This window comes from Grampus griseus, assembly GCF_964374135.1.
Source record: "Grampus griseus genome assembly, chromosome: 4".
Classification (NCBI taxonomy): domain Eukaryota; kingdom Metazoa; phylum Chordata; class Mammalia; order Artiodactyla; family Delphinidae; genus Grampus; species Grampus griseus.
The window spans coordinates 15,604,768-15,748,946 of NC_138997.1; positions in this window are offsets into that span (position 1 = coordinate 15,604,768).

The window sequence follows — 144,179 nt, forward strand, 5'->3', positions numbered from 1 at the left end:
TTGAGAGTAAACAGCTTTAGGCACAGGATCTGGGACAGTAACCCTTCCTTTGCTTGAAAATTTGCTCTGCGACCCCTTAGCAAACAGCATACAATGTATTATTATTTTTACATAAAATTCTGATTAATGCTATATTCAATTGCCCTGTTTCACTATTGTTTAAAAAAGAACAAAAATCTAGGCAAGTAAGAACCACTCTCTAAGAAGATGGGTTTAAGTATCATGTTCCATATAATCCTATAGATTACATAGATCTCTATTCACCCTCGAAGCAGTTTACAAGATTAAATTCAAAATGAGATAATTTGTATTTTTGGAATAATGTCTGTTTTTACAAATCATCTTACAAGATTTAAGACATATTTAGCCATGGGAAGAGAAGATAATCTTCAGTAAAGAATTTATGCCTCCCCTATGATATCATCTGCTAAGAATAGTGTTAAATCCAACTTCAGATCTTTGATTGTAAAGAAAATTATATGCATAGGCACCAAGATAAACTGAAGACAATTCATCAATAAGATCTACCTCCTATAAAGATAAAATCATAATGCACAGATATATATCATTCTGGATATCTGAATTACCTTGATAGCTGAGCTATAACATTTTAAATACTAGCAATTAAAAATTTTAATTATTTTTAATGGCCACATTTCTTCAACCTACTCTGCACTTCACTGTCATGTTAAGTAGAAGATGTGTAATGAAACTTTCTTGACACCTTAGCCATTATTTAATATTTGTTACTTAATATAGCAAAATATGATTTTAGACACAGATGTATAATGAGATTTAGTCCGGAGGGGGCCCTGACCAAGACATGGGCCCTGAATTTTCTTTCTTGATGTCAGTTTGCTTTTTAATTATCTGTTGCATCTTTATGAGAAACTGCCTTGTGAAAAATTAATTGGTACCTCATGATTTGATGTTACCTTCTTTTATGTGGATTTCTTATTGTTCAGAAAATTATATTCTTCATTATGTTAATCCCCATCACTCAAAAGTTTTATCTCCAACTGAATATCATTGGCTCAAAAACCGTCCCCAAAATCTTTGTATCCTTTCTTCTATAGTAAGTATCTTACTTTCAAAAGAGCATAAAGAAAACATACGCCATATCTTTTTAAGAATTAGGTGAAAAATTTAGAGAGGTAGTTTACTGTAAATTCAATAAATACATATAAGAGATAATTCTGTAGACAAGACTCTGATTTTCTTAGTGCTTGACAGTTATTAGAATTCTAGGTATAAGTAATATTAAGAATACCAGTTAACCTACATAAATAAATATATAGTATTTATGAGCACAAGATTACAAATCAAAGAACCTTTTTTATCTTGTGTTTTATAGCTAAAACTCAGCTTAAAAAAAAAAAAATATATATATATATAGTGCTTTGAACGATGCAGGGGTTAGGGCCCTCAATGCATGTGCACTGGAAAATCTGCATATAACTTTTCCGTAGGCCTTCCAAACCTGTGGTTCTGCATCTGTTGATTTAACCAACTGCAGATCTCCTTTAGTACCATAGTAATTATTGGGAATAATCGTTGGGGAGGTCTGATTTAAAATAATGGAAAACTTAAGGCACATAAAATACATTTTCAGCAACCTTGGTGGTAAAGAGGTAGATAATTTTCCAGAACTGCTAAAACTGAGGCACAACCCTAGTTTTTAAATAGCTACTGATTGGGAGAAATAAGCTATATTACTTAAAATGCCAGAGAGCAAGAAAACAAATGTCTTTAAAATTGGATGTAGAATTAGAAGTCACAAGGGAAGATCATTCAAGTCATAGCATAATTTAGCTGCTTCCCACATGGGGAACTTTAGGCAACATACCCTGCTGTGAGTAAGAGCAGGAATTTATGTTACCAAGGCTAAGGACAACCCTGGGCAACATAGGAAAAAAGTGACAGTGCAAGAGTAACAGTACAAATTTTGAGAGCACCCACATGATCGATTGTCCTGCTTGTGAAATCCCTTTTGTAATAGCATTTAATATCTCAAACATTAACATATTAAGCAAAGGTTAAATTGCTCAGTAACACTAAAGGACAGAAGATGATTAAAAAATATTCCTAAAAAAAACTGCCTCCTCGAAATGAGCTCTATAATCATCAAATAAGAATAAGTTTCCTCAAGAAAACCTAATGTTTTAAGTGATAGTGATAGTTCAGTTGAAAGGGATGAAAACTAAAAGCAAATAAGAGACTTGCTGGAAAGGATTAATTGGTGGGTAGGGAGGAAGCTTTTCCAACCTATGTTTTTCCAACTAATTCTGGTCTAGAAAATTTTTAAACAATTCAAGATTACAGATGTAAGAACTGTGTTGTCTTAAGAGCTGTGACTGGCAACTGTCTCCTGCATTCTAAATTTTCATTTTTCTTTCATGAACAGATCTTCATATCATGTAATATATTATAGAAGAATAGAATTAAGACAAAGACAATAAAAATTATTCTATAAAGTTTTATCATAAAAGACTACATGCAAGCGTGTTGCAACATATGTAATACAATTCAAATGTTCCTGGTCATCTAAATTTTCTGTGACCAGAATTATATTTTACATGGTCACATGACATAAAAAAGTAACTGCTGAAAAAAATACCATATGGCTAGTAGAAACCTTGGGGACTATGTAGCTACAGTTTAACTTCATCACATTAACACCTAGAGGATAATACAGGTTCCAGGGCTCCATGCAAGGATACAGACCACAGTAGTTGGGAAGTTGTTAGATGAGGAAGTTGTATTGTATTATCAACTCATTTAGTAATTGTGAAGCAGTGTCTGTGTTTGAAAGCTACTGACCTATCACACCAACTGTTTATTTTACAGCCATAGAACAAAGAACAAGGTGATTACGTAATTCACTTAGCGTTTCCTAGCCAGGACATGAGCTCAAGGTTTCTATCAAGGGCTTCCCTGGTGGCGCAGTGGTTGAGAGTCCGCCTGCCGATGCAGGGGACACGGGTTCGTGCCCCGGTCTGGGAAGATCCCACATGCCGCGGAGCGGCTGGGCCCGTGAGCCGCGGCCGCTGAGCCTGCGCGTCCGGAGCCTGTGCTCCGCAACGGGAGAGGCCACAACAGTGAGAGGCCCGCGTACCGCAAAAAAAAAAAAAAAAAGGTTTCTATCAACCATCAGTTCTGTGCTGTTTTTCCAATTCAATTCAATTTAATTCATGAATCTAATGGAAGAGCAAGTATTCATTGACCATTTATTCTGGGTTTTATTGTTCCAATCTTAGATGAGTAATTCTAGGTACACTAGTGGAGATATTTTATTTTTATTTATTTATTTATTTTTGCGGTACGCGGGCCTCTCACTGTAGTGGCCTCTCCCGTTGCGGAGCACAGGCTCTGGACGCGCAGGCTCAGCGGCCATGGCTCACGGGCCCAGCCGCTCCGTGGCATGTGGGATCTTCCCGGACTGGGACACGAACCCGTGTCCCCTGCATCAGCAGGCGGACTCTCAACCACTGTGCCACTAGCGAAGCCCTAGTGGAGATATTTTAGATAAAGTTTTCTTAAACCAGAATACATTGAAAGAGTTCAGAACTTGAATCCTTTGAAATTATGCTAAATTTTAGGTTCTAAAATTTATGCCATTCTAAAAATAGCATAAGTCCATTTTTATTAATTAAATTTCCATAAGTTTTATCAAAATTTCAAAGGGGAAATAATTATGTTCCCCCCGAAAATTAAGACCCATTGATCCAAATCCTTATCCCTAACTGATTTCCTTTTCAAGACCATGTTAGAAGTAGAACATTAACCCCAAGTCTTGCAATTTCATATTTATCTATCTTCCCCAAATATATTGGCTACTGGAATTAAATTGTGTTACCACAATTCAATCACTTTTTCCTTGCTCTCTTATTTGCACATAAAACTCACAAAAAGTAAAACATACTGAACATTCCTTTTATGATTTTTATTCTCCACTTTTATAATTTCAGAGAAATAAAGAGTAAGAAAATAAGTCAAGTGGATAACACATACACATAATAACATCATTTGCTTTGTTTCAGCATGCCTGGTATTTGGAAAGTAATTGCATTCTCTGGTCACAGAATGAGAGTCTAAAGTGAAAAAGACTTTTCATCAGATGTCTTTATTCAGCATTATATTTTGTATGAAAGCACTAGTAATATACATTGAGAAAGAATGCAACAAATACACATACTGTTTTTGTAATAGGAAAATTTTTGAGGAAAAAATAATTAAATGTCTTGCAAGAGCAGATTTTTCTCTCTTGAGGTTAGAAGAGCAATTATGTTTCTTTGAGCAGCTGATGGAGGACATCATCAAAATGGAATTACTTCTTTGTGAGAGAACTGTCAGCTTACCTTTATATTAATAGATAATAACTTTGGAATATATCTGTGGGGAAAGAAAGCCTGTTTCAGTAAGTGGTGACTTTATTGTACTACTCAACCTAAGCCAAAATATTCTCTCAGATTGCTCCTCTAGTTACATTACCTCAAATTTAAAAATATACAAAAATTTCACAAAATACCTTTTTGCCCCTAACCAAATTGACTAAGTATCACTGATATCAAGTAGTTCATATTATGCCCAAATCCTAGCTTTTGGATTGTCCTAATGACTCTTCTAGAGATTCAGGGTACTTGAAAGTATATATTAAAATACATATTATAACTGCAATTGTTTGGATGTTACATCATAATAATAGTGAATTTAATAAGATGAAGTATCAACTGACAGAAGTCACAACTAAATAAATGATAAAACTTTCAAAATATAATCTGATATACTGATTTATTCATTGATGACTATTTGGGGAATGAAGATACGTTATAATATAATTGGTTTTAAAATGTACTTGTAGCACATAAAAGGCTGTACTAGGTTTCATCTTAGGAGAAATCAATTTTTTCACGAAGTTTCATGTATGTGAGACTATACATGCCAAAAATATTTTATGTTTATTTCCATTATGACCAGAAACAGTTGAGCAAAATGTGGTTATTTGATCCAGGCTAAACCTGTGAAGTCCAGAGAATTTGTTTTGGTGACATTATCCTTGCTGTTTGACATTAAATTGGTAATTCTTTCCCAATTTTCAATCATCCAACACTCCTCTGTTATTTAGCTTGTTCCCCCTTCACCCAAACATGCGTGGAGCTGATAGCAGCCACTTGAACATGTTAACTCACTCATTTTTCTTTAGAGTTAATGTAGTAGCTCAGCCAAACATTAAACTCCTCCCTAATTGTGAAATAAAATTGTTTTTCCTGAAAGTTAATTAAAGGAGGGAGCCTCTAAATGACACTATATTTACTGAAATGCAGAATAATTCTGAATCCAAATCTGATGTCCTTTACTTGAGGTTCTCTAGTGGTAATGATAGGAGAGTATATAAACAGAAAAGATGGAATCAGTCTTCTTGTTCATCTGTAATGGAAATGTTGAACAAGGAGCGAGTCTGCTTTGTCTTCTGAAGGTTTATTGCACAGAGGGTTTGGGATGTGGGTGGGAACATCTGGGACATGAAAACATTTTTGAAGGACTTATTTTGTGGCACCATGTAAAAATAAATAATTAAACATAATCTTAACATGTTCTTTTAGTTTATAATGTGACAATAATAATCCTCAGAGAAATAAATATGCAAGTAAGTTAATAAATATACTTTCTTAAAAATACTGTATACTTTTAGTTGGGTGATGAGCATATAGTTACATGTCTAGGAAATATTACATTTAGTTATAAATGTTCATCAAAGACGCATGATTTCAAGAATTGAGTGGTAAAAGGCAAAGAGCTTGGCAAACTATAGTAAAGGAAGAATTTCAGATATGGCAGAGTAACTTGTTGCAGACCAAGTCTCTGAGAGAAATTAGGGAATTTATTTTTGTTTATATCTAGTCAAGAGAATGGAGAGCTACACAGACAACCGTGTCTTGTAAGGGCCAGGAACCTGGTGGGAAGGATGGGGAGGGCACAACTTTGAGTGTAACATTGCCTTGGAGGACTGTTGTAGTTCCTAAGGCTAAGAAGACAGCCACGAAGTAGATAGGAATCTAAGCTGAGGTGCTGGCCTTCTTAGGGTCTATAGAAACAAACCTTAGAGTTCAGGTCCAAGATAGCAGGACTTGAGGAGACAAAAGTTCCAAAGAAAAGAGAACACTGATGAAAGTCTAGCATTGTGTCGGGTTTTTTTGCCCCTCAAGCCATTGGTAAATTTTATTTGATGTTGGGTCAAGAGTCTAAGAAGTAGAATCAGAAGTGGAAGGTAAGGTCTGGGCATCTGCACAGAGTGTTTGGCAGTTTCACAGGATGGAGGAAAAAATGTTAGGGGAGGAACTCTAGTGATTGCCACTGACTTCCTGTTAGGATCATAGAAATATACCTTAGGAACATGGATGATGAGAATTAGATCAATTCTCACAAAAATGGGAAGCTCAGCCCTAAACAAGCAAAATCCCACAGTGCAAAAAATTGGTTTGCTCCATATTTAAGGTGCCTGAGAGAAAACAGAAGAATATTCTCTCTGGAGGAAGATAGTATGAGACAAAACATCAAATTATCTCTATAATTTTTCATAAGCTAAAACCAACATTTAATCAAATTTATTAGGCATGCCAGGAGATAGAATTAAAAGACAGAAACTAAGAAAATAAACAGTATGAGCAGATCCAAAGGTGAATCAGAGTTGGAGTTATGTATTATAGCCTTTAAAATAATGAAGAGTAAGATGCTTAACAAAATTGTTGATGAGATGGAGAATGTCACCATGTAACTGGAATTTATAAACAATAATCAAATGGAAATTATAGAATTAAAAATATAATTGACATTAAGAATGCAACAGATGTGTTTAACTGCAGATTAGACTATTGAAGAGAGGATTAGTGATCTAGAAGAGAGATTGTTTGCAAATATACAGACTGAAGTACAGAGAGAAAAGAGTCTGTAATATAGAAAAGAAATCCAGGATATATGACATACAATAAAAAGATTTAATATCTGTAATTATATTTTCAAAGTAAGAAGAGAGAGAATGTTATAAAATGTTATAAAAGCAATATTTTAATAGATAGTGTGTGAAAATTTTCCACAATTGATAAAAGGACATCAATCCACACAATCCAGAACTTCAGCAAATACCAAGGAGGACTGTGGTGGAGAGAAAGAAAACCTAGGCATATTAGAGTAAAATTAACTTTTTAAAATGCATAAAGAACATTTGAAAAAGCAGCCAGATAAGACATTATATTCAAAGAAAAAATATTTCATAAAAGAAACATGCAGAAGGTAATGAAGTGACATCTTTAAAATGCTGAAAGAAAATATGTGTGAACCAGGAATTCTTTATCCAGGAAAAATATTCCTCAAAAATGAAAATGAAATAAAAATGTTTCCGAACAAAAACTGAGAGGACTCCTCAACAGCAAATCTACATGAACCTACACATTAAAAGGAGTTCATTAGATAGAAGAATAATGATCCCAAATAGAAGCATAGAAATGAAAGACAGAATGAAGAGCAGTGGAACAGATAAACACATGGGTGAATCTAAACGAATATAACTCAAGAAATGATAATAACCCCTTTGGGGTCAAAAATAGATATAGAATTGAAAATTATGACAATTATACCATAAATGGTAAGGCAGTGGTTTTAAATTAAATGAAATAGCTTTTAAATATTTGTATTTTAAAGGAAATACTGCATATTAATAATGATTATGAGTAAAGTTAATGGGCTATTGCTCCCTGTCATAACAAAACATATAACAGAAGCAAAATTATAATGTGTGGGGCTTCCCTGGTGGCTCAGTGGTTGAGACTCCACCTGCTGATGCTGCCGATGCAGGGGACGCGGGTTCGTGCCCTGGTCTGGGAAGATCCCACATGCCGTGGAGTGGCTGGGCCCATGAGCCATGGCCGCTGAGCCTGCGTGTCCGGAGCCTGTGCTCCGCGACGGGAGAGGCCACAACAGTGAGAGGCCCACGTACTGCGAAAAAAAAAAGGATAGTGTGTGAAATGGAATTGAAAATGAGACATTATTGTAGACCTTCTTTTTTTTTTTTTTTTTTTTTTTTTTGTCCTGATACGCGGGCCTCTCACTGTTGTGGCCTCTCCCGTTGCGGAGCACAGGCTCCGGACGCGCAGGCTCAGCGGCCATGGCTCACGGGATCCTCCCGGACCGGGGCACGAACCCGCGTCCCCTGCATCGGCAGGCGGACTCTCAACCACTGCGCCACCAGGGAAGCCCCTGTAGACCTTCTTTTTCAGCATAATTTACTGATGAATTCACTGTTCCTAAACATGGATGTTCTAGATCCTCACTGTTCAATAGAAATATAATATGAGCCTATGACCATATTAAACAAGTAAAAATAAACAGATGAAAATAAGCATAATGGTATATTTTAACACAATATATCTTAAATATCATCATTTCAACATATAATATAAAATATTATTAATTAGATATTTTATACTCTTTTTGTCAAATTAAGTTTTCAAAATCCGGTGTGCATTTCAGATTTACAGCTCATTTCAAACTGAAATAGCCACATTTCAGGTGCTCAATAGTCACATGTGGTTAGTGGCTACCATAATGGACAGCAGAGGTCTAGACTGTAAGCAGGAATAAACTCAGATGACATCTATATGAATTTGATCTACTGACCAGTAAGTAGTCTAATGATATATCAGATATTAAAGTTTATATTTTATTGTAATACTTTAATAAATAATTTTCTGTTTAGAGTCTAGTTCCCTAGCAATTAATATAATCTCAGTTAGTTCCTGAAATATAATGCCACTTGGTGGTATGGATACCGAAGTGAAAAGGAATTTTTGTCTGGAATACAATAACATCAAATTGTTTAAATCCAGCCCCCTCCCCGCCCCCCAAATCAAAGTCGAAACCACTGTCACAGTCATTATTATATAGTCAGTGTTTAACCCATAATTCAATAGCAGCTATTTATCTATCTTAGTGCAATCTTGCTTGCTTGTACAATTTGGTCAAAAAAGCCTAAATATCGATGAAATGTAATCTCACAATAACTGACTTAAGCATTGCCTTAATTTTCAATTACTTTGTATTGAAAAACATGTTAATTAAAAGAAAGTCTGTCACCTTTACCTCATTAAGGTAACTCTTCTATCTTGGCAACAAAGGTAAATGAAAAGCAGGCTTTATAAAAATGAAAATGTAATAGCTCTTCTTGACCAGATTAGTACTCATTTCTAGAAGCATGCAGATTGTCCTCTACTATAATCCCTTAATTACTCCTTGGGGCCATAAATATAACCAATCTTTAGAAGAGGGATGCAAATATACTGCTTTGAAAACAGAAAAAGTTTATGTCACCCAGAGATTCTGTATGACAGTTAAATTATGGACTGTAAAAATGTAGCAGCCATGTGATTCAGTGAGGACAAGCAAGCACACTTACCAGGTGTTTTTGTTTGTTCTTTTGTTCTATAATTGAAGCATTTTCTCTTTTAGTTGGGAAAAGATTTGATAGAGTGACATTAAATGTTCTTCTCAGAACAGAATGTCTTAAAAATGGACCGAGCTATGGATATTCAAACAAAAGTATAACATCTTAATTATATCATTCATAAACTTTGAAAAATTATTTTATATAAATCAGTAATGGATTCATTAATGTAAATAACTTCTGTAACATACTAATACTATTCATTAATATCTTACACACTTAGATTCTTAGGGTTAATATATATAAATTTACTTTAAACTGTAAAAAAGTTACTAGTCATGAGGTTAACTAAAGTATGTTTAATAGTTTTCCCAAATATATTTGAGAGACACCAAAATCTTTGGTGAAACCTTAACCATTTTTCAAAAAGAAACATATAGTTTTTTGCATATATTAATATCAAATAATTTTATCCTCAAAACAAATTTTGCTTCTAATGAAAGTAGATATTTGTTTCCCAGATGTGTCTTCTCTCACCATTTATCCTTTCAACAAATATTGATTAAATGCTTATCATCTGTCCAAAACTATCTTTAGTACTGTGAACATGCAGTAACAAAAGTTCATTTGCATTCCACATTCACATACCAATGAAAATATTGAGAAAGACAAAATTTGAAACTACTCTGAAAACTAGAAAACAAACAAAAACAAACAAACAAAACCCCAGTGCCTAATTTTCAACTGCTGTGAGGAATGTCCACTGAATCTCTTTCTAAAAGGAGATGACTGATGGACAAAATTATGGAATTTCATTCAATCAATATGGATTGAGTGCCTCCTACATGACTGGTATCAGTCCTAACATAGCCCTATCAACACATATCCTGTTTTTTCATGCCCCCATCAAGAACACTGTGTAACAGGATATACAAAGAAGTTGGGTATTGAGATGCATAGCCAATAAGTACATATTTTTGAGAATACTGCATTCATAGATGTATATTGTTTCATTGTCTACATGTGATAGGATGAGAATTACAGATTTAGAACCAGTTTCATGAAAAAGGATACTTAATCTCAGTGAAATTTTAGACTTGTACACTTATAATATCTGTGATGTTTGGAAGGTTATCTCCCCTTTATGAACCTCAGTTCCCTAATTTTTCAAATAGAGACAATGTTATCCACCTTATACAAACTTTCTTGGTATATTAATTGAATTAAATATAGAAAGTAGTCTTTGTTCTTGAGAAGCAATATAGCTTAGTGATTAAAAGCATGGACTTTCTATGACCACACCCTTGCTATGTGCTTTCTTTGTGTCCTTAAACAACTTACTTACTCTCTGTGCTTTGTTTTTCACATTTGGAAAATGAGGATGATAAAATGATACCTATTTTGTAGTATTGTATTGAGGACCAAATAAATTAATATGTTTAAAGCATATCAAGCCTGGCATATCAACACCATTATTTAAGTATCAAGTATTGTCATTATTATTACTTGTATAATATCCTCCCAAAAAGTAAATATTTGCATCAAGTTCCTTAAAAATAAATTTCTGATGCAAAGAGACAGAAAGATATCCTGTGTAAGTGGCTTGGAAGAATTACTATTGTTAAAATATCCATACAACCTAAAGCAATCTACATATTTAATGCAATCTCTATCAAAATACCCATGACATTTTTCACAGAACTAGAAAAAATAATCCAAAAATTGATATAGAACCACAAAAGACACTGAATAGCCAAAGCAATTTTGAGAAAAAAGAACAAAGCTGGAGTTATCATACTCCCTGACTTCAGACTATACTACAAAGCTATAGTAATCAAAACAGTATGGTACTGGCACAAAAAGAGACACATAGATCAATGGAACAGAATAGAGAGCCCAAAAAATAAACCCATGCACTGTGGTCTATCTATGACAAAGGAGGAAGGAATAGACAATGGGGAAAAGTCAGTCTCTTCAATAAGTGGTGCTGGGAAAACAGGACAGCTACATATAAAAGAATGAAATTAGAACACTCTCTAACACCATGTACAAAAATAAACTCAAAATGGATTAAAGGCCTAAATGTAAAATGGGATAGTATAAAACTACTAGAAGTAAACATAGGCAGAACACTGTGACATATATCATAGCAATATTTTTTTGGCTCTGTCTCTTAAGGCAAAGGAAACAAAAGAAAAAAGGAACAAATGGGACCTTAATGAACCTTAAAAGAAATGGGAAAATATGAAACTTAAAAGCTTTTGCACAACAAAGGAAACCATCAACAAAATGAAAAGACAACCTATGGAATGGGAGAAAATATTTGCAAATGATGTGACCAACAAGGGGTTAATATCCCAAATATAAAAACAGCTCACACAACTCAATATCAAAAAAAAACAAAAAAATCAAAAAATGGACAGAAGACCTGAGCAAACATTCCTCCAAAGAAGATACACGTATGGCTAACAGAAACATGAAAATGTGCTCAATATTGCTAATTATTAGAGAAATGCAAATCAAAACAACAATGAGATATCACCTCATGCTTGTCAGAATGGTTATCAAAAAGTCTACAAATAACAAATGTTGGCCAGGATGTGGAGAAAGGGGAACCCTAGAAAATAGGTGGGAATGTAAATTGGAGCAGCCACTAAGGAAAACAGTATGAAGTTTCCTCAAAAAACTAAAATTAGAACTACTGTATGATCCAGCAATTCCACTCCTGGGTATATATCCAAAGAAAATTAAAACACTAATTTGAAAAGATGCATGCACCCCAGTGTTCATAGTAACATTATTTACAATATCCAAGATATGGAAGCAGCCTAAGTGTCCATCAACAGATGAACGGATAAAGAAGATGTGGTATATATATACAATGTAATACTACTCAGCCATAAAAAAAGAATGAAATAATGCCACTTGCAGCAACATGGATGGACCTAGAGATTATAATACTAAGTGGAATAAGTCAGACAAAGACAAATATATGATATCACTTATATGTGGAATCTTAAAAAAAGATACAAATGAACTTATTTACAAAACAGAACAATGAACCAATGTTCATAGAATTACTCCCAAAAATATAGTTGTAATCCAAAATTTTCATGGTTTAAAAAAGGAAAACTGGGTAAATTCCATTTATTCTGCCTTCCTCTCATTTATCCCACAAGTGATATCAAGTGCTTACAACATACCAGGCACTGTACTAGGGTCTAATGATAAAATTGTCAAGAAATAAGATAAAATTTCAGGCCTTGTGAAATCCACTACCAATAATCAGATAATCATGAAATAAACGTAAAATCAAACAGTTATAAGAACTCTTAAGAAGAGGTACAAATTGGAAGATTTGACCAAGGAAGGGCAATCATTGGCTTCATTAAGGAAGTGATGTTTGAACTGAAGTCTGAAGGAAGGATAGAGCTTAGCTAGGCAATGGTGATGGGGGGATTGAGGGAGGTACTCCAGCCTCAGAGATCAATATAAGCAAAGACTCTGTAGCGTGTTCTAGTAACTGAAAGAAGACCAGTGGGCCTGGAGTGGAATAAAGAAACAGAGGCATCACGAGGGATGATGCTTTGGAGGTAAATAAGCCAAGTTAAGGAGTCTTTATGATGAACGTGATTAGAGACCATTGAGGTTTATTAAAAACAGGGTGAGAGATGATTTTCTGATTTACTTTTTAGAAAGATCATTCATTACTATATTTTGCATTAATGTTTTTATTATGAAAACACTGAATAGCATGTATTATCTAATTACTGAAATAATTGTGTATCACCAATTTCAATGGGAATTATTTATTTTTGTTTATTTTGTTCAATGAGAATTACTCAGCAAGAGGTTTTTCAGGTTACAGTTATCTTCTAGAAGCAGGGAAGACTATAGTCTGAAGCTCAGAGGAGGAGAATGGGTTAAAGATGAAAATTTGCAGGTTGTCTGCAAATAGACTATGGAGAGATCACAGTACAAGAGAAGGACCCAGGGTCAAATTTATGAAACCAAATTCATGGCCATATATGGGAAAGGAGGCTATAAAAGACAAAAACGGAGCAGGTAGAGAGGCAGGAGGAATAGCAGAGAGTAGTATGTCAGCGAAGCCAAGAGAAGAGAGTGTACCAAGATTTCAACACTGCTGAGAAGTCTAATAATAAGTGGACTGAAAAACATTCTTCATTTTGAAACAAAAGGAGTACACTAATTAACTTAGTTGAGGTAAGCTAAAGTGAATATAAGCCAGACTGGAGGAAATTGAGAAGAGGAGAAGGAAAAGTACAGCATTACTGAGAAACTTTTTTCAAGAACTTAACTTCAAAGATAGAAAAGAGAAAGAAATAACCAGAGGTAAACGAAGCATCTGTAAATACTGGTTTATAATTTTATTTTATTTTATTTTATTTTTAACAGAGGAGATTTAAAACTATTTAAAGATGAGAAAGTACCCTGTTGATGAGAATAAGAGGGCATAACTGATAGTAAAATGTCCCAGAAAATATAGAAAGAGGATAAAATCCATAGCATAAGATATTTGGAGTTACTAGTATTAGAAAAAATGAGTGAGTTTCTATTGTAGCAGTTGGAAGGATTATGAGATAAAGCCGGATGTATATAAATTTATGAATTAAATAAAATGTAAATGAGCGACTTTCCATGTGATGTCTTTTTGTTGGTTTGTTTTTCTCTATAGCTGGCATCAAGTGTTCCTCCTACTCAAATTCCCACAGATATGGCCAAGGAAACATATGATTAGGGAAAACTCTGTTAATGAAAAACAGGGATGGAACATCTATCTGCTGAAATTTTCAAACAATTACAGGTAGATATAATAGTGATGGGAATGGACTGAAGATTTAGAGGGCTGATTCAGGCTTTCTATCCCCCATCCTCAACCTACTTCCAAGTAGAAATATTCACTTCAGGAAGCTGAAATTTTGTCATTCTCAATCTAGAGATAATTAAGTAGTGTAATATCATTGAGATTAAAATACTGGAGTCTACTGACTCCAGTATTCAAATTCAAATTTTTTTGAATTTTTTTATTTTTATTGAAATATAGTTGATTTACAATGTGTTTCAGATGTACAGCAAAGTGATTCATATATATATATTTTATATATTCTCTTCCATTATAGGTTATTATAAGATATTAAATATAGTTAACTATTAAATATAGCTCCCTGTGCTATACAGTAGGTCCTTGTTGGTTATCTATATTATATAGAGTAGTGTGTTTATTTTAATTCCAAACTCCTAATTTATCCCTCCCCCCTCCCCTTTGGTAACCATAAGTTTGTTTTTCACATCTGTGAGTCTATTTCTGTTTTGTAAATAAGTTCATCTGTATCACTTTTTTTAGATTCCACATGTAAGTGATATCATATGGTATTTGTCTTTCTCTGTCTGGCTTACTTAGCTTAGTATGATAATCTCTAGGTCTATCCATGTTGCTGTAAATGGCACTATTTCATTCTTTTATAAGGCTAATATTCCATTTTATATATAATAGTCATATATATGTGTGTGTATATATACACACACACATACCACATCTTTATCCATTCATATGTTAATGGACATTTAGGTTGCTTCCATGTCTCGGCTATTGTAAATAGTGCTGCAATGAACATTGGGTGCATGTATCTTTTCGAATTATGGTTTTTTCTAGATATATGCCCAGGAGTGGGATTGTAGGATCATATGGAAGCTCTATTTTTGGTTTTTTAAGGAACCTTCATATTGTTCTTTATAGTGGCTGTACCAATGTACATTCCCACCAACAGTTCCTTTTTCTCCACACCCTCTCCAGCATTTATTATTTGTAGATTTTTTGATGTTGGTCCTTCTGATCCCTGTGAGGTGATAACTCATTGTAATTTTTTTTTTTTTTTTTTTTGCGGTACGCGGGCCTCTCACTGCTGCGGCCTCTCCCGTTGCGGAGCACAGGCTCCGGACGCGCAGGCCCAGCGGCCATGGCTCACGGGCCCAGCCTCTCCGCGGCACGTGGGATCCTCCCGGACCGGGGCACAAACCCGCGTCCCCTGCATCGGCAGGCGGACTCCCAACCACTGCGCCACCAGGGAAGCCCACTCATTGTAATTTTGATTTGCATTTCTCTAATAAATAACAATGTTGAGCATCTTTTCATGTGCCTGTTGCCCATCTATATGTCTTCTTTGGAGAAATGACTTTTTAGATCTTCTGCCAGTTTTTGATTAGGTTGTTTGCTTTTTTAATATTGAGCTATATGAGCTATGTATATATTTTGGAGATTAATTCCTGGTCAGTTGCATCATTTGCAAATATTTTCTTCCATGATATAGGTTGTCTTTTTTTCTGTTTATGGTTTCCTCTGCTGTGCAAAAGCTCTTAAGTTTAATTAGGTCCCATTTGTTTATTTTTGTTTTTATTTTCATTACTCTAGGAGGTAGATCCAAAAAGATATTGCTGCAATTAATGTCAAGGAGTGTTCAGCCTGTGTTTTCCTCTAGGAGTTTTACAGTATCTGGTCTTATATTTAGGTCTTTAATCCATTTTCAGTTTATTTTTGTGTATGGTATTAGAGAATGTTCTAATTCCATTCTTTTACATGTATCTGCCCAGTTGGCCCAGCAACATTTATGGAAGAGACTATCTTTTCTCCATTGTATATTTTTGCCTCCTTTGTTGCAGATTAATTGACCATATGTGCATGGGTTTAATTCTGGGCTTTCTATCCTGTTCCATGGATTAATATTTTTGTTTTTGTGCCAGCACCAAACTGTTTTGATTACTGTAGTTTTGTAGTATAGTCTGCAGCCAGGCAGCCTGATTCCTCCATCTTTATTTTTCTTAAGTTTGCTATTGCCTATTCAGAGTCTTTTGTGTTTCCATACAAATTTAAAAATTGTTTGTTCTAGATCTGTGAACAATGCCATTGGTAATTTGATAGGAATTGCACTGAATCTGTAGATTATCATGGGTAGTATGGTCATTTTTAACAGTATTGAGTCTTCCAATCCAAGAACGTGGTACATCTTTCCATTTATTTGTGTCATCTTCAATTTCTTTCATCAGCATCTTACAGTTTTTGAAGTACAGGTCTTTTGCCTCCTTAAGTAGGTATATTCCTAGGTATTTTTTTATTTTCATGCAATGGTAAATGTGATTGTTTCCTTAATTTCTCTTTCTGATCTTCCATTGTTACTGTATGGAAGTAACAATGGAATTTTACAACAGATTCTGTGTATTAATTTTGTATCCTGCAACTTTACTGAATTCATTGATGAGCTCTAGTAGTTTTCTGGTAGCATCTTTGGGATTTTCTGTATATAATATCATGCCATCTACAAACAGTGACAGTTTTACTTCTTCTTTTCCAATTTGGATTCCTTTACTTTCTTTTTCTTCTCTGATTGCTGTGGTTAAGACTTGAAAAACTATGTTGAATAAAACTGGAGAGAGCATATATCCTTGTCTTCTTCTCGATCTCAGAGGAAATGCCTTCAGCTTTTCATTGTTTATGATGTTAGCTGTGTGTCTGTCAAAAATGGCCTTTATTATGTTGAGGTAAGTTCCCTCTATGCCCACTTTCTGGAGTTTTTATCATAAATGGATGTTGAATTTTATCCAAAGCTTTTTATGCATCCATTGAGATGGTTTTTATTATTCAGTTTGTTAATGTGGTGTATCATAATGATTGATTTGCAGATATTGAAAAATATTTGCATCCCTAGGATACATCTCACTTGATCATGGTGTATAATCCTTTGAATGTATTGTTGGATTTGGTTTGCTACTATTTCGTTGAAGATTTTTTTCATCTATGTTCATCAGTGATATTGGCCTGTAATTTCCTTTTTTGTGGTATCTTTGTTTGGTTTTTGTATCACAGTGATGGTGGCCTCATAGAATGAGTTTGGAAGTATTCTTTCCCTTGCAATGTTTTGGAATAGTTTCAGAAGTATAGATATTAGCTCTTCTCTAAATGTTTGATAGAATGATAGAATTCACCTGTGAAACCATCTGGTCCTGGACTTTTGTTTGCTGGAAGTTTTTTAATCACGGTTTCAATTTCAGTACTTGTGATTGGCCTGTTCATATTTTCTATTTCTTCTTGGTTCCATCTTGGAGATTATATCTAAGAAATGGACAAATTCTTCTAGTTTGTCCATTTTATTTGTCATATAGTTGCTTGTAGTAGTCTTATATGATCCTTTGTATTTCTGTGGTGTCTCTTGTAACTTCTTTTTCATTTCTAATTGTATTGATTTGGACCCTCTCCCCTTTTTTCTTGATTAGTCTAGCTAAAGATTTATCAATTTTGTTTATCTTTTCAAAGAACTAGGTTTTAGTTTCATTGATTTTTTTCTATTGTTTTTTTGGTCTCTATTTCATTTATTTCTGCTCTGATCTTTATGATTCCTTTCCTTCTAACTTTGGGTTTTGTTTGTTCCTCTTTCTCTAGTTGCTTTAGGTGTAATGTTAAGTTGTTTATATGAGATGTTCCTTGTTTCTGAAGGTAAGTTTATATTGCTATAAACTTCCCTCTTAGGACTGCTTTTGTTCCATCCCATAGGTTTTGGATCATCGTGTCTTCATTTTCATTGGTCTCTGAGTATTTTTGATTTCCTCTTTGATTTCTTCAGTGATCCATTGGTTGCTTAGCAGCATATTATTTAGCCTCCACGTGTTTGTGCTTTTTGCAGTTTTTTTCTTGTAGTTGATTTCTAATCTCATTGTGATCAGAAAAGATGCTCTATATGATTTCAATTTTCTTAGATTTACTGAGGCTTGCTTTGTGGGCCAGCATGTGATCTATCTTGGGGAATGTTCCATGGGAACCTGAAAAGAATGTGTATTCTGCTGCTTTCAGATGGAATGCTCTTTAAACATCAATTAAATAGCAATTAAGTCTATCTGGTCTAATGTGTCATCTAAGGCCTGTGTTTCCTTCTTGATTTTCTGTCTGGATGATCTGTCCATTGGTGAAAGTGGGGTGTTAATGTCCCCCACTATTATTGTGTTACTGTCAACTTCTCCTTTTATGTCTCTTAACATTTACCTTGTATATCAAGGTGCTCCTATGTTGGGTGCATAGATATTTATGATTGTTATATATTCTTGGGTTGATCCCTTGGTTATTATGTAGTGTCCTTCTTTATCTCTTATAACAGTCTTTATTTTAAAGTCTATTTTGTCTGATTTTTCCATCCCCTCACTTTTTGTCTGTATGTGTCTCTAGATCTGAAGTGGGTCTCTTGTAGAGAGCATATATATGTGTCTTGTTTTTGTATCCATTAAGCCAGTCTATGTCTTTGGTTGGAGCATTTAATCTGTTTATATTTAAGGTAATTATCAGTATGTATGTTCTTACATCCATTTTGTTAATTGTTTTGGATTTGTTTTTGTAGGTCTTTTCCCCTACTTTCCCTTTTGTTCTCTTCTCTCATGATTTAATGACTTTCTTTAGTGTTGTGTTTGGATTTCATTTTTTATTTGTGTGTATATATACTGTAGATTTCTGTTTTGTGGTTACCATGAGGTTTTGTTATAGCAGTCTATCTATCTATCTATCTATATATATACATGATTGTTTTAAGTTGCTGATTGCTTTATTTCAAATGCATTTCAAATATCCTTCATTTGTACTCTTCTCCTCTCACAATTATTGGTTTAGATATCATATTTGCATGTGGATGATTTCCTACCTTTACTGTATGTTTGCCTTTACTGACTGGTGAGCTTTCCCATTCATAATTTTCTTGTGTCTAATTGTGCCCTTTCCTTTTCTGCATAGAGAAGTTCCTTTAGCATTTGTTGTAAAGCTGATTTGCTGGTTCTAAATTCTCTGAGCTTTTGCTTATCTGTAAAGCTTTTGATTTCTCCATCAAATCTGAATGAGAGCTTGCTGGGTAGAGTATTCTTTGTTGTACATTTTTCCCTTTCATCACTTTAAATATATCCTGCAACTACTTTCTTACTGCAGATCTTCTGCTGAAAAATCAGCTGATAACCTTATGGGGGTTCCTTTGTGTATTATTTGTTGCTCAATGCTTTTAATATTTTCTCTTTATCTGTAATTTTTGTCAATCTGATTACTGTGTCTTGGTGTGTTCCTTCTTGGGTTTATCCTGTATGCTAATCTCTCTGCTTCCTGGACTTGGGTGACTGCTTCCTTTCCCATGTTAGGGAGGTTTTCAGCTATTATGTCTTCAAACATTTCCTCAGGCTCTTTCTCTCTCTCGTCCTTCTGAGACCCCTATAATGTGAATGTTGGTGCATTTGACATTGTCTGAGAGGTCTCTTAAACTGTCCTTGTTTCTTTTCATTCTTTTTTCTTTACTCTGTTCCATAGTGATTTCCACCACTCTGTCTTGCAGCTCACTTATTTGTTCTTCTGCCTCACTTATTCTGCTACTTATTCCTTCTAGTACATTTTTCATTTCAATTATTATGTTCTTCAACTGTTTGGTTGTTCTTTATTTTTTCTAATTCTTTGTTAAAAACTTCTTGTAACTTCTCACTCTGTGCATCCATTATTTTCCTGAGTTGTTGGATCACCTTTACAATCATTACTCTGAACTCTTTCTTGGGTAGATAGCCTATCTCCATGCCACTTAGTTATTCTTCTGGGGTTTTATCCTGTCTCTTCATCTGGAACATGTTCCTCTGCCATCTCATTTTGTCTAAACTTCTATTTGTATTTTTATGTATGTGGAAGGTTTACTTATGTTTCTTTACCTTGGAGAAGCTGCCCTCTATAGGGGATGTCCTATGTGTCACAGCAGTACACTCCCCTCTTGTCATCCAGTGGCCAGGGACCAGCTGGTCCAAGGGTAGGTTCTGACCTATGTTTGTGGACTCAGTTCCACAGGATGTGGGACTTTATACTTCTTGCCTCTGGTCCCTGCCACTGATGGGTGGAGTTGAGTCTTGGCCCTAAGGTGGGCAGGGCCATGTGAAGGGGCATGTCTAGAGGTTGCTGTGGCCTCCAAAAGTCTTTAGGCAGCCTCTCTGTCTGGGTGGGACTGTTTTCCTGCCCTGCTGGTTGTTTGGCCTGAGGCAACCCAGCACTGGAACCTAAGGCTGTTTGTTGGGCCAGGCCTTGGTGTTAATGTCCCAAGGAAGATGTCAGCCTTCAGATGATACTCCCCAATATATTTACCACCATCTTTTATATCCCAAGAGAGGGTCACAGCTGCCCCCCACCTCCCCATGAGACCCTCCAAGACCAGCAGGTAGGTCTGGCCCAGCCTCCTATGAAGTCACTGCTTTTGCCCTGGGTCCCAGTGCCAGTGCACATGGAGATCTTGTGTGTGTCCTCCAAGAGTGGTGTCTCTTTTTTCCCCCATCCTGGAGCTGCTGTGATCAAGACCCACTGGCCTTCAAAGCCAAATGCTCTTGGGGCTATCCTCCAGATGCCAGACGCCCAGGCTGGAGAGCCTGACGTGGAGCTCAGAATCCTCACTCATATGGGAGAACTTCTGCAATATAATTATTCTCCAGTTTGTGGGTTGCCCACCCAGTGATTATGGGATTTGATTATATCATGAGTATACCCCTCCTACCATCTTGTTCTGATTTCTTCTTTGTCTTTGGATGTAGAATATCATTTTTGGTAGTTTCCAGTCATTTTTATTGTTATTCAGCAGTTAGTTGTAATTTTGGTGTTCTCATGGGAGGAGGTGAGCTCAAGGTCTTCTACTCTGCCATCTGGTCTTCTCTCCTCTGGAGTCAGTATAGTTTTGTGAGGACCCTAGTTTCAATCATGGCACAGCACATGAAATGAACTTAGACATTATCATGGTCAACTTTGTTTCTGACAATAGGAGCCAGACAAAGCTGAGACAGTAGCATGTCTGAATTTGGGCAGTGGAGATATGTAAGTGGAGTGGAGGTTATGTCAGGCTTTATCTAGAGCAGAGGAAAGAAATGAAACTATTGGCTATTCATTGCACCAGTTCACCAGTTCATTGCACCAGTTCTCTCTCTATACCTTTCCCCAAAGGCTTCTGGAACTGAAAGGGTCTGAAATTGAAGGTCCATCTGAGAAAGATTTGAAGAGGCATGGGAGATAGTACCAGACATTATAAAATAATATAAATCTATAATACTTAAAACAGTATGGCTCAAGCCCCAAGACAGGTGGTAAATTCAGTGGAAAAGTAACCTGCTAGGCTTAAAATAAACACATTCATGTAGCATATGGTAAAATTGGCATTTCAAGTCAACAGGAAAAGGATGTACTCAAAGGTCATAGGTACTGGAATAATGAGATTTGTAAATGACTATAAATAGTATCTTCACATTGTGGGCTCATGTAAATATAAATGTTTAAATTTTTTTTAAAATGGAACATTAGAATAAATAGAAGAAAACACAAATGCATATCAGGTCTAGGATTTTATTTTAGGAAATCATCCTGATTCTTCACAAACTGGTATATGAGACGATATTTATTGTATTGTTTTATATAATAAGTATGCTGATAGTCTTTTACATTTTCTAGAAAGAACTTCTGATAATGTTTTATAAATTAGTCCCAATATAGCAAAAATAGAATGGTCATTTTATAAAATTAGTTATATGAGTCTAAAATGGCTACTGTTCTTTATTTTAAAAATATCCAACTTCAAGACTTACTATACCTTACATTTGACACAGTAATCAAGATATTGTGGTACTGGTGAAAGAACAGACAAAAATAAATGGAACAGAATAAAAAGCCCAGAAAAAGATCCACACAAGTATAGTCAACTTATCTTTGACAGAGGAACAAAGCCAATACAACAGAGCAAAGACTGTCTTTTCAACAAACAGTGCTGGAACAACTTGACGTCCATAAGCATACAAAAAGGATCTAAACACAGACCTTACATCCTTCACAAAAATTATCCAAATTGACCTAAATGTAAAATGCAAAACTATAAAGCTCCTAGAGGATAACATAGTAGAAAAATGAGATGTACTTGTGTTTGGCGATGACTTTTTAGGTACACCATCAAAGGCATAACCCATAAAAGAAATAACTGATTAATTGGCCTTCATTAAAATTGAAAACTTCTGTTCTGCCAACAATACTGTCAAGAAAATGAAAAGGCAAACCACAGACTGGGAGAAAATATTTGCAAAAGACATATCTGATAAAGAACCATTATCTAAAACATACAAAGAACTCTTAAAACTGAAAAATCTGATTTTAAAATGGGCAAAAGATCTAAACAGACATCTCAGCAAAGAAGATATACACATAGCAAATAAGCATATGAAAAGATGCTCAGCATCATATGTTACTAGAGAATTACAAATTAAACCCACAAGATACCACTACACATCTATTAGAATGGCCAAAATCCCAAACACTGACAACACCAAATACTGGTGAGGATGTAGAACAAGAACTCATTCATTGCAGATCAGAATGTAATATGGTACACCTACTTTGGAATAGTTTGGTGGCTTCTTACGAAACTAAACTTATTCTTACTATACAGTCCACGTGAATTGTATTTACCCAAATGAGTTAAAAACTTTTGTCTACAAAACACCTCCACACAGATGTTTATAGCAGTTTTATTCATAATTGCCAAAACGTGGAAGCAACAAAGATAAGCTTCAGTAGATGAATGGATAAATACACTGTGGTACACCCAGACAACGAGATTTGATTCAGGTCTAAAAAAAAATGGGTTATCAAGCCATAAAACCTATCGAGGAAACTTAAACTCATACTACTAAGTGAAAGAAGACAAAAGACTTCATACTGTATGGTTCCAACTATGACATTCTGAAAAGGCAAAACTATGGAAACAGTCAAAAGATGAGAGGTTACCCAGGGTTAGTGGTGTGGGAAGGATGAATAGTTGGAACACAAAGGATTTTTAGAATAGGAAAACTATTCTGTATGATACTAGAATGCTGGATACATGTTTTTTTTTTTTAATTGAAGTAGAGTTGATATACAGTGTTTTGTTAATTTCTGCTGTATAGCAACGTGATTCACATATATATATATATATATATACTTTTCCATTATGGTTTATCACAGGATGTTGAATATACTTTGCTGTGCTATGCAGTAGGACCTTGCTGTTTATCCATTCTATATATAATAGTTTGCATCTGCTAACCCCAAACTCTGACTCCATCCCTCCCCTACCCCCACCTTGCAAACCACAAGTCTGTTCTCTATGTCTGTGAGTCTGTTTCTGTTTCATTTGTATCATACTTTAGATTCCACATATAAGTGATATCATATGGTATTTGTCTTTCTCTCTCTGGCTTACTTCACTTAGTGTGATGAGTTCTATCCATGTTGCTGCAAATGGCATTGTTTCATTCTTTTTTATGGCTGAATAATATTCCATGTATATATGTACCACAGCTTCTTTATCCATTCGTCTGTTGATGGACATTTATGTTGCTTCCACATCTTGGCCATTGTGAATAGTGCTGCTATGAACATAGGGGTGCATGTATCTTTTTGAGTTATAGTTTTGTTGGGATATATGCTCAGGAGTGGGATTGCTGGACCATATGGCAGCTGTGTTTTTAGTTTTGTGTGGAACCTCCATACTGTTTTCCATAGTGGCTGCACCAACTTATATCCCCACCAGCAGTGTAGCAGGGTTCCCTTTTCTCCACACCCTTTCTAGCATTTGTTATTTTTAGACTTTTTAATAATGGCCATTCTGACCAGTTTGAGGTGGTAGCTCATTGTAGTTTGGATTTGCATTTCTCCAATAATTAGTGATGTTGAGCATCTTTTCATGTGCCTGTTGGCCATCTGTATGTCTTCTTTGGAGAAATGTCTATTTAGGTATTCTGCCCATTTTTTGAATGGGCTTTTTATTTTTTTGACGTTGAGTTGTATGAGCTGTTTATATATTTTGAAAATTAAGCCCTTGTCAGTCACATCATTTGCAAATATTTTCTCCCATTCCATAGGCTGTCTTTTCACTTTGTTTATGGTTTCTTTTGCTGTACAAAAGCTTGTAAGTTTGATTAGGTTCCATTTGTTTATTTTTACTTTTATTTCTATTGCCTTGGGAGACTAAGAAAACACTGGTATGATTTATGTCAGATTTATGTTCTGCCTATGTTCTCTTCTAGGAGTTTTATGGTATCATGTCTAATGTTTAAGTCTTTAAGCCATTTTGAGTTTATTTTTGTGTATAGTATGAGGCTGTTTTCTAACTCCATTGATTTACATGTGGCTATCCAACTTTCCCAACACCCCTTGGTGAAGTGACTGTCTCTTTCCCATTGTATATTCTTGCCTCCTTTGTCGAAGAGTAATTGATTGTAGGGGTATGGATTTATTTCTGGGCCCTCTATTCTGTTCCATTGTGCCAATACCATGCCATTTTGATGACTGTAGCTTTGTTGTATTGTCTGAAGTCTGGGAGGGTTATGTCTCCTGCTTTGTTCTTTTTCTCCAGGAGTGCTTTGACACTTCTGGGTCTTTTTATAGTTCCATATAAATTTTAAGATTATTTGTTCTAGTTCTGTGAAAATTGCCCTTGGTGATTTGACAGGGATTGCATTAAATCTGTAGATTGCTTTGGGTAGTATAGCCACTATAACAATATTAATTCTTCCCATCCAAGAGCATGAGATATCTGTCCATTTCTTTGAATCATCGTCATTTTCCTTTATTAATGGTTTATAGTTTATAGTTCTCTCCATATAAGTGTTTCACCTCTTTGGTCAGGCTTATTCCTAAGTATTTTATTTTTTTGGCACAATTTTAAAAGGTATTATTTTTTTAACATTCTCTTTCTGATATTTCATTTTTAGTGTAAAGAAATACAACCAATTTCTGTATGTTAATCTTGTATCCTACTATCCTGCTGAATTCAGTTATCAGTCCTAGCAGTTTTTATGTGGAGTCTTTAGGAGGGTTTTCTAAATATAGTATCATGTAATCTGCATATAATGACAATTTTACCTCTCCCCTTCCAAACTGGATAACTTTTATTTCTTTTTCTTGCTGTGGCTAGGACTTCCAATACTACATTGAATTGAAGTGGTGAGAATGGGCATCCTTATCTTGTTCCATATTTTAGTGGGAAGGCTTTCAGCTTTTCACCATTATTATATAGGCTGTGGGTTTGTCATAAATAGCCTTTATTATGTTGAGATATGTTCTATACCCACTTTGTTAAGATTTCTTTTATCATGAATGAATGTTGAAATTTGTCATATACTTCCTCTGCATCTATTGAGATGGTCATGTGGTTTTTCGCCTTTTTTTTGTTGATGTGTTGTACCACATTGATTTATGTATGTTGAACCATCCTTGTGAATTGTGGATGAATTCAACTTGGTTGTGGTGTTTGACCTTTTTTATGTGCTGTTGGATTCAGTTTACTAATATTTTACTGAGAATTTTTGCATCTATAACCATCAAAGATATTAGCCTGTAATTTTCTTTTTCGTTGTATCTTTGTCTGGTTTTGGTATCAAACAATGTCTTTGTGAGTGTTCCCTCCTCTTCAGTATTTTGGAAGAGTCTGAGAAGGATCAGTATGAGTTCTTCTGTTTAGTAGAATTCACCTGTGAAGCCCTCTGGTCCTAGACTTTTGTTTGTAGGGTTTTAGGGAAGTTTTTGTGTTTTTTCTTTATATATATATATATATATATATATATATATATATGTATATAAAACAGATTCTATTTCACTTCTAGTGATTGGCCTTTTCAAATTATCTATTTCTTCTTGATTCAGTTTTGGTGGGCTGTATATTTCTAGAAACTTGTTCATTTCTTCTAGATTGTTGAATTTGTTGGCATAAAATTGTTCATAATATTCTTTTTTTTTTTTGTATTTCTGCATTATTGGTTATTATTTCTCCTTTTTCCTTTCTTATTTTACTTGAGTTCTCTCTCTTTTCTTCTCAGTGAGCCTGGCCAGAGGCTTGTCAGTTTTGCTTACCCTTTAAAAAAACCAGCTCTTGGTATAATTAATTTTTTCTATTGCTTTTTAAATCCCTATTTTATTTGTTTCCTCTCTGATCTTTATTATTTCCTTCTGCTGATTTAGTTTGTTCTTCTTTTTCTAATCCTTTTAGGTTGTAGGTTAGGTTGTTTATTTGAGACTTTTCTTGGTTTTTTCTGAGGAAGGCCTGTATTGCCATGAACTTCCCTCTAAGAACTACTTTTTGCTATATATAACTCATAGATTTTGCATGGTTGTGTTTTCGTTGTCATTTGTCTCAAGGCATTTTAAAATTTCTTCTTGGATTTCATCATTGACCCATTGGTTTTTTAGTAGCATATTGTTTAGTCTCCATGTAATCATTTTTTTCATTTCTTTTTCTGTGTCAATTTCTAGTTTCATGTCACTGTGGTCAGAAAAGATGCTTGAAATAATTTCTATACTCATAAATTTGTTGAGGCTTGTTTTGTGCTCTAGTGTATGGTCAGTCCTAGAGAATGTTCCATGTGCACTTGAAAAGAATGTGTATTCAGTTTTTTGGGATGTAATGTCCTGAAAATATTAAGTCTAACTGTTCTATTGTATTATTTGGGATGTCTGTTTCCTTACTGATTTTCTATCTAGAAGATCTGTCCATTGATGTGAGTGGGGTGTTAAAGTCTCCTACTATTACTGTATTCCTGTCAATTTCTCCCTTTATGTTTGTTAGTATTTTTTAATTTTTTATTTATTTATTTATTTATTTATTTTTGGCTGTGTTGGGTCTTCATTTCTGTGCGAGGGCTTTCTCTAGGTGTGGCAAGCGGGGGGCCACTCTTCATCGCGGTGCGCGGGCCTCTCACTATCGCGGCCTCTCTTGTTGCGGAGCACAGGCTCCAGACACACAGGCTCAGTAGTTGTGGCTCACGGGCCCAGCCGCTCCGCGGCATGTGGGATCTTCCCAGACCAGGGCTCGAACTCGTGTCCCCTGCATTAGCAGGCAGATTCTCAACCACTGCGCCACCAGGGAAGCCCTTTAAATGTATTTGGGTGCTCCTATATTAGGTGCATGTATGTTGATGAGAGTAATATCCTCTTCTTGTATTGATAGTTTTATCATTATATTGTGTCCTTCTTTATCTTTCTTTATGGACTTTGTTTTAAAGTTGATTTTGTCCAGTATGAGTACTGCAACCCCCCTCTTTCTTGTCATTTCCATTTGCATGAAATATCTTTTTCCATCCCCTTACTTTCTATCTATGTGTGTCCTTTGCCATAAGTGGTCTCTTAAAGGCAGCATACTGTAGGCTCTTGCTTTGTTTTTACCCAACTTGCCACTCTATATCTTTTGATTGGAGCATTTAGTCCATTGATATTTAATGTAATTATTGATAGGTAAGTATGTATTGCCATTTTAAACCTTGTTTTGTAATTGCTTCTTTGTTTCTTCTTTGTACCTTTGTTTTTCTTTTTGTGGTTTGATGATTTTTTATTTTATGCTTGTGTTCTCTTTTTGGTTTCTGTGAATCTATTGTATGTTTTTCACTTGTGGTTACTCTGTTTTTCAAGTATGTAACCCCCTCCTATATCTACTTGCTTTAGACTGATAGTCATATAGGCTCACACACATTCTAAAAAAAAGAATCTTCTCATTTTCTTACTCTCCTACCCCTACGTTTTATGATTTTGATGTCCTTTTTTACATCTTCATGGTTATCCTTTTGCTCTTCATTCTGGTTATCATCACTTTCACAAAATTTTTTTAATTAAAAAATATTTAATCTGTATACCGGTTTATTTAAGTGATTTACTTTCCAATTGTGATTTTCTCTTTCCTATAAGATTCTCACTTCTTTCCTATTTAGAGAAGACCTTTCAATGTTTTAGGATAGGTTTAGTATTGCTGTATTCTTTTAGTTTTTGCTTGTCTGAGAAATTCTTTCTCTTTCCTATTCTAAATGATAATTTTGCTGGGTAGAGTATTCTAGGTTACAGATTTTTCTCTTTCATGATTTTGAATATATTTTGTCACTCCCTTCTGGTCTTCAGCATTTCTTTAGAGAAATCAGCTGATAGTCTTAGGGGGGTTCCATTGTAATTAACTCTTTGTTTTTCTCTTGCTGCCTTTAAGATCCTCTCTTTATCTTTAACATTTTCCATTTTAATTATGATATGTCTTGATGTAGGTATTTGGGTTCATTTTGTTTGGAACCCTCTGTGCTTCCTGTACCTGGACATCTGTTTCCTTCTTTAGGCTTGGGGAGTTTTTATCCATAATTTCTTCAAATACATTTTTGATCTTCTTTTCTCTTTATTCTCCTTCTGGAACCCCTGTTATGCATAGATTGGCATGCTTTGTGTTATCCCATAGGCCTCTTATAGTGCTTTTTTTTAAAATGGGGCTTTCTGTCTGCTGTTCTAATTGGGTGATTTCCATTATTCTATCTTCCAAGTCACTTGTTCATTCTTCTGCATTATTCATTCTGCTATTCATTGCCTTTAGCTCAGCTTTCATCTCAGCAAATGAATTTTCTAATTTTTCTTGGCTCTTCCTTATAGTTTCTAGTTCCTTCTTACAGAAATATGCATTTCTGTTGATAGCCTTTCTTAATTCTTTCAGTATTTTCATTTTCTCCTTTTTGAACTTAATATCTGTTAGACTGAAGAGGTCTGTTTCATTCTTCTGTCAGGGGAATTATCTTGGTCTTTTAACTAGGAGTGTTTCCTCTGCTTCTTCATTTTACTTATATTTCTCTTACTCTGTGAGTTTAAGAGAAACAATTATCTATTGTGGTCTGGGAGGGCTATTTTTATGTGAGAGTGTCCCTGTATAGCTTGTGTGGGTTTAACATTTTTGGTGTAAGAGTTGTTTTTAGTATGGATGCATGCTGCCTCTTTCCTCAGCATGTGCTGGCTGTTATCCTCTAAATAGGGGGTGTGCAGATGCAGCGGCTGGTGCCCACATCTATGGCAGTCCCAGGCTCCCTCCACATATACCCTTGGTTGCACCTGCAACACACTCCAGCCCTTTCAAACTGTCTCTGCGTAGCCAACCCCAGACCCTTCCCTGGGCCTGATCTCCGAAGCCTGAGCTTTAGCATCCAGCCCCTGCCTGTACCAGTGGACACGTGTCTCAGTCTGGGGAATGCAGGATGGTGGCAGGGATTGTCTGTGCATGTCTCTCTCCATTCTGCAAACTGGCTGCCACACTACCCTCTGCGGCTTCGAAGCTCCCCCTCCATCCTAGCTGATCTCTCTGCTGGTTGCGGGGCTCCGCAGGGCACAAAGCTCCTCTCCTCTTTCACATTTTCCTTGAAGGGGCACAGGTCCCATCCTGATTCTCTCTCTCTTTTAATTTTTCTTTTATCCTACCCATTTACGTGGGGATTCTTCTTGCCCTTTCAGAAGTCCAAGGTCTTCTTCCAGTGTTCAGTAGGTATTCCGTGAGAACTGTTCCACAGATATATTTTTAGGTATAGATATATTTTTGATGTATTTGTGGGAGGAGGTGAGCGCTGCATCCTGCTACTCCACTATCTTGATCATTCCCCTCTGGATACATGTTATTACACATCTGCCCAAACAAACAGAATGTATAACACCAAGAATGAACACTAATGTAAACCATGGATTTCAAGTGACAATGATGTGTTGCTGTTGTTTCACCAATTGTAATAAATGTACCATTGTGGTGTGGGATGTTGATAGTGAGGGAGGCTGGGTGGGGAAAGGAGTATATGGGAACTTTCTGTATTTGTCACTCAATTTTACCATGAACATAAAACTGCCCTAAAAATAGTCTGTTAAAAACGTGGAGTAATTCTGACATTCATCTGAAAGAATAGACAAGAAAGAATAGATTGGTAATTTTTTATAAAGAATACTAAGGAGAAAAAACTTGCCCTGTTATAAATTTTAGTATATGTGCTGCCAAAGTGAGCATGCCCTGTTATAAATTAAATGATTTAAATAGCCATAATGATTAAAATAGAAATGTACTGGTTTGCTATTGACACATTTTTGTGTGGAAACAACTTTTATCAAACTCAAATGTTACCATGTCCTACATTTTTCATCCTAACCTCTTACTTGCCAGACAACATTAATTCATCCTCTTGGACTATTTTTAATGTAATTTCATATCTTATTCTTTAATATAAGTTAAATAAGACATAGTAAATTGTTCAAGAATACATCTATTTATTATCATTGAAAATACAAATTTAGAAGCTGAGGATGACATGCAACATAAAATAAAGGGTTGAAAGTCATTAATACTGCAAATAAATTGCAGAACAACAATAAACAAGTGTATGAAGAGACAGCTTAGGTTTGGAAAAGACTAAATTACATGATGAGAGGTGACAATATCCAAAGAACTAAACTTTAACACTTATTATACTGTTAGGCAAAAAAATGAAGTTATATGTATGATAGCACATAATTATGAGTTTTTAACTATGCAAAAACATCATCTACTTAACAATTTGCTTTTTCTTCAAGCATAGGAAAAGTAAAAAGACTGCTATCCTTGCTATATGGAGATAAAAACATTTATTTTGTATTCCAAGCATTTTCCACCTGGAGTTAGAATGAATATGAGATGGCTTTTAAGTATATTTGATCTTCATTGAAACCATGTTCAGATTGTAGCTTTCGGAATACAAAAATATCTGAAACTATCTGTCTGCAGCAAAGAGTTGCCTAATGTCCATTTAGACTTTTTATATTCTGTGCTCTATGGTTTGCAAAACTGATTTAAGATTAATCTGAACTAAAGAACAATTTATGTATGCCATTCCATTGAAATTATGATAAGTGCTTTGAAATTTGAATTACAATTGAAGTAAAATCAATACAATATTCAAAGCTATATGTTTTCTTTCTCAAACTCATAATGAAATAAAAGCTAAAATGACTATATTCTAATTTGCCATGTTTATAGTTTTCACTGAAATTATAAATGATATGGTATCTATTTGTTATGTGAAATAAAGCACATTGCCTAAGATATTTTAGTCACAATGAATCATTAGGGTATTTTTGTTTGGTAGGATAACAACGATTATATTTTTCCTGGCATGATGAATGTCTTTTCATGTCACTGTGGGATATTAAAAAAAAAAAAAGCATTACATTGTTCCCTATCAGAGAAGGATGAAAGGACAATTACCTGATAACTTTTGTACTACTGATTAGAAGTATGCATTTAGAAGAGACAATAAACAAATATTGAAACTAATTTTACTAAACAGCATCAAAAAGGTCAATGTCCTGAAAGATAAGAAAGACTAAGGAACAGTTATAGATTAAAAGAAAGTAAAGGAGCATGATGATTAAAGGCATTAGGTGATCCTGGATATATAGAATATTGTTAGATCAATTAGAAAAATTAGAATAAGGACTGTAACAATGTAAAATTTCCAGAATTTCATCATCGTTCTGTTGTCATGTAAGAGAACATCTTCATTGTCAGAAGACACAGGCTGAACTATTTAAAGGTGAAAGACTGTGATATTTGGTATATTCAAATGGTTATACAATATATAGTTTCACAGTAATAATAATAAAGTGAAATATATGTGTATACATGTGTGAGAGTGTGTAAGAGAGACAGACGGAAAGATAAAAAGACAGATCAGAGCAAGTGCAAATGATACAAAATGCTAACAACTGGTGTATTGAAGTTTGAATTTTTCAAAATAAATGTTGAAACAAAATTTAAACTCAAAACATGCTGTCTTCAGGACTTCAACTATTCAATTGCTCTTTAGCTAATATTCTGGTTCCAATTCCTCTTTCCCTGGAATCAGAAATCCTCTGCCTGCTACTCAGTCTCATACCATGCAGTTCAGAGGATGCCTCTTTTAAACAATATCAGTTTTGATGTTAGACAGTCTCAGAGTTTTCTGCTAGAAATTTGTAAAATCTGTATTATTGAGCTGGTTGGGTCCTCCTAATCATCAAGTCTATTTGCATGAACACCATCCAACACCCTTACAAGTACTGAAGAGAAGTGTGTTTTTCCTATTGTCTTTCTGTCATTCTTCTTAAATAGTATGATCCTTTGACCTTTTCCTCTTTCAGGTAGTTAGAGAATGATACTGAAAGCAACATTATGCTTCATTTACTAAGTGTATGGGGTAGAAGTGGCACAGAGAGGGAGAGGGAGATGCAAATGATACAGTAGGTTAACGATTGACATATAAAATCATTCCACAGGGTCATTAGATAACACTTTGGAATATCCCTCACAATCAGGTAATAGGTAACTGAATTATGATTTCACTACAGAGAATTAACTACAGTATTTGTAGAAGGATATCTTACTTCACCCTCTTCTATCAACCCCCACAACCACATCTACCCACCTGCCTATATTTGTGTACTTTATATCTCTCTACATTCAGTAAGGCTCTCCCTAGAAGCTCCACTTAGGATTTCCACATTGCTTCCCAAACCCAATATTTCATAGACTCTTTCTCTGCTTTATGTTTTCTACTTACTACTAAGTTACATATTATAGATTTTATTTTGCATCGTGCTTTATTTCTTATCTAGCTTACTAGAATTAGTTTTTGTCTTTTGTTCTGTTAACAGAGACCTGAGAGGTTTTATGTGTGTTTGTTTGTTTTAAAATTCTGAGGACTTCAGGTCTTCATTCATTTCTGGAAAATTCTCAACTAAGAGTATGTGTGTATCTCTTCTCCATTTCCTTTATTTCCTCTTTCTGGAACTGCTATTAGACATTGTTTAATCTTCTTAAACATTCTCCATGTATTTATTTAAGTAAGTGTTTACTAAAGCATAACATACATAGAGAAAAATGTAGAAATAAATATAATGAATCTTCAAAAAGTGAACATGTTGTGTAAAAAGACTCAGGTCAAGAAATAAAATATTACCAGTCCTCCAGAAGGTTCCTGTGTGCCCCCAGGCAGTCACAACTCCCCAGATCCACTTCAGAGCCTGCAAAAGTCACAAGTATCCTGACTTCTAAGAACGTTATTAGATCAGTTTTGCCTGAATTCGAATTTTACATAAATGGAATCACACAGGGAATCTACTTTTGTATCTGGCTTCATTCATTCGACAATATGCTTGTGGTATGGATTCAAGTAGTTGTGTATAACATTCTCCATTCTTTTGCATTCTATTATATAAACAATGTATTTAATCCATTCTACTTCAAAAGACCATTTATAGATTGTTTCCAGATTTTGGCTACTATAAATAGTGCTGCTATCCATCATTATGCATGTCTTTTGGTGCACATATGTACACACTTCTGTTGGTTACATACCTAAAAGAGTAACTGTTGGGTCATAAAGTATCTGTACTTCCAGTTTTAGTAGTCATGTCTTTGTGTGACTTCATAGCTCATTCCTTTTTTCACTAAATTTTATTTCACTGTATAGATGTATCACAGTTTGTTTTTCCATTCACCTATTGAACGACATCTTGGTTTCTCTTAGTCTTTGGAATTATGTATAAAGCTTCTATAAACATTTATGTCCAGGTTTTTGTGTGGCATTAGTTTCAAATCAGTTGGGTAAACACCTAGAAACATGACTGCTGTTTCGTATGGTAAGACTGTATAGCTTTGTAAGGAACTGTCAAATTATCTTCCAAAGTAGCAGTACTATTTTGCATTCCCACCAAGAATGAATTTTGTTCCTGTCCCTATAGTTAAACATCCTCACCAGCAATTTGTATTGTCCGTTGTTTGGATTTTAGCATTTTAATAGGTTTGTGGTAGGATCTTATGGCTCTTTTAGCTTGCGTTTCCTAATGATAAATAATGTTGAGCATATTTTTTATATGCTTATTTGCCCTGTCACTGTGCCTGGTATGTGTCACTATATAATAGTAATGATAAATAGTGGGTGAACTGAATTATTTCACAGAATATTTGCAAGGAATGTAAATGCATTATCATGTAGGCATATATCAGTGGCCAAAAAGGTCACATTTATGTCCACTCCAATAATTATAGCCCTCTTAAAATATGCACTCTTTAAAAAAAGAAGTCACCTATTTTTTCTGTGCCTCCGTTTTCTTCAGCTGGTATAAACTTTCAGAATTACATCAGGAAAAATCCTTCCCCCTGGAGAGTAGACCTTTTATTTTGGAGAAGGCTCTGGGCTTGTTTCACAGTGGTTATGCTCCTTGCTGGGTTTATAAGGGGACCTTTCTAGTCCTCACCAGAAGAACCTAGTGGTGAAGTAATTGGATAGGGGACCCCCTTAAGCTTGCAGCCCCCATGATTTTCTCATTTTTAGACTGGTCCACACTCAGCCTCTAGCAGTTTGTTGAATTTTTCTTGTGTATCCCTACCAGTTTATGGCTCAAGCAGCTTCTGCTCCAGATCAGTAGATCTGTCTCTATCTCTCAGGATGTGCCTGTCTCTTCCGATCTCAGAGCAGTAGTTGTCCCAGCAACTTCAGTTTTCAGACGGGTCTAAGAAAAGTCATTGATTTTCACTTTTTCCAGCTTTTTCTTGTTGTGAAGACAAGAGTGATGATTTCCATACTCTACATATGTTAGAGCTGAAATCAGAAGTCTATGAGTATTTTAGAAATCTTTAAAATCTTTGTGTTTCTGTTTCCCAGATTTTTCATTCTGGTTTCTATTAAATCTTTTGTTTAATCATATGTATTTTATAGTCTCATCATATGTATTTTTAAAGTCTCATCACATTGTTTTATTATATATTGTTTTTGAGTGTGCTAATTCTTTTATTTACATGTGCTTATTCTTCCTGATAGTGGTTTGTAATGTTTCATTGTTAGCTCATTTTTAGGAGTTAGGAAAGAAAAATCTGTTCAGTACTGAAAATAATCCTACAAAGAAGTGTCATATTTGCTTTTACAAGATGCTGGAGTTTTAAAATAATTCTTTATATCTATTTATTATCATACCAAAAGGTAATAAAAAGTAGACCCACACCTATGATTAATGGGAGGCCTATGGCTTAGATTTCTCCTACTCAATACCCAGCCACACCCAACATCCAGCACCAAGGTCGGAGAGCCTGTAAACTTTCAGGAGTTTATACAACCATTCTGAAACGTAATTGACAGAAGTTGGGATTCATCTTCTACATCAGGTTAGTTTTAAAATATCTAGATGTTTCCTAATCATTGTTCTACGTATTCCTTTATGGGATTCATTACTGTTTCCCCTTGCTACTTGCTTGTTTTTGTGTTAAGTAGCAGTGGTTACACTATTTATACAATATCAGGATTTCCCCTAGGCTCTTCAAACTTTTCGAAAACATATTTTAGGGCTGCATAATATGCCACTGTGTTGTTATGTCCTATTTTACTTCTACACTTACTTAATATATATAATTTGTACTGTTCTCAGTTTTTCACTTTTAAGATAAATGATTAGACATAGAATTACTTAGCCAGAGGAAGTCATATTTTGAATTTTTTAAGAGGCCTGATTCATACTGTCGTCTTTTTCATCAGATTGTTATTGTCATTGTGTATCTTTTTTGAAGAAAAAGTTTTTGATAACTTGATTGATATGTAATGTCATCTTGTTCTTTTAATCATTTTTCTTTGGTTACTAGTACAGGGGAGTCTAAATTCTACCTTTACCTTTAAGAACTAGAGTTCTTTTAAACTGGGCCTTAGAATTAAGTGGGCTTAAGACAGATCAACAGGAAAGAATCATACAAATTTATTTAATACAAGTTTTACATGACACGGGAGCCTTCATAAGGAGTGAAGAAAGAAAATGGCAAAATCTACAGGCTTTTACATTAGGTTGAAAAAAGAGAGGCAATTGTGGAAAAGTAACTAACCTATGTGGAGAGGCTAAAGGGGGAGATAAGAATTATTTTAACAAGGTCTACTTGTACAGAATTCTCTTAGTCCCAGCTTCTCATCCTTAATGATAAGAACGTTACTTTTCTTCTGATATAGGGAGGACATCTTTCACATGGAAATTTCACCTCCTGCTTGGAAAGTTGGAGTGTTATTTATTTATTTATTTTGTAATTGCCATTTTTCAAGTGCCTTTAACTCAGAATAGTCAGTACACCAGAGTGGCTTTTTTTTTCTTTTTTTTGCGGTACGTGGGCCTCTTACTGCTGTGGCCTCTCCCGTTGCGGAGCACAGGCTCTGGACGCGCAGGCTCAGTGGCCATGGCTCACGGGCCTAGCCGCTCCGCGGCATGTGGTATCCTCCTGGACCGGGGCATGAACCCGCATCCCCTGCATCGGCAGGTGGACTCTCAACCACTGCGCCACCAGGGAAGCCCCTGGAGTGGCTTATTTTAGGGTGGCATGTTCTGAATTCCTTCACTCATAATGGAAATAATTTTATATTTTTTGTAACTCTTAGTGGAGAGGTTAAGGGCATGTTCTCTCAAGCTATACTTTTCTAGATTTAGAACCAACCACTGCCTCTTAGTTTTGTGAGTGGGAATAGGTGATTGGTTTCATTTTCCAATGAGAGGAATGAGTCGTTCTTAGAAGAGAAGTGGGCACATAGTAAATGATCCACATCTGTTAGCTATCTGTAGTATTTGATAATAATAATATTTTTTATTTCTTTCTGAAGATTTTAAATGTGTTTATTTTTCATACAAAAGTTTTTACTTTTTGATGGATAAGTCTATCATATTTGTCTTTTGTGGGGTTCTTCCATTTTATGGTTACATTATTAACACCCTCCTAGAGTTTAACAAAATCATCCAAAAAGTATATGAACAACATAGTAAAAATGTTAAGAGTAAAAAATGAGTTACTTTAAACAAATAAAAACTAATAAAAAAGGAAACTGGAGATGTTTTTCCATGTCCTTTCAGAAGACTAGATCATAGATTATTCAATGCCATAAATCATTCATTGAAGTGTGAAACAGAATTATCTATAAGTTGAGAAATACAGAGTTTGTTAAAGATATTTGCAATAGACGTTTTCACACCCATGTTCGTATAGTCAAAATCCACAAATGTGTGAAGAAAAAAAAATAGTTAACATTTTAGTGACATTTTTTAAAAGTTCACAATATTCAAAAGAAATATTATAGCTGAGAAATGGAAAATGACTAAGTTATCTTCAGTATCTGAAAAAGGTCATGAGAATTGCATAGCCACTGAATTTAACCCCATCTTATGGGGGAGTTTTAACCAGACAGTGCTTTGACATTATTACAGATGGAAGTTAGAAGCCAGATTCCTTGAATATATTCAAAAACTTCCAATATACCCGTTTTTGGTTTTCATGGCACCTCTAAAAAGAATTTTTTTAATTAAAATGTTAAAAAGTATAGGATTAAAAGAACACTAAATATTTTAAATTGGATAAAAGCAAATTCTTAATTGTATATTACTGTAATTAATCTACTTCTTTTATTTATAAAGAAAGATTCCAAAAGTATCATTGTTAATTTACTAATGACAAAAGTAGAACAGAATCACCAGATAATGATTCACCAAAAGAAATTTTCAACTTTAAAATAAATTATATGTATAACACGTTCAAGAATTCATTTTACAGTCATACAGTATTTAGGCAATATGAGTCACAAAGCATATTAATAATAATTTTTAAAACCTGAAAGGAGACTAGTCTGTTAACAAATTATATTAAAAATGGAGAGAAAAAAAGTGAAAGCTGGTAAATAGGTTAAAAAATTTAGACCATTTTGGTGACTGGGTTCAGGAGATAAATGCAAACTCAGAGAAGACAAATGCAAAATAATTAGATTGTGATCAAGGAACACTGCCAGGAACTGGACACTAAATAAAAGTCATCCTATGATTTAAATAAGAATGTGGCTGATGGAGTTATTAAAACTACTTTGCCATTTATTTTTAAAGACAGAACTCTGTATACTACAGTAAGAATGGATTCTTTACTTGGTAAGGCATCTATCTGGAAAACTGTAGACTGTAGAGTATAAGCATTATATTACCTCTAAAAGAAGAAAGTAAGGTGATAGGAAAAAGACACACTAGCATATTTAAATGATTTTACTATATATCCTCTTAAAGCTAAATCCTGTGATTAAGTTATACTTTAACAGCTTATCATCAACGTCTTGTATAAACAATGAAAGCTAAAAGAAATAAATGCTTATGATTCTAATAAATTAATGCATAAAATATTTCTGTTGAACTTTTTTCCTCATTTAATGATTTCTTTAAAAATCTGTGATAGTGACAAACTTGTGTATGCAGTTGGATTAAAATTTGAAAGCAATAATAAAAAGTGATTTCTTTGGATTTTAAAATTCATATTCATGTCCAACTAAGTTTGTTTTGTTTTGTTTTAATTAATGAAGGGTTAGCACTATCTTTTCTTTTCTGATGGACCATCAGGAAAAAAGAAAACCTCCAGTGACCTCTGTGCTCTCTGGAAATGAGAACTTAATTGGATAGGTTGCTATCATTGATGTCATCTAGAATCGGAGTCCCTCATCAGTCTTCTCTCCTTCCATGCTTTACACCATTTTCTTTCTCAAATTCCTAAATATATAATGTGCACTTATACATAAAGTTCTGTCTGGAGGCTTTGAGCTTTTTAGAAAAAGAGATACTTAAAAGTGGTAATAAATTAAGAAAAATAGTTCAAAGTTTCTCTGGAGGTGGTCATTATAAACCTGATCTCTAAACTACTAAATTTCTTCCTCTGCCCTATAAACACTGTAGAGTAGCAAATCAACTCCCTCATGGTTCACTTGAATCCCATTTCCTTCCCCTTAGGCAGAGAAAGTTCTTTCATGTGTTAAATAGCCTTGTGGTAGTTTGGCCTATGCAGTGGAACTGGAAAATGAAGAAAAAGATATTTGAGAAATGTATTTTATTTAGTCAAGCTGCTTTCAGATTTCTCACATAACTAAAAAATTGTAAACTCCCTTCTCTATACCATCTAACTTCTCTTTCCACTCAAAAACAAAATCTACAGCAGAACTCAAAACAAAAAACACATACAACCAATTTAGTACATTCAAAACTTTGTGGTATTTTAGTCAGACCATTAAACGAGCTGCCACTTTTCTAGAAAACATGGGTCAGAAAAACAAAGATTGGAAATACTCCCACATGGCAAGAAGCATTTTTTAAAAATCAGGCAAAAATACATAATCATGATATTCAGGTAGTACTATTAAAAATCCACCTGTTTATTGGCTTCACAGAGTGCTCAGTTTTCTATAATAACCCAATAATGTTTATAATTTTTTAAATGCATGTTAATATGTTATAGTAAAAACTGAGTTCATTCTGAATTTGGATTTGGAATTACTGTGGTCATTTTTGTCTTCTTTTTGAATAAAAATGAAATAAAACCTGAAATGATATATTATTGAATCAAGCTGTTCTATAATAACATCTAGAAGACAAAGTTGGGGATTCATTGGAAACAGCGGATAGGTTGTCCAATTAGATACAGCAGTGATATAGAGGAAAGAGTCAAAAATAACTGGTAGGATGTTTCTATAACTCACCATTAAAGACGGTACAGTGGGAGAGCAGAATCAGGCAGAAAGATATTAGGTTTAGTTCTGGACATCTGGAGTCTGATATGTCTGAGGGAGAGCTGAGACAATGAAGGTAGTAGGCAGCTGCACATTTGAGTCTAGCACTCACAGTATGGGAGGGATAAAATTAGTTGTTTCTGACCCATGACTACAAAGACAAAAAAAGAAAAGAGAAAGACACAGGCAAAACCAAATAGAAAGACCAAGTTTAAAGAGTCAAAAAGGAAGACTGAAAAAATGCCACATAAAGACACAGATACAGAAGTACACAAGCTAAAATACTGAGACAGAAATCTCTTTGTCAGGAAGGCAAGAAGGAGTGCAAGTGCCCAGAAAAGGTTTTGTTATTCCTTGCTTACTTTTTATGTGCTGGTCGGGGCATTGTGAGGGAATGACCAGACAGAATTTAAAGGACCAGTAACCAAACCAACAGACAATTAATGAGGCATGCTCAAAATATTCTCCTTTCTAGGAGCTATGAGTATATAAAGAAACAGAAATTAACATGTAGTCAAACCTACCCTACTATAATACTGGATTCTATTAGAACCACTATATTTAATAAGCTATGATTATGGCAGCTTTCAGCTTATAAAATATATGTTTTCATTTTATAAAATAAAATGAAAGTAATTGAGACAATTATTTTGTGATTTGGATTCAAGTCTTCTCCCTCAGAAATAGACAATTAACAATAAAATAAAATATGGAGGCAATGAGATTAGGGAAATATTGTGGATGAACTCTCTTAATGGGAGCTACGTGATTCTAAAACAGCTGATTGAGATCTGAGGCACATTTGCTTTGCTGATATGTGCTGCTAGTTTTTCACTAAATATTCTGTGATTTATAATGTGGAAAAATTTCATTATTTTGCAAAGGAGAATTTGATATGTTATATATATATATGAGATAGTATTTTTCAGTGTATATTATGAAATGTAATTCTTAAAATACATGATTTATGATACAAAGTGCATCTTTATAGAATTTTATACACTATTGTATCATGTAGAATATATTGATTATCACATAGTTTAAACTTTAGTCTCCTTTATCTGAGTGTTTCCTGACCACAAGTGTCTCCTGACCACAGTCTCCAGTTGGAACAATAAAAGAAAACAGTAATATTCATATTATTAAAATAATATGCTATTCCTATTATTTCAATGTTTCTCAAATATTCTTCAGAATTATAGAAGTAATTGAAGTGATTCCTTCATATGGCATATATTTCATCCATAGTAAAATACTAAAATACTGCCCAGGAGACCCATAGAGATTTTGAGAAAGTGCCTCAGGAACTCTCTTGGATGTGGGCTTTAGGGAGAAAAGGAGTAGCAGGTCAGGGTAGCCACCCAACCATTCCCCATAACAACTGCAATTGTATCTGTTTATCCTATTTGGCTTCTTATTTAAAAAGCCATTTTAAGACAGTGTTTCACTGTTGGGGAAAAAATGAAAACTAGTATTCCAAGAAGAGGTTCATAACTGTTAAGGTTTAATATTGTAAAGAGAATACCACTCAAATTTGAAGAAAACATTTTCTGAGTGTTTATTGATTTATCTAAGCACTATTAGTTCTTCAGTTTCACATATAATGCAAAACCAACATTTATAAGGAAAGCATATCTAAATGGTAAATAAAAAGATTTCTTTCTTCCTTTGAATTCTTAAATTAGATATGCATAAAATATACATCATACAAAATTTCAAAATGGCATATTTGAGAATACTTATGTTTATATTGAGTGCATATAGTACTTTATAAAACTCAAGCTATTTGGAATACATATGAAGTCAAGTTACTAATTTGATAAATAGCACAACACAGGATAATGCACATTTAAGAACATTTAGAAAACCATGTAACTGAATTTTGAAATGGTTGAATTTGTTTATGTTTAGTCTAAAAAGATCAGAAGGAAGAAATATCTGCTTATGGAATGATACACCCCAAGAGGTTGACATTGGTTGTCCTTTTGAGATAGAATTGGAGATTCTATTAACACTCTTGAGGATATTTCCTTTTTTGTGAATATATATTTCTATTGTGATGAAAGTAGATTTAACTAAAGAAAAATGTTCATAATAGTTACTAAATGCCACCCCCAGAATATGTATATACACACAAAAATACATATATATATACACACACACACACACACATACACAAAAACCATTCAATATGTACATTCAAAACCACAGACACACACAGGCACACACACACACACACACACATTCTTTGTTAATAGCAAAGGATTAAGTAGAGAAAAGTTTTCTAAAATTGAGATACGATAGAAGCTACAGATTAGTAAATTAGTTACCCAGACTAACATTTCTTTTTCTATTGAGATATAACTGCCATGTAACATTATATTAGTTTAGTTTCTTAACTAAAGGTGGAACATGGAAAAGTGGTTGCGGGTGATGGGGGTGATAGTGGACCCTCTGGCAGTGAGAGGCAATATCACTGATATTGTTTAGAATTGCCAGCTCATAATGATAATAAAAATCTAACTGACTTTTAGTGGGTTTGCTTACTGTTTTAAAATTTTCTTCAATATAGTTTCATATTGATTGCATATAGGACAAACTTTTCCTACTACCTCACCCTTTGGTACACCAGAAAGTTTGGTACACTTTCAAAGAAAAGCCTCAATTAATATCATTATGTTCCTTTTTATTTTACTGAATTCTTTGAATAAGTTGTATTTTTTAAAGGTAATAAACAACTAACCCTCAACCAACAGATAACAACCTTTTCATATGGATCCATCCATACTTTTCTCTTTGCTGAAACAAATTATGCATACATAGATTTAGCTCATATAAATATATGGCATTATATAACAATTCTTTAATTGCTTATTTACTTAATGTATTATGGATATCTCTACAAGTCAATTAATACAGCATTAATTCACTCTCAATCTATTCATTTTCTCTTTTAGCATATTCTTAGTGTAGATACACTACTATCATTTATTCAAATATTGCTGTAGATAGGCATGAGGATTGTTTTGAGTGTGCTGCCTACAAAAGTATTGAATAACCATCTTTAGAAATAAATCCTTATATATAATATTTTTTTAGGATATTTTCTAAATCTTGATTTTGGTGGGGCAAATAAATACTGTTTTTCCAAAAATGTTGTAACACTAAATGTTTTTATTGTTTCTTACTTATGCCAAATATTTTGTGAAAATACTAGCCCATTGTTTTGATTCATATTTCTCTGTTAAAGAATTTGAATATCTTATTATGTTTATTGGTCATTTGCCCTTCCTCCACAGTAAATCTCATACTTATATATTTTTTCCTTTTATATTATGGTTTTTTATTGAAGTATTGTTGATTTATAATGTGTTAGTTTCACGTATACAGCAAAGTGATTCAGATATTTAAATATATTCTTTTTCAGATTCTTTTCCATTATAGGTTATAACAAGATATTGAATATAGTTCCCTGTGCCATACAGGAGGCCCTTGTTTACCTGTTTTATATATAGCAGTGTGTATCTGTTAATCCCAAACTTCTAATTTACCCCTCTTCTCCCTTCCCCCATTGGACCATAAGTTGATTTTCTATATTAGTGAGTCTATTTCTCTTTTTTAAATAAGTTATTTTGTATCATTTATTTTTTTAGATTGCACATAGAAGTGATATCATATGGTTTTGTCTTCCTCTGTCTCACTTCACTTAGTATAATAATGTCTAGGTCCATCCATGTAGGTGCAAATGGAATTATTTCATTCCTTTTTTATGGCTGAGTAATATTCCATTGTATATGTACCACTTATTCTTTATCCATTCATCTGTCAGTGGACACTTAGCTTGCTTCCATGTCTTGGCTATTGTAAATAGTGCTGCTGTGAATACTGGGGTGCATGTATCTTTTCGAATTAGAGTTTTCATCTTTTCTGGATACATGCCCAGGAGTGGGATTGCTGGATCATATGGTAACTCTATTTTTAGTTTTTAAAGTAACTTCCATACTGTTCTACATAATGGCTTCACCAATTTCTATTCCCACCAACACTGTAGAAGATTTCCCTTTTCTCTACATCCTCTGCAGCATTTACTATTTGTAGACTTTTTGATGATGGCCATTCGACAGGTATGAGGTGCTACCTCATTGCAGTTTTTATTTACCATTCTCTAATAATTAGCAATGTGGAGCATCTTTTCATAGGCCTTTTGGTCATCTGTATGTCTTCTTTGGAGAAATGTCTATTTAGGTTTTCTGCCCATTTTTTGATTGGGTTGTTTGGTTTTTTGGTATTGAGCTATATGAGATGTTTGCATATTTTGGAAATTAAGCCCTTGTCAGTTGCATTGTTTGCAAATGTTTTCTACCATTCTGTACATTGTCTTTTCATTTTGTTGATCGTTTCCTTTGCTGTGCAAAAGCTTTTCACTTTAATTAGGCCCCATTTGTTTATTTTTGCTTTTATTTCCATTACTTTAGGAGATAGATTCCCGCAAAATATTGCTGTGATTTATATTAGACTGCAGAGTGTTCTGCCTACGTTTTCATTTAGGAGTTTTATAGTATCTGGTCTTACATTTAGGTCTTTAATCCATTTTGAATTTATTTTTGTATATGCTGTTAGAGAATGTTCTAATTTCATTCTTTTACATGTGGCTGTCCAGTTCTCCGAGCACCATGTATTAAAGAAACTGTCTTTTCCCCATTGTATATTCTTGCCTCCTTTGACATAGATTAATTGACCATAAGTGTGTGAGTTTATTGCTGGGCTTTCTATCCTGTTCCATTGATCTGTGTGTCTGTTTTTATGCCAGTGCCATACTATTTGTATCAGTGTAGCTTTGTAGTGTAGTATAGAGTCAGGGAGCCTGATTCCTTCAGCTCTGTTCTTTCACAAAATTGCTTTGGCTATTCAGAGTCTTTTATGTTTTCACACAAATTAAATTTTTTTTTGTTCTAGTTCTGTGAACAATGCCATTGGTAAGTTCATAGGAATTGTATTGAATCTATAGATTTCCTTGGGTAGTATGGTAATTTTGACAATATTGATTCTTCCAATCCAAGAACACAGTATATCTTTCCATCTGTTTGTGTCATGTTCACTTTCTTTCATCAGCATCTTACAGTTTTCAGAGTGAAGGACTTCTGCTTCCTTCGGTAGGTTTATTCCTAGGTATTTTATTCTTTTTGATTCAATGGTAAATGGGATTGTTTCCTTAATTTCTCTTTCTCATCTTTTGTAGTTAGTGTATAGAAATGCAAGAGATTTCTGTATATTAATTTAGTATCCTGCAACTTTACCAATTCATTGATGAGCTTTAGTAGTTTTCTGGTAGTGTCTTTAGTATTTTCTATGTATAATACCATGTCATCTGAAAAATTGACAGTTTTACTACTTCTTTTCTGATTTGGATTCCTTTTATTTCTCTTTCCTCTCTTATTGCTGTGACTTGGACTTCCAAAAATATGTTGAAAGAAGTGGCAAGAGTAGGCAACCTTGTCTTGGTTCTTGATTTTAGAGGGAATGCTTTCAGCTTTTCACTGTTGAGTGTGATGTTAGCTGTGGGTTTGTCATATATGGCCTTTATTTTATGTTGCGGTATGGTCCTTCTATGCCCACTTTCTGGAGAGTTTTTATCTGGAATGGATGTTGAATTTTATCAAAAGATTTTTCTGAATCTATTGAGATGAACATATATTTTTTATTCTTCAATTTGTTAATGTGGTGTATCACACTGATTTATTTGCAGATATTAAAAATCCTAGCATCCCTGAGATACATCCCACTTGATCATGATGTATGATACTTTTAATGTATTGTTGGATTCGGTTTGCTAGTATTTTGTTGAGAATTTTTATATCTATGTTCATCAGTGATACTGACCTGTAATATTCTTTGGTTTTGGTATCTTTGTCTGCTTTTGGTATCAGGGTGATGGTGGCCTCATAGAATGACTTGGGAAGTGCTCCTTCCTATGCAAATTTTTGGAATATTTTCAGGAGTATAGATGTTAACTCTTCACTAAATGTTTGATAGTATTCACCTGTGAAGCCATCTGGTCCTGGACTTTTGTTTGTTGGGAGTTTTTTTAAATCACAGATTCAATTTCAGTACTTGTAATTGTTTTTTTCGTATTTTCTATATTTTCCTGGTTCAGTCTTGGGAGATTTTACCTTTCTAAGAATTTGTCCATTTCTTCCAGATTGTCCATTTTATTGGCATATAGTTGCTTGTAGTAGCGTCTTATGATCCTTTGTATTTCTGTGGTGTCAGTTGTAAGTTCTTTTTCATTTCTGATTTTATTTGGACCCTCTCCTTTTTTTCTTGATCAGTCTGGCTAAAGGTTTATCAATTTTATGGTTTCAAAGAACCAGCTTTTAGTTTCATTGATCATCTCTATTTTTTTAGTTTCTGTTTCATTTATTTCTGCTCTGATCTTTCTAATTTCTTCTACTAACTGTGGGTTTTGTTTGTTCTTTCTATCAATGTGTTAGGTGAAAGGTTAGGTTGTTTATTTGAGATTTTTCTTGTTTCCCGAGGTAAGCTTGTATTGCTATAAACTTCCCTCTTAGAACTGTTTTTTTTCTGTGTCCCATAGGTTTTGGATCATCATGTTTTCATTTTCATTTGTCTCTAGATATTTTTTGAGTTCCTATTTGATTTCTTCAGTGGTCCATTGTTCATTTAATAGCATATTACTTAGCCTACATGTGTTTGTGTTTTTTCAGTTTTTTTTTCCTTGTAGTTAACTTCTAGTCTCATAGCATCATGGTCAGAAAAGGTGCTTGATATGATTTCAGTCTTCTAAAGCATGCTGAGGCTTGTTTTGTGGCCTAGCATGTAATCTATCCTGGAGAATGCTCCATGTGCACTTGAAAAGAATGTGTATTCTGTGTCTTTCAGATGGAATGCTTTATATATATCAATTAAGTCCATTTGGTCTAATGTGTTATTTAAGGCCTGTGTTTCCTTATTGATTTTCTGTCTGGATGATCTGTCCATTGATGTAAGTGGGGTGTTAAAGTCCCCTACTATTACTGTGTTACTGTTGATTTCTCCTCTTATGTCTGCTAATATTTGCCTTATATATTGAGGTACTCCTTTGTTGGTTGCATATATATTTACAATTGTTGTATCTTCTTCTTGGATTGATCACTTGACTATTATGTTGTGTCCTTCTTTGTTCCTTGCAACAGTTTTCATTTTAAAGTCTATTTTATCTGATACAAGTTTTGCTACTCTGGCTTTCTTTTGATTTTCATTTGCATGGAATACCTTGTTTTCTGTTCCCTCACTTTATGTCTGTATATGTGTCTAGATCTGAAGTGAGTTGCTTGTAGGCAGCATATATATGGGTCTTGTTTTTGTATCCATTCAGCCTCTGTTTCTTTTGTTTGGAGCATTTAGTCCATATACATACACTTAAGGTAATTATTGATATGTAGGTTCTTATTGCCATTTTGTTTATTGTTTTGGATAGTTTTGTAGGTCTTTTTTCCCCCTTTGTTCTACTCTCTTGTGATTTGATGACTGTTTTTAGTGTTGTTTGGATTTCTTTTCCTTTTTTGTGTGTATATCTATTATAGATTTTTCGTTTGTGGATACTATGACATTTTTGTATAGCATTCTCTATGTATATGTGATTGTTCTAAGTTGCTGATCTCTTAATTTCAAATGTGTTTTAACTACCCTGCATTTGTGCTCTCCTCTCCTCAGGATTACTGTTTTTGATGTCATATTTTACATCTAACTGTTTTGTATATCCCTTAACTCCTTGTGGATACAGATGATTTTTAATAATTTTGTCTTTTAACCTCCCTACTAGCTTTCTGTGTAGATGATTCCCTACCTTTACTATATGTTTGCCTTGACTGGTGAGCTTTTTCATTTCATAATTTTCTTATTTCTTATTGTGGCCTTTTCTTTTTCACCTAGAGAAGTTCCTTTAACATTTGTTGTAAAGCTGGTTTGGTGGTGCTGAATTCTTTTAGCTTTTGCTTGTCTGTAAAGCTTTTGATTTCTCCGTCTAATCTGAATGAGAGCCTTGTTGGGTAGAGTATTCTTGGTTGTAGGTTTTTCCCTTTCATCAGTATAAATATATTGTGTCACTCTATTCTTGCCTGCAGAGTTTCTGCTGACAAATACCAGAGGATAGCCTTATGGAAGTTCCCTCATATGTTATTTGTTGCTTTTCCCTTGCTGCTTTTAATATTCTCTCTTTATCTTTAATTTTTGTTATTTTGATCATGATGTATCTTGGTGTATTCCTATTTGGGTTAATCCTATTGGGATTCTCTGCACTTCCTGGACTTGGGTGACTGTTTCCTTTACCAAGTTAGGGAGTTTTTCAGCTATTATCTCTTCAAATATTTTCTGAGGCCCTTTCTTTCTCTCTTCTCTTTCTGGGACCTCTATAAGCAAATATTAGTGTGCTTGTGGTTGTCCCAGAAGTCTCTTAAACTGTCCTCATTTCTTTTTTTTTCTTTTCAGGAACAGTGGTTTCCACTTCTCTGTCTTCCAGCTCACTGATAGGTTCTAAAGTATCACTTACTCTAATGTTGATTCCTTCAATATTGATTTTTCACTTTAGTTATTGTATTCTTCATCTGTTAACTTGTTCTTTATGTTTTCTAACTCTTTGTTAAAAAAAAATTCTAACTTTTTCCTCTGTGCAACCATTCTCTTCCCAAGTTCTTTGATCATCTTTATGATCACCACTCTGAATTCTTTATCAGATAGATTGCCTACCTCCACTTAATTTAGTTCTTCTTAAGGGGTTTTATGTTGTTCCTTCATCTGGAACATATTCCTCTGCCACCTCATTTTGTCTAAGTTGCTATTGGTATTTTTATGTATGTGGTAGGTTATTTACATTTCTCAACCTTGGAGAAGTGGCCTTCTGTAGGAGATGTCCTATCCATCCCAGCAGTACACTCCCCTCTCATCACCCAAGCTATATGCTCTAGGGGTTCCCTCTAAGAAGGCTGTATGGGTTCTTCTGTTGTGGTGGGCTGACTACAAAGGGTGGTCTGGTAGGCTTATTTGGCCCCTAGTCTGGTTGGTTGGCAGGGACCTGCTTTGTGTGTATGTTGCTGACTACTGTTTAGCCTGGTCACCAGGTGGCTGGTTGCAGAACCCTAGGGAGCCCCATGACTAGAGCTGGCTCACTGATGGGTACAGTCAGGGTTTCAGAGGCTCTGGAGCTGTTGCCCACCCACTGGCAGATGAAACCAGATCCTGGGGTTAGTGCCAGACCACTGGCAGGCAGAGCCGTTTCCTCGAGTGTGGCTGCAGGGCCCAGGGATCCCAGAGCTAGTTTCAGATCCTTGGGAGGGGGCAGTTCCTGACAGTTGGGTATGGGGTCTGGGGTGTTCCAAAGGTTCTGTTGACCTGCTAGTGGGCATGGCCAGGGCCCAACTACTCCCTGAATAGGGTCTGGCCAGCTGTTGGCAGACTCTGTCTGCAGGCCATGGGATTGTAGTTTTCTTACTTCTGGTGTCTACCCCATCATAGGTGAGGCTGGTCTAGAGGCTAGTGCAGGCTTCCTGGCAGAAAGGACCAGTGCCTGCCGCCTGACTGGTAAAGCTGGATCTTCACCCTCTGGTGGGCAGGGCTGTGTCTAGAGACATGTCTAGAGGTCACTGTGGGCTCAGGAAGTCTTTAGGCAGCCTGTCTGCTGATGGGTTGGGTGTGTCCCTGCCCAGTTAGTCTTTTGGCCTGAGGCATTCCAGCACTGCTGTCTAGAGTCTGTAGGGCGGGGCCAGGTCTTGGCACTAATGGGCCAAGATGGCAGCCTCCAGCAGCAGAGTTCACATGGTTAAATGTTTGCAAATATGTCTGACACTATTGTCTGTGTCCCCAGGGTGAGCCACAGCCACCCCTCCCACCTCCCTAGGAGATACTCCAAGACCTGCAGGTAGGTCTGGCCCAGGTTGCTATTACATTACTGCTTTTGCCCTGGGTCCCAGTGTGCATGAGATTCTGTGTGCTCCCTTTAAGAGTGAAGTCTCTATTTCCTACAGTCCTGTGAGTCCCCTGCAGTCAAGCCCTGCTGGCCTTCAAAGCCAAATGCTCTGGATGTTTTTCTTCCTGGTGCCTGACTGCTGGGCTGGGGAGCCTGATGAGGGGCTCAGAACTTTCACTCATGTAATTATATTACATGCAATATACTTATTCTCCAGTTTGTGGCTCACCCACCTGGGGTATATGGGATTTGATTATATTGGGAGTATATCCCTCCTACCCATGTTGTGGTTCATTCTTTATGTGTTTAGTTGTAGAAAATCTTTTCTGGTAGGTTCCAGTCTTTTTCATCAATGGTTGTTCTGCAGATAGTTGTGATTTTGGTCTGCTCATGAGAGGAGGTGAGCACAGGGTCTTTCTATTCCACCATCTTTGCTGCTCTGGTACATTGTTTTTTAAGAACTTTTTTTTTTGCCTACTAAGAGTATTCACCTTTTAAATACAATGTATTAAAAAATATATTGAAATGCTTAAATATAATACAATGCAGATATAATATACATGGGTATGTGTGTATGGGTCCTACAGTATTCTTTTCTGTTTTTAACTACACATCCAAATTCATCTTCTACCACATTCCCCTTCTGCTCCAGACACTGTTAATTATTTTGCTCTTCCCAAACATACCAAAATCACTCTGGCCTCAGGGCTTTTGCACTTGTTGATGCCTCTAAGTAGAAGATGTTTCTCTCATATTGTTCCTGTAATGACCCCTCACTGTTCAGATGTCTCTCCTGAAATGTCCCCTTCACAGAAACTGTCCCTGACCACCTATCTTTTAAAGACCAATGCCACCACCACCATCAGGCTCATGCCTATGCCCTTACTTTATTTTTGTTTGTACCATTTATAATTACCTTAAAAAATGTTTATTTGTTTATATGTCTATTTGTACCCTTTGAATGTAAGCTGTAGGAGGCTGAATCATAGCCATCTTGCTCATCCCTGTATTCCTAGTGTCAGGGACATAGTGGGTATTAAATTCAATAAACATTTGTTGAATCAATGAATATATAAATAAATATATTGCATTAACTATATAATCTTTTAAATGTTTTCATGATGTTCAGTTTTCCTATACAGGTCTGTAGCATGTTTTCTCATATATGTGCAGTTTTGGTTTGTATCATGCAGCAAAATTTTACAGTTTTATTCCTTGATATGCTGCTTTTTATTTCAGATATTATAGTGTCTTTGTGTGTGTGTATAATAAAAATTTCTTAATTTGTTATTTTAACTTTAAAGAATTTTTTTCAATATACACTTGTTCTAGTCACTTTGCAATAGTCTCCAAATATTTTTAATACTGTTTGTTGTTTTCATTTTACCATACATTCATGTCATCTGCATCTCTTTTTAATATTTGATTTTATTTCTTTTTTTTATATTGCATTATTTAGAGCTTCTGGAACAAAGTTGAATGATGGTTGGTATCACTGTCTTCATCCCAGTTTTAATGGGAATAAGACTAATATTTTAACATATAATATTCTTACTATCAGGATTTTCTACATAGTTTTAAAATTAATGTACCAAATCCTATTTTAATTCAGCTTTTTTATTGGAAAAGCTTCCTGAATTTTGAAAAAAAAATTGCAGCATATTTTAAAATAGTTACATTGCTTTTATTCTTTAATTTGTTGATGCATTTAATTACATTAAAATATTTTCTAATGTTGAGCCACTGTTTCATTCCAGGAGTAAACTCTACTTGGTTGTAAGTATCATTCTTTTAATTTCTTGATTTGGTAAATATTTATTGGTCACCTCGTAGTCACCTGGCACTATTTCAAGTGACATCTCCAAATGAAGATATCAAATAGGCAGTTGGGTAAATATTGTGGAGTTTTGGGAAGAGAACTAGAGCCAGGTTAGAGATATAATTTGGGAAATATCAGCAGATAGGTGGTATAGATTTGTAGTGTAGTTTAGTGAGAAAAGGGAAAAGATCCAGCAAATGTATCACTGGCACTCCAATATATGAAATCACGTTGATGAGAGGAATTAGTATAGGAGATCTAAAAGAAGCAGCCAGTAAGATAGGAATAAACCAAAGAAAGTATCATACCCCAGTAGTCATGATCTAGTCTGTTAAATTTGACTAGAAAGTTAGGTAAAATGAAGGCTCAATACCACTATGACAGTTAACCAGTTTATTTTGTTTTATTTTCAGTATATGTCATAGTGATGTCTATGACTGATTGCTTTCTTAAAGCAGCACGTAAGCCTATATCATAAGGAAACAATTTATAATATCCCTGTTCCTGGGCTATGAACAGTAACTAGAGTCTTCCATAGTTGTTCACTGGCTGTATCTCTGAATGTGACTGTAAGTCTGCATGTGTGTGTTTGCCCTCAATAATTATTAACCATTGTTGTTTTGTCTTTGTTATTATTTTTTATATAAATTGTCTATTTTCCATTTACTTATATGAGTCATATTTGTTCTCTGACACATGGGTCATTTATACTGACAACTTATTTTGTACAACAGTTTCCCACATACAACTCTGAATTAATAATTGCTTGGGTAGATACCATCAGTTCTAGGGACTTACCTACCATTATCTTCCTAGAAAAATCTGTAACAAAATTTTTGTAGTATTTTAATCTATCCTGAAACATCAAATGCTCTTTATGGTTCTGTTTGTCTTCTCTTTTTTAGTGTTCACACCTCCTCCTCCTTGTGATTATTTATTATTCTTTCTCTGTATCCTTTTAACAAATCTGTAGTTTACATTAATCCAACAGAATGTAAATCATGTACTATATGATAAGAACAGACACTTTGAGTAAATAAAGGTGAACCAGACACACAATATATTCTTATAAGAATAGACAGTCTATTAAAAGAGATGGAGCTATCACATAACTAATAATAATGAGATAGAAATTAATTTTTTTATGTTATAGGGGGTAAAGATAAACACATATTCAAAGGAAGAGGTCACTGTGCTTTGGAGTGACAGGTAAGTCAACATTTAATCTGGACATTGAAACATAAATTGATTCTATAGATGTAGAGATGAATAAGTTACACTCAAAGAAGAGTAAACATAATAAATAAACACAGTAGGATATTGGATCAAGTAGTATGGTGAATGTAGCAAGAGGTTTCCTTAAGGTAAAATTTATGAATATGAAATGAGCTAATAGGAAATAATATTTGAAAAAAAGTATATTAGGATCATGAAATGGAACTTTGGAGTAGGTGAAAAATTTACTTTTTACAGTGATCTACTTTAGTTTTGCTACAGGTAGATTAAAAAGGCATGAACATGAAACATGAATTGGAAAATGTATACTAGAAGACTACTATAATTTTCTCATGATAATCTCACTGACTGTCAATTAGCAACAGAGGATTTGTTTCTATCTTGCATCCCACTTTGGCCTGAGTCCTACTAAAGTATTTTAACATAGCCTCCAAATTAACAAACTAATGTTTGTAAAAAATGTCAGTTTTCATTATTTTTGTACTTATTTTGTACAGTTTTAGTAAAATTTAATAACTTTAGGTTTACTCTTCTAATAAGATATTCAATTTAAGTATGTTATTATTACCTAATAACTCACAGATATGATAACAACAAAGATAACTGCAACAAAATGAGTAAGGTATAATTTACCATACTAGATCTCTATACTAATTAAATTCACTAATTTATTGGATTGAATGACAAGGATACTAATGGTAAGCACAAAATGGAGCCCAGAAACCAAGTCAGAAATGTATGGAAACTTGGTATATGAAAGACAAGACACTATAAACAATTGGAGGATGAATAATAAAAAATTATTCATCACATTAAAAGTATTTAAATTCCTACAACATAAAAATATACTCACCAAATATTAGATTTCTTAAATAACTAAATATAAAAGCAAATACTTTGAAACTGTTAATACGATATATATAGTACAATGTGTTCTGTGTGGGTTAGAAAATGATTATTTAAACAAGAATCAAAAAGAAGGGGGAGCTTAAAGATGGCAGAAGAGTAAGACGCGGAGAGCACCTTCCTCCCCACAAACACATCAGAAATATATCTACATGTGGAACAACTCCTACAGAACACCTACTGAATGCTGGCAGAAGACCTCAGACCTCCCAAAAGGCAAGAAACTCCCCACATACCTGGGTAGGGTAAAAGAAAAAAGAAAAAACAGCGACGAAAGAATAGGGACAGGACCTGCACCTCTGGGAGGGAGCTGTGAAGGAGGAAAGGTTTCCACACACTACAAAGCCCCTTCACGGGCAGAGACTGCTGGTGGTGGTGGGGGAAGCTTTGAAGCCATGGAGGAGAGCACAGCAACAGGGTTGTGGAGGGCAAAGCGGAGAGATTCCCGCACAGAGGATCGGTGCCGACCAGCATTCACCAGCCCAAGAGGCTTCTCTGCTCACCTGCTGGGGCAGGCGGGGGCTGGGAGCTGAGGCTCGGGCTTCCCAGGTCAGATCCCAGGAAGAGGACTGGGGTGGGCTGCGTGAACACAGCCTGACGGGGGCTAGTGCGCCACAGCTAGCAGGGAGGGAGTCCAGGAAAAGGTCTGGACATGCCTAAGAGGCAAGAGACTTTTTCTTGCCTCTTTATTTCCTGGTGCGTGAGGAGAGGGCATTAAGAGTGCCGCTTAAAGGAGCTCCAGAGATGGGCATGAGCCGCAGCTATCAGCACAGAACCCACAGAGACGGGCATGAGACACTAAGGCTTCTGCTGTGCCACCAAGAAGCCTGTGTACAAGCACAGGCCACTATCCACACCTGCCTCCTGGGAGCCTGTGCAGCCCGCCACTGCCAAGGTCCCGTGATTCAGGGACAACTTCCCAGGGAGAACGCACGGCACACCTCAGGCTGGTGCAACATCATGTCAGCTTCTGCGGCCGCAGGCTTGCCCTGCATCTGTACCCCTCCCTCTCCCCGGCCTGAGTGAGCCAGAGACCCCTACTCAGCTGCTATTTTATACCCGTCCTGTCTGAGCGAAGAACAGATGCCCTCAGGCAACCTACCTGCAGAGGCAGCTCCAAATTCAAAACTGAACCCCCAGGAGCTGTGCAAAAAAAGAAGACAAAGGGAAATTTCTCCCAGCAGCCTCAGGAGCAGCAGATTAAATCTCCACAATCAACTTGATGTACCCTGCAACTGTGGAACACCTGAATGGACAACGAATCATCCCAAATTGAGGAGGTGGACTTTGAGAACAATGATATATGTTTTTTTCCCCTTTTTCTCTTTTTGTTAGTGTGTGTGTGTATGCTTCTCTGTGTGATTTTGTCTGTATACCTTGGCTTTTACCATTTGTCCTAGGGTTCTGTCTGTCTGGGTTTTTTTTGTTTGTTTTTAATTAATTACTTAAAAATTTTTTTTTGTTAATATTTTTTATTTTAATAACTTTATTTGATTTTATTTTATCTTCTTCTTTCTTTCTTTCATTTTTCTCACCCTTTTATTCTGAGCCATGTGGAGGACAGGCTCTTTGTGCTCCAGCCAGGTGTCAGGGCTGTGCCACTGAGGTGGGAGAGCCAAGTTCAAGACACTGGTCCACAAGAGATCTCCCAGCTCCACTTAATGTCAAACGGTGAAAATCTCCCACAGATCTCCATCTCAACACCAAGACCCAGCTCCACTCAAAGAGCAGCAAGCTCCAGTGCTGGACACCCTATGCCAAACAACTAGCAAGACAGGAACACAACCCCATGCGTTAGCACAGAGGCTGCCTAAAATCATAAGGTCACAGACACCCCAAAACACACCACCAGACATGGACCTGCCCACCAGAAAGACAAGATCCAGCCTCATCCACCAGAACACAGGCACTAATCCCCTCCATCAGGAAGCCTACACAACCCACTGAACCAACCTTAGCCACGGGGGACAGACACCAAAAACAATGGGAACTACGAACCTGCAGGCTGCTAAAAAGAGACCCCAAACACAGTAAGTTAAGCAAAATGAGAAGACAGAAAAATACAGAGCAGATGAAGGAGCAAGGCAAAACCCCACCAGACCTAACAAATGAAGAGGAAATAGGCAGTCTACCTTAAGAAGAATTCAGAATAATTATAGTAAAGATGATCCAAAATCTTGGAAATAGAATGGAGAATATATAAGAAACGTTTAAAAAGGACCTAGAAGAACTAAAGAGCAAACAGAGATGAACAATACAATAAATGAAATTAAAAATTCTCTAGAAGGGATCAATAGCAGAATAACTGAGGCAGAAGAACGGATAAGTGACCTGGAAGATAAAAGAGTGGAAATAACTACTGCAGAGCAGAATAAAGAAAAAAGAATGAAAATAATTAAGAACAGTCTCAGAGACCTCTGGAACAACATTAAATGCACCAACATTTGAATTTTAGGGGTCCCAGAAGAAGAAGAGAAAAAGAAAGGGACTGAGAAAATATTTGAAGAGATTATAGTTGAAAACTTCCCTCATATGGGAAAGGAAATAGTTAAGTCCAGGAAGAACAGAAAGTCCATACAGGATAAATCCAAGGAGAAACACACCAAGACACATATTAATCAACTATCAAAAATTAAATACAGAGAAAAAATATTAAAAGCAGCAAGGGAAAAACAACAAATAACACACAAGGGAATCCCCATAAGATTAGCAGCTGATCTTTCATCAGAAACTCTGCAAGCCAGAAGGGAGTTGCAGGACATATTTAATAAGATGATGGAGAAAAACATACAACCAAGATAACTCTACCCAGCAAGGATCTCATTCAGATTTGATGGAGAAATTAAAAACTTTACAGACAAGCAAAAGCTAAGAGACTTCAGCCCCACCAAACCAGCTTTACAACAAATGCTAAAGGAACTTCTCTAGGCAGGAAACACAAGAGAAGAAAAAGACCTACAATAACAAACCCAAAACAATTATAAAAGGGTAATAGGAAGATACATATTGATAGTTACCTTAAATGTAAATGGATTAAATGCTCCCACCAAAAGACACAGACTGGCTGAATGGATACAAAAACAAGACCCGTACATATGCTATCTACAAGTGACCCACTTCAGAACTAGGGACACATACAGACTGAAAGTGAGGGGATGGAAAAAGATATTCCATTCAAATGGAAATCAAAAGAGAACTGGAGTAGCAATTCTCATATCAGAAAAAATAGACTTTAAAACAAAGACTAGACTATAACAAGACACAAAGAAGGACACTACATAATGATAAACAGACCAATCCAAGAAGAAGATATAACAATTGTAAATATCTATGCATCCAACATAGGAGCACCTCAATACATAAGGCAAACACTAAGAGCCATAAAAGGGGAAATCGGCAGTAACACATTCATAGTAGGGGACTTTAACACCCCACTTTCACCAATGGACAGATCATCCAAAATGAAAATAAATAAGGAAACACAAGCTTTAAATGATACATGAAAAAGATGGACTTAATGGATATTTATAGGACATTCCATACAAAAACAACAGAGTATACATTCTTCTCAAGTGCTCATAGAACATTCGCTAGGATAGATCATATCTTGGGTCACAAATCAAGCCTTGGTAAATTTCAGAAAATGGAAATCGTATAAAGTATCTTTTCGACCATAACACTATGAGACTAGATATCAGTTACAGGAAAAAATCTGTAAGCAATATAAACACATGGAGGCTCAACAACACACTACTTAATAACCAAGAGATCACTGAAGAAATGAAACAGGAAATCAATAAATACCTAGAGGGCTTCCCTGGTGGTGCAGTGGTTGAGAGTCCGCCTGCCGATGCAGGGGACACGGGTTTGTGCCCCAGTCCGGGAAGATCCCACATGCCACGGAGCGGCTGGGCCCGTGAGCCATGGCTGCTGAGCCTGTGCGTCCAGAGCCTGTGCTCCACAACGGGAGAGGCCACAACAGTGAGAGGCCCGTGTACCGCAAAAAAAAGAAAAGTAAATACCTAGAGACAATGACATTGAAAACACAACGACCCAAAACCTACGGGATGCAGCAAAAGCAGTTCAAAGAGGGAAGTTTATAGCTATACAAGCCTACCTTAAGAAACAAGAAACATCTCAAATAAACAAACTAACCTTACACCTAAAACAATTTGAGAAAGAACAAAAAGACTCCAAAGTTAGCAGAGGGAAAGAAATCATAAAGATCAGATCAGAAATAAGTGAAAAAGAAATGAAGGAAACGATAGCTAAGATCAATAAACCTAAAAGCTGGTTCTTTGAGAAGATAAACAAAATGAATAATCCATTAGCCAGACTTATCAAGAAAAAAAGGCAGAAGACTCAAATCAATAGAATTAGAAATGAAAAAGGAGAAGTAGCAACTGACACTGCAGAAATACAAAGGATCATGAGACATTACTACAAGCAACTCTATGCCAATAAAATGGACAACCTGGAAGAAATGGACAAATTCTTAGAAAGGCACAACCTTCCGAGACTGAACCAAGAAGAAATAGAAAATATGAACAGACCAATCACAAGCACTGAAATTGAAACTGTGATGAAAAATCTTCCAACAAACAAAAGTCCAGGACCAGATGGCTTCACAGGCGAATTTTATCAAATATTTAGAGAAGAGCTAACACCTATCCTTCTCAAACTCTTCCAAAATATAGCAGAGGGAGGAACATTCCCAAACTCATTCTACGAGGCCACCATCACTCTCATACCAAAACCAGACAAAGACGTAACAAAGAAAGCAAACTACAAGCCAATATCACTGATGAACATAGATGCAAAAATCCTCAACAAAATACTAGCAAACAGAATCCAACAGCACATTAAAAGGATCATACATTATGATAAAGTGGGGTTTATCCCAGGAATGCAAGGATTCTTCAGTATACACAAATCAATCAATGTGATACACCATATTAACAAATTGGAGGAGAAAAACCACATGATCATCTCAATAGATGAAGAGAAAGCTTTCAACAAAATTAAACACCCATTTATGATAAAAACCCTCCAGAAAGTAGGCATAGAGGGAACTTTCCTCAACATAATAAAGGCCATACATGACAAATCCTCAGCCAACATCGTCCTCAATGGTGAAAAACTGAAACCATTTCCAGTAAGATCAGAAACAATACAAGGTTGCCCACTCTCACCACTATTATTCAACATAGTTTTGGAAGTTTTAGCCCCAGCAATCAAAGAAAAAGAAATAAAAGGAATCCAAATTGGAAAAGAAGAAGTAAAACTGTCACTGTTTGCAGATGACATGATACTATACAAAGAGAATCCTAAAGATGCTACCAGAAAACTACTAGAGCTAATCAATGAATTTGGTAAAGTAGCAGTATACAAAATTAATGCACAGAAATCTCTTGCATTCCTAGACACTAATGATGAAAAGTCTGAAAGTGAAATTAAGAAAGCACTCCCATTTACAATTGCAACAAAAAGAATAAAATATGTTGGAATAAACCTACCTAAGGAGACAAAACACCTGTATGCAGAAAATTATGACACTGCTGAAAGAAATTAAACATGATACAAATAGATGGAGAGATATACCATGTTCTTGGATTGGAAAATCAACATTGTGAAAATGACTCTACTACCCAAAGCAATCTACAGATTCAATGCAATCCCTATCAAACTACCACTGGCATTTTTCACAGAACTAGAAGAAAAAATTTCACAATTTGTATGGAAACACAAAAGACTATGAATAGCCAAAGCAATCTTGAGAAAGAAAAATGGAGCTGGAGGAATCAGGCTCCCTGACTTCAGACTATACTACAAAGCTATAGTAATTGGGCTTCCCTGGTGGCGCAGTGGTTGAGAGTCCACCTGCTGATGCAGGGGATGTGGGTTCGTGCCCAGGTTCAGGAGGATCCCGCATGCTGCGGAGCTGCTGGGCCTGTGAGCCATGGCCGCTGAGCCTGCGCATCCGGAGCCTGTGCTCCACAATGGGAGAGGCCACAACAGTGAGAGGCCCATGTGCCGCAAAGAAGAAAAAAAAAAAGCTACAGTAATCAAGACAATATGGTACTGGCACAAAAACAGAAATATAGGTCAATGCAACAGGATAGAAAACCCAGAGATAAACCCACGCACATATGGTCACCTCGTCTTTGACAAAGGAGGCAAGTATATACAGTGGAGAAAAGACAGCCTCTTCAATAAGTGGTGCTGGGAAAACTGGACAGCTACATGTAAAAGAGTGAGAATAGAACACTCCTAACACCATACACAAAAATAAACTCAAAATGGATTAAAGATCTAACTGTGTGGCCAGACACCATCAAACTCTTAGAGGAAAACATAGGCAGAACACTCTGTCACATAAATCACAGCAAGATCCTTTTTGACCCACCTCCTAGAGAAATGGAAATAAAAAGAAAAATAAATGGGACCTAATGAAACTTCAAAGCTTTTACACAGTAAAGGAAACCATAAGCAAGATGAAAAGACAACCCTCAGAATGGGAGAAAATATTTGCAAATGAAGTAACTGATAAAGGATTAATCTCCAAAACATACAAGCAACTCATGCAGCTCAATATCAAAAAAACAACCGAATCCAAAAATGGGCAGAAGACCTAAATAGACATTTCTCTAAATAAGATATCCAGATTGCCAGCAAAGACATGAAAGAATGCTCAACATCATTAATCATTAGAGAAATGCAAATCAAAACTATGAGATATCATCTCACACTGATCAGAATGGCCATCATCAAAAAATCTACAAATAGTAAATGATGGAGAGGGTGTGGAGAAAAGGGAACTCTCTTGCACTGTTGGCGGGAATGTAAATTGGACACAGCCACTATGGAGAACAGTATGGAGGTTCCTTAAAAAACTAAAAATAGAATTACCATATGACCCAGCAATCCCACTACTGGACATATACCCTGAGAAAACCATAATTCAAAAAGAGCCATGTACCAAAATGTTCATTGCAGCTCTATTTACAATAGCCAGGATAGGGAAGCAACCTAAGTGTCCATTGACAGATGAATGGATAAAAAAGATGTGGCACATATATACAATGGAATATTACTCAGCCATAAAAAGTAAGGAACTGATTTATTTGTAGTGAGGTTGATGGACCTAGAGACTGTCATACAGAGTGAAGTAAGTCAGAAAGAGAAAAACAAATACTGTATGCTAACACATATATATGGAATCTAAAAAAAAAAAGTAAATGGTCAGAAGAACTTAGGGGCAAGACAGGAGTAAAGATGTAGACCTAGTAGAGAATGGACTTGAGGATATGGGGTGGGGGAAGGTAAGCTGGGACAAAGTGAGAGTGGCATGGACATATATACACTACCAAACATAAAATAGATAGCTAGTGGGAAGTAGCTGCATAGCACAGAGCGATCAGCTTGTTGCTTTGTGACCACCTAGAGTGGTGGGATAGGGAGGGTGCGAGGGAGGAAGATGCAAGAGGGAAGAGATATGAGGACATACGTATATGTATAAATGATTCACTCTGTTATAAAGCAGAAACCAACACACCATTGTAAAGCAATTACACTCCAGTGAAGGTGTTTTTTTAAAAAAAGAATCAAAAAGGAAAATGAATAAAAATAATGCTAATATGCTAAAGTCCTGATGGTATGCATTGTAGGTTCAGAGATATTATCAACCATATGATTATGAGACAAAACTATTATTCTGAATATACATCAGAGTACACTTAGCATGACCCCCTTACCATCATCAAAATACAGCAGACTATAAATGGTACAAATTGCAAAATGTTACGTACTATAGAAATGCCATAAGAAGTTCTCAAAGTCTACCCCACACTCCATGATTAAAATACTATTTAGGGAACCGGCACAAGGTCGAAGCCATATTGCATCTTGTGGATTATGAACAGGTATGATATGAGTGTTACAGGGAATGCTACAAGCTCAGGAGGTGGAGAAAACATGGTGGACTAGAAGGCCCTGCCCCCCAGTGGGTCAAGACACAGCTCCTCCTGCCGGGAAGCGTGCACAAGCCTCTTAGAATGGCCTCATCCAACAGGGGGGAGAGAGCAGAAGCAAAAAGAACTAAACCCTGTGGCCTGCAGAACACAAACTGCAATGACAGAAAGTTAGACAAAATGAAATGGCAGAGGAATATTTCCCAGACTAAAGAACAAGATAAAACCCCAGAAGAACACTAAGTGAAGTTAAGTTCAGACAGGTAGGCAATCTACCAGAAAAAGAATTCAGAGCAGTGATAGTAAAGACAATCCAAGATCATGGAAAAAAATGGAGGCACAGACCGAGAGATACAAGAAATGTTTAATAAATAGCTAGAAAATCTAAAGAACAAACAGATGAACAATATAATAAATGAAAAATACACTAGAAGGAATAAATAGCAGAGTAAATGAAGAAGAAAAACGAATAAGTGAGCTAGAAGACAGAATGGTCGAAATCACTGCCACAGAACAGAATAAAGAAAAACTAATAAAAAGAAATGAGTACAGTCTAAGAGACTTCTAGGACAACATTAAATGCACCAGCATTAACATTATATGGGTCCCAGAAGGAGAAGAAGAGAGAAAGCACCTGAGAAAATATTTGAAGAGATAATAGCTGAAAACTAACCTAACACAGGAAAGGAAACAGTCACCCACGTCCAGGAAGTACAGAGTCCCAGGCAGAATAAACCCAAGGAGGAACACACCAAGTCACATAGTAATTAAATTGACAAAAATTAAAGACAAACAAATTATTAAAAGTAACAGATGACATACATAGGAACTGCCATAAAGTTATCAACTGATTTCTCAGCAGAAACGCTGCAGACAAGAAAGGAATGGCATGATATATTTGCAGTGATGAAAGAGATAAACCTACAACCAAGAATACTCTACCCAGCAAGGATCTCATTCAGAGATCCTTGACAGAGGATCCTTTGACAGAGAAACCAAAAACTTTACAGACAAGCAAAAGTTAAAAGAATTCAGCACCACCACACCAGCTTTGCAACAAATGCTAAAGTAACTTCTTCTAGGCAGAAAAAAATGCCACAATTAGAAACAAGAAAATTACAAATGGAAAAGCTCACCCATAATGACAAACATAAAGTAAAGGTAGGAGATCATCTGCACACAAATATGATATCAAAACCAGAAATCATGAGAAAAGGAAAGTAGAGATGCAGGATATTGGAAATGCATTTGAAATTAAAACAACAGCAACTAAAAACAATCTTGTTTATATATAGACTGCTATATGAAAGCCTCATCATAACCACAAACCAAAAATCTGCAGTGGATACACACACACACACACACACACACAAACAAAAGAAATCCAAGCACAAAATTAAAGTTAGTCAACAATCACAAGAGAACGAAAGAGGAAGGGGAAAAAAAAGACCTACAAAAACAAATCTAAAACAATTAACAAAACTGCAATAAGAATGTACATATTGATAATTACTTTAAATATAAATGGATTAAATACTCCAACCAAAAGACATAGACTGGCTGAATGGATACAAAAACAACATCTGTATATATGCTATCTACAGGAGACTTGCTTCAGATCTAGGGGCATATGCAGAATGAAAGTGAAGGGATGGAAAAAATACTCCATGCAAATGAAATTTAAAAAAAAATGCTGGAGTACCAAAACTGACATCAGACAAAAGAGATAAAATAGATTTTAAAATGAAGACTGTTACAAGAGACAAGGAAGGACACTACATAAATCAAGAGCTCAATCCAAGAAGAAGACAAAATTATACCACTTGACCTAAGTGATATTTATACAGTATTTCATGTGAAAGCAGCAGAATATACATGCTTTTCAAGTCCACATGGAACATTCTCCAGGACTGATCACATGCTGTGCCATAAAATGAGCCTTGATAAATCTAAAAAAACTGACAGAGAAATATGTTGCAGATGTAGGAGCAAGGTAAAATTCCACAAGACCAAACAAATGAAAATGAAATAGGCAGTCTACCTGAAAAGGAAATCAGAGTAATGATAGTAAAGATGATCCAAAATCTTGGAAAAAGAATGGAGAAAATACAAGAAATGTTTAACAAGGAACTAGAAAAGCTAAAGAGCAAACAAACAATGATGAACAACACAATAACTGAAATTTAAAATATGCTAGAAGGAATCAATAGCAGAATAACTGAGGCAGAAGAACGGATAAGTGACCTGGAATATAGAATGGTGGAAATAACTGCTGCTGAGCAGAATAAAGAAAAAGGAATGAAAAGAATTGAGGAGAGTCTCAGAGACCTCTGGGACAACATTAAACGCACCAACATTCGAATTACAGGGGTCCCAGAAGAAGATAAAGAGAAAAGGTCTGAGAAAATATTTGAAGAGCTTATAGTCAAATACTGGAAAGGAAATAGTCAAGGCCAGAAATTGCAGAGTCCCATACAAGATAAACCCAAGGAAAAACACATCAAGACACATATTAATCAAACTATCAAAAATTAAATACAAAGAAAAAATAGTAAAAGCAGCAAGGGAAAAGCAACAAATGACATACAAGGGAATCCCCATAAGGTTATCAGCTGATCTTTCAGTAGAAACTCTGCAGGCCAGCAGGATATACTTAAAGTGATGAAACGGGAAAAACCTACAACCAAGATTACTCTACCCAGCACGGCTCTCATTCAGATATGATGGAGAAATCAAAAGCTTTAGAGACAACTAAAAACTATGAGAATTCAGCACCACCAGACCAGCTTTACAAGAAATGCTAGAAGAACTTCTCTAGGCAGGAAACACAAGAGAAGAAAAAGACCTACAAAAACAAACCCAAAACAATTAAGAAAATGGTAATAGGAACATACATATCAATAATTAACTTAAATGTAAATGGATTAAATGCTCCAACCAAAAGAAACAGACTGGCTGAATGGATACAAAAACAAGACCCGTATATACGTTATTTACAAGTGACACACTTCAGACCCAGGGACACATACAGAATGAAAGCGAGGGGATGGAAAAAGATATTCCATGCAAATGGAAATCAAAAGAAAGCTGGAGTAGCAATACTCATATGACAAAATAGACTTTAAAATAAAGACTGTCACAAGAGACAAGGAAGGACACTATATAATGATAAAGGGATCAAGCCAAGAAGATATAACAGTTCTAAATACTTATGCACCCAACATAGGAGCAATACAATACATAGGCAAATGCTAACAGCCATAAAAGGGGAAATTGACAGTAACACAATAGTGGGAGACTTTAACATTCCATATACACCAAGGGAGAGGTCATCCAGACAAAAAATTAATTAAAAGGAAACACAAGCCTTAAATGACACATTAGACCAGATAGACTTTATTGATATTTATAGGACAGTCCATCCAAAAACAACAGAGTACACCTTCTTCTCAAGTGCTCATGGAACATTCTCCAGGATAGATCACATCTTGGGTCACAAATCAAGCTTTGCTAAATTTAAGAAAATTGAAATCATATCAAGCATCTTTTCCAAACACAACACTATGAGATTAGAAATCAATTACAGGAAAAAAAATTGTAAAAAACACAAACACATGGAGGCTAAACAATATGCTACTAAATAAACAAGTGATCACTGAAGAAATCAAAGAGGAAATCAAAAAATACCTAGAAACAAATTACAATGAATACACAATGACCCAAAACGTATGGAATGCAACAAAAGCAGTTCTGACAGGGAAGTTTATAGCAATACATTCCTACCTTAAGAAAAAAGAAAAATCTCAAATAACCTAACTTTACACCTAAAGCAACTAGAGAAAGAAGAACAAACAAAATCCAGAGTTAGTAGAAGGAAATAAATCATGGAGATCAGAGAAGAAATAAATGAAATAGAACTGAAAGAAAAAATAGCAAAGATCAACAAAACTAAAAGCTGGTTCTTTGAGAAGACAATGATAAACCTTTAGCCAGACTCATCAAGAATAAAAGGGAGGAGACTGAAGTCAATAAAATTAGAAATGAAAAAGAAGTTACAAATAAAAAAGGATCATAAGAAATTAGTGCAAGTAGCTAATATGCCAATAAAATGGACAACCTGGAAGAAATGGACAAATTCTTAAAGTACCACCTTCCAAGACTGAACCAGGAAGAATTAGAAAATACAGACCTATAACAAGTAATGAAATTAAAACTGTCATTAAAAATCTTCCAACAAACAAAAGTCCAGGGCCAGATGGCTTCACAGGTGAATTCTATCAAACATTTAGAGAAGAGCTAACACCTATCCTTCTCAAAGTCTTCCAAAAAATTACAGAGTGAGGAACACTCCCAAACTCATTCTACGAGACCACCAGCACCCTGATACCAAAACCAGGCAAAGATGTAACAAAAAAAGAAAATTACAGGCCAATATCACTGATGAATGTAGTTGCAAAAATCCTCAACAAAATACTAGCTAACCAAATCCAACAACACATTAAAAAGATAATACACCATGATCAAGTGGGGTTTATTCCAGGAATGCAAGGATTCTTCAATATATGCAAATCAATCAATGTGATAAACCATATTAACAAATTGAAGGATAAAAACCGTATGATCCTCTCAATAGATGCAGAAAAAGCTTTTGACAAAATTGAAAACACATTTATGGGCATAGAGGCAACCTACCTCAACATAATAAAGGCCATATATGACAGCAAACAGTATTTCCAGTGGTGAAAAACTGAAAGCATTTCCTCTAAAATCAGGAACAAGACAAGGGTGCCCACTCTTGCCACTATTATTCAACATAATTTTGGAAGTCCTGCCCACAGCAATCAGAGAAGAACAAAGAATAAAGGGAATCTAAACTGACAAACAAGAAGTAAAACTGTCACTGTTTGCAGATGACATGATACATAGAAAAACTTAAGATGCCACCCTAAAACTACTAGAGCTAATCAATGAATTTAGTAAAGTCACAGGATACACAATTAATACACAGAAATCACTTGCATTCCTATACACTAACACTGAAAGATCAGAAAGAGATATTAAAGAAACAATCCCATTTACCACTGCAACAAAAAGAATAAAATACCTTGGAATAAGCCTACCTAAGGAGGCACAATACTTGTACACAGAAAACTATAAGATACTGATAAAAGAAATCAAAGATGACACAAATAGGTAGAGAGACATACCATGTTCTTGGATTGGAAGAATCAATATAGTGAAAATGACTATACTACCCAAAGCAATCTACAGATTCAATGCAATCCCTATGAAATTACCAATGGCATTTTTCACAGAACTAGAACAAAAAAATTAACAATTTGTATGGAAACACAAAAGAGCTCGAATAGCCAAATCAATCTGGAGAAACAAAAATAGACCTGGAGGAATCAGGTCCATGACTTCAGACTACACTACAAAGCTACAGTAATCAAGAAAGTATGGCACTGGTACCAAAAGAGAAATATAGATCAATGGAACAGGATAGAAATACCAGAGATAAACCCATGCAACTATGGTCACCTAATCTATGACAAAGGAGGCCAGAATATACAGTGGATAAAACATAGCTTCTTCAATAATTGGTACTGGGAAAACTAGATAGCTGCATGTAAAAGTAAGAAATTAGAACACTCCCTAACACCATACACAAATATAAACTCAAAATGGATTAAAGACCTAAATGTAAGGCCAGACACTATCAAACTCTTAGAGAACATAGGCAGAACACTCTTTGACATAAATCACAGCAAGATATTTTTTGACCCACCTCCTAAAATAATGATAATAAAAACAAAAATAAACAAATGGGACCTAATGGAACTTAAAAGCTTTGCACAGAAAAGGAAACCATAAACAAGATGAAAAGACAACCCTCAGAATGGGAGAAAATAATTGAAAATGAAGCAACTGACAAAGGATTAATCTCCAAAATATACAAGCAGCTCATGCAGCTCAATATCAAAAAACCAAACAACCCAATCCAAAAATGGGCAGAAGACCGAAATAGACATTTCTCCAAAGAAGACATACAGATGGCTAACAAAGACATTAAAAGATGCTCAACATCACTAATTATTAGAGGAATGCAAATCAAAACTACAATGAGGTATCACCTCACACTGGTCAGAATGGCCATCACGACAAAATCTACAAACAATAAATGCTGGAGGGGGTGTGAAGAAAAGAGAACCCTCATGCATTGTTGGCGGGAACGTAAATGATACAGCCACTATGAAGAACAGTATGGAGGGCTTCCCTGGTGGTGCAGTGGTTGAGAGTCCGCCTGCCGATCCAGGGGACACAGGTTCGTGCCCTGGTCCAGGAAGATCCCACGTGCCACGGAGCGGCTGGGCCCGTGATCCATGGCTGCTGACCCTGCACATCCGAAGCCTGTGCTCCACAATGGGAGAGGCCACAACAGTGAGAGGCCCGCGTACCGCCAAAAAAAAAAAAAAAAGAACAGTATGGAGACTCCTTAATAAACTACAAGTAGAACTACAATATGCCCCAGCAATCCCATTACTGGGCATATACCCAGAGAAAACTGTAATTCAAAAAGACACATGCACCCCAGTGTTCACTGCAGCACTATTTACAATAGCCAGAACATGAAAGCAACCTAAATGTCTGTTAACAGAGAAATGGATAAAGAAGATGTGGTACCTATATACAATGGAATATTACCCAGCCATAAAAAGGAATGAAGTTGGGTCATTTGTAGAGACTTGGATGGACCTAGAGAGTGTCATACAGAGTGAAGTAAGTCAGAAAGAGAGAAACAAATATTGTATATTAACGCATATATGTGGTATCTGAAAAAATTGGTATAGATGACCTTAGTTAACAAAGCAGAAATAGAGAGACAGAAGTAGAGAACAAGTGTATGGATACCAAGGCAGAAGGCATGGGTGGGATGAATTGGGGATTGGGATTGACTGACATATATACACTGTGATACTATGTGTAAAATAGATAACTAATGAAAACCTACTGTATAGCACAGGGAACTCTACTCAATGCTCTGTGGTGACCTAAATGAGAAGGAAATCCCCAAAAGAGGGGATATATGTATACGTACAGCTGATTCACTTTTCTGTACAGTATAAACTAACACAATATTGTAAATCATCTATACTCCAATAAACATTTTTTAAATTAAATTAAAAAAAATTTGAAATCATATCAAGCATATTTTCCGACCACAGTGCTATGGGATTAGAAATCAACTTTAAGAAAAAAGAACTGTAAAAAAAAGAAAAAAACTCAAACATATGGAGTCTAAACAATATGCTACTAAACAACCAATGGATCACTGAAGAAGTCAAAGAGGAAATTAAAAAATACCTAAAGACAATTGAAAAGAAAAGCACATGATCCAAAACCTATGGGACACAGCAAAAGCAGTTCTAAGAAGGAAGACTATAGTAATACAATCTTTCCTCAGGAAACAAGAAAAATCTCAAATAAACAACTTAATCATGCACATAAAGAAACTGGAAAAAGAAGAACAAACACAACTCAAAGGCAGTAGAAGGGAAGATATCAGAAAGATCAGAACAGAATTAAATGAAATAGAGATGAAGAAAACAATAGCAACAATCAATGAAACTAAAAGCTTCTTCTTTGAAAAGATAAACAAAACTGATAACCCTTTAGCCAGGCTGATAAAGAAAAAAAGGGAGAGGGCTCAAATCAATAAAATGAGAAGTGAAAGAGGGGAAGTTACAAGGGACACCACATAAACACAAAGAACCATAAGAGACTAGTTGGAGCAACTATATGCCAATAAAGTGGACAACCTAGAAGAAATGGACAAATTCTTAGAAACATACTATCTCCCAAGATGGAAACGGGAAGAAATAGAAAATACGAACAGACCAATCACAAGTACTGAAATTGAAACTGTGATTTTAAAACTCCCAATAAACAAAAATCCAGGACCAGGTGGCTTCACAGGCAAATTCTATCAAATATTTAGAGAAGAGTTAACACTGAAACTATTTCAAAAAATTGCAGAGGAAAGAACACTCCCAACTCATTCTATGAAGCTACCACTACCCTGATACCAAAAGCAGACAAAAATAGTACAAAGAAAATTATAGGCTAATATCACTGATGAATACAGATGCAAAAATTGTCAAAAAAATACTAGCAAACCAAATCCAGCAATACGTTAAAAGGATCATACACCATGATCAAGTGGGATTTATCCCTGGAATGCAAGGATTTTTCAGTATCAGCAAATCAGTCACTGTTATACACTACATTTAAAAAGTGACAAATAAAAACCATGTGATCATTTCAATAGATGCAGAAAAAGCTTCTGAAAAAATTCAACAGACATTTATGATAAAAACTCTCCAGAAAGTCAGCATGGAGGAAACGTACCTCAACATAATTAAGGCATATATCAAAAACCCACAGCTAACATCATCCTCAACAGTAAAAAGCTGTAAACATTTCCTCTAAGATCTGGAACAAGGCAAGAGTGTCCACTTTCACCACTTTTTTCAACATAGTTTTGGAAGTCCTAGCCACCAGCAATAAAGGAAGAAGAAGGAATAAAAGGAATCCAAATTGGGAAAGAAGAAGTAAACCTATCATTGTTTGCAGATGACGTGATATATACTATACATAGAAAATCCTAAAGATGCTACCAGAAAACAACAGCTCATCAATGAATTCAGTAAAGGTGCAGGATACAAAATTAACACACAGAAATCGGTTGTATTTCTATACACTAACAAGGAATAATCAGAAAGAAAAATTAAGGAAACAACCCAATTTACCATCACATCAAAAAGAATAAAATACCTAGGTATAAACCTACCTATGGAGGCAAAAGACCTGTACTCCAAAAATTATAAGATGCTGATGAAAGAAATCAAAGATGGCAGAAATTGATGGAAAGATATACCATGTTCTTGGATTGTAAGAATCAATATTGTCAAAATGACTATACTACCCAAGGCAATCAACAGATTCAATGCAATCACTATCAAATTACCAATGGTGTTTTCCTTACAACTAAAACATTTTAAATTTGTATGGAGACACAAAAGACCTCAAATAGCTAAAGCAATCTTAAGAAAGTAAAGTGGAGCTGGAGGAATCAGGTTCCCTGACTTCAGATAATACTACAAAGCTACAGTGATCAAAACAGTATGGTACTGGCACAAAAATAGAGATATAGATCAATGGAACAGGATAGAAAGCCCAGAATTAAACCCATGCACCTATGGTCAATTAATCTATGACCAAGGAGGCAAGAATAGACAATGGAGAAAAGACAGTCTCTTCAATAAATGGTGCTGGGAAAACTGGACAGCCACATGTAAAAGACTGAAATCATTCTTTAACACCATACACAAAAATAAACTCAAAATGGATTAAAGACCTAAATGTAATACTGGATACTGTAAAACTCTAAGAGGAAAACACATGCAGAAAACACTTTGACATAAATCGCAGCAGTATATTCTTTGATCCATCTCCTAGACTAATGGAACTAAAAACAAAAATAAACAAATGGGACCTAATTAAACTCAAAAGCTTTTGCACAGCAAAGGAAATCATAAACAAAACGAAAAGACAACCCACAGAATTGGTGAAAATATTTCAAGTGATGCGACCGACAAGGGATTAATCTCCAAAATTTACAAACAGCTCATGTGGATCAACATTAAAAAAAAAAACCCAACCCAATCAAAAAATGGGCAGAAGACCTATATAGACATTTCTCCAAAGAAGACATACAGATTGTCAAGAGGCACCTGAATGAATGCTCAACACTGCTAATTATTAGAGAAATGCAAATCCAAACTACAGTGATATATCGCCTCACACCAGTCAGAATGGCCACCATCAAAATATCTACAAACAATAAATGCTGTAGTGGGTGTGGAGAAAAGGGAACCCTCCTACACTGTTGGTGGGAATGTAAATTGGTACAGCTGCTGTGGAGAACAGTATGGAAGTTTCTTTAAAAACTGAAAAAAGGAGCTACCTTTTTCAGTTGGATATGATCCAACAATCTCACTCCTGGGCATAGAAAACCATAAATCTAAAATGAATGTTCATTGCCCCACTATTTACAAGAGCCAAGACATGGAAGCAACCTAAATGTTCTACAGAGGAATGGATAAAAAGATGTGGTACATATATACAATGGAATATTACTCAGCCATAGAAAAGAATGAAATAATGCCATTTGCAGCAACATGGTTGGACCTGGAGTTTACCATAGTCAGTCAGACAAAGACTAATATCATATGATATTGGTTATAGGCAGAATCTAAAAACGAAAGATACAAATGAACTTGTTTACAAAATAGAAACAGACTCACAGACTTAGAGAATGAACTTATGGTTAACAAAGGAGAAAGGTAGTGGGGAGGGATAAATTGGGAGTATAGGATCAACATATACACATTACAATATTTAAAATAGATAATCAAAAAGGACCTAGTGTACAGCACAGGGAGCAACTACTCATTATTGTGTAATAACCTAAATGGGAAAATAATTTTAAAAAGAATATGTATATGTATAACTGAATCACTTTACTGTACACCTAAAACTAATACAACAGTGTAAATCAACTATACTCCAATATAAAATAAAATTTTTTTAAAAATAACCTATATAAGGTACTACATAAAGACAAATAATTTAGTGGACTATGAATGTTCTTTAAAATCTGGCATTCTGGTACTCTGATATTAAGTGCTAGATCTACATTGCAATTAAATAATAGAAATAGCTACAGAACTGAGTAGCATCAACATTTCTCAGTTGAAGTCCTAAAAATATCCCATCAATTTATCATATCATTTATCATATAAATTTATCTAATATCATATCAATTAGAATTGGATATCCATGGTTAATATAAACAGATCAAGATATCCATTATGGGTGTGGTAAAGATGGTCGAGTAGGAAGACTCTGAGCTGACCTCTACCCATGGGCACACCAAAATTACAAGTATTTACAGAGCAAGGATCTATGAGAAAGACCTGAAGAGTAGCAGAAAAGATCTATGTAACTAAAGATATAAAGAATCATAAAGTAGGAGAGGTACAGAATGGGGTATAGTCAAAACCAATACCCCTGGACAGGTGACCCACAAATGAGAGAATAATCACAATTGCAGAGGTTCTTTCCAAGGAGCAAGGAGTCCAAGTCACACACTGGGCTCCTACACTTCAAGTTTTTGTAGTCCCAGAAGACATAAATAAACACCAAAAAAACACAAAAAGGTTAGGGAATATTGCAATTAAAACGAATATAGGATCTCCTGGGCCTTGCAGACATCTATTGGGTGGGCCAAAAAGTGCCTTCGGTTTTTTAAGAAAAAATAAAAGACACATTTTTCATTTTCACCAAGAACTTTACTGAACAATGTATTCACCCTTTTGTTCCACTATCTTCTGCCATTTTTCAGGCAATTTCATAATTCCATCTTCCCAAAACTTTTCATCTTTTTGAGCAAAGAACTGTTCCAGGTGCCTTTTACAGTTTTCCAGGGAATTGAAATTTTTTTCCATTAAGAGAATTTGGTAAAGACCAAAATAAATGGAAATCCAAAGGTGCAATGTCTGGTGAATATGGTGGATGAATCAGAACTTCCCAGCCAAGCTGTAACAGTTTTTGCCTGGTCATCAAAGAACATGCAGTCTTGCGTTATCCTGATGGAAGATTATGCGTTTTCTGTTGACTATTTCTGGATGCTTTTCCTTGAGTGCCACTTTCAGTTGGTCTAATTGGGAGCAGTACTTGTTGGAATTAATCATTTTGTTTTCCAGAAGGAACTCATGATAGAGGGCTCCCTTCCAATTCCACCATATATACAACATAACCATCTTTGGATGAAGACTGGCCTTTGGTGTGGTTGTTGGTGGTTCATTTCACTTGCCCCACGACCTCTTCCAGTCCACATTGTTGTACAGCATCCAGTTTTCATCGCCCATCACAATTTGTTTTAAAAACAGAACTTTTTTTTATTACATTTCAGTACAGAATCACATGTGGAAATATGTTCAAGATTTTTTTTGCTTAACTTATGTGGAACCCAAACATCAAAGTAATGAACATAACCAAGCTGGTACAAATGATTTTCAATGCTTGATTTGGACATTTTGAATATGTCAGCTATCTCCTGTGTGGTACAACGTTGATTGTTCTGTTATAATTTCGATTTGATCACTATCATCTTCAGCTTGTCTACCCGACCGTGGAGCATTGTCCAGCGAGAACTTTCCAGCACAAAACTTCACAAACCACTTTTGACACATTCAATCAGTCACAGCACCTTCTCCATACACTGCACAAATCTTTTCATGTTTCAGTTATGTTTTTACCTTTATTGAAATAATAAAGCATAATATGCTGAAAATGTTGCTTTTTTCTTCCATCTTCAATAGTAAAATAGCTATACAAAAATTCACCAATTTTGATAAGTCTTTTTTTAAATGCATGTTGATATGACAGCTGTCACATACAATCTAACAAAATAGTTTCAAATGAAGTTAGAGACAACTAAGTGCTACTAGAGCCATCTTATGGAAAAAACCAAATGAACATTTTGGCCCACCCAATAAATAGGAACACAGCCCTTTCCTCCAACAGGCTGGCACTATATGCTTCCCCAGGTACACACAGACAGGCACATGGGAGCCCAGCCCCAACCAAGAATGGGCCACCAGCAACCTCATGCACCCTTCAGGCTCTGCAGCCAAACACACAGGAATCCTGCCCTGCCCTCTAGCAGGCACACAGCTACTGCACACAACACAGCGTCACAGCCAACTGGGACACGGGCCAGGCCCATCTGTCAGTGTACCCACAGTAGTGGGCCTTGCAACAACAGAAGGGCAAATATAGCCCACATAGGGGATACCCCCACAGTGTATAGCTCTGGTGAACAGAGAGAGGAGTGTGCTGCTAGCCCCCCATGGGGCATCTCCTACATAATGCCATTTCTCCAAGATCAGGAAACATACCTAATACATAGAAATAAACACAGAGAATTGAGCAAAATGAGGAGTCACGGGAATATGTTTAAACAAAGGACCAAGACATAACCTCAGAAAAAGAACTAAGTGACATAGACATAAACAATCTACCCAATAAAGTGTTTGAGGTAATGACCATAAAGATGCTCACCAAACTCAGGGGAAGAATGGATGAGCACAGTGAGAATTTCAAAAAGAGTTAGAAAATGTAAAGAAGAACCAAACAGTTGAAGCATATAAATGAAGTTTAAAAATACACTAAAAGGAACAACAGGATATTAGATAATGCAAAGGAATGGATCCACAATCTGGAAGACAGAGCAGTGGAAAACACCCAAGTTGAAAAGAAAAAAGAATAAAGAATTTTAAAAAATGAGAATAGTTTAAGAGACCTATGAGATAACATCAAGCATACTAATATTTGCATTATAGGGGTCTGAGAAGGAGAAAAGAGAAAGGGGCAGAGGACACCTTTGAGTCATAATAGCTAAAAACTGCTATAACCCAGGAAAGGAAACAGACATCTAGGTCCAGTAAGCAAAGAAAATTCCAAACAGGATCATCCCAAAGAGGATCACACCAAGACACATTGTAATTAAAATGGCAAAAATTAAAAATAAAGAATCTTAAAAGCAGGAAGAAAAAAGCAACTAGTTATGTGCAAGGGAACTCTCATAAGACTAATAGCTGACTTCTTCAGCAGAAACATTGCAGGCCAGAATGGAGTGCCACAATATAATTAAAATGATGAAAGGAAAAAAACCTACCGGGTTTTATACCAGGAAAATAATCTACCAGCTAAGGCTATCATTCCGATATGAAGGAGAGATAGAGTTTTACAGACAAGCAAAAGCTAAAAGTGTTCAGCACCACTAAACAGGCTTTAAAAGACATTTTTCCAAAGAGGAAATGCAGATGGTCAACAGGCACATGAAAAGATGCTCAACATCACTAATCATCAGATAAATGCTAATCAAAACCACAGTGAGATACCACCTCACACCAATCAGATGACTATCATCAAAAAGAACACAAATAACAAATGCTGGAGAGGGCGTAGAGAAAAAGGAACACTTGTACACTGTTGGTGGGAATGTAAATTGGTGAAGCCACTGTGGAAAACAGTAGGGAGGTTTCCAAAACACTAAAAATAGAAATACCATGTGAGCCAGCAATTCCATTCCTGGTTTATATGTATATAAACCACTAATGGGAAAAGATGTGAAAATTTGCCTTTTGCAGCAACATGTTTGGACTTGGAGGGCATTATGCTAAGTTAGTGAAATCAGTCAGAGAAATAAAAATACTGTATGATATCACTTATATGTGGAATCTAAAAAAATACAACAAACTAGTGAATAAAACAAAAAAGAAGCAGCCTCACATATATAGAGAACAAACTCTATAGTGGTTAAGTGGGCAGGGGGTAGGGGCAATACAGGAGTGGGAGATACAAACTACTGGGTGTAAGAGAGGCTACAAGGATATATTATACAATACAGGGAATATAACCAGTATTTTTGATAACTGTATATGGATTGTAACCTTTAAAAATTGTATTAAAAAACCAAGAAATTAAAAAGAAATAATATTGAGCATGTGTTCCAACCACAAAGGCATGAGACTAGAAATCAATTACAATTTTAAAAAAACTGCAAAAACACAAACACATGGAGGCTTTACAATATGCTAATAATAACCAATGGGTCACTGAAGAAATCAAAGAAGAAACTAAAAAATATACCTGGAGACAAATGAAAATGGAAACACAATGATCCAAATTTCATGGGTTGCAGAAAACTCAGTACTAAGAAGAAAGTTTACAGCAATATAGGCATACCTCAGGAAACAAGAAAAATCTCAAACAGTCTAACCTTGCACCTGAAGGAACTAGAAAACGAAGAACAAACAAAACCAAGTTAGTAGAAGGAAAGAAAGCATAAAGATCACAGCAGAAATAAATGAAATAGAGACTAAGCAATCAATAGAAAATATCAATGAAACTAAGAGCTGCCTCTTTGAAAAGATAAAAGTGATAAACTTCAATCCAATCTGATCAAAAATAAAATAAAGAAAAAATAATGTGAAAAATAAAAGAACAGCAATAGAAATCCTATAGTTAGTAAGTGAGTAATAAGGGAATGTTACAAATAGCTAATATATTTCACAATTTATATAATACAGATGAATTCCATGGAAGATACAAACCATTAAAACTTACACAAGATGACACAGACAATGCTAAGGACCTTATATCTATGAAAGAAATTAAGTATCTGTTTATTCTTTCCCATAAAGAAAACTGTAGGTACAGATGGCTTCAGTGATGAATTCTATCAGTCATGATATGAGAAATTAATGTAAATTCTACTCAATTTCTTCCAGAAAAGTGAAAGAGATGGAACTCTTCTCAACTCAGTTTTTGAAGCCAGCAGTACCTCAATACAAAAATCAGATAAAAACATTACAATAAATGGAAACTACAGACCAATAACTTTTATTAACATAGATGCAAAACCCAATTCAAAAATTGTTTAATCAAGGGCCATCTGAGCTGATTATCTGTGGGCTCAGTGGGTGCAGCTCACATGGGTTTATGCACCAGCAGTCTTGTGAGTGTGTACACATGCCTAAGGGACCTCCAAGCTGATTACTAGAGCCCACAAGCAGAGGCAACCACCAAGTGCAGTGCCAGCAACAGTGATCTTTGTGGGTACACACACCAGGTGGCAAGTGGAGTCACAGAATCACATGTCCTAGAGGACAGCTCCTGGGAAGAACATGCAGCAGCTCCTTTCCCAGAGGGAGTGTTCCAGTCCTGCCTACTTCCCACTGCAGATTAGAACCTCAGGGGGCTTCAACTCCAACAACTGGGGAACAGACCCTGCTTGCAACAGGGCAACCAGAGCAAACAGGAGGACTTGTTCAACATCCAGTGTAGGCTCTGGTCACCACAACACCAAACACAACCCACTATGAAGGGATCAAGTGCCAGAACACCCTAAGGAAAGATGTGGTAAGAATTCAGAGCAAAAACAGCCCTTGCACCAAAAATATTGGACTCAAGCAGGCTATACAGGTATACTCCCACATAAAAACAACCCTTCAAAATCACAGTACATAACTGTTTCTCCTAAATTCATAGTCATAATTATAAGAAAAATGAAGAAGCAGAGGAATTACTCCCAACTGAAAGAACAAGAGAAATCTGACAGAACAAACAAGGAAATAGACCTCTTCAGACTACTAGACCCTGAGTTAAAAAAGGAGGTAATAAAAATGCCGAAAGAATTAAGAAAGGCTATCAATAGAAATGCAGATCACTGTAACAAGGAATTAGAAATTATAAAGAGTAGCCAATCAAAATTAGACAACTCAATTGGGATGAAAACCAAGCTAAAGGCAATAAATAGCAAACTAAATAATGTAGAAGAATGAATAAGTGATCTGAAAGAATAATGGAAACCACCCAATCAGAACAACAGACAGAAATCTAGATCTATGGGATAATATAAAGTGTGCCAATCTACTCATAATAGAAACCCCAGAAAGAGAAAAGGGAATCAAAAATGTTTTTGAAGAAATTATAGCTAAAAAATTCCCAAACCTAAGGAAGGAAAAAGATATCCAGGTACAGGAATCACAAGGAATCCAAACGAAATGAACCCAAACAGACTTACTCCAAGACATATCATAATTAAAATGGCAAAAAAAAAAAAAAAAAAAAAGGATTCTAAAGGTAGCAAGAGAAAAAAAGTCAGTTCCAAGGGAGTCCCCATGAAGCTATCAGCTGATTTCTCTACAGAAAATTGCAGACCAGAAGGGAGTGGCAAGGTATATTCAAAGTCCTAAAGGGAAAAACCTGTAACCTAGGATACTCTACCCAGCAATATTATCATTTAGAATAGAAGGAGAGTAAGAGAATTTCTCAAACAAGAAAAAAACTAAAAGAATACAGTAATACTAAACCTAACCTAAAAGAAATATTCAAAGGTCTTCTCTAAATAGAAAAGAAGCAAAAATCTATAGGAAAGGGGAAATCAATAGGAAAAAAAAAAATACATAAAAGGGCTGAAGTTCATGTAAATAAACCAGTACCTAGATTAAAAAATAATCAAAAAATTTCTGTGAAAGCAATTATAACTACAATGAACAGCAAAAGGATAAACATGAAGATGTAAAGTAGGCCATAAAAATCACAAAATATGGGCGAGGAGAGTAAGAAAATGTAGCTCTTTTAGAATGTGTTTGAGCTTATATGACTACCAGTTTAAAGCAAGTAGCTATAGTTACAGGTTAAAATACTTGAAAACCAGGGTAACCACAAATCAAAAACATATAATAGATTCACAAAAAGAAAGTAACTCGAGTATAATGTACAAGAAAACCATCAAACCACAAAAGGAAAAACAAAAAGAAGCAGAAAGGAACAAAGAATAAATACAAAATCAACTGGAAAATAAGGTTTAAAATGGCAATAAATACATACTTAACAATAATTACTCTAAATGGCAATGGATTAAATGTTCCAGTTGAAAGACATTGAGTGGCAGATTGGGTAATAAAACAAGCACCTACAGTATGCTGCCTATAGGAGACATACTGTAGGGTGACAGATAATTATAGATTGAAAGTGAGGGTATGAAAAAGATATTTCTTGAAACAGGAAATGACAGGAAAGCAGGGATAGCAATACTCATATCAGACAAAATAGACTTCAAAACAAAGGCCATAAAGAAAGACAAAGGGGGACATTATAATCATTATGAAAGGGGGATCAGTACAAGAAGAGGATATCACACTTGTTAACATATCTGCACCTAAAATAAGAGCACCTAAATATATAAAGCAAATATTAATAGACATAAAGAGAAAAATTGATGGGAATACAATAACAGTAGGAGACTTTAACACCCACTGACATCAATGGATGGTAACACCCACTGACATCAATGGACGGATATTGCAGACAGAAAATCAATAAGGCAAAAGAGATCATGAATCACACAATAGAATAGAATAATTAGAATAGTAAGTCATATCTACAGGACACAACATCCAAAAACGCCAGAATACATATTCTTTTCAAGTGCACATGGAACATTCTCCAGGCTAGGCCACATACTAGGACACAAGCAAGCCTCAACAAATTTAATAGGATAGAAAATTATTTCAAGCATCTTTTCTGATCACCATGGCATGAAACTAGAAACCAATCACAGAAAGAGAAAAAATGATTACGTGGAGACTAAACAACATGCTATTAAAAAAAACCAGTGGGTCAATGATGAATTCAAAGAGGAAATAAAAGCATACCTCGAGACAAATGACAATGAAAACAACCATACGAAATCTATGGGATGCAGCAAGGGCAGTTCTAAGAAGGAAGTTCATAGCGATACAGGCCTTCCTCAAAGAAAACAAGAAAAATCCCCAAAAAACAACCAAACCTACCACCCAAAAGAATAGGAAAAAGAGCAAACAAAACTTAAATCAGCAGAAGGAAGGAAATAATAAAGATCAGAGAGGATATAAATAAAATTGAGATAAAAAACAACAGAAAAAAATCATTAAGACTAAGAGCTGGATTTTTGAAAGGATAAACAAAATCCACAAACCTCTGGCCAGGAACACCAAGAAGAAAAGAGAGGACCCAAATAAACGAAATGAAAGAGGAAAAATAACAACTGATACCACAGAAATTTAGAAGAAAACCCATAGGACAATTCTATGAACAGTTATATGCCAACAAATTAGACAACCTAGAAGAAATAGGCACGTCTCTAGAAACATACAGCGCAGCAAACCTGGATCAAGAAGAAATAGATAATTTGAACAGACTGATTACTAGAAGTGAAACAGAATCTGTAATTCAAAACAAAAATCCAGGACCAGATGCCTTCACTAGGGAATTCTACAAAACATACAAAGAACTTATAACTGTCCTTCTCAAACTCTTCCACAAGACTGAAGAGGTAGGAACACTCCCAAAGTCATTCTATGAAGCCACCATCACCCTGATACCAAAACTAGACAAAGACACTACCTAAAACGAAAATTACAGACCAATATCTTTGAGAATATAGATGCAAAAATCCCCAATAAAATTTTACCAAATCCAAAACATATGAAAAGGATCATACACCATGATCAAGTTATATTCATTCCAGGGTCACAGTCCGGTTCAACATACGCAAATCAATGTGATATACATCAGCAAAAGAAAAGACAAAAACCACATGGTCATCTCAATAGATATAGAAGAAGCTTTTGATAAAATTCAACATCGATTCATGATAAAAACTCTTGACAAAGTGGGTATAGAGGGAACATATCTCAAAATAATAAAAGCCATTTATGGCAAACCCACAGCCAACATAATACTAAATGATGAAAAGCTGAAGCCTTCCCATGAAAATCTGGAACAAGACAAGGATGCCCACTCTCAGCACTTGTATTCAAAGTACTATTGGAAGTCCTCACCACAGCAATCAGACAAGAAAAAGATATAAAATGTATCCAGATCTGAAGGGAAGAGGTAAAATTGTCACTATATGCAGAGGACATGCTACTATATATAGAAAATCCAAAAGACTCCACACAAAAACTACTAGAACTGATAAACAAATTCAGCAAGGTAGCAGAATACAAGATTAACATACAGAAATCTGTTGTATTTCTTTACACTAACGAAATACCAGAAAGGGGAAGTAAAAAAAAATTCTATTTAAAATTGCGTCAAAAAAATAAAATACTTAGGAATAAACATAACCAAGGAGGTGAAAGAATTATACGCTGAGAACTAAAAAACATTGATAAATGAAATTGATGATGATTCAAGGAAATGGAAAAATATCCCATGGTCTTGGAGACCAAGAATTAATATAGTTAAAATGGACATACTACCCAAAGCAATCTACAGATTTAATGCAATTTCTATCAGATTACCAATGACAATTTTCACAGAACTAGAACAAATAATCCTAAAATTTGCATGGAATCACAAAAGACCCAGAATTGCTAAAGCAATCCTGAGGACAAGAAGCTAGAACCATAACCCTTCCATATTTCAGACAACACTACAAAGCTACAGTAATAAAAACAGCATGGTATTGGCACAAAAACAGACATATAGATCAATAGAACAGAATAGAGCGCTCAGAAATAAGCTCACACACCTATGACCAATTAATCCTTGACAAAGGAAGAAGAACATACAATGGAGAAACAACAGTCTCTTCAGCAGGTGGTGTGGGAAACCTGGAAAGCCACATGTAAATCAATGATGTTAGAACACACCCTTACACCATACACAAAAATAAACTCAAAATGGCTTAAAGACTTAAACATTAGACGTGACACATAAAACTTCTAGAAGAAAGCATAGGCAAAATATTCTATGACATAAATTGTACCAGTGTTTTCTTAGGTCAGTGTCCCAATGCAATAGAAATAAAAACAAAAATAAAGAAATGGGACCTAATCAAAGTTACAAGCTTTTACACAGCATAGGAAATCATAAAAAAAATAAAATGAAAAGACAACCTACAGAATGGGAGAAAATACTTGCAAGTGGTGCTACCAACAAGGGCTTAATCTCCAAAATATTCAAATAGCTCATACAACTCTACAACAAAAAACAAACAACCCAACTGAAAAATGGGCAGAAGACCTTAATAGACATTTCTCCAAAGAAGATATACAGATGGCCAGTAGGCATGTGAAAAGATGCTCAACATCACTAATTATTAGAGAAATGCAAATCAAAACTATAATGAGTTACCACCACACACCTGTCAGAATGGCCATCATTAAAAAGTCTACAAATAACAAATGTGGCAAGAGTATGGAGAAAAGGGAACCCTCCTTCACTGTTGGTCGGAATGTAAGTTGGTGAAGCCATTATGGAAAACAGTATGGAACTTCTTCAGAAAACTAAAAATAGAATTACCATAGGATCCAGCAATCCCACTCCTGGGTATGTACCTGAACAAAACTACAATTCAGAAAGATACATGCATCCCTATGTTCATAGCAGCACTATTCACAATAGCCAAAACATGGAAACAACCTAAATGTCCATCAACAGATGAATGGATAAAGAAGATGTGGTACATATATATAATGGAATACTACTCAGCCATAAAACAGAATAAAATAATGTCATTTGGGGCTTCCCTGGTGGCGCAGTGGTTGAGAGTCTGCCTGCCAATGCGGGGGATGCAGGTTCGTGCCCCGGTCCGGGAAGATTCCACATGCCACGGAGCGGCTGGGCCCGTGAGCCACGGTCACTGAGCCTGTGCGTCCAGAGCCTGTGCTCCGCAACGGGAGAGGCCACAACAGTGAGAGGCCCGCGTACCGCAAAATAAAAAAAAATAATAATAAAATGTCATTTGCAGCAACATGGATGCAACATGAGATTATCATACTAAGTAGAGTAAGTCAGAAACAGAAAGACAAATGCCTTATGATATCACTCATATGTGGAATCTAAAATATGGCATATGAACCTATCTACAAAACAAACAGACTCAGAGACACAGAGATCAGACTTGTGGTTGCCAACGGGGATGGGAGGAGGGAGAGGGATGGACTGGGACTTGGGAGTTGGTAGATGAAAACAATTACATTTAGAATGGATAAACAACAAGGACCCAGGGAACTATACCCAATCTCCTGGGATAAACCATAATGGAAAAGAATATTAAAAAAAGAATGTCTCTATGTGTATAACTGAGTCACTTTACTGTACAGCAGAGATTGGCACAACATTGTAAATCAACTAAACTTCAATTAAAAAAAAAAATTAAAAATAATGAAAGGTTAAAAAAATGGGACCTAATCAAACTTATAAGCTTTTGCATAGCAAAGGAAACCATAAACAAAACGAAAAGACAACTTATGGAATGAGAGAAGATATTTGCAAATGATGCGACCGACAAGAGCTTAATCTCCAAAAGTATACAGACAGCTCATACCACTCACTAACAAAAAAACATAGAACCCAATCAAAAAACGGGCAGAACACCTAACTAGACATTTCTCCAAAGAAGACATTCAGATGGCCAAGAGGTACATGAAAAGATGCTCAACATCATTAATTATTAGAGAAATGCATATCAAAACTACAATGAGGTATCAGCTCACACCAGTCAAATGGCCATCATCAAAATGTCTACAAGTAATGAATGCTGGAGAGGGTATGGAGAAAAGGGACCCTCCTACCCTGTTGGTGGGAATGTAAATTTGTGCAGCCCCTATGGAGAACAGTATGGAGGTTCCTTAAGAAAACAAAAATAGAGTTACCACAGGATCCAGCAATCCTACTCCTGGGCATATATCCAGAAAAGACAAAAGTTCTAATTCGAAAACATACATGCACCCTGATGTTCACTGTGGCACTATTTACAATAACCAAGTCATGGAAGCAACCTAAGTGTCCAACAACAGACAAATGGATAAAGAAAATGTGGTGTATATCTACACTGGAATATTACTCAGCCATAAAAAAGAATGAAATAATGCCATTTGCAGCAATATGGATGGACCTAGAGATTATCATACTAAGTGAAGTAAGTCAGACAGAGAAAGACAACTATTATATGATACTACTTATATGTGGAATCTAAAAAATAGTATAAATTAGCTTATTTACAAAACAGAAACAGACTTACAGACATAGAAAACAAACTTACGGTCACCAAAGGGGCATGTGGGGGGAAGGATAAATTGGGAGTATGGAACTGACAGATGCATGCTACCATATATAAAATAGATAAACAACAAGATTTTACTGTGTAGCAGAGTGAACTATATTCAATATCTTGTAATAAACTATAATGGAAAAGAAGAAAAAGGTGTATGTGTGTGTGTGTGTATATATATATATATATACACACACATATATATGTGTATTACTGAATCACTTTGCTGTACACCTGAAACTAACACAATATTGTAAATCAACTGTTGATTTACCACAACAGCCAATTGCCACAACTATTTTACATTCAATGCCAAAAAAATCTTTTTTCTCTTTGTCATGACATATCCAAAAATTAAACTCAAAATGGCTCTTACATATAAATGTAATTAATAAAGCTACAAAAATTATTGGAATAAAAAACCTAGTAGAAAATAGTTGTGTCCTTAAGTGAAGCAAAAATTTCTTAGCATGCAAAATTATGTAACATACAATAAAAAACTGATAATTTGGAATCCATCAATTTTAAAAAAATATGCTTTTCAAAATAAGTTACAAAGAAAATTAAGTCAAGTCACAGCCTGGGAAAAAATATTTGAAAAACATATATCTCATTAGGAGTTGTAAGCAGAATATGAAAAAATACCTACAGCTAAATAATGAGAAGACAAAAAACAAAGTAGTGACAAAGTTTCTCTCCTTGACCAAACTCTATCCAGGCTGTTTGAACCCTTTCTCTACTAGGCCTCAGCCTTGGCCTATAAAGAATTGAACAGGGACTTCCCTGGCAGTCCAGCAGTTAAGACTCCAGGCTTCTGCTGCATGGGGCATGGTTTGATCCCTGGTTGGGGAACTGAGATCCTACATGCCATGTAGCGTGGACAAAAAAAAAAAAAAAAAAAAGACTTGAACAAAACACTAACATGGTTTCTAACAGGTCAAGGCCACATCCTTAACATGACCATAGACCCCCTTAAAGTGCCTGTTGAGAAAACTGATAAAAGTTTGCTGGTTTGAGGGCTAGGCTGCCAAAAGAATTTTCTGTTTGTTCCAGTCAACACCTGCAAGGTAGAGTCCCTGTCTCCCAGCCTCTGTGGGAGGGTAAAAGTCTAACTTCCATAAGTACCAGTTAACAAACCAATATGGGTTTCACATGGACCAACCCCCTTCTGATTTTTGTAATTTTCACTTCCCTGGCTCTACTGAGCCCCTGCTCACCTCCTTCCCTATTCCCTCATGGTCCCTTCAGAACACCTAATTACCCCTGTACAAATAGAAGTTGAGTTCAGTTCAGACTGGACTCGTTCCTCTATTGTTATAGTATATTACTGATTAAAATCTGTCCTTACCACTTTGACTAGTGTCTGGCTTTGTTTATCTTTGACAGTAGGCAAAATATTTGAATAAGCATTTCACAGAAGATTATAAACAACAAATAAGCATATGGAAAGTTGCTCAATATTATTAGTCACAAGGGAAATGCAATTTAAATTATAAACCAAATACAATGGCTAAAATTAAACAATATCAAATGCTGATGATAACAAGTAGCAGTTGAGGTTGGAGACAAGAGAGCAGAGTAGAAGGACTTGAGCTCACCTCCTCTCATGACAACATGAAAAACACAGCTAACTGCTGAACAACCATGGACAAAAAAGACTGGAACCTACCAAAAAAGATATTCTTCTTCCAAAGACAAAGAAGAAGCCACAAAAAGACAGTGGGAGGGGAGCATCTGTGATACAATCAAGTTCCATACCCACTGGGTGAGTGACTCAGAAACTGGAAAATAATTATATCATAGAGGTTCTCCCATAAGGAGAGAGAGTTCTGAGCCCCATGTCAGGCTTCCCAGACTGGGAGACTGGCATGAGGAGGAGGATCCCCCAGAACATTTGACTTCGGAAGCCAGCAGGCTTGATTGCAGGAACTCCACTCTTGGAGGGTGCACACAAAGTCTCATGTGCACCAGGACCCAGGGAAAAAGCAGTGACTTCATAGAGCCCTGTGCCAGACCTACCTACTGGTCTTGGAGGGTCTCCTGGGGAGACAGGGTTGGGTATGGTTCACTGTGGGGATAGGGACACCGGTGGTGGAGGTACCAGGGAATAGTCATTGGTGTGAGCTCTCCCAGAGGCTGCCATTTTGACACAAAGACCTGCCCCCACCAAAGAGCCTGTAAGCTCCAGTACTGGGACGCCTCAGGCCAAACAACTAACAGGGCAGGAACACAGCTCCACCCATCAGCAGACAGGCTGCCAAAAGTCTTCCTGAGCCCATAACAGCCTCTAAATGCACCCATTGATATGGTCCTTCTCACTAGAGGGCCAAGACCCAGCTCCACCCACAAGTAGGCAGAAACCAGCCCTTCCCACCAGGAAGCCTGCAGAAGCCTCTTAGACCAGCCTCACCCACCAGGGGGCAGAAACCAGAAGCAAGAGGAAGTGCAATCCTGTAGCCTGCAAAAAGAGATCGCAAACACAGAAAGTTAGACAAAATGAGACAGCTCCAACCAAAAGACATAGACTGGCTGAATGGATACAAAAACAAGACCCATATATATGCTGTCTATAAGAGACCCACTTCAGATATAGGGACACATACAGACTGAAAGTGAGGGGATGGAAAAAGATACTCCATGCAAATGGAAATCAAAAGAAAGCTGGAGTAGCAATACTCACAACAGACAAAATAGATTTTAAAATAAAGACTGTTAAAAGAGACAAAGGACACTACATAATGATCAAGGGATCTATCCAAGAAGAAGATATAACAATTGAAATATATATGAAACCAACATAGGAACACCTCAGTATATAACACAAATGTTAACAGACATAGAAGGAGAAATTGACAGTAACACAATAATAGTGGGGGACTTTATTTAACACCCCACTTATATCAATGGAAAGATCACCCAGATAGAAAATCAAGAAGGAAACACAGGCCTTAAATGATGCATTAGACCAGATAGACTTAATTGATATTTGTAGAGCATTCCATCCCAAAGCAGCAGAATACACATTCTTTTCAAGTGCACATGGAACATTCTCCAGGGTAGATCACATGCTGGGCCATAAACCAAGCCTTGGTAAGTTTAAGAAAACTGAAATAATATCCAGCATCTTTTCTGACCAAAAGGCTATGAGATTAGAAATCAACTACAAGAAAAATAAAAGTAAAAAACACAAACATGTGGAGGCTAAACAATATGCTACTAAACAACAAATGGATCACTGAAGCAATCAAAGAGGAAATCAAAAAATACCTAGAGACAAATGAAAATGAAAACACGATGATCCAAAACCTATGGGATGCAGCAAAAGCAGTTCTAAGATGGATATTTATAGAAATACAATCTAACCACAGGAAACAAGAAAAATCTCAAACAACCTAAGCTTACACCTAAAGCAATGAGAGAAAGAACAAACAAAACCCACAATTAGTAGAAGAAGAGAAATCATAAAGTTCAGAACAGAAATAAATGAAATAGAGATGAAGAAAACAGTAGAAAAGGTCAATGAAACTAAAAGCTTATTCTTTGAAAAGATAAACAAAATTGATAAGCCTTTAACCAGACTCATCAAGAAAAAAGAGGAGAGGGTGCAAATCAATAAAATTAGAAATAAAAAAGGTGAAGTTACAACAGACACCACAGAAATACAAGGGATCATGAGACTACTACAGACAACTATATGCCAATAAAATGGGTTACCTAGAAGAATTTGTCCATTTTGTAGAAAGGTACAATCTCCAAGATGGAACGAGGAAGAAACAGAAAATATGAACAGGCCAGTCACAAGTACTGAAATTGAAACTGTGATTTTAAAACTTCCAACAAACAAAAGTCCAGGACCAGAGAGCTTCAAAGGCAAATTGTATCAAATATTTAGAGAAGAGTTAACACCTATCCTTCTGAAACTATTTCAAAAAATTGCAGAGGAAGGAACATTCCCCAACTCATTCTATGTGGCCACCATCACCCTGATACCAAAATCATACAAAGACACCACAAAGAAAATTATAGGCCAATATCATTGATGAACACAGATGCAAAAATCTTCAACAAAATACTAGCAAACCAAATCCAACAACAATACATTAAAAGGTCATACACCATGATCACATGGGATTTATCCCAGGAATGAATGCAAGTATTGTTCAATATATGCAAATCAATCAGTGTGATACACCACATTAACAAACTTAAGAATAAAAACCATATGATATCTCAATAGATGCAGAAAAAGATTTTGACAAAATTAAACATCCATTTATGATAAAAACTCTCCAGAAAGTGGGCATGGAGGGATACCTCAACATAATTAAGGCCAAATAAGAAAAACCCACAGCTAACATCATACTCAACAGTGAAAAGCTGAAAACATTTCCTTTAAGATCAGGAACAAGGCAAGGGTGTCCACTCTCACCTCTTTTATTCAACATAGTTTTGGAAGTCCTAGCCACAAGCAATAAGAGAAAAAGAAGAAATAAAAAGAATCCAAATTGGAAAAGAAGTAGTAAAACGGTCACTGTTTGCAGATGACATGATATTATACATAGAAAATCCTAAAGACACTACCAGAGAACTACTGGAGCTCATCAATGAATTCAGTAAAGGTGCAGGATACAAAATTAATACATAGAAATCTATTGCTTTTCTATACACTAAAAAGGAATGATCAGAAAGAGAAATTAAGGAAACAATCCAATTTACCATCACATCAAAAAGAATAAAATACCTAGGAATAAATCTACCTAAGGAGGCAAAAAGCCTGTACTCAGAAAATTATAAGACCCTGATGAAAGAAATTGAAGATGACACAAACTAATGGAAAGATATACCATGTTCTTGGAATGGAAGAATGAATATTGTCAAAATATACTACCCAAGGCAATCTACAGATTCAGTGTAATCTCTACCAAATTACCAATGGCATTTTTTTGCAGATCTAGAACAAAAATCTTAAAATTTATATGGAAACAGAGAAGACAGCAAATAGACAAAGCAATCTTGAGAAAGAAAAACGGAGCTCGAGGAATCAGGCTCCCTGACTTCTGACTATACGACAAAGCTACAGTAACCAAGACAGTATGGTACTGGCACAAAGACAGACATATAGATCAATGTTACAGGATAGAAAACCCAGAACTAAATCCACTCACATATGGTCAACTAATCTATGACAAAGGAGGCAAGAATATACAATGGAGAAAAGACAGTCTCTTCAATAAGTGGTGCTTGGAAAACTGGACAGCCACATGTAAAAGAATGAAAGTAGAACATTCTCTAACACCGTAAAAGAATGAAAGTAGAACATTCTCTAACACCATACACAAAAACACACTAAAAATGGAATAAAGACCTAAATGTAAGACTGGATACTATAAAACTCTTAGAGGAAAACCTATGCAGAACACTGTTTGACATAAATCACAGCAAGATCTTTTCCGATCCACCTCCTAGAGTAATGAAAATAAATACAAAAATAAATAAATGCGACCTAATTAAACTTAAAGCTTTTGCACAGTAAAGGAAGACATAAACAAAATGAAAAGACAACCCACAGAATGGGAGAAAATATTTGTAAACGTTGCAGCCAACAAGGGATTAATCTCCAAAATATACAAACAGCTCACATGGCTCAATATCATAAAAATAAAACAATCCAATCAAAAAATGGGCAGGAGACCTAAATAGACATTTCTCTAAAGTAGACACACAGATGGCCAAAAAGCATATGAAAAGATGTTCAATACCGCTAATTATTACAGAAATGCAAATCAAAATTTCAATGAGGTATTACCTCACACCAGTTAGAATGGCCATCACCAAAAAGTCTACAAACAAAAAATGCTGCAGTGGGTGTGGAGAAAAGGGAACCCTCCTATACTATTGGTGGGAATGTAAATTGGTACAGCTACTAAATTGGTACAGCTACTATGGAGAACAGTATAGAGGTTCTTTAAAACACTAAACATAGAGTTCCCATATGATCCAGCAATCACGCTACTGGGCATATAACCAGAGAAAAACATGGTTGAAAAGGATACATGCACCCCAATGTTCACTGCCCCACTATTTACAATAGCCAAGACAGGGAAGCAAGCTAAATGTCCATCCTCAGATGAATAGATAAAGATGTATGTGTGTGTGTATGTATGTATATATATATATATATATATATATATATATATATACACACACATACACACACACACACACACACATACACACACATACTTATACAGCTGGAATATTACTCAGCCATAAAAGAATGAAATAATGCCATTTCCAGCAACATGGATGGACATAGTGACTATCATATAAGTGAAGTAAGTCAGACAGAGAAAGACAAATATCTAACAATATCTCTCATTTGTGGAATCTAAAAAAAAGTGATACCAATGAACTTATTTAAAAAACAGAAACAGACTCACAGACTTAATAAACAAACTTATGGTTACCAAAGGGGAAAGGTGGTGGGAGGGATAAATTAGGAGTTTTGGAAGAACATATACACACTACTATATATAAAATAGATAGTCAACATGGACCTACTGCATAGCACAGGGAAATCTACTCAATTCTGTAATAACCTATATTGGGAAAGAATCTGAAAAAGAATAAATATACATGTATGTATAATTGAATCACTTTGTTGTACACCTGAAACTAACATAATTTTAAACCAACCATACTCCCATATAAAATTAAAAAGAAATAGTGATGGAAACTCCTTAGCATTTTTTCACTATAGCATTTTTAAGAAGAATAATGCAAGTTATTTGAATAAGCTTTCAATACTGGGAATTTGGTACTACCAAATATTGGGTTGGCCAAAAATTTCATTTGGGTTTTCCATAACATTGTATGGAAAAAGAACGAAATTTTTTGCCAATCCAATAAATTAATTATTAAAAAAAAACAAGTAGCAGTTGATACCCTCATAAGTCTTAGTGGGATGTATGATTTTTTTTCAACTACTGTGGAAAATTCTTGGGCAGTCTTTTGTGAAATTAGATATACACTAACCAATCTCACTCCTATTTATTTACTCAAGAGAAATGAAAACATATGTTCATGTAATGAATTGTACTCAAAATTTCATAACTGCTTCAGGCATAATAGTCAAAAACTGAAAGCAACTATAATTCCTCATCAACTGTTAAATAGATAAACAAAATATTGTATAGGTTTATAATGAAACAACTGAACACACAGAGAACAAACTGTTAACTCATTGAACAATGTAGATGGGTCCAAAAACTATTATAATAAGTGGAAGAAACCAGATACAAAAGACTACATATGGTATGATTCCAGTTATATGAATTTCTAAAAAAGAAAAAAAATATAATCATAGAAAGCAGAAGAGTGAACAGGGTTACTACGTGTTTCAGGGCAATTGCATACCCTGAGGAATATTCAAAACTGCACTATTCCGGGCTTCCCTGGTGGCGCAGTGGTTGAGAGTCCGCCTGCCGATGCAGGGGACACGGGTTCGCGCCCCTGTCCAGGAAGATCCCACATGCCGTGAAGCGGCTGGGCCCGTGAGCCATGGCCACTGAGCCTGCACGTCCGGAAGCTGTGCTCCGCAACGGGAGAGGCCACAACAGTGAGAGGCCCGTGTACCGCAAAAAAAAAAAAAAGAAAAAGCATATAATTCCATCCCTACTTTCTTTCCTTCTATTTCTAGAGAAATAACTATAATCCTGAAGTTGTTACATGTTCTTCACACCTATATTCTTACACTTAGTATTCACAGTAAGAAATAACCAAGTTACAGGTCTTAACACAAGAGACTACTATTAAACAGTCAAAATAAATTAACTAAATCTACATTTTTCAAGAGATCATCTTTAGAACTTAAATTAGAAGAAAAATCAAGTAATGAATGTATAATAATAACAATTCCAATGTATTTTAGGCTTTTTCCTATCTACTAGGCACTGTTCTAAGCACTTTATGTATATTAACTCATTTAATCCCAAGAACAGCCTGGTTTACATATGAGGAAGGTGAGGCATAGAGAGATGAAGTGTTTTACTGAAGATCAAAGAGCTAGTGATTTAGTTATACACACTCTGTCTGTCCCCAAATTCTGAGCTCTACCCACTCTATTATGTGTAAATATAGTTTTGACCTAAACTGCTATAACAAATAGACAAATGGATACAATAGAAATTGTATCTTATTTGGATAAGAGTGAAGAACTAATGTTTCAGTTTAGCCTGGTGAATGAGGTGAGGGGAGTAGGTAGGTATTCAGTGTTTCAGGAACTTAGACTTATGGCAAATCAGCCATCTTCAAAAACTGGCTTCCAAGATGGCTCTGGCAATCACAGTTGAACAGAAAGAGAAAGAGCACAGAGGACAACACAGGGTATAAGACCCAGGCCTAGGAGTGGCAGGCATCATTTCCACCCACATCCCAATGACTAGAGTTCAGTCATGTGGCCAAAGTACCTATATGAAAACTCCTTTGAAGAGCTCTGATTTTTAACCTCTCAGTTTTCTCTTTTTTTTCTCTTTTCTGATGTTAACTATCCCATTTCCTGAACACTAGTCACTGGCAAAAAGCACATAAATAAATGCACTAAAAGGCAAGTAATATATTTAACTAAATCCCACTTAGAGAATAGAGAAATTAGTTAATATAACCTCAGTCGGCTTGGCAAATGCATTTTGGATTCTCTTTCTGATTCACTAACTTAAATTTTTTGTATTTTCTTTTTCCTAATTTTGACCGTTGAAATTGTTGTCTTTGTTAACTCATTCTAAATCTATGGTGGGATGTTAACCTCATCTTGGCTGAGCCCTAAATCCACTATCTCAAGCTTTGGCAGAAAATTATCTTTCACAAGTCACTCTAAACTTACTTCCTTCATATATCCTTCCTACAGAAAATCTTTCATATCAGCAATCTTGGGTTTTTGTCCCCACTCCACCCCTGCCCATGAGAAAAAAAAACCAAAAACATTCTCAGTCTTTTCATTTCTCTCTGTAAAAACTGAATGCTCTTAAATAAGTTCTTAAATAAATTTCCAGCTTCTTCATACCTTAGTCTCTAACAGCATCAGAGAACCTAGCTCCAATAACTCATTTCTTAAATTATCAAACATTTATTTGGTAAAATCTGTGCACCAAAGGCTTTGTGCTCGGTGTCAGAGTTACAGAGGTGTAGAAGACATAGTAAAGAGCATAGAAGAGGGTCTCTGAATGGCAACTAGAGATGTAAAAGAGAATTCACTCTCTCTGTTTAACTGTCTTTTGAGCTGGAACATCAGTCTTCTGCTGCCTTCATATTCAGACTGGAACCTACAGCAGGCCTTTTTGGTTCTCAGGCCTTTGGACTTGGATTGGAACTATACCATTCACTCTCCTGGGGCTCCAGCCTGCCAACTGCCGATCTTGGTACTTGCCAGCCTCTGTATAACATGAGCCAACTCCTTATAATAACTCTCTTCATTATTGTGTGTATGTGTGTGTGTACATATGTATATAATTCTATTGGTTCTCTGGAGAACCTTGACCAGTACAATACAGTATCCAATAGTGGTACAATTTACAATGCCATAGCAATCTTTTCTTTATTTATATTCATTGCATGCCTAGATGGTCATCTGGTAAGAATAATGTAGAATGTAGAGGTAAATAAAAAATTTTTTTAATTACATTAAAAAATTTCCCTGTTGCCAAAGGGAAAATTTTGAATGCTTTCTTTGTCTCCTTGTATCTGCCTAGCTCTATAAAAAGGTTACATTATTTTTTCTTTGTAATTTCTTTAGGGATTGCCTGTGACGTGTGTCACACATTAAAGTTTATTCAATGATAAAACTGTTTTCTTTGTTTCCTATATTTTGTGGCGAGGAATCTTTGGTTTGGTAGATTTTATTATTTTAATTATATTCTCCCAAAAAGAAAAGAATCCTTCTTGTATAGAACAATATAATAGATAGCTTATGAGACACCATTCAGTTATAATATCTGATACCTCAAAGTTCAAAAGATCTATGCTAATGTATATTATACAACATATTTTTAAAGGTGTATTTCTAAGATGGCCATAATAAAAAATAAAGTAGAATTTAGTGAAAAACATAAAAGAGCCAGTGTTTTCTGGAAATAAACATGAAATTATTCTCATCTGCAGTCTCCTCCAACAAGCAACTATCAAAGTGAAAAAAGTTTCCAGTGCAAAGATTAAATCCATAGTGCTCCAAGGGTAATGATCAAACCAAAGGTCTGCAAGATCCTTTGTTAAGATGCCAAAAAGATTTAAGGAGGTGCCTTCTAGAACCCTTTTGCTAGGCAAATGGGCTTCTAAGAGTCCTAGTGGAATATCTCAATTGCTCACCTAGGCAAAAACGTTTTAAGAAAATTGTCCCACAACACCCTGAATCAAAGCAGAGAGATTATCTCAAAGAGATTTGTAGGTATGGGTTTGCCAAATGGAGTGAATTTGTAATTTTATACATACGAAATCCACAAAGTTTTAAAAGAACTTATATATTTATGGGCTGAAAGATATAGGCATTTTGAAACACGTGAAAGCCTTTCTTACATAAACGGAAGTGGACAGAGTTAAAAGTAATAAAGAAGGACTCCCGGGGAATAGAACCCCCCTAATCAAGAAACCCACAAAATTTGCCAAGCTGGATTTTAGAATTGCCATGGACCAATGATTTTTATGTGACTTTGTCTTTCTCTCTTCCCCTTATGTGTGTTTTTTGAGGTCATCCTGTTTTGTTCTCCCCCATTATATGTTGGATGAAGGAAGGGCAAATTGTTTTTTTAGTCTGTAAGTCTTTGGATTAAAAGAAGCTACATCCAGGGAGCTACACCTTAGGTACCAGCCCTGAGAAGCATTATCCATAAATTGACATGATTAGATGATGAGATGACAGAATTCAAGCCAATGCTGTGATGAGATGAGACTTTTGGGGGAGAAGTGAGAATTTTTCGCATGGGAAGGATTTAAATATTATGGCCAAGAGAGCAGAGAGTGCTAAACTACGATTTCAAAGATAGCTACAACAGTATCTCTCATTCCACAAGATTTTCTGCAATGGGATATTAACATTTTTCCATCATAATAATTAAATGTATAGATTGATGCAAAATTAAGAAAATATATATGCCACATACTTAAACTGGTATCCTAAATCCTAAATTAAACTATTTCCATTGTTGATAATATAAATGAGAAAAAAAAGAAGATATCAAAATAAATGTTTTTGATATAGTTAATGATTGACAGTATTTCAGTTAATCTCTACAACATAAATATTTAGCACTCATATTTTTAGTGTTTCTTTCTGAGAATAGTTGGATACATAGATATATAATAATGGATATATGATAAATATTTTAAAAGGCAAAGAAATTGTGACAAACTACATACTGTTTCTAGTTGAGTACTTTTTATTTTGTACATAAGAATATTTCTTATTCTGTTTTAATTTCTCCTTTTTATTTCTTATTATTTCTAGTTGTTTATTCCTGTTTCCTTTCTAAAATCACCAAATTTTATTTATGCATTTCTATTTTTCCTAGCTTCTTATCTCCATGTTTTCCACTATGCTTATTACTATGCTAAAATATGGCATAAAATCTGATACACAAACACAAAACATGAGTTTCTAATGCTAACATTTCAAATTACATTAAAAAATCAGGAATGAAATATTATCTTTAAAACAAGCTATAAAAATTTTTTTTGTTAATTATTCTCTGATATTGGACAAGCTATGCTTTCTGGGGCTTCTTTCTAGTGTTGTAGTTCATGTTTAAATTCCATGAAGCAAAATCCTATCTCATTCTTTGGGAGTGACAGAAATGCAGTCAGTTTCAAGAAGATAATTTAGATTTCAAAAACTATGTAAATGCAGGTAAAACTATATTAATTTTTTATATTTACAATGTTCAAAAGGAACTCAGCCTCTCAGTAGTAAAGCAACTTACTTTGCCAAATATTATACATTAAATGTTTGAGAAAAAGGTGTTTTGGACAAAAAAATAACCAAGGGAACCATATGGTAAGCAAAATTTCAAATTTCCATTGAATTACCTAAGGAGTTTGGTTGAAAAAACAGATGAAGTAATTTACTTTCTTTAGCTTAACATCTGTATATATCTGTATATATCAACAAGTAGCTATTGTCCACATGAACCTAAATACTTGCAGGCTCTTCTTTACTTAAGTTTCACCCTTATAAAAGGAGAGAACTATTTTGTATGCTCTCTGTAGATTGCATGGACACATTAAATAAATACTCGAAAATGATTTACATATACACATACACACATATATATGATGAAAAATCAGAGAGAGACCAAATGTGTTTTATAAATTATACATGACTAATATTAGTAAAGGCAAATTTCTTCAGTACTGTCATTTTCTACTTTTATTACCCTAAACATGAAAACATCTTCAAAGAACCAATTTATACGCCCCAAAATGAAGAAAGTGTTTCAACCAGAATATATTGTAAAGGGAAAGCAAAAAATAATTTGCAATTTTTCACTTGATTTTAACAATTGTAAGTTCTTACCTACACAAATATAGAGTTTTAACAGTTGAACAGAATGTCTTTTGTACCTCCAGGCAGACAAAATAGCATAGTCTCAGGAAAAAAAAAAAATTAAACATGCCCCCCAAGACACATGCTGAACTCAGAATCACACAGTGTGCATCTAGTCTCAAAAGACTGTGATCTGCTTTTCAGTCAACTGTTTCCTGCTGCTAGAAAAAAAAATGTAAGCTTTGTTTCATAAAGAAGCTTTAACTGGAGAATTACTGCACTGCCATGGTTACCCAGTAAAATATATTGCATAATCTAGAAGGGACCAAGAAAACATTAGGTTTGGAAAATAAAATGATCTTTCTGCTGAAAAGTCATACACATGCCCTCTATGCTTGTATAGATATCTATACAGTTTAATGCATTCCCTTAGAAACATCCTAACTCTGAAGGAAGTTCCCACAGAGCAGTATGTGTATCCCAGCAGTATGCAAATCATTTCTTTTATCTAATAACCTTTTACAAATGTACCTTTGGTTGTTCTTTGACTTTCCTCAAAGGTGAGACTCACCATGGGGCATTCATTTTGTCTGCCAAATATTTTCTTAGAAGTTGTTTGTTTTTCTGCTGCTGTACTTTAGCTAGAAGTTCATGACTCCATGAGAGCAAAGAAAGCAACATTTATGTTAAAATACTAAGAAAACTAAATTTCTCATGTTTAAGTCCATCTTTTTAAAAAAAGCTTGTGAGTGTTTTACATAGGATAAAGGAAGCATTATTTTGGATGAGTTATACAGGAAAAATAAGTATTATTTAAAATAAAAATGATTAGCATTGAAGTATTACTTATTTCAGGGGTCCCCAGCCCCCAGGCTGTGGACTAGTACCAGTCTGCAGCCTGTTAGAAACGGGGATGCACAGCAGGAGGTGAGCGGGGGCAAGCGAGCGAAGCTTCATCTGCTGCTCCCCATTGCTCCCCACGCTTGCGTTACCACCTGAACCATCACTCACATCACCACCTGAACCGTGGCTTGTATTACCGCCTGAACCATCCCCCACCTCTATCCGTGGTAAAACTGTCTTCCATGAAACTGGTCCCTGGTGCCAAAGAGGTTCAGGACCGCTGACTTATTTCCATTACTTCCCAAGAATTATGGATAATCCAAACAGAAAACAGTATATGCAGGCAGCGTATACAATTCTGACTACTTGCTAATTTGACCTAAATAAAGATAGAAACTAATTATACAGAATTGTTGATAAACACAGCCTTTAAACTACACGTCCAATTACAATCATTTCACTACAGTACCTAACTAGTAATTTAATAAATGTGAATTATTTAGCATTATTGATCAGGTTACATAAACCTGATGTAACATTGTAAAATATGTAACATTGATATAAATGCTCCAGTTAAGTGCTAATATAACAGGAAAAAGAAATACTTTCCTACCCTACCATGTTTTCCAAATCATTTTTCAAATTTTGAGTAATCATTTAGCAAAAAAGTCATCTAATTAATAAAGGTATACTTCTATCTAAAGTCTTCAATTTAAACAAACATACATTTCTGCTAATCTCTTTGTTAGCTAATTAAATTAATTTGAATTATGTTACACTCATTACTTAGAAACTAGATTAAAAGATTGTCATGCTGAGTTAAAACTTTAAAAAATTTTAGCAGTATAAACAGTACTCCAAGAATCCATGGCACATTACTTTGTCTTCTTTTTGCAACACTCTTAGAGAGCTAATGTACAGTATGTCTGTCAGGGAAGTGCATGATTTCAAAATATTGATAAGGAAAACACAAATTAGTAAGCTATCACTATAAATTTTTCCATTCTTATCATATTCATGTACATATTTTTCTGATTCCTATATTTTTCATTATCCCTATGTTTTCTGTTATTTATTCCATTTCTCTTGTTGCCCCAGTGTAATTTATTGATGCTGAGGTTTAATAAATTTTAATGGTGAACAGCCTGGGAAACAGTTCTCCTGACCATGTGCAGGAAGGGGAACAGGAAGAAGCAGTTACAGACAGCGCTTACTAAATGTACCCTGGAGAAAAATCAGAATCCCACAGACCTTTTCTCTTTCCTGAAAACGTGGGTATAGCATTAGGGCATGTGTTTATTAAATAAAGGAATTTTAACAAAGAAATACTCAGTTTAGTCTTTGTGGGTCCTTCGTGGGTTAGGCACTCTCAAACAATGACTTCGTTTTCATTTCTGAAGCAAACCATGCTGTCCACCTTTAACTGGTGTACTTTTTAATTTGCAGAGAATGTGTTCATGAGGAGTAATGTTGCTTAAGTGGGTGAAGTATTTTTGAAGGTATGCGTAATTTCCATGTAAGGTATTAAAAGGTTTTTAACAAAAAGTCCATTTGCAGGACTTCCCTGGCGGTCCAGTGGTTAAGACTGTGCTTCCACTGCAGGGGGCATGGATTCAATCCCTGGTTGGGGAACTAAGATCCCGCATGCCATGTGGCGTGGTCAAAAAAAAAAAAAAAAAAAAGTCCATTTGCTTCAATTTTTATGTTATGCAGCTTAAGATTAAGAAAAATCTCATAAAGATCTGATTTAGCATTTGAGAAGACTGTTTTGTTCCTGATTATAAGTAATACTGCTGAATGTTGCCGTTATTTAATTATAAAGACTTCTTATAAATCACAAACCAAGTGCTTTCATGTATAAAGAAAAATGCATAACCATATAGTTTAGGAAAATGTTACTTAGAAATTCTCACAGTAAAATCTACAGCTGGAAAAATAAAAAAGCAGGCTGAACAAAAATATAATGGTCTTGGAACTTACAACAAATAACTGCACATTTTGACTAAAATAAGAAACAATGGAACAAAAACATGCCAATAGCAGAGACTGCTGATTTATTTTTAAATATTGCTTCATTTTTAAAAATAAAACAAAATACACAGACTTCCTGTAAAGACAGACAATTGAAACAGTACTGAAAATAATCTTACTCCTTCGGTATTTAACAGCATCAAGAAAAGTAGTAAAAACTTACAACGAAATTCACCAGCAAGACCTAAACTATGAAAGGGAAGAATGAGATGCCCAACCTAAAAAAGTAGTAGCCAACAAAAGAATACAGATGGTCTCAGTTAAAAAAAAAAAAAAGTATCATTTCTTGCCCCATCTCTCTCCAAGAAAGTCATATTTAGGAAACGAGGAATCAAGAAAATCCTGTGAATTTTCATTTATACTTTCTAATTTTGAGCAGAGCTGATTGGAGTGATTCATCAGTCCTGGGAAAATGAGGATAAACCCAAGAAAGTACAAATAACTGCTATGATGCAGGAAAACAGTAGCAGAGTAAGAAAGTATCAACAGGAATTTCCATATTCCAGGATATTATACTGAGTTAAGTAAAAGATCTAAAAACTATGGGAATTCCACACCTTTAGCTGGGATGAGTGGGCCTTGACATGGCAATTAATAAACATTAAGAAAAAGAACCCAGGTTACACAGCATGAATTACTGTGAGCTGCAGCTAAGACCTAGCCCTTCCACAGTTCATTTGTTCATTCTTTTATTCATTCATTTAACCACTCTTTGTTGAGAATCTATTATGCATATGGCACTGTTCCAAGTACTGAAGAAATGGCAGTAAACGAATCAGGCAAAAATATCTAGTTTTATGAAGTTTACATTATAATATTTAGAAACAGTTATTAAAAACAAAACAAATATATCGACAGCTTATTAAAATGTGATTAAACATTAAAGAAGAAGAGAGAGAAGTTCTTGGGGGAGAATGGTGCCAATTGTTAATAGAGTGGTCAGGGACGTCCTCTGTGAGAAGGTGACAAGTGAGCAAAGACTGGAAGGAAGTGAGAGAGTGAACCATGTGGACAGGTGAAGGTGAGATCCTAGGCATCAGAAACAGCAGGTACAAAGGTAGGTGTGAGGGACAGCCAGCTAAACAGTGCCACTTACATGGAGTGAGCTGGGTGGAGGTTAGTAAGGGATGACATAAAAGAGCAACTGAGTTGGAGCTTGAGGCAGGTGTATTGCATATGGCCTTATACCATTGTAAGCATTTTTGCTTTTACGTAGAATGAGAAGTAAAGCCATGGAGTGTTTTGAACAGAGGGGAGATTTAATCTAATTTATATTTCAATTAGCATATCCTGACTATGGTCTTGGTCTTGAGAATAGATGCTAAGAGGAGCAAGCATAAAAGGAAGGAGACCCATTAGGAAGTTACATCTATAATTCAGAGAAAAGTTGATGACAGTGGTAGCAGCAGAGGTTATAGAAACTGGTGAAAATTTGTGTATATTTTGAAAGTAGGGCCAGTAGGATTTTCTGACCAATTGGATGAGGGTGAATCAAGCCAGAAGAGATGAATCAAGCCAGAAGTTTGGCTTTGGATATGTAAATTTTGAAATGCCACTAGACATCAAAGTAGAGGTTTGACATTTGAAGTTTAGAGAAGAGATCCTGACTGGAGGTAAAACATGGGACCTCCATGGACAATGGACCTTTACCTCCATGAATCATGAAGATAGCATTTAAAGTCATCACCAAGGTTGTGAGATAAAAAAGGAAATCGAAAAGCAGAGCCTAGGAGCAATCCAACTTTAAAAAAATTAGGGAGATCAAAAGGAACTGGAAAAGAAAATTGAAAATGGGTAGTCAGTGAGATAGGATGTTGTTCTGGATGTCAAGCATACAAGTTTCAAGGAGGAAGGAGTATCAAGTGCCATGTCATATGCTGCTAATAGGTAAGATGAAGACTGAGAATCCACACTGGATTTAACCACATGGCAGTTACTGCTGGACATAAGAGTGGTTTCTGTGCAGTGCAGAGGGTGAAAACCTACTAGGTGCAAAGAAGAATAAAAGGAAAAGAGTTGGGGAAAGTGAGCCCAGAAAATATTTTAAGGAATTTTACAGTAAATGGAAACAGAAACATGCAGCAATGACTGGAGGGGAAGAGGGATCAACCAAGCACTTAAAAAATGTGATATACAAGAATCTGTTTGATTTTGAGATGATCTAGAAGAGAAAAACCCTGATGATGAAGAGGGAGAGGAGAATTGCTGAAGAGATGTCTTTGAGTGAAGGAGGACCTGATCTAGTACCTGGTGGAGAGAGGAGGATTTAGGTGCAAGAAAGGTTCATAAATACCACCAAATATGCAAATAGAGACAGTGTGTAGATGAGAGTATTTAGCCTTTAGATATAGTAAAATAGAGAAAATACTGTTTAAAATGTAGAGAAGTGTCAAGGATAATTCAATCACATGAAGCCAAAGCAAATACAAGATCTGAAAAATGCTGCCCATTTTAAGATTTCTAAAAAATGAAAGGAAGAGCATATGTAAACTGTACAAACATACTATAATAGGAAAAAAAAGAAAAGAAAGAAAAGGTTAGAGGTGGGAGAGAAACAAAATTTAAAAAAAAGAATGAAACATCACATGCAAAATAAAAACAAATAGTTTGAAACATAACCCAAGGACTAAAAGCATATTCTTAAGAACCATTTGAGATATAGAAGAATTTAATAGAAGAAATTAGGAGTCAATGAGGTGGATCACAGAGATAAGATGAAAGACAACAAAATGAGTTGAAACATAAGATTTTACAGCTAAGGAAATTAATTGAGAGCCAAAATATTCAACTTGAATGTATAGATTAGAAACAGTAAGAATCAGAATAAATATAATAAAAGTCAAATCAATGACATAAGAGAATATTTGAGGCAGTTATAGAAAATCAAGAGAAAATAGAAACATATTAAAGATTCCAGTGAGAAGCTTGCGTATCGCAAAAAAAAAAAAAAAGATTCTCATTGAGAGATGTTGATAAGCAGACACACTAAGATGATCAAATATATGGGTAATTACTTATTAGAAATCTTGTAACTGGAATAAAAAAATTGAAGACATGTAATGCAATAAAATTTCTCTGAAGAAATGAAGGAAGAACTGAATCTAAACATGTTACAATATATACCAGAAAGAACTTTAACAGAACATTCAGAAATGCCACAAACTCTGGTTAAACTACTTTGTGCCCATGAAAAAGAGTTCCTTAGGCAAACAGGCAGAAAACACAAGTCAACTTCAAGGAGAAATGAATTCAAGCTGGCCTCAAATTTCATCACCACAACATTTAATTCCAGAATTCAGTCAAACATTGTCTTCAAATTTCTGATGATGAAAAAAATGTATGAGTGAATATTATTATTCCCCAACGAGTTGTTTTTTGGACATAAAGGCAAATGACAAACATTCACATACGTGAGACAACACATAAGAGTATCCATGAGTTCATGGATATTTAAGCATGGTCCCTGCTTTCTAAAATACACAATATACTTGTGTATTTCCTTATGTTTTCAGTATGTATGTTTTTAAAATTAAAATGCAGCTTATAATTTTGATTTTCATACTTTTAAGTATCCAATAAGCAACATATGAATAAACTAATACGCTAAATGGAAATAACATTGTGTGCAATTGTTCTGAATTTGTTGGGTATTTAAATATTTTAAAAATATTTACAATTATACAAAATTATCTGAAGAATATTTTTGTGTACTTTTTTCCTCCTATTTTCTGGTTATTTCCATAAAATGTATCCTAGAATTGAATTATATAGGAAAAGGATATTAACTTCTTTAGGATTACTACATACAGCTAAAACTGGTCTATAGCTTATATTCAACAGATTCTGGTTTTGATATCAAAATTACACTTCCGCGTTTAAATAAGCTTTATAGATCTTGTGGCGGGGGGAGTGGGGAAACAAAGAACATCATAGAAAAATTGAAAGAGTACCCATGTGAAATAATGTGAGAAAATAATTATCTCTGAAAGTTTTAAAATTTTAAGCTATGTTCCACATAACCAGTTATTATATTCAATAGAAAAAAATAATATTTTTATTAAACTTTCTATTCTCTAGGATCTTAAAGTCTGAATGTTCTCTTTTATCAATCTATATTGTCGTTTGAAAAATAGGAAAACAAAAGTCAAAATCAAATATAATGCAGCAGATTAGTAATGAAAGTGCTTATGTGGAATTTCCTATGGGATTGTTAAAATGTATACAAAATAAAACAAACAAACAAAAATGTGCTTGAGGTTTTAGTTAAAGACAAATCATTTTGCTTTCAACTAATAGTTGAATGCCAAAAGAAAAACCTGTTATGTCCCAGGAACTATTCAATAGCAATTGTAATATAATATGTTTTTGCATTTTACAATCCTGTAAGGAAGTTATTGTTGTCACCATGTTAAAGATAAAGCAAGGCCAACATTCATAGGAATTAGGCTTGCTCAAAGTAGCAAAGCCAAAAACTGGAGGTCTGAAGCCCATACACAAAAGGACAGTCACAAATGGTGGTATTTTCCAGAGGTGTTTCTTCATTTAGATAATTTGAGTTGGATCTTTAGCCAACAAGCTGCTAATAAAACAAGTCTGCCCTCAAGTACTCATCCAACCAGAGGTCAAAGCATTTTCTCAGGATGAACCCAAAATATGCAAATGGCCCCCTCTCCCCAAGCAACATTCCTCCCATTTTCACAATGATTACCTTCCAGTGCTCTTTGCTCACTATCACCCCTACAATGAACAGCATCAGCAAATATGTAATGTTCAAGACACTTAACTTATCTAACCCAGAAGATGAAAATAGAAGTTGACAGTCCTTGACATAAGATTTCTGGGCATAATGGTTACTGAAAGGATAATAGTTGAAAAGAAAGGAAAACTACAACAAAAAAGCAAAGAGTGACTCAGGTACAGAGGGGTTAGGGTGAGAAAGGCAGATTTAATTGGTTACATGCTGGCAAATGCAAAAGTCCTGAGTTCTTGATGGCATTGTTTCAACCAGTGTGCACTGAAACTATGCACCGATTTTGTTCTAAAGATGAATGATCTATTGTGAATATGTAATTTCAGCACCTTGTCTATAATAATTGCACATATTTTGAATAATCCACTTTGCATTTCTTGTTCCTCATCTCAAAATGCAAAAATCAGCTAACCATAGGTCAGTACTACTGTGTTGTGTACCTCCAGGTAGCACATTGCATTCTAACTAAAGGCGACCCTGGAGTTGTGCAATAAGCAAATCCTACCTTAGATATTCACGTTCATTTTGAGGAGGCTTTTATATTAAATTGACTAGCTACTATTTTTACAGATATTTTCTCCTTGTTATCATTGTTGGCAATTATGTATTTTTTAAAGGCAATGTGTTCAGTGCAGCAAATAAAATATTTCCTAGCATCTGGAATATATATGTTCTTCTGTATAGAGTGTTCATTCATTCAGCAGACTTTTAAAAAAATCTCTAACATGTTCCACACAATCAGGATACAAAAAATGAATAAGACGCTCTCATGGTCCTCGAGAAGCATCTTAACTTGAGCTTCAAATCACATAACTAATTTGCCTTTTTCTGATTAGATACTCACCAAACTACCTTTCAATTATAATAGTTGCTCACATGGCACCTAGGGAGAAAATGTGCTTGCTAGAAGACTGAAGTGTCTGGTTCCCTGGATAGTTGTATTTCTTGCCGTGAATTTATAGACTGGCACCTTGATTATAATTAGGCTTTGCAGGTAGCTTTCCTTATTTGGTACCTTTAGAAATTACAGTTCTTATTGTAAGTTGATATTTGGGTTTTATATGTCATTTTCCTAAGCTTGGTTAACATAAGTTTGCCTATGAATTTAACGTGTTTTTGGTGTACTAGAAAATAAAATTTCTTAAAGAGAATAGCTGAGACTCAGGCCCTGGGTGATGGTAAATTTACTAGGGTACTGCCACATTTAAAAACTTCTTGGAAATAACCCACCTAAGCTTCCCTAATTAACCCACCTCTTCGTTTAGATTAGTTGAACCAATTACATATTTGATAGTAAACAAGTTAAAATATTAGCTTAAATATTAAGGTTTCTGAACCAATTAACAATTTATGCATATAAAATTATAGTTCTAAACAACTTGACTTTTTTCTCTTAAATATTTATATATTTCCTTTGAATAACTATCTACTAAGAGCATATTTGGCTGACTGCTTCTCCTTACCCTACTACCTGTAATCCAGAGAAGTAGAAACTATAAAAATAAGCAACATATTTTCAAATAATTCATGGGTCAAAGAAAATCAGAATGCAAATTAGATAACATTTTGAATTGGATGATAATGAAAATGCAACATATCAACAAAAAATCAACTCAGTATTGTGCTACTCAAAATAGTTTGCTGTTTTCCACTTCATTAACTAGTTTTTTTCATTTGATGAGCATTTATATTCTATATATTTAGAAATTTAAAACCATATGTTATAGGCTATTAACAAATCATTTACTTCAAAGGGAGATAATATTGGAATAAAAAGAAAGTAGGAAGATTTATAGAAAGTCCTTCAAACCTGACTTCTGATGTATTTATATTATCACATTATCACTCACTCACTAACCCCTTATGATTTGTTTTCTTTCCTAAATAACTAGTGAGAAAGGTTGTTATTTAAATTAACACAAGGGTTTTAGTAGAAAAAAGTTTAGTAAGTATAATTTGACTACATGAGGGATATGAAGCTTAAAAAGTATTCACCAAATAATTCAATTCATGAGAAAATTTTAAGAAGCCTCAGATGCAGAGTTACATAATACAGAAAAAGTTTCCATTTAAGTTTTTAAGATGAAACTTTATTCCTCCTTATGAGCTTAGACATCCAATCTATAAAATTAGAATTGATGCACTAAATTTTAATAAGCTTCAGAAAAATCTTACAAGAAATTGTAATAGTCTTTTGTCTTAAAATAAACCATAAAGAACAGTGAAGTTTCATTAGCACATTGTTCAGGGAATCATAGAGAATTTCCAAATGAGAAAGAAAGTGTGAAAAAGAAAACTTAGTTAGGATTTGTGTCATTACAATATGAAAAAAAACTGAAAACAAAGTCTTATTTAGGTGTTAACATTAGAAAGTTACTCAGAGTATTTGATTTTAAGTCAAGAAAAATCTGTACTTTTAGCATTATGTAATATAAGGGCAAAAAATATATAAAACACTGCTGTCATTTTCTCCACTTTTGCCACATGGTAAAGAGATGAAAAAAGGCATCACTATGAAGAGGGAAAACAGGAGTTTGTGCTACAGAATTACAAATGACATCATAATAGTGTACTCCAGGTAATAATGTTATACAATTGGTCCTTAGAATTAAGTCTTGAGAATTTAAGAACATTGAAACCTTAGCAATAGCTTTATATGTAAACATTAAGTGTCTACTAAGAGCAGAGCACTCTGCTGAACGCTGTGAAAGATACAAAGAAGAGGAAGTGCTATAGTTAACCAGGGTAAACTGATAAACTCTTGTCAGGGTCAAAATTACATCTTTGGCACTAGATTATACATCAGTATGGAGATAGTGTGGACACTGGAAACATTTACAACAAGCTATTTTAAATATTTCAGGCAACAACAGATTTCAAACTTCTAATAATCTGTGTCCTAGGATGAGGATAACTGCCTCTCATTGATTTGTTCCACGTGTATTCACCTTCCATCCATCAGACACAATGCTGGGGACAATGACTCTAGAAACCCTACAGTCTAGAGGCAGAGACAGATAAACACAACCAGCAAACACAACCTATATTCCCTATCCCCTGCATACACACATACATACAGACACAGAGAGGATCATTATTATCAAATGAGAAAAGTATTACGACAAAGGTAAGCACAGAGCATTAACAGTGTTATAAGAACCCTAGGAAAGAACAAACAGCTTCAGATAAGGGTGGGGAACCTCCATTTCTGCACAGGATCTAATAAGTTGCAGTTACCAATGCTCACGCTGCAACAACTAGTAAAATGAGTAAAACAGATAATTTGAAAAAGCCACATATTTTTTACAATATTAGAGTGCTGAGGAAACAGTAAAGAGTAGATAAACTAAAATACCTAAGTGATGAGTCTTTTCTCAACAGATAATCACCATCTGTTTTCCTCTCTAGGGGTATCTGATTCTGGGTGTGGTCTGAGTATCCAAGTAGGATCACACAAAGTGACTTTACTGGAGTAAGGAGAAACCAGTAGACAATTCGATGGTCATGTGGAGTCAGTGTGATTGTTTAAAAACCAGAGAAGTCACAGGTAAGTGCCCAGTTTTCCACATCAGGGGTAAATGGACAAGGATGGGGCTGGGCCTGAAGGGAAGAGTGAAATCTTTCCCATCTGGCTGTTTGTGAGGCAAATACTAAGAAGTGACAGTCCCATCACATATACCAGGCTTTCAGGCAAAAGCTCATCGGGGCCATGTTCAAGGAGAGGGGATGAACCAATGGTAAACTGAGTGTTAACTCAAATTACAACCCAAGCCTGATCCTGCTCTGTCCTGGATGGGATTGAAGTGATTAATCTCATGGGTAAACCCTCCCTGTTGGCAAATAAATTATAGAGCTAAAGATTTTACAGTTGTGGGGCTTCCCTGGTGGCGCAGTGGCTGAGAGTCCGCCTGCCGATGCAGGGGACACGGGTTCGTGCCCCGGTCCGGGAAGATCCCACATGCCACAGGGCAGTTGGGCCCGTGAGCCATGGCTGCTGAGCCTGCGCGTCCGGAGCCTGTGCTCTGCAACGGGAGAGGCCACAACAGTGAGAGGCCGGCGTACCAAAAAAAAAAAAAAAAAAAAAGATTTTACAGTTGTTTTATATACAAGGCCTGACATACAATAAAAAATTACTTGTTGTGCAAAAAGGCAGGAGATCGTGACCATCAGTCAGGACAAAAAGTAAACAATAGAAGTATATGAATACTTGATTCAGATACTGGAGTGATCAAAGAAGAATATTAAAATATCAGTATGTTATTAATCATTAAGGAAAAGATTGAAAAATTTCATAGAAAGATAAAAAATTTCTCTAGGGAATTGGAATCTATAAAATAAGCATCAAGTAGGCATTTAAAAATTGTACAACCACAATATCTGAAATTTAAAGTTCACTGAATGAGGTTAATAGTAGATTGGAAGGAGAAGACAGAATTAGTGAACTAAAAAACAGGTCAATAAAAAAATTTGTAAACTGTAACATAGAAGGAGAAAAGCATGGAAAGAACAAAATAGAGTGCAAGAGACATAAGGGACAACATACAAAGGTCTAACATACTTGTAATTAGGCTACCCACAGGAAACGACAGGGAAGTTGTGGCAAAAGCAATCTTTGAACAGATAATGATGAAGAATTTTCTAAAACTGATCAACGGTATCAACCCACATATTTAAGAAGATCATGGAACCATAAGCAGGGTAAATAGCATGAAGACCATAAGTAACCACATCAAGGTCAAGCTGATGAAATCCAAGGATTAAAATAAATTCTAAAAGGAGTAACAATAAGACCGATAGCCAACTTATCAATTGAAATATGGAAGTCAGTAGACAATGTGCTGAATTCTGAAAGATTGAAAAAAGTTTCCAACCCACATTTTAACCCAGTGAAAATACCCTTTAAAGATAAGGGTGCAATCAAAATATTTTCAGACAAAGAAAAGATAAGAGAATTAGTCACCAGGTGAGATAATCGGTTGCAATATAAAAAATACACAGGAGGGCTTCCCTGGTGGTGCAGTGGTTGAGAGTCCGCCTGCCAATGCAGGGGACACAGGTTCGTGCCACGGTCCGGGAAGATCCCACATGCCGCGGAGCGGCTGGTCCCGTGAGCCATGGCCGCCGAGCCTGCACGTCCGGAGCCTGTGCTCCGCAACAGAAGAGGCCGCAACAGTGAGAGGCCCACGTACCGCAAAAAAAAAAATACACAGGAATTTTCTCAGGCTGAAAGAAAAATGACCCCAGATGGAAAGATGAAACTGAAGGAAGGAATGAAGAGCCCTAGAAAAGGTGATTTTGTTGATGTATAGAAAAAATACTGACTTCTTAGAAGAACAATATTATTTGTGTCTTGTGGATGTACATCATAGAAAGAAACATGTCTGACAACAATAGTACAAAAGGTAAGAAGAGACTAAATGAAGCTAAAATAAGGTGTGGTTTCAGCATTTTTAGGAAGTGCTAAATAGCACTAGCTTAGGGAGACTAGTAAGTCATGGATGTATATTAAAATCTAGAGCATAAGCACTAAAAATGAACACAAAAAGAACCAGAGAAACAATCAAATAAATTAATTAGGTAATATAATTAAATACAATGGATATAAATATAGTTAAAGTTTTTTATAAGAAAGAGGGAAGAGAGTAATAACAGCAAAAGTACATGAAAGAAATAGAAAATATATAGCAAGATGGTAGGTTTAAATGCAAATATATTAGTAACTGCATAAAATCTAAAAGTACTGAAACTACAATTAAAAGACAGAGATGCTCAGAATAGGTTTAAAAACTAAGATAGAACACATGCGGTTTACAACAAATATGTTTAAAATATGAGAACACAGAAAAATGCACCATAAAAGAATGGAAAAAAAATGCCACAAAATACTTATTAAAAGAAATAGGTGTGGCTATATTAATATCTGACTAAGAAGACTTGAAGGTAAAAATAATCACTAGAGATTTAAAAAGGGATAATTCATCATGATAAAATAACTTCAACAAGAAAATAATACAGTCATTAGTTTCTGTTTAATGATAATGAGATACAAAGTATATGAAGAAAATTTTAACAGAGGAATAAGGAGAAATACATATATCTACAATCATAGTAGGAGATTTTAACGCACCTCTCTCAATAACTAGTAGAATAAACAGACAAAAAAACCCAAATAAACCCAGTAACACAACTGAAAATTTGAACTACATGATTAATCAGTTTGACCTAATTGGCATATATAGAACATTACACACAGTATCTGCAGAAAAGAAATTATTTTCAACTGCACATAGAACATTGACAAAAACGTGTCATTAAAGGATCATTTGCCGTAGAGAGTAATCGTCAAAATACAAATACAAAGAAAACAAAGCAGTTATGCCATTAATGTGCATACCTTGTTAAGAAGGTTTTTTAAACCTGAGATTGTATAAGGAACAACTTAAAAATTAACAAGTCATATAAGAAAATCAGATTTGCACTTTGCAAGGTTTCAACTGGCAATGGTTTGAATATTGGATGAGAAATATGCAAGACCAAAGATTGTGAGCCCATATAGCAGACCACTGTAGTAATCTAGATGGATAATAAGAAGATTATGAACTGGGAAAGGAAGAGCAGGCATGGAAAAGATGATACAGATTTAGGAGACAGTGAAATTAAAGAACTTCCAGGACTAAGTGACTGGCATCAATAACTAAGATAGGAATGAAGCAGATGTAAGGTTAGTGGTGAGATAGGTTCACTTGAGCTTGGAACATGCTGTCTTCGAGGTGCGAAGGAAATCCCCAGCTGGAACTGTTTAGTGTGAAATTCAATATGAAGCTGAAGCACTTGAGAAAAATGTGAAATGGATAAGCAGGTTGGGATTTATCGGTAGCAATAGCCATGGCAGTGATTGGAGCATCTGAGAGGACTAAAGAAAGAGACTCAGAGGAAGGGAGGAGGATGGGAGGACAGAGGGAGAAAAAAGAGGAAAAGGAAGAGAGGGAAAGAAAAAGAGGAAGGATAGAGGAGTGGATATAGAGGGGGAAGAGTAAGGAAGGGAGAGGGAAGAGTGTCCTCAAGGTTTAAAAATATTGATAATACCTGTCACTTATTGAGGACTCAGCATGCACCAGACATGCATAATAGGCTCTTTAATAATTTAAAAAATAATTGATCCTTACAACCCTATGAGGTAGACATGATTACCATCTTTACTTCAAAGAAAACAAAACTGAGTTTAGAGAGATTAAGTAACATGCCCAAAGTAATCGACATTAAATAGCAAAATAGGGACAATAAATCCAGGTATTTCTGACGAGTTTCATGAAATCAAACACTACGCTACAGTGCCTACCCAGTCTATGTCACAAAGCTAAGTCAAAATAGAAAAAGTACCAACACAGAAGAAGTGGTCACAGTGGCCAATACTGGAAAAACAAAATCAATCAAACAAATCTAAAGTAAGAAACTATATACTTCAAAACATGTTCTTTGGATTCTGCATTCAACAGTTCACTGCTGCTCCTGACAAAAACATTTGCCACTGGGTGGTAGAAGATAGACTACAATAAGTGGAGCATCATAAAAGGTGAGCAGATGAAGGCAATACATTTGGACCCTTCTCTAGAGCCTGGCCATGAAGAAAGGGAGACTGAGAGTAGTTAATGTGTCATGGAAGGAGGTCTTGTTTTTTGTCCAAATATCCTAGAGTCATGAATATACTGGATGCTGAAGGGAGTGTAAGCAGCTGCAAAGGTTAAAGAAATAGGAGGAAGATGAGACTGTATGAGGGACTGTTCTGAAGAAACAGGACAGAGGAGATTTATGTAAGTGTGAGAGCCATGGGAGACACGAAAGCTGTCCTCAAATTCAAGGAAAGATTTTCTTTTCACTGTGAAAGTGGATTCCCAAAGTGTCTATAAAAACAGGCATTGAAGAAATTCTTCCTGAGACTTCTATTTTCTTATGGAGGAGAAAAAAGTGAGTTGCATTTTATTGGCAATAAAAATATTTTTCATACAGTATGTGATTTAGTATTACTTAAACTAATAGTAAACAAAACTGAATCACTTATATTTATCCTTATAATTTCTTAGCTTCAAGAATACAGGCTTTTATATACTTGAAGATACTATCTGTAGATATTTAAATAAAGGTTAAAGTTCCAGTTCTTCATGCCAGTTGGCTCAATTTTTTTTCCCATCCCTCAATTACCTTGTACTTTTTATCATCTTTATTACTACCAAAAATTATATACACAGACAAGTCTGCATTTCTTTGCAGAGAAGTTATAGCTTCTCTCTCCCAAACATATTACCCTGCAAAGTCTTGTTTAAGAGATATTATGTACGTGTATACATATGTGTGTGTGTGTATGTATATTACACATATTCATCTTAATCAATGTGTTCTCTTTTATTAGGATGACTGAGGATGGAGCAAGGCTGGGGCAAACAGTCACTAACTGGAACGTCTTACCTGAAAGTTTATAAAATGTTATGAATAGGAACACTGAAACATTGTTTTTTAAAACATTCATGGATCTTTAAGATCAAGGTCTCAGTGAAATCAACCTAAGTGCAAAATAATCAGACCTTTGGACAGAACCAAAAATGAATGTGGAACATGATCTGCTTAAGGCGAGTGTGAGGCATGACTAATAAGTGCTATGAAGATATACAGTCATAATTAAGTGAGCGACAAATCTGTTTTGTTGTGCTATGGAACGCTTTCGGAGATGAAAACCTTACTTATGGGAATTTACATGACTGTAAATCATTACCTTAGTAAATCTATGAGTTTGCATTATTATAAGTAGTTATGGATATTACAAGCAAGCCATTTTCCCTTCTGGCTTTTCAGATTTAGGGTCTTGTATTCAGAAATGTATACCCATTTGGGACACAGCGTTCTGGAATTTTTAACAAGATATAAAATTTCATTTTCACAGAAAGATGGCCTCATTGTAAAGGCCACATATCAAGTAAATGAGAAAAGACATGTACATGTGTTTGTGGGTGCTTAGAGGGGAAAAGCAGAAAAGGGAATTGAAAGAAGAAACAACTGGAAAATAATCACCCCATAAAAAGTCAACCACTGTCTCCAGAGTAGTAAATTATAAGTTGAGGGAGCAATTTGAAACAGGAAGTTAGGAAAGAATGCACAGTTTGTAAAGTTAAAATATTGTAAAGTTGAAGTAAGGAATTTTAAAGTAATTTTAATGTATGGAAAAGTTTGGGAACTATGCCATATTGTTTTTCTTCACTTCTAAAAAAAGTACTGTAATACTGAGTGTAAAATTCCCTATGAATTCAGCCTGTAATTATATGTTAGAAAAATATTCTTATTTCCTTTATAAATGAAAACTTTATATATATGCACATATTTTTATTGAAATCTAACTTTAAAATTTTATGTTGAATATTTCTTATATTTTGTTCTGATATTGCAATACTGTATTTCCAGTCTGATTAAAGAAATTGTATCAAAAAGTCACTATATTTTCAACTACTTAATGCAAACCAGGAAAAAGCATGAAGATGGAATGAAGAGTGGAGGAAAGAAATAAAAAATAAATGAAGTCATCTTTTTTTCCCAAAACTGTTCTCAAACACACCCTGGGAAATTTCAAAGCTCTTTAGAGTCTTCCTGAAATTCCTCCTTCCTTGTCACTTGCAATGGAATAAAACCCATGAGCTATGATGCTGCTTGTTACTTAGCTAAGCTCATTCTCCACTGAAAAAGTACTTCTAGATTCATTCAAAATAGCAATTTATTTGCAGTCACTTTCGTATGGTTTAGCCATGAATCTCAATCAGAGTTACAAATTTTAGGGTTAAACAGAAACTTTCAAATACTCTAACGGAACTCATTTGTTTTATGTGCAAATCTGAATGTCAATTCCAGTGAAATGTACTATAGTACACTGTTTTTCCTTTCAACAACTATCCATATGGAGCAAGTTTTGGGAAATCTGAGACATATGTTCATCTTACTTGAATTATCCTTTGTGCCATTCTTGTGACACTTATAAAAAAAACTGCCTTATATTAAAATGATATGGTTTGGCCCTTGAGGGAGCACACATTCTTTTATATAAAATTCTAACTGGGCTCCCAGTTTGTGCTATATATTGGGCTTAGTCCTGGAAGCCAGAATGATAAGCATGACGGGGACGGCCCCTGTTCTAAGGAAGCCCCCTAAAAGAGAGACAGACTCAGCCCAAACAACAATATAGTGTTATAAGTATCTCTGACTCATATATAGAAAAACAATACAAGTACATTTTAATCTAAAATGCAACATAAAGTGTATTAAGTCATAAAGTACATTAGGCTTGGAATTTTGTATACTCTTAGTTTTAAAATATACTTTTTCAGTTTTAAAAACCAACACACAACTATATTTATATTGATTACATTATTCCTCATAAATTTATATTTATGAAGTTTGTTTCACATTTCAAATATTTTTCTCTTCAATCTCTTCTAGGTGTCAAAAAGCTATTAGCTTGACAAACCACTTTACCACATCCATTTCTATTAACCACAAAACAATAACTTATGAGATTTGACCTGTGATTAAATTGCAGTTTAAATGTTAACAACTGAATTAATTTTAACACGCTGCTACCTTGTTAGTTTTGCTCTTTGAAGTTTTCTATTGCTACTTTAACATAAAGCACATCAACTATATTGTCTTTATAGATTGTTCTCTTATTCAAAGAGCTATTACTCATTTACTAAAAATAAGGTGAATAACAGAACAAGGCTTTCTGAACTATATATCAAGGAGAAAGTTTTATAGCCTTAGTATTGCTTACAAATCAATTCCTTAGAGTTGGCCTGCCATTAGCAGCTTTTAAGACTGCCTAGAGCTGTGTCATTCACCGCTATTTTGACACATTAATGCACTAATGGTATGTGCAGGCTGACATAACTTCTCTCAAGTTCTATTACAATAATTATCAAGACCCTTCTATGAGACATGCAAAGTTAAGCAAGGTGACAAAGAGTATGTAAATACTCAAGTATTTCTGGAGCATTCATTTTAAAATGACAGTGAATAATTAAGAAACTATAAAAACACAGAGATAAGAACTGTCGGCTGAGAACCTTGTCAGAGGAAACAAACCATGAATAAAAGAGACAGTCACTTAGAAATGATGGCAGGTACACTTAAGTATTCATTTTCATTTTATAAAATAAGGTTAAAAGTTATGACATGATAACACAAATCACATATTAAAACCCTATGAGTTATTGGTAGTTTAATTAAATGAATATACACTAAGGAGCACATAATATAGTAAAAATGGAACTGTCAAAAATTATTTCACATTTCATGGGAAGGTGGACACCATTTTTCCATGAAAAAACAAAAGCATTAATATAAACTAGTAAATAAAACACAGGAGGAAAAACATTGACGATAAAGTACTTAATAATCTGCCTTCTGTTGTCTCCCTCTTTCATTTTATCATATCACAGGCTAAAATAACAAAATTCCTTCATATAACCTCCCTGTTAGTTACTTCTGTCAAAAATATTAAACGCCTTCCTATTATTTATCTTATCATGTTAAAACAAAATTTTCATCATCCTGGCTCCCTACAAGCTCATTCTCATCAACCTTATTTTTTACCTCCAATCTGATGCCAATGTGAGGGAATGACATCAAAATCTTTTAATAGAATTGCTTTTCATCCTCCCCTTTTTCTTGTCCTGAATGGCCCAGCTATTTGTAGAAACTTGGTGCCCTAAGGGACAGTGGAACTAAAAACAGAGACATCAAATCCCTGATTTCAAAACACTAAAAGCAGCAAACAAATAAAAATGGTGGTTTAGCCTTAAGACAGGAGAATTAAAAATAATAAGAACTGCAGAGTTATTAGTACAGAGATAAGAAATTAAAAGGTGACAGAGTTGGAGAAGTGAGAGGCTTAGAACCAGGACTAAAATACAGGATGTAGTTGCTCTCTTCCCTTGCTTTCCCTGGGAGGTATCAAGGCCTGGAAAGTTCCCCAGAATTCCATGCCAAAAGAAAACAGAATTGAGGTAACTATGAAAGGAGATTGGTGTAGAAAAGCCCACGGACACTCTCATAATGCCACCAAGGTATAGAAGGGCAGCCAAATTTCCCATATTGTGAAAGAATTAAAAAAAAAAAAAAGAAAAGAAAGAAACATAGAGCCAGCAGACACTGAGGAGCATTTGTTGTCATAACGCAGGATGTTGCAGAGAAAAGTGGGATCAAATGTAGATGCAGGCACCTCTGCAAATGCCAGCACAGAGGGAAGATCCCAGGCAGGAATGTACTAACTCAGGAAGGAGATTATCACTCAGAAAAGAAGATGACATTAAAGCAAATATCGCCTTGCATCTCTAGCCAGGACACTACACAGCTAGGAATTTATATTATTCCTGAAAGAATGAGAGAAGAGAAAAAGGGAGAAGTGGAGAGAAGGAAAGAGAAAAAGAAGTGGAGAAAGGAGGAGGGATGGGTAGATTTCAAAATAAACTAGTTGAGAGATCAGATTTTTGAGTCAGAATGTCAGAGTTTAATTCCCACTTCTATCTCATTTGCTGTGTAACCTTGAGCAAGTTACCTCATCCTTCTGTGCCTCAGTGTCCTTATCTGCAAAACTCGGATATCAGTAGTACCTAACTCACAGAGATGCTATAAAATGAAATGAATCAATACAGATGCAGAGCTTAAAAAGAATAAAAGTAAAGCTTTTAAACAAGTGGAGAGGATATTCTGATAAAAAGCAATAGAATAATTATGGCATGTCCAGGGAACAAGTAAAAGACAGTTGGCTAAAGTGGAATAACTGTACAGAGGAAAAAGGAGCTGAGTATGGAGCACTAGATATGAACTAAGTATAAAAAGGCAGGACAAGGACTTGGGCCTAGCTCTTGTGTTCTACATGCACAGCGTCTAGTATCATAAGTAGGTATGTGATTGATGTATGAAAAAATGGACAGTGGGGAGTCAATGAAGGCCTTTAAATTGGAGGATATATGTATAAAGCACTAGATTTTAGAAGAGCAATCTTGCAAAGTTAAATTGAGAATAAGAGATGAACTAGAAAGAAGCAAATATGACAGAAGATAAACATATTTTCATAATAATACACTAAGAACATTGACATGGATAGTGACAGTGAAAATCAAGTGGAATTTATTAGAAATCTAAATCAGAAAAAAATATAACAAAATGATAATGCTATGAAAATCATAATCCCCAAATACTGTGACTTCCATAGATTAAAAAGAAAAGAAAGACATTAAAAATGCCAGCTGTCTTTTACTTGTTTCCTGGACATGCCATAATGCCAATGCTCCTCTGTTACACCACTCAGGATCATTATCCAGAACTGACAAATCTGTAAGTCAGCATTCAGAAGTACATTTTGGACACCATGAAATAAACATGACAGTGAAACTGGAATTAACAACAAAATCAAAGACCCATTATTTTACATTATTTAATTATCTTTGGAAGGGTTTTGAAAAATTAAACTAGAAGTTCATCTTCAACACACATATGCTCTAATTTGTTCAGAAAGAATTTACAACAAAGATTATATTTAAAATTTGAACTAATATTAGCATGCATGCATAAGTGGGCTAGAATAGAATTCTGAAGTTAAACAGGATGAATTGAAAGTAACTTTAAAGAAAAGTATTTTACATAGTCAAATTTAATTTGTCATTAAAAATGTCCAAAACTATCTAGTCCAAGTATATTTTATTAAAAATATTTGTTGTAATGGAATATCTACCAGTACTAGTAAACACCAGAGTTAGTTACCTTTTCAATCTAAAGTCTGAACTTTGCTGTCTCCTATAATCAGAGGATATAATTTTTTTTAAACCTACATCCATGAGAGGAAAAATAGTAAAACCTAATAACCACGGATATCTAATTAATTGAATAATGTTCACACAAATGTTTAGTTTGATATATTAGACTGCTTTTTAATAATCTGATGCTACAACTAAAATAGGAAAAGAGTATTAGTATTAAAACACATACTTATAGAATTGCTAGTACTATATATTTTTCAAGTTTTTTCTTCTATTGAGGAATAAAAATAAAAGCTGCTACTTTTGCATAAACTTTACTAGGCTTCTTATAGTATATAATTTAGGAGATTTTTAATAGGTTTTTAAGCTTTTATAATTTCAAGTAGTTAAAAATTTCCCAATTCTCAGTTTTACAATGGAATCTGGTAGAAAATCAAACAATTGTATAGTAAATTTTGTTGGACTTAATTTTTCCACTCTACAATTAATATACATTTAGCTATTTAAATTCAATATGTTACCATAAAAGCTATTAATATATACTTAATTTAGGGGTCACTAGTGAGACTTAAATCATTTATAATGACACAAATTTTACTAGAGAAACTTGACAAACATCCTGTAGGTGATGTTCAGTCTTTGTATAATCTTAAGTAATATTCTTAGAGAAAAGAGATGATTTAAACACACGCGCACACACACACACACACACACACACACAGATTCTAGTGAGTTGTCCTACAGATGGACAATGGAAAGCTTTAAATTAGACTGCCAGAAGTTTTGGTTGGACAGTTGAAGAATAAATAAAATACTGGTACGGCCTGAAGGGGTTTTAAGTTTAAAAACAACTGTTGACTATTGACTGAATAATTTAAACAATCTTATGACTCAAGACAGATGTGTGGAATAATCATTTATAAGTCCTTTCAGCTATGACATTACAATTTTAATTTCTTGAAATACCATATACTGTTGTACCACCTAGATGTTTGTCACATGTGAATGGAAGAGTTTCCTCCACTACAGTGAGTAGCTCCTTAAAGAAGCCAGCTAGTCAAACAATTTAAAATGTCACACTGTTTTAAAGTTACAAGTTTAATGTAATGCAAAGCATTTTTATCCACTGTATAAATAGCACATGGTATTTGACATTTTCCTACTATTTTATGGCTTTAGATATGTAACGTGAAATTTTCAGAAAAAAATTTGGTTCACTATTCTTAGAAAAGTGGAAAGAGTACACAGAAGTTTTGGTAAAAGGTAGATTTGGATTGTAATATAACCTCTGTTACACACTGGCTGGATACGGGTTTTAAACACAGTCTCATTTTCAACACCTATGAAAAGAGAGGCCATAACTACACTTCCTAGGGTAGTTATAAAGATTAAGTAAAATAATTAATACATAAAGGCCTAGAAAGCACATGATAGATGGTCAATAAATACGAGTTATGAGTTCTCTTATTTTAATACATACCTCCCAAATCACTTCAAGATGGGTATATATAAGTTATAATTTGTGTTTATAAGCAAATTCATAATAGTAAAGGATGAATGGACAGTCAAAAATTGTTTATTAGGATAGTTTCAAGATGGCGGAGGAGTAAGATGTGGAGATCACCTTCCTCCCCTAAAACACATCAAAAGTACATCTACATGTAGAACATCTCCTAGCAAACACCTACTGAATGCTGGCAGAAGACCGCAGACTGTTAATTGAGTTATTTGAGTTATTTGTAGTGAGGTGGATGGACCTAGAGTCTGTCATACAGAGCGAAGTAAGTCAGAAAGAGAAAAACAAATACCATATGCTAACACATATATATGGGGAAAAAAAGTGGTTCTGAAGAACCTAAGGGCAGGACAGGAATAAAGACACAGACATTGAGAATGGACTTGAGGACACGGGGAGGGGGAAGGGTAAGTTGGGACAAAGTGAGAGAGTGGTATGTACATATATACACTACCAAATGTAAAATAGCTAGTGGGAAGCAGCCACATAGCACAGGGAGATCAGCTCGGTGCTTTGTGTCCACCTAGAAGGGTGAGATAGAGAGGATGGGAGGGAGATGCAAGAGCGAGGAGATGTGGGGATATATGTTTATGTATAGCTGATTCACTTTGTTATACAGTAGAAACTAACACACCATTGTAAAGCAATTATACGCCAATAAAGATGTTAAAAAAAATTGAGTGTTGACAATCTTCAAAGGTATGATTATTTATCAGAAAAAATGTGTATTATTAGGTAACAATATAGTTACTATGTAATTATTTGTCTTTCTACCAGATTCCACTGTAAAATTGGAGAGGTTGGGAAAATATTGTCTAACATCACGGAAAAAAAATTATTGGTCAGTAAGCATATCTTCTCTAGGCTGAGGTAATTCTCCTATATCACCCAACAGCAAGTTATGGTCATTCATTCAGCATCTAGTCACTGAACTAGATATTGGCAATTCAATTATAAACAGAGATACAGATCCAGAGAGCATAAGACTTACAGTAAAGTGAGGGAGACACATAAGATTAAAATAATTACAATACTGAGTACATAATTAAAACTTACATAAGACATCTTGGTCTCTAAAGGAGGAATCATACTTGGGTTCAGGGGACTGAGAAGACTTCCTGAATGAAGAGGCCTTTGCTGATTAGGTACAGCAGTAATGATACAATAATAGAGTAATACAGTTTTGATGACAGGAGTAGACAGTGTAGACTCCAGATAAAGAGCACAGCATGGTTCAACTATGATTTAATATGCCAATTACACAATTTAATATGCCAATTATACCATTATCTTTTCTCTAGTAAAATCACTTCAACAAATCCCTAAATTTGCCACTACAATTGTTTATTTTTGGTTGGTGCTCTCAACTTTATAGCACAGAGTAAACCAATCTACAGATATTTGTAGTGCTATTCTGATTTTCTTGAGTCAAAATTTCAAAGTTTCTTTTATGAGCAAGACCCATTTGGTGTTATATTGGTATGATTCTTCTTCTCAACTTACAGGAAGCTCCCTGTTTTATCTTCTTTAATTTATTATTGCCTTCTGTTCATATTAATGATGCCTTGAGTCTCACTGTTTTGTTGAAACTCAAAAGATCAGCAATGCTCTTTTCCTAAGCATCTTATTCTAATGGGATTCAAAGAAGCTAGTCCATTATTATTATTATTTTTTAATGGAAGGACTAACATGACTTTCATCCTATAGCAACTCTGTCTTTTGGAGCATTATCTTCTGAGATCTTTCTAGTAAGGATCATCTTGTTTCCATCTCTGAGTTTCATTCTGGACAAATTTTGTACAACTAATCACTGGATTTCTAAGATGAAGCACGCTAACATTCCAGAATCACAGACTGATTCTTCACACTCGTAATTTTTTTTGGTCTTCTTCAATAAAGGCCTGTATTCACATTTTTCCTTTCCAACAATTCAACTTCAGTAGGTCAAAAACTGAGTGAAGCAGCAAGTTGACTTTCAAATTAAAGACTTGTCTTTATATAGAATATATACATTATATAAAAATTATTTAACAATTAAGAACAAGCTACATTTCATCAGAGATCTTTCTATATTTAAACATATAGAATATTTTATATGCAAAATCCAAACTGATGGATGGAGAAAGTGAGCTCATTGAACTATATATTATAAATTATAATAATACATAATGCATATATATGTATAACATATAATACATATATATATATTATATACACCTGTTCTCATAAATCTTAGTACTAGTGGAGGGCAAAAGAAAAAATTAAAAAAAAATAAACATTAATTATTACAGAGAGTAATCAATACCATGAATAAAGTATCATAGGGTGACACAATAGAAGCTACCGTAAATTGAATTCAAAGGAAAAGTTTCTCTGAGGAATTCATAGTTGAGCAGAGACACTAAAGACATGAAAGAAGGCCGTCTTTAAAGATGGTACGACAGGAGGCTCCTGAACTCCCCTCGTCCCATGGACACACCAAATGAATAGCTACATATGGAGCAATTCCCTCTTAAAGAAATCCAGAAATTAGCTGAGCAACTCCTACACATTGGGAGAATTAGAAAATATCCACAATGAAACGGGTAGGAAAGGCTGAGATGCTCTCTCATTATAAACCTTATCCCCAGCACAGCACCGTAAAATAAGGAGAAAAACTCCCAAGTCCCAGCTTCTTCCTGAAAAGTGAAGAGTTTGTACCCTACATATAGCAGCCCAACTTTAAAGACTCCCAACTGAGGGACAGGCCCCCAAAACATTTACCTGGGAAAGCCAATGGGGTTTGATCTCATGAGACCCACAAGACCATAGCAAATAAAGAAGTAATTAACAGGAGCAAGCATTCTCTGCAGCTATCTTCCCAAGGTTCAGTGCAGAGAGAGTAGCAAAAATTGCCCATCTCCCAGTCTTTACCTGAATGGGGTCTATTTGTATACATTCAGGCTACTAATTTAGCACATATTACTAGGCTGGCCGTGATCCTCACCTGAGAACAGGGAAGCCAGTGGACACCTCCCTCACCCTCTCTCTCCTGCCTGCTCCAATTCACCAGCACCTCCCTTGGAAAGAGCTTGTACACAGTTCTGCACCCCAGCTTTAGCACCTGCTACCCAAGGGACAGGTTGCCAGATCATCTGACTCTAAATGGATTCCCACAGGACTGTAGCAAACAAAGAAGTCCTTAATGGGCTCAGGAGTACCCCCCCATCCCCGCCACACAGTCATACACCTGGTCCCAGTACAGTGTGAGATGGCAAAAAATACTCATCTTTTAGTTTACCCCAGGAGTGCCTTAACTATATACTTTCCTAGATGTTGCCAGGGATCCAGCTTCTAATCAACCTGCATATAGGTGCAGACTGTGATCCACCCTTTTGGGACATTGATGGAGCTTGGCACACCCTCAAACTACTGGAAGCCACTAAGAACAAAGAAGGAGGTCTGGACAATCATAAAGGTTTGAGAGACAATCAGGAGCACGGGCTGAGCTAGTTGATGAGGTTCATCTCCTACATGAGACCACTCTGTCAGGACCGGGAGAGGTGGCTGTTTTACCTAACGCACATAAACCAACACAAAGTGTCAAGGAAAATGAAGAAACAGAGGAATATATTCCAAACAAAAGAACAAGATAAAACTACAGAAATAGAGCAAAATGAAATGGAGACTCACAGAAGAGTCAAAATAATGGTCATAAAGATGCTCACTGAGGTCAGAAGAACATGCATGAACGAAGGGAGAATTTTAACAAAGGGAAAATATTAAAAAAGTACTAAACAGAAATCACAGTGCTGAAGAGTATAAAAACTGAACTTACAAATTCCATAGAGAGACTGAGCAGCCGACTAGATGAAGCAGAAGAAAAGATCAGCAAACTCAAGGACAGAGAAGTGGAATTAATTCAATCAAAGGAATGAAAAAAAAGAATGAAAAAATTGATGATAGCTTAACAGGATTTATGGAACACCATCATTATATTCACTATAGGGGTTCAAGAAAAGAAAAGAGAGAAAAGGGGACCGAAGACTAAAAAAAAATAATGACAGAAAACTTCCTTAACCTGAAGAAATAAATATCCAGATCCTTTTGTATGGAACAACAAAAGACCCCGAATAGCCAAAACAATGTTGAAAAAGAACAAAGCTGGAGGCATCACCCTTTTTTTATTTCAAACCATATTACAAAGCTATTGTAATCATAACTATGATATTGGCATAAAAGACATATAGACCAATGGAGAGCCCAGAAATAAATCCATGCATATATGGTCAATTAATGTATGACAAAGGAGCCAAGAATACACAATGGAGAAAGGATAGTTTCTTCAATAAATGCTGCTGGGAAAACTGGACAGTCACATGCAAAAGACAGAAACTAGATCCTTATCTTACACCATACACAAAATTCAACCCAAGATGGATTAAAGACTTGAACATTTGAATGTAAGACCTGAAACCCTAAAACTCCTAGAAGAAAACATAGAAGGTAAGCTCCTTGACATTGGTCTTGGTGATGATTTTTTGAATCTGACACCAAAAGCAAAGGCAAGCAAAGCAAAAATAAACAAGTGGGACTACATCAAACTAAAAAGCTTCTCCACAGCAAAGGAAACCATCAACAAAATGAAAAGACAATGTACAGAATGGGAGAAAATATTTGCAAATCATATATCTTATTAAAAAACTCATACAACAAAAGAGAAAAAACAAAAGCTAATCCAATTTAAAAATTAGCAAAGGAGCTGAATAGATATTTTTCCAGAGAGGATAAACAAATAGCCAGGGGACTTCCCTGGTGGTTCAGTGGTTAAGAATCCACCTGCCAATGCAGGGGACACAGGTTCGAGCCCTGGTCCAGGAAGATCCCACATGCCACAGAGCAACTAATCCTGTGTGCCACAACTACTGAGCCTGCACTCTAGAGCCCACATGCTGTAACTACTGAGCCTGTGTGCCACAACTACTGAAGCCCGCACACCTAGAGCCCGTGTTCCGCAACAAGAGAAGCCACTGCAATGAGAAGCCCACGCACTGCAACAAAGAGTAGCCTCCGCTCGCCACAACTAGAGAAAGCCCGTGCACAGCAATGAAGACCCAATGCAGCCAAAAATAAATAAATTCATTAATTTAAAAAAATAGCCAAAAAGTACATGAAAAGGTGCTCAACATCACAAAGCATTAGGGAAATGCAAATCAAAACCACAATGAGATATCACCCTGTACCTGTTAGAATGGCTATCATCAAAAGACAAGAGACAACAAGTACTGTGAGGATGGGGAGAAAAGGGAACCCTTGTGCACTGTTGGTGGAGTATAAATTGGCATGGCCACTATGGGAAACTCTATGGAGGATCCTCAAAAAATTAAAAATAGCTCTACCATATGATCTATCCATTCCACTTCTGGAAATATATCCAAAGGAAATGAAAATACTATGTTGAAGAGATATCTGCACCCCCATGTTCATAGTAGCATTTTTTACAACAGCCAAGACATGGAAACAATCTAAGTGCCCACTGATGGGTGAGTTGAAAAAGAAGAGGTGGGGTGTGTGTGTGTGTGTGTGTGTGTGTATTTATATTTATACACACACACATACACACACACACACACACACACACACACACATATATATATATATATATATATATATATATATATAATGGAGCATTATTTAGCCAAAAAAAAGAGACAATCTGCCATTTGTGACACCATGGATAGACCTTGAGGGCATTATGCTAAGTAAAATAAGTCATACAGAGAAAGCATATACTGTATGATCTCATTTATATGTGGATCTTAAAATATTCATAGAAAAGGACATCAGATTTATGATTACCAGAGGCAGCAGATAGGGGAAGGGGAATTGAATGAAGTTGTTCAAAAGATACAAACTTCCAGTTATAAGATAAGTAAGTACTGGGGATATAATATAAAACATGATGAGCATAGTTAACAGTGCTGTATGGTATATTTGAAAATTGTTTAGCAAGTAAATCCTAAGTTCTCGTCACAAGAAAAACAAAACACTTTTTCTTTTTTTGGTATATATATGAGATGATGGATGTTAAACTTACTGTGATAACCATTTCACTATATATATACAGATATATATGTCAAGTCATTATACTGTACATGTTAAATTTATATAGTTCTGTATGTCAATTATACCTCAAAAAAAAAAAATAAAGCTGGAAAAAAATGGGTAGAGGAACTGAATAGATATTTTTCCAAAGAAGGCATACAAACAGGCAACCAGTACATGAAAAGGTGCTGAATATTGCTAATCATCAGGAAACTGCAAATCAAAACCCAAATGAGATATTGCCTCAGACAAGTTAGAATGGCTATTATCAAATAAACAAGAGATTACAGCGTTGGCAAGTAAAGGGAATCATTGTGTACTGTAGGTGGGAATGTAAACTGGTGCAGTCACTATGAAAAATAGTATAGAAGTTCCTAAAAAAATTAAAAATAGAACTACCATATGATTCAACAATCTGACTTTTGGGTAAATATACAAAGTAAAGCCAATTATTTTCTTGAAGAGATATCTGTACTCTATGTTCATTGTAACATTATTCATAATATCAAGATATGGAAAAAACCTAAGTGTGTCTGTCAATGCATAAATGGATAAAGAAAATTTGGTATATATGTATGGGTGGTGTGTGTATAATGTTGTACTTATATAATAATGATGGAATATTATTTAGCCACGAGAAAGAAGGACATCTTGCTGTTTGTGATATGGATGGGCCTTGAGGGCCTTCTACTGAGTGAAATAAGTCAGATAGAGAAACATGATATTGTAACAGGGAAGAACAAATCTGACTCCATATTGGATCTGTTTCTTTTACTTTAACCTTTGTATTCTATTGCTTTTGTTACAAGCTAACCACTAAAGGGATGCTTCCTAGAGCTTAAAGTATACATAATGCCCTATCTCTAGGAACCCTGCCTCCCATACCTGAGCATTAAGCTAAAATACCTTTCTTTAGCTCATAGGAAACACCTTGACCAGGCCCACCTTGTCAGCTCCAGGAAAGAAGAAATTAACACATCCCCTCCAGAGTCTGGCCAGAACCAGAAAATATTTGCAACAACTTATTGCCTTTTTTAGTTTACCTTCTCACTTCCCCGTCTTTGTTCTATAAAAGAAACTCGCATCCAAACCCGGACAAGATGGTTCTTTGGGACACTTGATCACCATCTTCTTGGTCTGCTGGTTTTCTGAATAAAGTCACTATTCCTTGCCCCAACAACCTGTCTCTTGATTTATTGGCCTGTTGTGTGGCAAGCAGTATGAGCCTGGACTTGGTAACAATAACAATTATATGTGGAATCTAAAGAAGCTGAACTCATAGAAACAGAGACTAAAATGGGACTGGGGTGGGGTGGGGTGGGAACAATGGGGAGATATTGGAAGAGTACAGTCTTCCAGTTATAAGCTGAATAGGTTCTAGTGATCTAATATACCAGGGGTCCCCAACCCGGGCCTGCAGACCAGTACCTGTCTGCAGCCTGTTAGGAACCGGGCCGCACAGCAGGAGGTGAGCAGCAGGAGAGCAAGCGAAGTTTCACCTGCAGCTCCCTATCGCTCGCATTACCGCCTGAACCCCCACCCCCGTGGAAAAACTGTCTTCCACAAAACCGGTCCCGGGTGCCGAAGAGGTTGTGGACTGCTGTAATATACAGTAGGGTGATTATAGTTAATAACTATGTATTATATACTTGAAAGTTGCTAAGAAAGTAGATCTTAAATGTTCTCACCACAAAAAGAAATGGTAATTATGTGGTGTGATGGAGGTGTTAGCTTATATTCTGGTGGTAATAATTTTGCAATATATAAAGGTATCAAGTCAACACGTTGTACACCTTATACTTACACAGTATTTTATGTCAATTATAGCTCCATAACTGGGGGAGGGGGAGAAAAGGGTGGAAGTTAAAAAAAAAAAAAAAAGACATGAAGGAACCAGCCTGCAAAGCTTCTGGGATGAGCCTATGGTAAGCAATAACAGCTAAAAGAAAATCATCCAAAATTGACTGTGGCTGAAACATAGTAAGTGAGGAAGAGAATAGTTCAAAACTAGGTAGGAGCCAGATTTTGTAGAGTCTGGAAAGACATGTTGAGAAGACTGAATATTATTCTAATTTATAGCTTCCCATTTTTGGAGGAACACGGAGAACATGGGATGGCATAGCCCTGTGGCTAAATCAAAAGACACACCCAACAGCCTCTCTCTCTGCTGAAAATCCAAGACTCTTCCCATCATGGCACCCAAATATCTTAAATGTCTCCAAGCTTAATAGAAATTACGTGTTCACTCATAACACCCCTGAAAAGAATAGAGAGTGTCCTTTTTCACCTTCTCTTCTGAGGGCATGAGTTCTAGTGTTTCATACATAGTCATAAGTTCCTTTCCTTGCTTTTCCTAGGAAGCCCATTGAATTCTCATGTAAGTATATGTCCTCGAAGTTCACTCTGGAAAACAAGTTATCAGGTTAAGACTCTTCATTAATAGACAATAATTAAAAATCCCACATCAATGGTCTAGGACTTTCTTACACTTCACTGCTTGGGGCACGGTTGTCTGGAAAAGAAATTTACTGTGTAAAGAAGAAACTCCTTTTGGGAGAAATATGTGGAAATAAATCAATTTTTCTGACTTGATAAAGAGAAGGACTAATTAATTGCTTATAGCTTAGAAATGCACTTGTGTAAAGAAAAAGGCATGTAAGTCTATATAGTCAATTTTCTTACCTAAGGTAGCTTCTGTGCCAACTCTGAAAATACAGTTTTAACGTAGTAAAAAATGTAAAGCTTAAAGGATTTTTAGAAATCATATAATCTTAATTATTAATAAATGTATAATTTATTAATGCCAGATAATTACACAGGCCTTCATTTTGCCTTATAGTTTTGTCTTTTTTATTTAGGTTACTATATTAGGTGGCAAAATTCCAATGAAAGAAAATGTCCTGCTTAGATTTAGGTGATAATCAAAATTATACATTATTTTCTAAAGCCACCATTTATTTTATGGTTCCAAATACACAAAATTTATATAATTTTATTTTGTAACAATAAACTGAGTACATGACTCATATTCTTGATTCAATCTTGTTGAGATCATAAGTAAAATCTTTTAAATGTTATCAAATTTTAGTAAATATCACTTGGGAAATTTATTAAACACACAGATGGCTGATATCAATAGGTCCTGGTAGGACGCAAATATTTGCATAATTAGCAGTGCCCTTGATACATGAGATCTACTGTCCACACATTAGTATACTACAATGAAAAGCATATCCAAAAGAGAAAAACTGAAAAGGCTTTTTTTTCCCAATCATAACATAATTTGATTTATCTAAAAGGAAACTCTGCAAAGAGGTCATGGAAAGTTTAACTTAAAATTAAATGTATTTATTAAATAGCTTCCTAAAAAATTTAACTAAGCAAATATACTTCATCAAAAAATAAGTTAATAAACAGAGCTCTATGCATACAAAATTATAAAGATACAATTCCAGTTAATTACATTATAAGTCAGTATTTCAGAATGTGTGATCTCATAGTTCATGGAATCTACAGAGATATCCATAAAAGCATACAGTTCAGCTTTGGATAACAGTATCACTCAGTAGTAGAGCTTTTCAGATGATAGCTATAAACTACTGTGCTTTACTGTAAGGATTCACATGTTGAAAGTCAGCATAAATGGATTAAGTATTTTTAAAAAGAACAATGGGAATAGTAGAGCTGTCTTTAAATATTCAAATGACATTCAAAAAGGAAACACAGCAGCCACATAGCTGTTGTAGAGAACTAGAAAAAGTGAAGAAAGTTGTGAGAAGGGAATTGTGTAATAAATATAAACAGCCTGCAGCGGTTAGAGCTATTCAGTGAAATATCAGAAATTAAATGAAGGGTGGAGTACAAGCTGTCTGGAGAGGGGTTCCTGACCTTGGCAAGATGTTATACTTGATGATCCTCATTTTCCCTTTCAAATCTCTGATTTCATGATGAATTTCAGTGAACAAAATAAAAGAATAGATATAGTAAAAATAGAGTAGTATACTTAGCAAAGTAGCAATACAAAAATAATAGGCACACCCTTTAAAGGAGAATTGAATTTTATAGCCATATTTTAAAAACCTGACATGAGCACAAACTCACATAAGCTTATGGAAGGAAGAATATCTAAGGAAGGCCTATATCCACACAAATACATATCTTGAAACTGAACTCAACACTTCCTCATATCTCCAGAATACAAATCTTCTCTACAAAGCATCAACAGGCAGCAATATAGTTTTCAATGACTATTTTGGTAAAGTTACGAGAGAAGGTATATCACCTAGTACAGAGTAAACAATTCAATGATAACTAATGATACTTCTCTTTTATCCAAAAAAAAATTCCCTCTTTACTCCCAGCTTCCATGCCTCCTTCTTTCCACTCTTCCCAATAGCTTCTAAAAATTTCTCAGGCTTGAGTCTCTCCGTCCACCTACTTATACCTCTCTAAGTTTTTGGCTTTCAGTGCTAAACTATTTAGGTAAATTCCAATTCCCTTGATGTTGCATCCTCCACATTATTGCTTAGAACCATTCTGATGTGTATGAAAGGCCATTGAATGACTCTGTACTCTCAGAAATCCTCAGGGTGACTTGTAAATAACAAATACCTTCTCCTGCTTCACTTTATCCTTTTTATTTTATTGACAAGCATAATTATGGTATGTATTAAATGTAAGTTCACTTTTTAAAAATATTTAAGTGTTTTACAAATAACTCAATTTTCATATCACTATAATTCTATTAAATGTATAGGCTTCCACTTAACCTTTTGGTTTTCAGTCAAGATCCACATATTCATTTGGATTGGTACTTTTGAGATAGACAATAAACTTTAAAATATAGTGGGAACAGTTTACTACCTAAAATTTACTACCTAAAATGCTTAGTATATGATTAAAAACACATGCTTGCTTTACACAGGGGCAAAGTGTTACATATTGTGGAATCACAATCTCAACTTAAGAATTGTTAATTATAAAGATAATACTTTTTTATCTGAGTTGTTTTTTCTTTTATAATACAGGGTAAAACTCAGCTGTTCTAAAAAATATTTGTAAAAAAAATAAAGACCAGGCAATTTCCAAGAAGCCAGAATAGTATGAAAGGAAATTAACATAGCTTTTTAAATTCCCCAACATACGGAAGACAATAAAACACATATGTAACACCTGAAAAGACTCTTTCCTTGACCAAACTTGAGTCAGCTCATCTGAATCTTCTTTTTGACAAGGTCCCAAACTTGGGCTCTGTCTTTGGCCCACTTAGTTCAGTTTTAGCAAGAAGTCTACTGAATCAGTTTTCGTTAGATCTCTCAGTCTAGATATATTATCACATTGGATACCTCATCAAATTCCTCATCCACCACCCTCAATATCTCACCCCCCTAGCCTACCTTCTGCAGGAATTCTGTTGGGTTGATTTAGGAAAAATCCCCCTAGCCTTGATGTTTCCTTCTAGTAATTTTCCATCCACTGACCCCTATCCAGTTCCTTGGCTATAGATCTCCACATATCCTTGTTGTATTTGGAACTGAGCCCAATCTCTCTCCCCTACTGTAAAAACCCCACTGTATTCATCCCTCTTGAATAAAGTCTTCTTTCATCTCTAACAAGAGTAATGACCAGTTTTTTCTTTAACACACCAGGATAAAGGAGACATAATGCTTAATCTATACTTACATCTTTCTAAAAATTATAACGGGAAGTTAAACATAATGTTCTAGACAGCAAGTTCTATCAGGCAAGAGTCATTTTCGTACAGCATATAGTTTAGTACCCAGTAAAAAAAAACCAGACAAACCATAGATATGGCAAGGCCAAGATCTAGGTAAACAGGTAAAAGCTAGAGGAGAGACGGGGGTTAAGGAGGAAATGAAATCTAGAGCTGGTACTAAAAATGACATGTGATTGTTTTCTTACACTGCTTACGTGTTTCTCAAAGTATGGTCTACAGAGTGCTTCTCAAATTTTAATGGGCAAACAACATCTAAGAATACTGTTAGGAATTTAAATTCTGATTCAGTGCCTAGGAAGAGGTCTGAGATTCTGCATTTCTAATAATCTGATGATGCTGATTCTTCTAATCCTTGGACAAGACTTTGAGAAGAAAAGCATAGGCAACTAGTATTCATCTAGGTTGTTTCTTAAAAGGGTAAAATGAATCAACCAATCCATGCCAGATTCTGATTCAACAGATTCAAGAGGAGACAAAGGAATCCATAATTTTAACATCCTCTCCCAGGTTATCCTCTATGAAATCTAAACTTTGAGAAGCACTGACTCATAAAGAAAGCTGGAAGAGGATTTGGGAATGGGTTTGCTAACCTAAAAACAATAGTCTTCTTTATACACAGCTCCCAGGGGCTTCACACTTGTAAAAATGTCCTTGATGTTAACTTTCACAGGATTTCATATGAATAAAAATGTTAAGCAGTGAGACTGCAAAATGATCTGCTCAGGGCCCTCTACCCCACCCTGGGGATGGCCTTAAGCCATTAAAAACAAGTTAAGTGGTAGAAATTGAGTGGAAATAAATTCCAAATCCTCAGGAAGCAAAGAGGTTAATTAGCAGGGTTAGTCTAGGATCCATAATTGTGTCTCCTATTCAGTACTTTTGTTAATGATCTGGAAAAGAAGGTGAAGTTTTAAAATTTGCAGAAAAAACTAATTTTAATTTTCTTGAGATTAGGGAAATTGGTTGAATTCCAAAAGACCTAACAATATAAGGTAATTAAGAAGCACAAAGGTTGATAAAATCCACTTAAAATATGTAAAGGCAAAGCACAGTTGAAAAATAAATTCAAATTACTCATACACATCGATGAGCTCTGAACTAAATGCAATTTTCTCAGGAATAAGATTTATGTATCTCTTTGTGCAATTCAACGAAGACATTTGTTCACTACCCAGAGGCAATAAAAATGGAATGAGGTATTAAACCATATTAAAAGAGGCCAGAAATAGGACACACATATTATAATACCTCAATTTACAAATCAATAATATCTCTTTATCTTAACTATAGTACCCTAGTAGTCATCTTAGTCATATCATCTTTAGGAGGTTATGCGAAAAAAACAGAGAACCAGAAAGCAATGAGGACTATTGCACTTATAAGGAAAATGAAGTACTCTATGATAAAAGATTAAAGGATACATTTAGTTGAGAGAGGGAGAATTAAAAGGATATGTAATAGTATACAAAATAATGAATACTAAGGGCAAAATCAATTGGGCACTCTAGTTTACCTATATATCTAAAGACCATTTGCTAGTAATAGAAAAAATATAATCCAATTATATTAGGAGGCAGATGAATGTTACAAATAAAGGGTATATTGGTTCTTAACAATGTCTTTCTATGAAAAATTCATTGTAAAGTGTATTGTATTATCTAGGTAAATAAAATGACAACAATATTAGCAGGTGTGGTTTAAAAATAATGGCTTGTAGTTTATCTGAAGATGATATGCAGTATATTAAATAATATGATCAGTTAGAATTAGGTAATTTTTTCTTTGTTCCTGTACTGTGCAGTATAGAGAAAGAAAAGAAAATGGAAAGAAAAAAAAGGTTGCTATTTCACCCTGGCAAGCAAGGTAGGTCTAATCATTTCCATCTACTGTTTCTGAAAAACACAACTTTAAAAATTCACATATCAATTCTTGTAAAGAAATAGAGATAAAATTAAGTATATGCCATTAAAAAGTCTAAATCAAGAGATTATAACCACTCATTCATTAAATAATACCTAGTACGTGCCAGTCACTGTGCAAGATGCTGGACACAGACTGATGAACAGGAAAGACACTGTCCCTGACTTCATCAAGTCAACCCCACAGGCCATGATACTCTAGTGTGAGAAATACCAAGACAGAGGAAGTACATGCGTATATGATAATACACGAACATACAAAAGAGACATATAATCCAAATTTAGGATATCAGGTAAAGTTTTCTGGAATACCTGATTCCTAATATGGGGAACTAAAAAATATTCAAGTGAAAAGCAGCAGGGCCAGCTTGTTCAACAGAATCAATTACATGGTATATTCTTGCAAATGAAAGTTCAGTATATTCAAACTAAAAATGAGAATTGAAAAGAGGCTAGGGAGATAAACTAAGATTTGGTCATGCATGCCACGGTAAGGGTTTGAATTTATCCTGAAAGATATGAGAAACTCTTGAGTGATAGAAATATATAATTAAAATTTCACTTTAGAAAGTGATCTGTCTGCTCTGTGAAGCACAGACTGGGAGTGGAGGATAAGGAGAAAGACTGGGAGTTTATGCAGTTTCTATGGAATAGATGATTATGGGGAAGGTACTGATATCGAGAATGAGTAGAAGCAGACAAATGAGAGAAATGTTTAATATGTAAAAACAACAAGTTTCTAATGGACTAAATGGGGGGTCCACAGTGGGGAAAACAAACAAACAACTCCCAGGTTCAAGTCTGGTACTATTTACTCAAATAGCAAAGCCAACGCAGAGGACAAATTTGGGGTAGGAGAAGGTACAGATATATATTAAGTTGTGGTCACCTACAAGTACGTCAAGTGGGATGTCAGTAGGCAGTTCAATAAGTTGTATTAGGAGTCAAGGCAGAGAGCTCCTTGAATATGAATATTCAGCTGTCTAATGAAGGGTGGCAGCATATGCCATCTCAAAATGTACCACTTTGGTATAAGGATTATTTTGAGCTGAAGGCAATTGAGAAGAAGCAGATACAAAAAAAGCTACCTGTCTTTTCCCTATTTACCTAAAAGCAGGACATAAATTTCCAAAAGTGTCTCTCCTCCCCTCTGTACCAGGAAGGACAAAACCAATCACCAGAGACAACTTTAGATCCCACCAACCTGAAGATAGCACCAGAGGAATTTACATGACAAATTTACTAACTAGTCTTTATCTACTACAGTAGATATTCATTTCCTCCCATATATTTATTTTCCCACATCTTGCAGCCCTTGGAAGCTTAAAACTGCTTTCCTTTGTCCTGCCATTTCTCCACAAATTTATCATTATTTGTTGATGAAGTTATATCTCAGTTATTAAGCCACTGCTTTGAGTTACTCATTCTTCCCTGGTTATCTCCCATGCATACATGAGGTACACATGTTAATAAATTTCTATTTGTTTTTCTCTTGTTAACTGGTCTTCTGTTATAGAAATTCCAGCTGAAAACTTAGAAGGGTAGAGAGAAAAATACTTTTTCCTCCCCTATTAGTGAGTCTGAATAGACTATCCATGGGAAAATGTGTGGAAGGAGAAAAGAAGGTAAAAAAGAGCTCTGAGAAATATGTGGAGAAAAAGAAGACTGATAAAGAATAGGCAGATAGAAAGAAAATTAGCAAAGCATGATGTTGATGTCATTCAGACAGGGACGAAAAAAGAGGGAGGAGGGAACATCAACACTGCCAGAGTTACAGAGAGATAATTTAAGTCTTTCAACTAGAATGCCAGCTCCATTGGGCACTTATCTATTCTATTTTGTCCATCACTACATCCCCAATGCCTAAAACTGAGACAACGAGAATAAGCATTTACTTATGATTAAAGAATAAACTCTTCATCATTGTTTAATGGTCTTAACTCATTTGGAGTCCATAATTTATTTTACATTATTGATTTATGCCTTGAATCCTTACTATGATAGTAGTGAAAATTTTACAAAGAAAAATGTGTATACGTTTGTATAGAATTTGAAGACGCTTTTTGTTTCTAAAGAGAAAAAAAAATCTTCAAAAATCTGATTATATTAAAAGAAAGATATGTTGGATATAATTTCATAAATGTTTAAAATTTATAATATTTAAGATTGTGTTGTACTACAGTGTTGACAATTTTATTGAGAAATAATCATATATTAAAAATTCCCTACTATTCCAGAGTATAAAAAGTATTTCAATTTAAAACTTGTTTCTTTGATTTAGAGATTTTATTATAGTTGTACTGTAACCACCGCTGCAATGTTGAATGAGGTACAAGTATGATACCCCACTTCTCATCAGTTTCTGAGAAAACTCTGCTTTTATTAGAAATAGCACACAAAAGAGAGTCAGTTTGATAAATAAGGATGTGAAAAGGGCCTATGGGAAGAGGGAACATGATATGTTTAAAGAAACTGAAAGGGAGCTTGTGTGGATGGAGGGAAGGTAAGCTAGGAACCATTAGAAGACATTGAGTTGCTTTAAAGAGAATTGTTACTCCGGACAAATTGACTCTGAGAGCTAATGAGACATATGACAGATGTCATATGTCAGACATCTGACATATGACATCTGACATATGAAGTGCAATAAATGAGTTCAGCTATGGTATTATGCATGATTTATGTAGTGAACAGATCAGGGTACCAATTTCATCACTCTGTTTACCAACTTGTGGCCTTGGCATATTAGTTGGCCTAGCTAAGTAACGTCTCTATCTATAAAGGTAGGATAAGGTACATATTGGGTTGGCCAAAAAGTTAGTTTGCGTTTTTCTGTTGTGAGAATTAAATAAAATACTATATTTATTATATAAATTCAGTTCACTAGCACATGCTTAGATGTAGTAAAAACTAAATGAGAATGAGAATGGCAATGTAAGTTTTCTCTGAGAGGCCCAAATATAATTTCACTATAATTAAAGTGAATGAAAGTCATTTTAAAATATCCTGATTTATCTTGCGATAAATAGATTTTGAAACCTGGAAATAAAGACATAGCATTGGATCTGGAGTGTGAATACGTAGGTTCAAGTCCTAGCATGTTTCTTATTAATATATGTAGATATCATTGGTTGAATTGTGCCCCTATCCCCAAAAATGTCATTATACATTTATCCAGACCTGTAGAACATATAACACCAAGAGCAAATTCTAATGTAAACTATAGACTTTGGGAGATAATGATGTATCAATGGAGGTTCATCCTTGGTATCAAATGTACCACCCTAGTATGGGATGTTGGTAATTCGAAAGGCTGTGCATCTGTGGGAGCAGGAGAGCACATGAGAAATCTGTATCTTCAGCTCAATATTGCTGTGAACCTGAAACTGCTTTAAAAAATAAAATATATGAAAAACACAACAAAAAAGCTAATGAAATAATTACAAAAAAAATTAAAAGGGGGAAATGGTTATAGAGAAGAGAGGGGAGTAGCTTATACTGTGGAGCAGCCTAGTTTAGGAGAATTTAGGCTAGTTCTATATTTATTTACCACCATGTATGGGATGTTATAACGCTAATAGTTATAATTACCTGTGTTGCTAATGCTATCCATTACAACAAATATATAGAAGAATAATGTATCCCTTATGATTTCTAAAAGGTAAGTCAGTTCACTTTAGATTAATAAAACTCCAAATGTTCTATGATTACAGAATCAAAGTAGTAAATGAAGCTATTTTTAAACAGAATCACTTGTGCTAAGTTCTATCTTTGTGTAATAGAGCTTTTAATTTGCTTAGAATGTCCACACAACTAAATACAACACTACCATTTCTGAGAGTTTTTCACTTATAATTTTGTCTTAGAATGTGACTTTAAATCACTTTTGATCAACATCTGCTGTTGATTTTTTCAGTTTGCATTAGAACAAAACAAATTTTAATCTCTACTGAACAACTCCACAGGAGACCTGAGTTCTAGTCTCTGCTCTCTCATTAATAGCTGTGTGACTAGTTATTGTTATGTAAATTATCATTTTAAAATGAGGAGCTCCTACTCGTGTTCCTGGACAAAATAACACTTATTATTACTAGAAAATTTCTTTTTCGAGCTGTCTTTGACAGTTGCCAAGTATGCAGATAATAGATTCAGGGAAGTATTCAAGCTGGTACCTAGGCTTGGTAGGTTCCTTATATCATAGTTACTTGCTTATGGGCACTTTCACTACTAGTTAGAGACTGAGGTACCTCTTATTATGACTATTAAAGAGTAACTAAAATCTTAAAATCTAATCAATGTTGCATATTATCTAGATTCTTAATACCTAAGTAAACTAGAATACAAACAATGTGAAATTCAATGCAGATAACTAACTAAAAAGATGTATTTTTAAAGAATACAAATAGAACATAATAGATATCTAGATTAGTTTGTGTCAAAAAGATTTGGGGATTGTCTACGAGTCCTACTAGTGCCAAGAATGTAATGGGGCTGGCAAGAAAGGGAATCTAACCTTAGTCCACATAAATAGGAGAAATGTATTATATAGCCAGTATTCAAATCAAGACTGATATGTATTCCATTCTATTTGTATCACTCAGAACATATCAGGGTGAATTTGGGCAAGTACTTCATCTCATTTGTTCTTAGTTAAATATGTAAAATAGGTATAATAAAAGCAGTTACCAATATAGTTGTTATGATAAGTAGACAAATATATGAGAGACACATAGAATAGTTCTTGTATAGAATAAGTACTGAAAAAGTATTTATAAGATAAAGAAATATAATAGCAATTAGAGTCATGATGGGTCTAGAAATTGATGGGATAGTGAGTAATTTTCCTAGCTAATCAGTGCTCACTTCTGTCTCTGCCTTGTTACATTTTGGACAGCTTTGATTCTGATTTCCAAGTAATCCTGCCTTTCTGTGACTTGATACTATATTAAAGGAAAGATCAGTTTTAAAGTTTCAAAATATGATTTTTCTGCTACTGAGTTTTTTTTAGAAGGAATCCTATACAATGAACTTAAGATATAGACTAGAGGAAACAAAACATGTCTGTAATATTTGGAATATTTTTAGAATTTAGATTTTTAAAATCCATGAAAAGAATATAGAGAAACACTATACTTTTGGAGACAAACTCCAACGTAAAGAAGAAAAATGAAATATACTGAGTTTTCAGATACTAATACTAATATTGGAGCAAATATGAGAACATACTCTTTCAAGTTCTCAAAAGTATGCTAGCAGTTGCTTTTCATGATTTTCACTATGATTTTATTCACTGCTACTAATAGCTAGACCCGGAGTCTTGAGAAAGGTCAAGCTATCTATGAGTTATGTTTTAAAGCAAATCAAACCAGACTGATACTCTTAACTCTTAATCACTTCCATTAGAGTAATAACTTGCAATCATAAGGCTCTTTTCCATGGATCCTTTTTCTGAATAATCTACCTCCATTATAGAAGTAGATGGCAATGCTCCTTTTCACAGTTCTCAAGTACATCTCTAATTTTCTCCATTGTGGAAGCAGTTAATGGCTTATCTTCTCTTTCTTTATGACATGAATGTTAATAGCAAGGGTCTGTGAGATAAGTGACTAAATCCTAGATGAAAGGATTTGTTGGAAACATTTCAAATCATGGCAGAAAATAAAATTGTTTTTGTTTTTTTCTAATTTCTATCATTGGTGTGTCATGGCCATTTCATTTTTGTTACAGAATAACATACTGCCGCACATGCTTAGGAAAACATCCACCGGACTAAGGCAGATGCAGTGAGGACAAGCCATCTCTTTTTCATCATTTTCAAATATTGCTAAATTTCTTCATGTGACATTGAGATATAGGCTATATGGTTTTATGAATATAGGCTCTAAACTATTCAAACTGTCAATGTTCTAGGACTTCTTTTATTTAAGAATCATTACTAAGTTTCCTTTTCCATTAAAAATCCTCAGTATTTACGTACGTTGTTTGGAATAAAGGATTCTGAGTATATTTGAAAGAATGTTGGACTGGGTGTCAGATAATTGGTTTCAAATTTACTCTGCTACACAAGATCTATGATATGTCTGGAAAGTCCCTCCATCTCTCTTAAATCTCTCAATTCTATAGGACCATTTTGTCTCAGCCCCAAGTCTTCTTGCTCAGTAGCAGGCAGCTCTGATCAACTATGGGTATAGCCTCCTTCTCTTGGGTCTGGCCTATTTTATCTTTGGGATAGTCAATTCAAGAGCATTTGTAAACCATACTTCATGAGAATGACAATAATATGCGTTTTTATCAGTGCTGGCTCAATTATCTCATTATCTCATTATCTCAACTTTAAGGCTTAGGTTATTAAAAACCTTGTAATAGAAGACAGTTCCCACACACAAGTTCAGCCTCAACTCCCCACTTCCTAAAATTTCTAAGGTCTGTACTTAATTTCTTATCATTATTTTTTATCTCTCCTAAAATGTCATTACAAATAACTTCTATGTTTCCAACTGCTTTAGTTTCATTTTTCTATCCCTAAATCTAAACTTTTTCTCTGTCTTAATTTCTAATTATGTCTCAACAAAATGGAATGAGTACAGAAATTTTTGAGGTGAGGACAATATTCAGATGTAAACCTATGTGTCCTAGAATTTCAGGAATGGAAAACAGGAAGAGTTTTAGACTCCTGTGAAAATACTATCATAAGATATGCTTATATGATTATGCTAGATATGCTATCCCAACTTGAGCACTCAAAGAGCATCTATTTTTAAAGATGTATCAGTTTTCTTTAAATTGGCTTGGTTGCAAACTGTTTTTCATCTCATTTTGTCTCAATAGAAGACATTGGCTAGGTAATATGATGCAATAGATAGAATCTCCCTGAACCTCAGTTTGCCTTACGGGGCTGAAATTCCTATACGATTGATTACGCTGTTAGGTTTTCTTCCCTGTAAAAGTACTGTGGAAAGAATGATGGTGAAAGGGAAATAGATAACATACTATCTGCCATTAATACATTAGTGCTATTTTTTTAAACCTAAAAAGTAACTCAGAACAATTATTTATGGTTATGCATGCTATCGTAAGAGTAAGGAGAAATGATAGCTCCAGAGATCAATTAATCTGTAAAATCAACATTTATTAATCTAATGTTCACTATATGCCAAGCACTCAATAGATACCAGATTCTGAACAAGTAGAAGCCCCAAAGCAGGTGGTACAGGACAGATTGGAAGCAGCATGAAAAAACAGTCTGCTAGAAATAGGGGGTTACGATAAAAACCTAACATTAAAGATGGGAGACAACAAACTCTTGCTCTGGGTAAATCATTCTTACCTGCCTGTATCACTTCATCAGTTACATCTATTTATCATTCCACAAAGGTCATTATCATTCCGTATATATTTCTTAACATAACACACATCCTTTTCCTGAGCATTATAAGGCATGAGAGAGCCTTATGTTGCTTCAGATTCCAGCATGATTTTTTAAACCTCTAAAATGAAAAGTCATGATTAGGTGTCTCAAAAATAGCTACTTTGAGTGATAAAAATATCTTTACGGAAACTGGTAACATCTCCTACATGCATTTGCAGAAATAAAGAGATTTTATTGCAGAACTCTGGGACAAAGCACTCTTCATCTACTAAAGAAAGTGGTCATTAGAGTAAATGGTGAAGTTACTTAGGTTTACATCAGTAATGCATGGAATTAACCATATTTAATGTTATTAGAGAGGAATAAGCCATTTCCCTAATCATAATCATCTTGATCCAATTCCACCCTTCAGAAATTTTAATTTATCTAACTTATAAGAAAATATGTTAAACAAAGGCACTTCACAATATTAGTGCAATTTGCATCAAATGCACTAGAGAAAATTACCTAATACAATTTTCTAAGCCATTTAGTATCATGAAATTGGCACTAAAAGGAGAAAATTGCATTTTATGATTTGTAGGCTGTTAAAAACATCACACACCTGAATTCACACAATCTACATATTTTTATGCAGTTTCCTCAACAAAAAAACCAAACTTTAATAAGCCAGAACACTAACCTGAAGATTTTACTGTATTAAATTAAAACAGAAAGATAAGACATCTAGCTCTATTTGAGAAACCAACAGTAACTATAAAAGCACTATAATCATTTCTCTCCCTCTTTTGGAATAAAATTACGAGTCTCTTCTTATCTCTATAGTTATTTTTTTGTAAGACAGAAGGAATAAAAAAATTAAAACGGGTACTAAAAAATATGTGTATATGCTTTTTTAATGTTTATACTCTATTGAATAAAAGGTTACTGAATAAAAGGACCAAAGAGATAAGACATATATGTTAATAGAGTACATTAATTTCCCTTTAAAAAAATATACTTTATTAGAAGCGTTGTGTCTGTATAAAATTAATTATATAAACTAGATTGAGTTATTCATTTGGAATAACTTGTAAGGAAGGCCTTCTGATTTGAAATTCCCTAGTCAGCTATCAGAGAGAGAGGGAGTCAAAATAAATGAAGCATTTTATATTTGGAATTATGATAAACAATACAAGTTTTTCAGAATTTGTTAAATGAGTTCAACAGAGTAGCTATCATTTCTATCTTATCATCATAGTCATGTGGCACATAAAATAGTGACAATAAATGCTGTAAAGAGAATTATTCTTGAGATTCTTCTGTAGTCTTGGCACTGCAAACATGGCAGGGTCACATTTCAACTTAGACACCCAAAAACTGACTCATCTTGCCAAAAGCAATAGAATATAAAACATCACCTTAACCTCATCATCAGAAAGAGAAATGAGATGGCAGAAAAGACACAAGGGCAGACACAGATTTCTCAGGCAAGAGAAGGAGCTGCAGGGCCAAGCAAATAGACAAAGTCATTCCTGAGGTTAACAACTAATACAGGCGGCAAGCATTTTGCAGGACATGTTCAAGCAAAGGAAGCAAAGACTCTGTAGAAATCAATTTATAAAGACTGTACTTAAAGTGACCTTTGAGCAATTGCATTAGCAGGAACTGAGAATTTCTTGCAAACAGAATAAGGATCCTAAAATAAGAGATATCAACACCGGGGAAGAAAGGCACAGAAACAAGAGCAAAATGACATACACAAAAGAGGAATCTAGATTAAAGGGGAATGGAGACTACTTCCTAAGCTAAACTAAGCCTCTCTTACATTTTCTTAGCAATAAGTAATTGTCACTGTACATTAGAACCCTATAGCCTACTTTTGGAGTGGCTGCATATATCTGTGCCAGAGGTAGCTATATGATAAAATCCATACAGTGTCATATACACTGCCATTCCCTGGTATGGGTTCTATTATATACACATATAATATATATATATATATATATATATATATATGGTTTATGAATGAAGTTGAGAACATGCCAATCTAGAAAATGTAACTTACAGATTTGTGGGTTATGTAAATTCTACCTAATAATTAGTTAAAATCCCAGAATGTGGTGACAGAACAGTAGGTAGCCTTCTAAAATGGCCCTAATGATCCCCACTTACCTGTATTCACAATCTTTTGTGGTTCCCTTTACCTGAGTGTTGGCTGGACGTGGAAAAGGAATATCACTAGTAAAGATACGTTACAAGATTCTGTGACTTCCATCTTGCTCATACTGTTATTTCTGGCTCTTCATGCTCACTTCCCTGGAGGGAAGCCAGCTGCCTTTGTGTGCACTGCTCTATAGAGAGACCCACTTGGCAAGGAACTGAGGCCAGCCTCCAGCCAACAGCCAAGGAGAAACTGAGGCCTCAGTCCAACAGCCTCTGAGAAAGTGAATTGTACCAGCAGGATCTTTTCCCAGTCAAGATACCCGGATGAAGCCTTGCCAAAGACCCTGAGCCAGGGGACCCAGTCAAGCCTCACTCAGATGCCTGAACCAAAGAAACTGTGAGATGATAAATATTGCTCTAAGCCATTAAATGTTGGAGTAATCTGTTAAGAAACAATAGATAACAGATACAATATCACTCTTTAAAGAAATTTTCCTTAACAAGATTTATATCTTTGTGGTTTTGTCACATAGTTACTAAAGTTTACACAAATGCCTGAACAAATACAAAAATATCTTTATTACATCTAAATTTGAAATAACTGACCTCCATTAAAGGCTATCTTTTTGTTTTGCTATAAATTTGTGTCACATTATCTGTGGTCATTTTACCAAATCTTAATTTTTTTCTCTCAAGATATCTACTTAATAAGAATGAGAAAAGAGAAAAAATTATCTACGTTAAAGAAAAAGTAATCTAGAAAGGGAAATTAATACCTGACTATTATTTAAGTATTACCAAAGAATAACAATTCTTATAAAAGTTAGAAGTTAAATTTATAAAATGAAATAATATGTTTAAAACAATAAAGCCTGTTTCTTCAAAATTTAATTAAATGTTGGAGAATATAATAAATATCAAAAATATATTTTACATCTAAATCCAGTACTTTAATTTTTACTTCAGGAGGAGTCTTGTACACTTATTTA